This window comes from Mytilus galloprovincialis, chromosome 2, assembly GCF_965363235.1.
Source record: "Mytilus galloprovincialis chromosome 2, xbMytGall1.hap1.1, whole genome shotgun sequence".
Classification (NCBI taxonomy): domain Eukaryota; kingdom Metazoa; phylum Mollusca; class Bivalvia; order Mytilida; family Mytilidae; genus Mytilus; species Mytilus galloprovincialis.
The window spans coordinates 14,311,035-14,455,213 of record NC_134839.1 but is presented as its reverse complement, the minus strand read 5'-3'; the positions used below and the strand labels follow the sequence as shown (position 1 = coordinate 14,455,213).

Genomic DNA, 144,179 nt, shown 5'->3' with positions numbered 1-144,179 from the left:
ATAAACAACACTAATTTAATTTTGCATTATACTATTATGACATCTTTAAAACATTCATTGCTATAAAAGACTAGAGAAAGGTTTGGGATGCTTTGTGTGTTATGAAGTTAAACACATTCTAACATGGAGTTTGTTGGCAAATAAAGGCAACAGTAGTATACTGCTGTTCAAAACTCATAAATCCATGGACAAAAAAACAAAATCGGGGTAACAAACTAAAACTGAGGGAAACGCATTAAATATAGGAGGAGAACAACGACACAACATTAAAATGTAACACACACTCACACTCACACACACAGAAACGGACTAAGCATTTAATTTAGACAAAATCCTATGAGAATTACAAATATAACATCAAGACCAAATACATGAATTTGGGATAAACAAACATTGATTTGTGTTCTTTTATAGTTTGGCCAAAAGCCCGAAAATCAAGAAATAAAATTGATGTGGCTTTAAATTTTCTTACAAGAAAAACTTATTTAAAGAATGATTGCAACGTTGAGAAAAAAATAACGCATATTCCGCCATATTAGAAACAAACTAATTCAAAAGTTCATAAATACTTGGTATGTGAAAAGTTTGCTGCATACATATGCATGGAAGATATTAAAACATTTGAATTTAATTTTTTTAAATCATATATCATATCAGTATAAAATAGAAAAACTAGAGGCTCTAAAGAGCCTGTGTCGCTCACCTTGGTCTTTGTGAATATTAAACAAAGGAAGCAGATGGATTCATGACAAAATTGTGTTTTGGTGATGGTGATGTGTTTGTACATCTTACTTTAATGAACAGTCTTGCTGCTTACAATTATCTCTATCTATAATGAACTTAGCCCAGTAGTTTCAGTGGAAAATGTAAATAAAAATTTACAAATTTTATGAAAATTGTTAAAAATTGACTATAAAGGACAATAACTCCTTAGGGGGTCAATTGACCATTTCGGTCATGCTGACTTATTTGTAAATCTTACTTTGCTGAACATTATTGCTGTTTACAGTTTATCTCTACCTATAATAATATTCGAGATAATAGCCAAAAACAGAAAAATTTCCTTAAAATTACCAATTCAGGGGCAGCAACCCAACAACGGATTGTCCGATTTATCTGAAAATTTCATGGCAGATAGATCTTGACCTGATAAACAATTTTACCCCTTGTCAGATTTGCTCTAAATGCTTTGGTTTTTGAGTTATAAGCCAAAAACTGCATTTTACCCCTATGTTCTATTTTTAGCCATGGCGGCTATCTTGATTTGATGGTCAAGTCACCGGACACATTTTTTTTAACTAGATACCCCAAAGATTATTGTGGTCAAGTTTGGATTAATTTGGCCCAGTAGTTTCAGAGGAGAAGATTTTTGTAAAAGATAACTAAGATTTACGAAAAATTGTTAAAAATTGATTATAAAGGGCAATAACTCCTAAAGGGGTCAACTGACCATTTCGGTCATGTTGACTTATTTGTAAATTTTACTTTGCTGAACATTATTGCTGTTTACAGTTTATTTCTATCTATAATAACATTCAAGATAATAACCAAAAACAGCAAAATTTCCTTAAAATTACCAATTCAGGGGCAGCAACCCAACAACGGGTTGTCTGATTCATCTGAAAATTTCAGGGCAAATAGATCTTGACCTGATAAACAATTTTACCCTGTCAGATTTGCTCTAAATGCTTTGGTTTTTGAGTTATAACCCAAAAACTGCATTTTACCCCTATGTTATATTTTTAGCCATGGCGGCCATCTTGGTTGGTTTGCCGGGTCACCGGACACATTTTTTAAACTGGATACCCCAATGATGATTGTGGTCAAGTTTGGATTAATTTGGCCCAGTAGTTTCAGAGAAGAAGATTTTTGTAAAAGTTAATGACGACGGACGCCAAGTGATGAGAAAAGCTCACTTGGCCCTTCGGGCCAGGTGAGCAAAAAAGTGAATCCAAGGGAAAATATACGGACGGCTATATTTATTGAAATATAAGGAAAAGGGAAACATTAACACTCATAACTCTTAAATCCGATAATGCATGATGTATCTATTAATGACTTGCTACCATTTATACAAAAGCCGTTAGGTATTCATCACATTCGCACGAAACTTTATTCATTACCCCTTTCAACACATTCTCTGTTCAATTTATGTTTGGAATCCACTGTTACAAACCCTCATTCAAACCAATACAAAATTACAGCTATAATTTCGGATATTGCAAGTCACAAACTTTTCAAGCCAGTCCGCATTGACAAAGATGAAAAAAAGAAAAGATCTTTCCTTAATCTTTCTTTTGCCAACAAAGGTCTCGATGGCGTCAACTTATGCAATATCCTTCATCATAAGTTAGTTCAATCGAAAATACCTCCTTATTTCAAAGACCTGTCTGTATCAATCATTTTTTATACCTATACCAAACCTATTGCAACTAAAATTTTCAATTACAAACACGTTTTGCAGGATCTCGATACTGGCGACTTCAAGTCTAAACCTCCAGATTGCACTTGTTCTATTTCCAAATTCACATATAATCCTGCTGGCCACGTTATTACCGGTGACCTCAACATTGTCAATAACACTTCTCTACGAAATGTGTTATCGTAAGGTCCGAAATAGCGTGAGCCTAATCCATCTATTGGAAATACAACTTTAAAATATTGATGGATTCAGTTGAGGATTATGCCAGCCAATGGGCTAAGCGCGAGAAGGAAGACGTAGACACTTTTTCCAAATGGATTCAGGCAGTGAGGTCGGTGATACGAATCAGAATTAAGAAACTGAATGGGTCTATCAATGCCCATGCTACGTTAATCTTTAAAGTTATTGTGAAACTACCTATTCTAGAGGGGGCGTGAATCAGGTGCGGATACTTAAAAATCCCAAAGATATTTTAGAGTACATACAATCTAACTCTTTCATCTTATAACAGTATTAAAACATTTGACTTTTCTACTCTTTACACAAGTATTCCACATTCCAAACTAAGAGACAAATTGAAAGAGTTAGTATTGCTTTGCTTCATAAAAAAGAATGACCAACTTAGGGAGGGAAAATCCTACTTTGTAAAGGATCACTCTGATTCAAACAAAAAATTCTCTGAAACTGATATTATCAAGATGCTTGATTTCTTGCTTGACAACATAATTGTTGCGTTCGGAGGACGTGTTTTTCAACAGACTGTCGGCATTCCAATGGGAACAAACTGTGCCCCTCTAATTTCCGACTTGACAAACTGACAACGCCATGGCTAAAAATGAAAAGACAACTGAAACAACATAGAAAAATAAATAATAAGCAACACGAACCCAACCAAAAACTAGGGGTAATCTCAGGTGATCCGGAAGGGTAAGCATATCCTGTACCACATGTGGCACCCGTCGTGTTGCTTATGTGATAACAAATCCGGTAAATAGTCTAATTCGGAAGGTCATATTCATGAAAGGGAGGGTGATTGTAGTTACGACAAAAGGAACATATCCGATATCATTTGTGAAACGGTTATTCCATAACGGTCAACCAACTCGTAACATTTACGAAGGAATGATTTCAACTTCACCTTTTGGAACTCTTGGTTATATAGTTACCGAGGACGAAAAATAAGCATTTAAAAATCACGATGGACGTAAAATTAAATAAGCAGAACACGTTGGACGAGACACCTGTCTTGCAAGACTGAACGTTAATTCAAAAACGGCGATCACGTTGCACGAATATACCCCTTTACCAACCTCATATATTTTTCGTCAAATTGTGTGGGAGTAATTGGACTTCGACGTGTAAACGGCGAATGGGCGACATTTGGCTAAGTGTATAGCAATGACATGAACTTCTTACAAGAATGCAAAAATGGAAGTTCCGTAAACATGTGTCAAGTGTATTATCCGTGTTCGTGTTATTTAAATTGGTAGCCAACTTTGTTCTTGCATTCTAGGCTGGTTTGCAAAGGGTCCATTCATCAAGGGTATATATACGGCGGTGGACGACAACGTACATGTATTTCATTGGCTTTTATGTTGGAAAAAACTATTCCAAAGACTAGAGATGAAGTAGATAATATTATTCTAAGAGTTACTGACTTGTACCATAAAGTTTGTTCTACCATTGGATACATGCTTATAACAGAGTTTCCGGAAAATATTTGTATTGAAAACGAAAGTTATGCTGTAACATTGAAAAATCCGATGAGTGGAACAGGAAAATGACAATTCTGACGCTTTAATATTTACTATTGAGTCTGCAATACACCAATAACACCCCTTATTAATTCTAAACTAAGAGTGGTCGACTCTGGCGTAGTTGGAGTCGTCTAGCTGAGGCGTCTAATACACCAGTATCAACAACAGATTATGAAATACCCATGAAATGCCAGTTGATAAAGAGTCTTCGTTCCACTGTGATAACGGAAGCAACAATGAAAAGACAGTTGAAGTTTTTTGTGTCCATCAATGAAAATAACGTTCAAACTGCAAATACTCGAAACGATGATTCATTTAGGTCCTATAATGACAATAAGAATGACACTGCCGGTACTGGAGATAGTGAGTCATCTTTCTTCAGAAATGACCGAAACGAAAAAACTGCGGGAATTCCATTTGGGCTGAAGAATTTGGGACTAGAAAGACACATGGAAAGTCTTAAGCCATCACGTCTATTAGGAAATACCTAAATTCCATTATATTGACAACCATGTGTGAACAATCCAAATAGACATAATAGGTAAAAATGTCGAAAATAGGGGTACAGCGGTCCACATTGTGTAGTATTATCTTAATCACTATAAAAACAAGCAGATATTCAAATAAAGATTTATCATGACACAATGGCGAGATGTTTAACTACAGAACCACGTCCCAGACAAAGCACATAAGCAAAAGCAAAAAGACAAGAATACAAAAATGATAATAGAACAATAACGAGATATATGAGTACAGAGCCATGCCATATGTAACCAAGAAACAGAAAAAGCTTATTAGCTTTTAAGTCACAACAAAAGGTAGGACAGTACCGTTTCTTTTCTTAGAAATAATTTTGATTCCTCAAATTGAAAAACGTCATCTCGAATGAACGAGGTTGGTAGTCTAAAAAATTTCCACAAAAACATGGTGCCAATTTTTCAAACAAACAAAAAATAAAAGAAAAGTTGCAACTTCAAAATGACACAAAAAGGCAATTATGGTGCGGGTATGCACAGACACTGTCATTGTCAAATAGGCCATTTAGACTGTCATGGGTTGAATTTTTTTGCTGTATCGTTTTTAAGTTGAAGAAAAATCAGAGGAAATGTTCGTTTAATTTGCATGAAAAGACATTGATCATAATAAAAATAGTAAATATCAAATAAAAAACTAAACTGAAACGCTTAAATTATCAATTAATTCGTATGAGCATGCCCAAGTTTATAACAGTGAAGGTATTTATAACTATATATTAACATGAGAAACTGACAGATATGTTAACAAGTTTTCTGATCGGTATATTATGAGTGTGTATGGACACATCTTAAACTTTAAAAAAAAATATATATACAGGAAAGGTAACAACTAAAAGGAAATTCAAATGAGCCGAGCGCTATGAGCATCTGTCATATATGCCGAAAAGATTGTTGAAGTTGTTGTCCTCTCAAAGGAACAAATTCAAGTTGAAGGAGAAATAAATCTCTCCCAAGATCAAATTGACAAACTTACGGAACCACTGATTGAAAATTTAGAACCAACTACTGTCGTATTTCAGTGGATGTTCAAGCAGATCATGAAAATCAACCTATCAATATGTCTAACTTGTGCAAATAAAGGCAACAGTAGTATACCGCTGTTCAAAACTCATAAATCCATGGACAAAAAACAAAATCGGGATAACAAACTAAAACCGAGGGAAACGCATTAAATATAAGAGGAGAACAACGACATAACACTAAAATGTAACACATATAGACAAAATCCCACGAGAATAACAAATATAACATATATATATAACATCAAAACCAAATACATGAATTTGGGAACAACCAGCAAATAACTTGATGGATAATGTGCTGAAACTTCTAGAGAACTTAACATTGACACCCATTATAAGAAATTGTAATGTAAAATTCAATGTGAATTTGATTTCTAAGTGAAAGCTATCATAGTTACTTCAGTCTTAGGCTGTCTGTTTAAATTTTTATAATGTTAAATTCCAGCTATTTCAATAAATACTTATATAATAAACAACTTTCTTTAACTCAGAGTTTGTCAAAAATACAACAATTTGAAAAATTAAACTTGAAAAAATATTCATCAAGTGCAAACACTATTATTCGTTATAATAAAACAATCTTTTCAAATGCAGTTGCGACGCAATTCTTTTGCGCGATATTCCGAATTCAAACAGTCCAGACTGTGAAAAACTTTTGGATGTAAGAAATAACATGTTTTACGGACGTTTTACCAGTCAAAGAATCTGTATGCTTTTTTCAGCAAGATGAAAGCGATATAATCGTAGCTTTTACTTGGTGGCATTACAGATTTTATGCATTTCTGTATGGAAAATTTAAAGGCGAATTATCTGAGCATAGGTTTGTTTGTGGTCACTAAAATATTTGCATAAAAAGATGAAGTATGTAGATATAGTATACATATATATATATGTCTAAAATGGTTTTTTTTTTTTTTTTTTTTTTTGTGGGCTTTAAAAGAGGGACGAAAGATACCAAAGGGACAGTCAAACTCATAAATCTGAAACAACTGACAACGCCATTCTCAAAATGAAAAAGACAAACAAACAACAGCACACACGACACAACATACAAAATTAAAGAATAAACAACACGAACCCCACCAAAAAACTAGGGGTGATCTCATGTGCTCCGGAAGGGTAAGCAGATCCTGCTTTATTGTTGTTTGTATTTATATGTTGCTCATTTCTTGTAATAAGTATACTTGTGTTTAAAATGTAAATCTTCAGTAAAACGGAGGGAATAAAGAGAATCAATTGAAAGTATGAAATTTAACGTAGATATTTCATGGCTAATTGTAATGTTGACAAAAAGAGGAGTTCAATAGACAACTTTTCGAGTTCGCTGCAAATCCGTCAAAAAATTAGTTTTAGTGAACATCATTCGTGCGTTTAGGGGCGTCGTCACGTTCGTTCCTTTGTTGAGCGATTGGTGGAAAAAAATGATAACGGTCAAAGGACACAGTTATCGTCCTTTGTTTTCGTTGTCTACCAATTTAGTCCCTCGTGTGAACAGTGTATAACTTGCAATTTTTATTTGACACACTTTCCCAATTTATTTCTTGATATTCAATGCATGCAATATCGAGTAGGGGGATGTAATTACATGTTAAAAAAATTAGGTGCTGAACCAGTTAAAAAAGGTTGAATTTTATTACGTCTGAAACTGAATTTTAGACCTCCTTAACACCAAACTGCAATATTTTGAGTTATAGCTGGTAGAAGTTTCTATAAATTTGATATTATGTGTCCCCCTAGTAGTACACTACACTGTAAAAAATCTTTTTGAGATAGAACAGGTGAGATTGTTTTTTATTTGAATTTATTGTCCATAAGAAATGCACTACGAAATAACTGTGTTCTCGGGCCGAATGCTATATTGCACGAATTATTCTGCAAAGTAACTTCTAACATTTTCATTTGGTGTATAATCCTGCTGGCCATGTAATTTCTGGAGACCTAAGAAAAAGTTATCAAAGGTACCAGGATTATAATTTAGTACGCCAGACGAGCGTTTCGTCTACATAAGACTCATCAGTGACGCTCACATCAAAATATTTATAAAGCCAAACAAGTACAAAGTAGAAGAGCATTGAGGATCCAAAATTCTAAAAAGTTGTGCCAAATACTGCTAAGGTAATCTATGCCTGGGATAAGAAAATCCTTAGTTTTTCGAAAAATTCAAAGTTTTGTAAACATAGTCAATAACTACAAGTTGAGACAACTTTTGTCCAAGGGTCCGAAATACAGAGAGCCACAGCCAATCAATTGGAAGCAGAACTTCAAACTATTAATGGATTCTGTTGAGGGTTATGCAAAAGACTGGGCAAAAAGAGAAAAGGTCGTAAGCGTACTTAGTGTATATGTAGGAATGCTCTTCAACTTTGTATTGTTTGGCTTTATAACTATTTTGATATGAGCGTCACTGATGAGTCTTATGTAGACGAAACGCGTGTCTGGCGTACTAAATTATAATCCTGGTACTTTTGATAACTAATTAGATTGACACTCTTTTGGAGTGGGTTAAATCAGTGAGGCCATTGATTCAGATAAGAGTAAGTAAGCTCAAAGGGTCAATTAGCACCAAAGCTCCTTCCATCTTTAAAGACCCTCAGGTCATAGAGATGTTGTCTTGCCTCCATGACAAATATGTTGTCGTTCCAGCTGACAAAGCCTCAAACAATATTGTTTTTGTTTGCAAAAACCACTACATTGACTGCCTGATTAAGTAACTGGGGATAGAAAACACACTTGGAAATCCTACAAATACACTAAGTACGCTTACGAAGCAGGAGATCCTGGAAAACCACAAATCGGTTCTAATCTCCTTTGGTGTTAATCCAAAGGATGAAGACCAGGATTTCCATCCTTATATTGGATTACTAAGCTTCGCAAGAATCCTTATAAGGAAAGGTATATTGCAGGTTCTTCCAAGTGTTCCACTAAACCCCTTTCTAAAGTTCTTACTGCCATACTCACTGTAGTCAAAGAAGGACTTCAGAAATATTCCGAAACGGCATATTCAAAAAGTGGTGTTAATCAGATGTGGATACTGAAAAATTCAAAAGAGTTATTGGTGAATTTACAATCTCAATCATTAAAACATTAAAACCTTTGATTTTACAACTCTTTATACCACTATTCCACATACTATACTTAAAGCTCGACTGAAAAAAAACTCGTCAGCTTATGTTTCTTTAACAAAAAGGGCACTAGACGTTTTAAATATCTAGTTTTGGACTGGAATTTAGCTTACTTTGTGAAAAATCATACAGAGTCGAGGAAAAAATATACCGACAAGGATATCACTGCCATGCTGGACTATTTAATTGACAACAAATTTGTTGAATTTGGAGGTTTGGTCTTCCAACAGACTATTGAAATCCCAATGGGTACCAATTGCGTTCATCTACTTGCAGATTTGTTTTTATATTCTAATGAAGCAGAATTTATCCAAGGGCTTGTACAGAAAGGAGAAAAGAAATGTGTCCAGTTTTTTTTTTAATTTCACCTTTTAATATATAGATGATGTACTGTCTTTTAATAATAATAGATTCAGTGATCACTTACATTTAATATATCCAAGTGAACTTGAAATTAAAGATACTACCGACACAGATAAATCTGCTTCATATTTAGACCTTTTTCTCGAAATGACTACTGATGGTAGGTTGAACACCAAAATTTATGAGAAACGCGATGATTTAAATTTTGCTATAGTCAACTTTCCATTTCTGTGTTGCAATATCCCAGCGGCACCAGCATATGGAGTATATGTGTCTCAATTGATACGTTACTCTAGAGCTAGCTCAAAGTACGTTGATTTTGTTGAACGAGGAATACTGCTTTCTCAAAAGTTGCTAAGACAGGGCTATGAACCAATTAAATTAAGGTCATCACTCAAGAAATTTTACGGTCGCCATCATGAGCTGATTGGCCTGGCCTTTATGACTAAAGTGTGTCAGAAATCATATCTCATATTCTTCCTCAGTCATAAGAACCTTCCATCATTACCGAACTGAACAAAGAAATAACACGACGGGTGCCGTATACGGTGCAAGAAATGTTTACGCTTCCGGAGCACCTGATTTCACCCCCGGTTTTTAGTGGAGTAAGTGTTGTTTCTTAATTATTATTTATAACTGTTGATGTAATGTCCTTTGGTTTTGTGAGTCTTTGTTTATTCCTTGGTTTCAATTGTTATTGTCTTCTAATAATTGATATTCAGCACTGATATCATTAGGTAGCAATACACAGTTGGAAGTTTAGTTTCGCTTTATGACCATGGTGATTTTATTTAATATGAAAGTTTTTGTACAATAAAATTGATTTTTGGATAAATGAAGAATAAAATACCTGATTAGTGGATTAATATGAACATTTATATTGTTTTAGCATTGTTTGAAAGGGCATTTATTTGTTTGACAGTCCGTATTTTCCTATCCGTACCACCCATAGGTCCATAAATTTGTGTAGTGTTTACGCTTTTATGGAAAAACGAGCGGAAATTCATGATTTTTTTTTTTTTTTGGACCTCTTGATAGATATATGCCTATGGTCAGGAAAGGTATTACTGTATAATTGATTGTAATTTTCCTTTAGACCAAATTTTGGAGACATGGGCCCGTATGCATAAAGCTACTTAAGTTAAGATTTTCCTTAGTAAACACTTAAGTTAAGGAAACTCCGCCCTTTTTATCTAAGTGGTATGCATAAAAAATCTTAAACTAAGTATTTCCTAAGTAAAATCTTAGTTGTTTTAAGTCACGCCCACAAAACTTAAGTGGTATGCATAAAACTCCTTATACTAAGGAAACGCCTAAGATAACACTTAAGTCTAAGGTACCTATAGAGCTACCTTAAATTTTCAAATATAGTTAAAAATTAGTCGAAAGTTTGCGTTTTTGGTAGAACATTATTATGTTACCTACAATTTGATTGATTAATATATATATCAGTAATAAACTAATTATTCGTTTATTTATTGCTAAATAATAAGTAAATATTAAAGGGAGATGGCAGCGCATAATAAGCTCAACGATAAGTGAACATTTTATTGAAAAAAAGTGTTTTGTAAAATTATTTGTTAGCACATGCATGCTTACAATGCTGTACTCAGTCTTGTGCTACGCCACTGATTTAACCTTGATAATGTTTTGTTAGAGTTTAAAACATATTGTTCTCTCCAGAAAATATTACACCCATGGAAGATAATTAAAGATTAGGTAGAGGAAAGTTTTGGATTACCAATGCTCATCCGTCAAAGTATCAACCATAAAAAGCGTTGTCTTATATGCGCCAACTGTTCATCATTAAACTATGTTACGTTCTATTGAATTGCTTTACATGCCTATATCAATTTAAACCCAGCTCTTTAAAATAAAAGCATGCATTGATCAATAAATTAAAATAATCATAACAAACTTTTACACGGATGAGTACATGTGATGAGCTAATATTTATCATACGGTAACTAGAGAAAGGTTCCGATTTAAGTATTCCTTAGTTAAGTGAATACTTAAGTAAGTTTATGCATACCATTTAAGAATTTGACTTAACTAAGGAAATTCTTAGTGAAATCTAAGTTTAAGGAATACTTAAGTTAAGATGTTTTATGCATACGGCCCATGTTCATCCCCTTTTTTGCAATATTTTGTATCAAATAAATGCAGATTGTTGCCACTGTTACACCAATAAGAGATTATATTTCAACATTATAACCATTAGAAACCAATTCTATGGAAGATTCTCTTTCTATAAATGTACACATGCATAACACAAATATTAAGCCTTATTTGTTAGAAAAGAAGAAAAGTGTCAATTTTAGTTTTTTTCTAACTGTATTGCTACCTAAGGGAATTGTGATTAGGTACCTTTGTACGGAACAATTATTATTTCTAGTTTATCCTGCAAAATGACGATCACTAACACGCTTGATGAACGTTTATAGCAAAAGGATACAGGCGAGCCCCTCTATCTGGTAAATGACGTCATAAAGGCGCGCATAATTGACAAGTTTTTCCGGTGACGGACAAACTCGAAAGTGATATATTGATTCCCATAGTTTTGAACTTCCCTCGGAGTTCGATATTTTTGTAATTTCACCTGTTAAACATGTTTGAAGGCGTCAACCATCCGCTTACCTCGGACAACAAATAAGACAGTGAGTACTCCCCAATTCCAGATAGTAAGTAAAAAATATATAAGTAGTATACAATACAACACCAAGTGGCAGAAAATTTCAGGGACTTCATTTTTGGCTCTCTCTTGACACCATTTGCGAGTATGGTCTAGAGATTCGATGATCGTCCGTCTGAAGATGACAATAAAAGGCCTGTGTTGAGAGAGCAATATCTCTTTCACGTACAACACACCCTTTTAGATTTCGAAAAAGAGAAAGCTTATGCCGCTACAAGGCAGCACTCGCACCCGCAAAATGGAAAGGGATTGGTATAATACTATACATCTAAATGACATTTCTCTATGTATGAATTTAAAAAGGCTGATGAACATGTTACCGATAGTGTTAGCTTTACTCTTTTTTCAGATTTAATAAGGGACTTGGAAATAGAAGTATGCTCACTCTTGGTCTTCATCAAACCGGCTGTAAAACCTTGCCGAAGTAAGGCGTCCGTTTGGCTGTGCTGGATGTACAAGTACGCAGCCACGCCCGGCCAAAATGGGAACGTTTAATCCGATGCTTCATGTTAAGATTGTGAAACACTCCCCGCACGTTAGAAAATTTCCACAATCTTTGAAAGAGACGTGGGTGCATTCACTGTTCCCTCATTTTCCAAACCTGAACTTCATCCCTAAAAAGTAAAATCACAAAAATACTGAACTTAGACAGCAACCATTTGATTTTCTGGACGAACTTTTTTTTCGCCTGCGGCGAAATACAATCTATTTTTTCGCGACAAGTCGAAAACAATTTTTTTCTTTCAATTTTAGCATTACATATAGTAGCAGCTGAGGGGGAAACAAACAATTTATTTTTCTCAGAATCAAAAACAAATTATTTTTTTCTCCAAATACTGGAAACAAACTTTTTTTTCCAAAAAAATCCATAGCCCCCCCCTCCCCCAGAAAATCCATAGAGGAAAATCAATTTGGAAATTTCATAATCACATGACAATTTCATATAACAAAACGCATCAATAACGAATGGACAAGAACTGTCATATTCCTGATTTGGTACAGGCATTTTCAAATGTAGAAAATGGTGGATTAAACCTGGTTTTATAGCGCTAACCCTCTCACTTTGATAACAGTCTCATCAAATTCCGTTATATTTACATTGATGTGTTAACTAAACAGACACAATAAATAAATAGTCAAAATATAGGTACATCAGTCGTCATCGTATAACATTTTAAAAGGGACAATTTAACAGAACACAAAAACATCTATCTACAAACACATTCATTGGTTTGTGTGTCTGACGTCAGCAAATTTTATACGTCACATAAAGTCGTTCAATGTGCATGCAAACAATTTTAAAATTTACATAGGCAATGTTAGCATATAGGGTTAAAAAATCAACATTATGTAAGAATAAATATCAGAAATAGACCGAGATTGAAAATAGTCCAAAAGTTTTATATAGAATTTATATAAATCCACAAATAGTAAATTCTACTACGCGATAGAATGATTTTGACGTTTATGGTTCAACGTATTTTGTAATTCATAATAGAAATATATCATAATGACATAAACTAGAACAATATCATACTGACGGGATCTTTTAAAGTACAGAGTCACGTTATAAGAACCAAAGAAATACAAAAACCGCATATACAAAGCACGACACCAAAAATTGAAAGACAATACAAACACATTGACGAGATGTACAAGTACCGAGCCACGTCAAACGGATATCACATAAAACCATTCAACAGTAAAAGTAATATTAATAATAGAACAAAGACAAATGAAAGAACTATATAACAGCTATGGCATGGTATTGGTTGCAAAAATTCGACAGTTTTCATTCAAATGCAATATTTTATATTTAATTGGTATATTTCTTCATTTAAATGCAATATTTTTTCATTTGAATGGTATAATTTTTCATTTAGATGCAATATCTTTTATTGCAATGGTATAATTTTTCATTTTAGTGGTATATTTTTTCATTTAAATGCAATATTTTTTATTCAAATGGTATAATTTTTCATTCAAATGGTATAATTTTTATTCAAATGCAATATTTTTTATTCAATTGGTATAATGGTGTTTTTTTTTTTTATTTATATGCAATAATTGCATCATGGGAAATTATTTGACGCCTTAAGGTCAAATTTACAACAACGTTTGTGATTGGTCGGTATTTATTTGGATTTTCTCCCCTTTCTTTCTAAACTTGAGTGACCAAGAATTAAAAAACGCGTCAGAATATCGCCCCTCTAACTAAATTTAGCGTTCGTGCGAGTTCGTGCACTGGCAATTAATGCCAATAATGACCAGGTACAGTAAAAAATGCGAATGACAAGTAAAAATAATTAATTTGACATACAACTTGTTCATGGATAGAAACAGATGCCTTGCAAAAACATCTCTAATAAAAACTCCCCTACAGTCTACACATTAAAATAAAAAAAAAAAAAAGATATACATAGCTAGCCCCCCTCCCCCTCAAAGTCCAGATACATGTTATCATGACGTTCTTTGTGCTAAATGTATATTATTTTTTTACTCTTGTTGATCCTCAGAGACGTTGAAGGAGGGCAAACAAGCCTTCCAGGAAGTTATAATTATTTTAGCTAAGCCACCTCTTTTTTGCTACATGAAGAAAAAAAATCACCTAATTACAACAGCAGAACCAGAGACTCCGTCACAAGTAGAGACATAAGCTCCGGAACTAATTCTTTAATAAAGACAATTCAGGATAAATTGGAACCAGTTATAAACCCATGTTACAACAATAGTCATAGATGACATGTATATGACTTTACTGTATGAGGCGTGAACTTCATATTTAATACTATCTATAATATGTGCTCTCATGTATTATGCCAAGAAATCCTAGCTAAAAATTCCGGTCTACCTCCTACGGCACCTGTTAGTAGTTAAAGATTTGATTTCATTCAACAAATTATTGATTTATGACCTTCATGTACGTGTCGCTTAGAACACAGCCATATACCAAATGGTCAATATTAATCATCCATGTAATATGCTCTATGGGGTATTTGCAGAATTTCAACGGAGGCAATTTCTTGACATGGGAGAAAGGTAGAAGGACCATTCACAATTTGTTTTACATTCCTTTTTCTCTTTTAATTAAATAAAAAGAATAATAAACCTTTCAAATGTAGAGTTCAGAAGATAAAAATATTCCCTGTGGAACACCCCGCCTTTTTTTTTTTTTGTGCTCTCTTTTTTCAACCCTCGAATTAAGCTTTCCAATCTAATCAAAATTAAAATCTTGCTTTCTAACCAATCTGTTCATGTACCTGACCGGCAACTTTCTTTATTTAATACGAAAATCAGGGCCGTTATACACATGCATGTTGTTTGCTTGGAGTATACGCCCGGAAAAGAAAGAAAAAGACTAACGCCAAGATACTATATTCCCACTGATTCTCTCTAATTCTCTCTGTGTTCAATAAAATAAACGGTACCAATTTTCTTGCACCAGATGCGCATTTCGACAAGACATGTCTCTTCAGTGATGCTCGTGGCCAAAATATTTGAAATCCAAAGCTTATATATAAGATAAAGAGCTATAATCCAAAAGGTCCAAAAAGTATAGCCAAATCCGTGAAAGGAATCAGAGCTTTGCATGAGGGAGATACATTCCTTAATTTATAATAATTTCTATCATTTTGTAACAGCAAATTTTAATAACACAAAAACCGTATTTTCATTCCAGTACCAAAGTACTGGCTACTGGGCTGGTGATATCCTTGGGAACTAATAGTCCACCAGCAGAGGCATCGACCCAGTGGTAGTAATACAATTAACGGTACCAATTTTCTTGCACCAGATGCGCATTTCGACGATACATGTCTCTTCAGTGATGCTCGTGGCCAAAATATTTGAAATCCAAAGCTTAATATACATGAAATATTTGCAACTGCCCTTTCTTGGTTTTGTGAATTCTAACCCTGAGTTTTCTATTTGTTACTTAGTTATGCCGCAAATCATTTTACATGAAGAATTCGTTGCTGATCAGCTTTTTTTACTGTTCTCTTCTCCGAATCACTTAAATACTTTTTTCAAGACCCACAGTAGTTCAATAATTACTATATGTCATTGCTTAAATAAGTATGCAGAGCATATTTCAAATAAAATGGAAAATGGAAATGGGGAATGTGTCAAAGAGACAACAACCCGACCATAGAAAAAACAACAGCAAAAAGTCTCCAACAGGTCTTCAATGTAGCGAGAAATTCCCGCACCCAGAGGCGTCCTTCAGCTGGCCCCTAAACAAATATATACTAGTTCAGTGATAATGAACGCCATACTAAACTCCAAATTGTACACAAGAAACTAAAATTAAAATAATACAAGACTAACAAAGGCCAGAGGCTCCTGACTTGGGACAGGCGCAAAAACGCGGCGGGGTTAAACATGTTTATGAGATCTCAACCCTCCCCCTATACCTTTAGCCAATGTAGAAAAGTAAAACATATTTTATCTTCAGGCCTTTTTTTTTAACTTTACCTTTTAATACTGCATTGGGAAAGGAGGGGGAGTATGCAAGTTTATTTTGTGATATAGTATATAATATAATTAGGTATCCAACAAATTATATGATTGTACGTTTAGCTATTATCTAGACTCGTACAAAATGTATATAATAAAACACATATAACAGGGGCGGATAAAAATCCTCGGTGTCTTAGGGAGGGGAGGGGAGGTTTAGATTTAGATATTTGTATAGAGATGTATATATGCGAGTATTGTCAGTAACGGTTATGGTGTGTGTGTGTGAGGGGAGGGTTTCAGATCAAAGATCGTTTCTATAATTCTGTATCTTTCAGTTTTTAACATTTCACTCTATTAATGACATTTTTTTGGGAAAAAAAGGTAGGGGCACGGCGTTTTTAAAAACATATTAATGGGTCGCGTGTTTTTTTTTTTTTTTTTATGTTCTTCGGAAGTGAGCCAGAAGAAGTATATTTCTGTTGTTTTTTTTTTTTTGCATTTAGAAGATCTTCTGGCTCTCTTTTGCCTCTTCTTTTTTGATAGGTTATTAAGACGGCAGAGGCACATAACAAACATGTCGTCGTTTAGTCTAAATGAAATTAATAAAATTATGAATGCAGATATATATTAGAATGTGAGCTGTTTTATCAACGTTTTTTATGGTATGACATTAAAGGCTGGATAAATATAAAAACTACACGGACAATTAATCTTAAGGGACAATTATTTGATATTCTAGGGAAGGGTTTTTGATTGATTAGTGTTTAACGCTACTTTCAACACTATTGGGCTATTCTGTGTTGGTTATTTTAAATCTATAAATGAAGGATGGGGAAGCGAAGGGAGGGCATTATTATTCATTTCAATCTGTCGCTTATCATGCCTATTTTTCAGCTCTTACCAGGCAACCATATTCATTAATGAAATCCTTCTGTCCCCCACCCGAACAAATAAATAAATATAAAATAGCTCTTATTTACAATTGTAACACAAGTTTAAATTGATTGATTGTTGCTAATTTTAACACCCAGTGACAAATATTTCATGCTTGTTCATGAAAACACGAGTTAAAACGTCAGGTATATAATATAAAAACGAAGAGATGGTATGTGATTGCAAATACATGTAAATAAACTCATCACAGATACCAGGACTAAATTTTGTATATACGCCAGACGCGTGTTTCGTCTACAAAAGACTCATCAGTGACGCTCGAATCATAAAAAGTTAAAAAGGCCAAATAAAGTACGAAGTTGAAGAGCAATGAGGACCAAAATTCCTAAAAGTTTAGTAATCCAGCGGAGTTCAAACATGACGTGGATGTAAGCAATTATAGACAATCGTAAGGGATTCAACAATGACAAAAACCTGATACTGTAAAGTCGTCTATAAAAGGCCCGACATGAAAATGTAAACAATTCGAACGAAAAAACTAACAGTCTAATCTATCTATTAAACGAGAAGACCTCATTTTGTGTGTCGCTTCTCTTCCTTCCACGATTAATTAATCACCATGCCTCTGTGTTCTATAGGTAAAATGCATAGTCGCATTTGTCATCCATTCTTATGATTATTCAGATTGAGTTATTTTTGGAGAAAAACGACAAAAAAGGAGTCCGGATATTGATTCCGTCACCAAACTGACTTTAAGTCATAGATAAGACTTCCGGTTTAAAACAACCAATCGTATGATAGATAACAAAAAAAATAAATAAGCCAATCAGAGCGTTCTTCATATCATGGTGTTTGGATCGCAAGAACCACAACTATTATACCTCCCTAGAGAGGACAATTATTTTATGCGTTTTATCTACATGTAAACTGCGATTATGCTACTTTAATATATAGATATTCTCTGTATTCTGTCTACTGTTTTGTTTGAAATGTTTACTATTTAAGGGGTCATACCAGTGGCATATATATTAAAATAAGTAAAAAATGTGGAAACAAGAATGTGTCCATAGTACACAGATGCCACCTCGGCACTATATTTACTAAGTTTCGAGTTGATTGGACTTCAACTTCATCAAAAACTACCTCGACCAAAAAATTTAAACTGAAGCGGGACAGACGGACGGACGTCTGACACGAACGAACGAACGAACGAACGCAAGGATATACAGACTAGAAAACATTATGCACATAAATGGGGCATAAACATTTATTGTTGAAAGTGAAAGTAGTGATTTGGCAAAAATGAAAGTAGGGTAGAGACTAGAGAGAGGTAGGACCTTTTTCGGGACTTCGGGATCGGGTGTTTTTAAGCTCGGGATCTGGGGATAGATCAATACGGGATCCGGGAATATATTTTTCGATTTCGGTATTTCGGGATATGAATTTCTTTAAATTCTGCATCTCGGGCTTTCAAGTTTTTAAGACCGTGATTTTGGGATCAGGACCCCTCCAAACAATCCTCAAATAAGCCTTAGTCGGTCTTAGTCATTTATACAAGATTCATATCCTACCATTGGCATGTTAATAAGGCTCTCAAAAGAAAAAGCACTGATGGATCCGATTGTCCTAGAAGCATATTTTATTAGACTAATAATGGTCTATATATAAGTAGTTACATTTATTTCATGTTTGAAGCGGTGCAAATTTTTAATTTAATTTGACTTTTACCAAAAGATGCATTGTAGCAAAGGAGAAGAATAATTGTGGTCAGAGGCCAGAAACACGAAAAATAGTTGAATTTAACAGAAAGGAAACAAATATCGAAATTTGGAAAAAGGGAGAGGGCTTTTGATACCTTTTCTGAAATTCTCCATGATACATAATTATCTTTTACAAACATCATCCTACAACAGTTCACAAGCTGTATATGCCCGCGATTTTGCGGGTGTGTTCTAGTAATACATAACAAAACAATTTACAAAATATCAAATATGAGTCGAGACATGAACCAACGGCAACCACTAAATTACAGACTCTTGACCTTGGACATTAAATAAAGACTATGGCAGGGTTGATATAGAAACGAAGATGTGGTATGATTGCAAATGAATCAACTCTCCACAAGAGACCAAATGACACAGAAATCAACAGCTATAAGTCACAATACGGCCTTCGACAATAAGCTAAGCATACATCGCATAGTCAGCGTATAACATATGTATGTATATATAAATATGTATAACAAAGCAACAAACGGCAACCACTGAATTACATACTCCTGACTTGGGACAAGCACATACACACATAATGTGGTGGGGTTAAACATGTCAGCAGGATCCCAAATCCTCCCCCTAATCTGGGACAGCGGTGTAACAGTACAACATGTTTGTGAGCACTCAATCCATCCCGAATATGGGACAGTGGTATAACAGTACAGTAAAATAGCAACCTGTACAATCAGTTGCAATTATATTTACTTAAAAGATCAAAACGAGACACACACAAACAAACTAAGACAATAGACACAAAGCACCGACATAAGAGTATTTGCAATTACTGGAAATTTGCTCAAAGCTAATAACAACTAGAACTGAAATAAATCTTGTTCTTGAGCTCTCAAACAGTACACAACGCGCGGCAAAGGATTAAAAAAAAAGAAAATAGTCTGAGAAACGTCTAGTTTACGTTGTATATAGATATAAGAAGATGTGGTACGAGTGCCGGTGAGACAACTCTTCACCCAAGTCAAAATTTGTAACTGTAAACCATTATAGGTCAAATTACGGTCTTCAACACAGAGCTTTGGCTCAAACCGAACAGAAAGTCATAAAGGGCCCCAAAAAATGACTAGTGTAAAACCATTTAAAGTCTAATCTATTTTTAAAAAAAGGATACTTGCATATATTTATATATCTTTATACAATGGAAGTTTTTGAAAAGTGTCCCGAACGTTGTGACCATCGAAATATTGCAATAGAAATACTAGTTAGGACCACAAGATTTTAATAAAACAGCCAGTTTAGGACTCGCACGAACGCCAGATTTAGTTAAAGGGGCGATATTCTGAAGCGTTTATTTAATTATTGGTCACTCATGTTTAGAAAGAAAGGGGAGAAATCTAAACAATTATCGACCAATCACAAACGTTGTTGCAAATTTGACCTTAAGACGTCAAAGAATTTCCCATAATGCAATTATTGCATATAAATAAAAACTATTATACCAATTGAATAAAAAATATTGCATTTGAATGAAAATTATACCATTTGAATGAAAAATTATACCATTTGAACGAAATATTATACCATTTGAATGAAAAATTATACCATTTGAATAAAAAAAATATTGCATTTAAATGAAAAAATATATCATTTAAATGAAAACATATACCATTTAAAGAAAAAAGATTGCATCTAAATGAAAAAATATACAATTCAAATGAAAAAATATTGCATTTAAATGAAGAAATAGACCAATTAAGTATAAAATATTGCATTTGAATGAAAAATATCGAATTTTTGCAACCAATACCATGCCATAAACGGCCTCTATTTGGGACATACCAATTGTTCAGATATTCATTTTTATAATTTTAATAGATTTGTTAGGATGAAATTTGAAAAAATAGGCAGGACAGGAGTTTTTAGTTTAAAAAAAAAGGCAGGATGAGACACTTGCAAAAAAAAAGTCCGGCTGACAATTTAGGGAAAAAAAAGTCAGGATAAACTAAAAAAAAAAAAAAAAAAGGCAGGACCGAACAGAGTGAAAAATAACTAGAGGCTCTAAAGAGCCTGTGTCGCTCACCTTGGTCAATGTGAATATTAAACAAAGAAAGCAGATGGATTCATGACAAAATTGTGTTTTGGTGATGGTGATGTGTTTGTAGATCTTACTTTACTGAACATTCTTGCTGCTTACAATCATCTCTATCTATAATGAACTTGGCCAAGTAGTTTCAGTGGAAAATGTTAGTAAAAATTTACAAATTTTATGAAAATTGTTAAAAATTGACTATAAAGGACAATAACTCCTGAGGGGGTCAATTGACCATTTCAGTCATGTTGACTTATTTGTAAATCTTACTTTGCTGTACATTATTGCTGTTTACAGTTTATCTCTATCTATAATAGTATTCAAGATTATAACCCAAAACAGTAAAATTTCCTTAAAATTACCAATTTAGGGGCAGCAACCCAACAACGGGTTGTCCGATTCATCTTAAAATTTCCGGGCAGATAGATCTTGACCTGATAATCAATTTTACCCTTTGTCAGATTTGCTCTTAATGCTTTGGTTTTTGAGTTATAAACCAAAAACTGCATTTTACCCCCTATGTTCTATTTTTAGCCATGGCGGCCATCTTGGTTGGATGGCTGGGTCACCAGACACATTTTTTAAACTAGATACCCCAAAGATGATTGTGGCCAAGTTTGGATTAATTTGGCCCAGTAGTTTCAGAGGAGAAGATTTTTCTAAAAGATTACTAAGATTTACGAAAAATGGTTAAAAATTGACTATAAAGGGCAATAACTCCTAAAGGGATCAACTGACCATTTCGGTCAGTTTGACTTATTTGTAAATCTTACTTTGCTGAACATTATTGCTGTTTACAGTTTATCTCTATCTATAATAATATTAAAGATAATAATAACAAAAAACAGTAAAATTTCCTTTAAATTACCAATTTATGGGCAGCAACCCAACAACAGGTTGTCCGATTCATCTGAAACTTTCAGGGCAGATAGACCTTGACCTGATAAACAGATAAACCTGTGTCAGATTTGCTCTAAATGCTTTGGTTTTTGAGTTATAAGCCAAAAACTGCATTTTACCCCTATGTTCTATTTTTAGACGTGGCGGCCATCTTGGTTAGTTGGCCGGGTCACCGGATACATTTTTTAAACTAGATACCCCAAAGATGATTGTGGCCAAGTTTGGATTAATTTGGCCCAGTAGTTTCAGAGCGGAAGATTTTTGTAAAAGATTACTAAGATTTACGAAAAATGGTTAAACATTGACTATAAAGGGCAATAACTCCTAAAGGGGTCATTTGACCATTCGGTCAGTTTGACTTATTTGTAAATCTTACTTTGCTGAACATTATTGCTGTTTACAGTTTATCTCTATCTATAATAATATTCAAGATAATAACCAAAAAGAGTAAAATTTCCTTAAAATTACCAATTCAGGGGCAGCAACCCCACAACGGGTTCTCCGATTCATCTGATAATTTCAGGGCAGATAGATCTTGACCTGATAAATAATTTTACTCCAGGTCAGATTTGCTCTAAATACTTTGGTTTTTGAGTTATAAGCCAAAAACTGCATTTTACCCCTATGTTCTACTTTTAGACGTGGCGGCCATCTTGGTTGGTTGGCCGGGTCACCGGATACATTTTTTAAACTAGATACCCCAATGATGATTTTGGCCAAGTTTGGTTTAATTTGGCCGAGTATTTTCAGAGGAGAAGATTTTTGTAAAAGTTAACGACGCAGGACGACGACGGACGCCGGACGCAAAGTGATGGGAAAAGCTCACTTGGCCCTTCGGGCCAGGTGAGCTAAAAAGGCAGAACAGATATTACAGCTTATTGGCGGAAGGAGCCCCAGAAAACAACCGACAGAAAAGTGAAAACCCATTCATTTATTTTAGTGTCAATAGCGACTGCAACGTGCGGGATTCAAAATCACGATCTCAGTGTTGACAGGCTAGTTATACAATCGTTGGAATATTTAATACAGGGTTGTATCAATTTAACGGGGTAAACTATCCATAAGAACCTAGTATTTTTTTCGGGGTTCGTATGGATAGTAAACCCGGTAAATTGTAACAAACCCCTGTGAATTAAGTATAAGTCGGACACCAGGAATGATATTTATAGAATATTGTTGGTCATCGCAACGAGATTGATTTTCTCGCCTGTACGGCGAAAGAAAAAAAAGCAATTGAGGTTAGACGACAAATGATAATTTGTTAATCGCTATTTTACCCATGACAACAGTGTTAATTTCGTTGTCTACAGCAACGTGCACCCTTAGTTTGTAGCGATATTTCGAATTTTTCATTTCACTCGAAAGTGCTGAGAAAAGAATTTAGTCAGTAAGATCAATGAAAAATTTCGTAAAATAACGATAAATTAGTTTAAACATATTTAATTAAAGTGAATTGGGAAACAAGTGTTTATGACAAACGGGACGATTTCAACTTCCCAATTATCAATTTCCCATTTCTCAGCAGTAACATACCATCTGCCCCTTCGTATGGTGTTTACATATCACAATTGATACGTTATTCACGTGCTTCTTCACACTATACGGACTTCATATACAGGAGTGTGCTACTTACGCAGAAACTTCCCCAACAAAGTTATGAGGAGGACAGATTAAAATTGACACTCTGTAAATTTTATGGACACCATCACGAATTGGTGGATCTATACGATGTGTGTTTAACCAAACTAGCTAAGGACATTTTTATCACATGGTAGATTGTGGTTTGTCATTATGTCGTCTAATCTTTTAATTACCAAACGTGACTTATTCCCGATTGTGACTGTTTCGCTGAGTGTGAATTTGCATTATTATAAGACGTGTTACGGTACTTGTCTATCCCAAATTCATGTATTTAGTTTAAGTGTTTAATGTTATATTTGTAATTCTCATCGGATTTTGTCAAATGTGTTGACGTCTTTTCTATTATATTTATGTGTTATGGAAACAAAAATTAATCACCGCCGTCATTTATTAGATTTAATTTTGGTCAACATAATCTGTACGATAATTTACGTTTGAAGTTGGATTCATAACAAACTGCACACATATATTATAGTTAATTGCTATTAATAAATATTGCAATATGCATTGTGTTTAAATGCAATATCAGTATTTAGTTCTGTTTTAATCTTTAATCAATCCTAATTCTATCTTACTTTTGAGATATAGTTTTTCATATGTGACGTAATTTTTCTGCTGTTTCAGAAATTTCATATATTCAAATGTGACGTAATTTTTAATGCCTTTTCACCATCGTATGTGACGTAATTTTTAATGCCTTTTCACCATCGTATGTGACGTCATTTTCATAATTTACTGCGTTGAGGCCTGGACTGAGTCGGGTGTGTCTATTCTGTGTTGGTCATTCATTATGTATTCGTGTTTGTTTTATGTAATGAGTTAATACTTCAGTTTCATTATGTATATCTGTTATATTCATTTGATAAAATTTACTGTTTGCAATAGCATTAATTGTTCTAAACAATAAGGATGTTCTTATCCCAAGCATAAAAACTTAGCCGTATTTGACACAACCTTTTTCGACTTTTGATCTTCAGTGCTGTACAACTTTGTACTTTTTTTCGCTTTCGATCGTTTATATCTGGGCGTCACTGGTGAGTCTTGTGTGGACGAGGCGCGTTTTTTGCGTAGACCTGATGCTTTTTGTTATTCATTAATCATGTGTTTCTTTGTCTAAAACGTTTTCCTATTTATTTGTATTGTAGTCCTGTAATATTATGTTGTCATTTCTATGTTATATTTAACATTGCCATTAAAGTGCGAGGTTTGGCATGCCACAAAACCAGGTTCAACCCACCATTTTTTCCTTTAAAAATGTCCTGTACCAAGTCAGGAATATGGCCATTGTTATATTATAGTTCGTTTCTGTGTGTGTTACAATTTAACGTTGCGTCGTTTGTTTTCTCTTATTTTTGAGTGTAAATTGACATTGCGATAAGACGTGTCACGGTACTTGTCTATCCCAAATTCATGTATTTGGTTTTGATGTTATATTTGTTATTATCGTGGGATTTTGTCTGATGCTTGGTCCGTTTCTGTGTGTGTTAGATACATTGTAGTGTTGTGTCGTTGTTCTCCTCTTATATTTATGCGTTTCCCTCAGTTTTAGTTTGTTACCCCGATTTTGTATTTTGTCCATGGATTTATGAGTTTGAACAGCGGTATACTACGGTTGCCTTTATTTGAAACTTATATTAATCCCTTTCCACTTTGCGGGTGCGAGTGCTGCCTTATAGCAGCATTATCTTGCTCTTTTTCGAAATGTCTTTAACGTGCAAGAGATATGGCTCTCTCTTAACACGGGTCAGCCATTTATAACGATAAACGTTATGTATGCAAAGCGAGCAAATTATTTTTTTACGTAAAACATCGATGAACCAAAATTAATCGAACATTAAAAGTATAAAATGTTTCGGATGATTGTTCGAATGCTTGCCGCTTACGAAATCGAAAAATATTTATCTAAACATGCTATCTTATCCCGCGATACATACCAGGATAGCACGTTTAGTTTCTTCATCAGTGACGCTAGAATAGAAATTTTTTTTTTAAAGCAACATAAAGTACGAAGTTGAAGATGTTAATTTTCCCATTGTGTATATATTTGTATTGTATTGTTTGTATATGCCTTCAACCCCTAGGGGTATAAATGTGTATTTCATAAATAAAGTTACAAAAAAATATAATGCCTAAACATTCATTAAGGTTTTGTAAATACAGCCAGGGTAATTAATTCCTGAGTTAGAAAAACTTATCTGTTTCAAAATATTCTCAAGTTTAATTAGTTAATTTATAATAATGACAATATCAATAGGTCAACACAGACGTGTTTAGTACTAGGCTAGTGATAGGCAATTTCATTTGAATGAGACATTATTCATCTACTGACTGCTCTCCTTATCATGACCCCCACCCCTAATGTGTTATGTAATTGGCGTGTCTCATTAGTCCAGTGTAAGTGAATTCAAATCTCAACTTCCCAAATTTCAGCGAGATATAAACTGTAAACAGCAATAATGTTCAGCAAAAGAAGATCTACAAAAAACATTAATATGACCACAATTGTTCAAAGCACAATAAGTAAAAAACAATCATCGTCGATTTCATTGGATAGTTGTCCAGGAACAGTAAACGTTGACATGTTTCTTGAAATAGAAAAAAAGTATCATGTTCAGGTAAAAAAGACGGGTAAGTTAAAACAAATGATCTACCCTGCGTAAATGAAACATTGTATTTAAGAGCCTGATTCTAAACGGACGTGTTTGTGTACTTATACATCCAGCCGGGCGAAACGTTGAAATTAGTTTTCAGTTCCGAACGTGATAATAAGTCTTAACACGTGCAATCCTGAGAAAGATTTAAGAAAATACAAAATATAGGCTCAGTTAAACTTAGAATAATGGGTTCGCATGCGAAGACGCGAAGAAATAATGTCTACACTTACAAGAACAAAGAACAACTTAAAAATACAGCATTATAATTTAAATATATTGAATTTCTATGAATAATCTTGTGTATGGTGCTGGAGTTGTATAATCTTATATTTTAACGTAATTAAGTCTCCCAAACAAAGTTTGGAGACTTATTGTTTTTGCTCAGTTCTTATTATTTTTATTATTCTTCGTCTTCTATTCTTCCGCCACTTTAAAAATGAACTTGTCCGCAGCGTTTCTCCAAAACCGCTTGTCAGATTGACTTAGGATTTCATAAAATGGTAGACTAATATGTCTAGGTGAGCCATCAATCTTTCGTTTGTGAATTGGGGTCTATTAAAGGGTATTTTGGAGGGTAGAAAGGGGGAGGGGTTTACTATAGAACCCTATGGGATTTTATTTTCTAAAATTTTTAAATGCATATAACTTGAAAACTGTAAGTGATAGATGCATGCAGTCTTCAGAAATGATTATAGGACAATAAAACAAATCACTTGAAAAATTTGAGAATATGCTTTTATCTTGTAAACAGTCCAGATCCCCACCCCTAAACCATATATATTCTTGAATGGGACGATAAAACATATCAAATGAAATTAAAGGGTAGTCCCCGGGGGTCATCCCCACCCTGTTCAATTTGAGAATGTGCAATTATCTTGTAAACGGTCTAGATCCCCACCCCTAAACCATATATATTCTTGTAGGGGATAATAAAACAAATGAAATAAAAGGGAAGTCCCTAGGGGGTCACTCCACCCCCTCTTGTTTGAAAACTTGTAAACGGTCAACATCCCCTCCCCTTAACCAAATATATTCTTGTATGGGACAATAAAACAAATCACATGAAATTAAATAGAGGTTCCTGTGGGTCACCCCCACCTCGTTCAATTTGAGAATGCACTATTATCTTGTAAACGGTCCAGATCCCCACCCCTAAACCATATATATTCTTGTAGGGGACAATAAAACAAATGAAATGAAATAAAAGGGAAGTCCCTAGGGGGTTACCCCACCCCTCTAGTTTGAAAACTTGTAAACGGTCAACATCCCCACCCCTAAACCATATATATTCTTGTATGGGACAATAAAGCTAATCAAATGAAATTAAAGGGAAGTTCCTTGGGGTCGCCCCACCCAGTTCAATTTGAGAATGTGCTATTATCTTATAAATGGTCCAGATCCCCACCCTTAAACCATATATATTCTTGTAGGGGACAATAAAACAAATGAAATGGAATAAAAGGGAAGTCCCTAGGGGGTTACCCCACCCCCTCTCGTTTGAAAACTTGTAAATGGTCCAGATCCCCACCCCTAAACCATATATATTCTTGTATGGGACAATAAAGCTAATCAAATGAAATTAAAGGGAAGTTCCTTGGGGTCGCCCCACCCCGTTCAATTTGAGAATGTGCTATTATCTTGTAAACGGTCCAGATCCCCACCCCTAAACCATATATATTCTTGTAGGAGACAATAAAACAAATCAAATGAAATGTAGGTAAAGTCCCTGGGGGTCACCACTACCCCTCCTGTTTGAATACTTGTAAATGGTGGAGATCCCTACTCGTAAGCCATATATATTTTTGTATGGGACAAAAAATCAAATCAAATGAACATGGGACCATATAAATGGTGAGTTATGGGAGCTTTGTTTGGGAGACTTCGTAACAGCATCCTGTTACAATTACTTCTTGTTGCATATTTATTCTTGAGATTTAAAAGGCGAGGAAGATTTCAACAGAAGGATAATAAAACAAAAACAATAAAGAGATTACTGATTATATGCAAGTATGCGACATGAAAGAGAAAGAGCAAACACTGGTCGGAATTGCTTATCCGGGTAGGAGTACGGATTATTTTCCCACCAGTCAAACTTATCCGCACTTGTTTTAGTATTTTTTGTAGAATTCCGCATCCTGTTAAACAAAGTGACTATAGCACATTTTTTTGAAAATGCCAGGACCAAGGTCACCGTTTTATGGTTTTTAAAGTATTTTAAGTGCCATTTGTTCGGAGTTGCCTCATCAGACAACGACAGACATGAAACCACAAATGCTGTGCAGGTACTTTAGCCTTAAACTAAGTATTACTAACCTACCGTACTTAACCACTCTGATCCGGGGAGGGAAAGTTGGTCATCTGACGTGGGTGTGTAAACAATATATTATATATTAATATTAGGCATGCATTAGCACTACAGCTGTTTATTTGTAGAAGTAATCATTGCCTCAATAAGTAATAATAAGAAAGCAGAATATTGTTAATTATTGGACTACAATAAGAAAATAAAGCCATTAACCATGTATGCCATTCTCCATAGGATTTCGGGTACATGTATACTAACCAAAAGTAAACTGTTATACTTAAATACAAAACATGATTCAGCTAACAAAATAAATGCTTTTTTTAACGGGAGCATACTCTCATTTATAAAATATATTACAATCATTATAAACAATCATATTGTAAATTTGATAATAGTTAGAAAGTACTAGTATAAATGTTTTCAAAAGCTTGGTTTTGCAGAGGTCTGGTATGTTGATTTTTTCTGGGGGGTTTTTTTGGTAGACTTTTAACGTACTTGGGACCTTACCCACTCTAAACACGAGGCGTCGGACATAATTTCCCCGTTCTAAATAGACATGGCTAGGTATTTATACATCCCGTACAAGCATGTAGAAGCCTCACTTAATAGCAAGGGATTTTTATCAAGAAGAAAGAAGTCGATGGAAGTCCTCATTTCTATAACCCAGTAAGCACGGAGAGTTATTTCTTAAGAAGACAGATTGTTGCATGATTTTACCACCTAAATGTATGAACCAAATATTAATAACTTTTCAAACCAAATCCATAGAAATTAAGAAGAATATCATTCATTATTCTTATAAAAATGAAAAAATATAATAAGTCTTTTTATACAGTATAATGATCATGAAAAATTTGCAATGTCAACTCGAAATTTCTTAACAGCATTACATAAAACTGAAAGATTTTTGTGTTTCACTAATATTTTAAATAAATGTGTTCTTTGGTACTCACATGATTGGAAAAAAAAGTAAATAAATCACACAAATATTGAGCTCAGAACAAAATTCAACACGGAAAGTCCCTAATCAAATGGCAAAATCAGAAGCTCAAACACATCAAACGAATAGATGACAACTGTCATATTCCTGATTTTTTTAGGCCGCAGATGGCGGGTTAAACCTAGTTTTATAGCTAGCTAAACCTCTCCCTTGTATAAAAGAGGGACGAAAGACACCAGAGGGACATCCAAACTCAGATCGATAATAAACTGACAACGGCAAGGCTAAAAAAGAAAAAGACGAACAGACAATAATAGTACACAAGACACAATACTAGAAACTACAGACTAAGCAACACGAACCCCACCAAAAAGGGGGAGGTGATCCCAGGTGCTCTGGAAGGGTAAGCAGATCATGTTCCACATATGACACACTTCATGCACTCGTGCTGTTACAAACCCGGTAAATAGTCTTGGTTCGTGAAAAGAAAACGGGATTGTAGTTTCGACATCAGGTGACACTCGCATCAAATTCCATTATATTAACAATATTTGTGTACAATAGAAACACACACAGCATGTAAAAATATCAAAAAAGGCAACAGTAGTATTCCGCTGTTCGAAACTCATAAATCGATTGAGAGAAAACAAATCCGGTTTACAAACTAAAACTGAGGCAAACACATAAACTTATAAGAGGGAAATAACAGAAACACTAAAGTGCAACAAAAAAAAAACTACAATGTTACACACACAGAAACGAACTAAGAGATAACAACTGCCCAGTATAATATAAGTTGCAAAACTTGTTTCCCAATCCACTATTAATAAATATGTTTAAACAAATTGTTTAAAACTTTAATCACTATAAAACAAAAAAAGTATGTAGCAAAGAAGCACCGTAAGGCATGTAGACAAAGCACGTTGGCAAACATAAAAGTTAATATTACAAAAGTTTTACAATAGAATAATAACACAATGACGGGATGTATAAGTACAGAGCCATGTCATATTTATAAAAGAAACACAAATAGGCATATATTCAAAGCACCCTATAAAATATGAAAGACTAAAATACTTAGGGACAACATCAAAAGTTCAGTGAAGGATAAAACTAACTTAATTCACATAGTTTTTCAACTGACCCCGACCCCCTCTTAACTTAATTTGGGAAAAATTGATTGACCCATATGAATTTATGTAAAAATCAATGTCGGATAACCAAGTCTTGATGCAGTTCCACCCCCACCCCAAACTATTTGAATTAAGTTTTGTATCTTACATTGATCATCTTTTGATGTTGTCCCTTAAAATTATCATAGAACAATGACGGGATGTATAATTACAGAGCAACGTCATATTTATAAAAAGAAACACTTAAAGGCATTTATATGAATAGCAACAATGAAAGACAAAACTCATCATAGAACAATAACACAATGACGGGATGTATGAATACAGAGTAAAGACCAATGAATATCACCAAAAACTGACTAAGCAATAAAAATAATATATATCCATAAGCACAAATGAAAGAATACTATAACATATTATTAAGATGATAAATAACGGTAGTACTCAGAATGTTAACTTTAAGACCATCGTGTATTATTTGTTTTTGTACCTGCCGATGAACTTTTTCAGAAAAAGGAATTTTCTTATTATAACAGTTTTCCTCATTTAGCTCTGCAAGTTTTCTAGTGTTGACACATCTTTGGCTTTAAAAAATTGTTAGTTTGATTATTCCTGATGAAGGTAAATCTAGAAAAAGAAAGATGCGTTTTCCCTTTAAACTGCACATGAAACGCTTGACAAATTTGTGAATCTTTCTTGTTACCTTACTTACATGGTACATACCATGTATTTCATTCCTTCATCTGATTTATGTTTTGTATATACTGTTGGATGATATGGACTGTCGTATTCCTCCGCTACCACGTTCTGCTATACCGATAAACTTAATTTAGAAGAACTCAGAATCTTCCATAGCAGATATTGCCATTGAGTATGCTTCTTATTTGGTGTTTTGGAGGGATTCCATGATTGAGTACTAGTATTAGAATTTTGTAATTGTTGATCTTTTATATTGAAATTGTTACAACCTTTTTTAGCTCACCTGCCTTGAAATTTTCAGATGAATTGGACAACCCGTTCAGGTTGCTGCCCCTGAATTGGTAATTTTAAGGAAATTTTGCTGTTTTTGGTTATTATCTTGAATATTATTATAGATAGAGATAAACTGTAAACAGCAAAAAATGTTCAGCAAAGCAAGATCTACAAATAAGTCAACAAGACCAAAATGGTCTGTTGATCCCTTTAGGAGTTATTGCCCTTTATAGTCAATTTTTAACAATTTTCATAAAATTTGTAAATTTTAACTAACATTTTCCACTGAAACTACTGGGCCAAGTTCATTGTAGATAGAGATAATTGTAAACAGCAAGAATGTTCAGTAAAGTAAGATGTACAAACACATCACCATCACCAAAAAACAATTTTGTCATGAATCCATCTGCTTCCTTTGTTTAATATTCACATAGACCATTGTGAGCGACACAGGCTCTTTAGAGCCTCTAGTTTGAATTTATTTCATCCACTTTGTTTCAGCGAATGATATTTTTGGCATACATTGTTTAAACCACAAAGTGAGTGAAAATATTTTAGAAGCAAATACTAGGTTCCATTGTCCAGTAAGTGGGAATAATTAATTTGCACAAACCGAAATACACCCAAATCGTTACAAAAAAAGTTCTAGATGCTGCTAATAAGCATATACCAAGTAAATTAATTGTTGTTCGCACGAAAGATCCTCCCTGGATGACGTCACTTATAAGGAGACAAATTCGTAAACGGAAACGTTCGCACAAGTCCGTTAGTATTAGTCCAGAATTGAGCTATCCCCTAGCTCGGTTGTTCAATAAGTCACCTCAATTAAGCATTTATCCGTATGAATGAAAATAGAAAATGTAATACCAGTTTTAAAGAGTGGTCCTCAAGATTTTATCAAACTATATACCAATCTCTCTGTTATCTATTATTGGTAAAACGATGGAAAAATGTGTTTTTAAATGTTTATTCAATTTTCTTTCTTGTTATAAAATAATTACAAACTTGCAATCAGGTTTTATGCCTGGAAATAGTACTGTTAATCAACTTATTTATATTACAAACGATATTGCTAAAGTCCTTGATTTTGGAAAGGAATAAGAGTTGTGTTTTGTGATATCAGTCAAGCGTTTGACCAGGTCTGGCATGAAGGAGGCTGGTATGAAGGCCTCCTTCATAAACTAGAAAAATATGGAATAAGAGGAGACTTCTAAAATGGTTTAAAAGTTATTTATCTGAAAGAAGACAAAGAGTTGTCATAGGAGGTTAGACCTCTCATGTGTACAGCATTAAATTCAGGTGTCTGTCCCCAGGGCTCAGTTTTAGGCCCTGTATTATTTTTATTATTCATAAACGATATTGTATGTGACATATCATGCAACATCAGACTTTTTGCTGACGATACATCATTATATATACTAAGTAGTTGCTGTTGAGGACGAGAATGCCACAGCTGAATTAATGAACTCTGATATAGAAAAAATTCACCTATGGTCTCAACAATGGCTTTTTAAGTTTAATTTAAGAAAAACTGAAACCATGGCCATATCTAGAAAAAGAGCAAAACCCCATAATCCACCAATATATATGAACGATACACTGATACAACAGGTTGGGGAACTTAAACATTTAGGATTATTTTTTCAAGAAAACGGTTGTTGGGGAAAGTCACGTAAACTTTATTATTGAAGCTACGCACGCCTCGCTTAAATCTTATGAGGAGTTTAAAGTTAAAGCTATCGCGTAATAATCTACAAGTTATATATCAGTTTCATCAGGCCTATTATTGAATATGCGGATACTGTGTGGAATAATATATCAATTTATTTAAAGGACAAACTAGAGAGCATTCAAATAGAAGCGGCTCGTAAAGTCACAGGTCCCACTAAGCTTTGCTCTAAATCTAATCTTTATAATGATACTGGTTTGGTATCTCTGAGTGAAAGAAGATCTAGACATAAAGTTATTAAATTTCACGAAATGTTTCATGACCAAGCTCCTAATTATCTTTGTAGTCTCGTACCTCAATAACTTTATCAAGTCTATAACTATAATACTAGAAGTGCATTTAATGTTCAAAATATGAACTGCAGAACTACCTTTTATCAATATTCTTTCCTACCATCTGTTATTTGTGAATGAAACAGGCTTCCACAAGATGTTAGATGTAATCCATCAAAATTAACACTTTTGAATTATATAAATCGAGATACTAAGAAAGTGCCTACATATTATAATACTGGTTGTAGAAAATACTTCACGCCAGACTCCGGTTGAACTTCAGTGGCTTAAATGAACACCTTTTCCAGAAAAATATTGTTATTTCCAGCCTCTGTAAATGTGGGCAAGTTGAGAGCAGCAAACACTATCTGCTAGAATGTCATAATTATGGACTCATCAGGGCACAAACCATTTCTACACTACTAATATATAATTTACAAACATTATCATCAGGTAGTGAACTCATCAGTGATGAGGAAAACGAAAATATTTTTAAAGTTGTACAGAGATTTATTTTAGAAACAGGGAGATTTGGTCCATAACAATTATCTAAATGTCGATGTCGATTTAGATGTTGAAACTTTAATATAATGTAACCTAGCTTATTTACATATTTCTCAGACACATGAAGCATAATTATAAAAAAAAATGAGTTGATCACATTTTCGATCAAACTGACTTCTGAGAAACGGGCAAACCACAGAATAAACATGTTAGATATGAATTTAAAATTAAATTATACGAGTTTCTTATACATACTATATTCCTAATTTTTTTTAAAGGGAGACGGATTTATATAAGCTTTTCTTGTTTCCGAATCCCTGTATTTATATTGTATAATTATATTTCATGCAGTTTTTAAAATAAAATGTTTAAACTAAACCAGGAAGTTTTTCTATAGATTGTTTCCATTCTACTATTTTGTAAAAATATCATCTTTCGCCACGAGGAACTCTCTAAATAAAGCTATTAAAGCGCATTTATCCTCCTACATTAATAACAATTTTCATTAGATTGTTTTATTGCACTTGAAAAAAGATGACACTGACAAATGTAATTTATTGTACGGGAATATTTGCTTAAACAAAATATCGTTTCATCTTCTTCGTATATAATTATGTTTTATCAGTATCGTTGCACAAATTGTGTAAACTAGTTTTTATAGTATTGTCAAATTTTGACGATCCGAGACCTAATTACTTTTAGTTAATTTTCTTATGTCTCTGTGTATATCTGTGTAATTATGTTAAATCTCAATCTGTCTCAATTTAAAGAACCCTTGCATCTGAGACATCGTCGCAACACCGCATGCCCTGTGTTAAGCGCCTATAGACCAACTAGGGTTGTATTTATATATATAGTTTATTTGTTATCATCTCCTTGGGATAGTTTACCTGTCATATAAAAAAGAAGATGTGGTATGATTGCCATCTTTACCAAATACGCAGAATCCTCTTTGATATGTATTGCAAAGTTATGCTGTCCTTAAAATATTAAAAGTGCATTTTAAGCAAACAAAAATAATTCCACACCTTGATCCTTGAAATAAAAAGAAATGGAAAAAAAATATATTCTGTAGTACCGATTGTCAATAGCACATTTAATTACTCAATGAAAATTATATGTCATTTTTTTTGTATATAATAAACTCATAATCGATAATAGGATTAAATTTTGTTTTTACACCAGACGCGCGTTTCGTCTACAAAAGATCATCAGTGACGCTCGAATCCAAAAACGTTAAAAAGGACAATTATAAAAGTGGATTTTGAATGGAAAAATTTCCAAATCAAAACCTCCTTTTACAAACGCATCCCGGCCGCAATAATTATACTTAAAAATACATTTAAGAAAGAGGAATAATCCTTACGATCTGATGTTGTATGTTTGTCTATATTTATTGCAATAACTGTCCTTAAAGAGAGCTAGTAAGTTTACTGGTGTTATATAATATTTCTTTTGCGACGACCATTTATGTTTACGGAACTCTATTGTCCTTTCAATTAAAATCAATTACGTAATGTTTTATTCCTTAGTTTGGGTGCACTCTCGTATAAATATCAAAACTAGTTCCACGCACAGAAACATTCCATACCTAAATTGAATCCAAATACCATAAATTTCCGTATAACAGAGTGAACAACCGCTATCCGTCATACATAAATCTTAAACAAGTTAATTAAAGCACTTTTATCTTGGTTCAGTGCTGCTATTAGACTAATAAGTTCCAAATTAAAACATGCAATACTAAATTTCCCAAAAACAAGAAGTTTTATAACTGTTTCATTGCAAACTTATATGAAAATCGTCGCCACAATATCGTGAATTAAGTTTGACACAGCAAGGAATGAAATAATGAATGATAACTTACAATGGTAAAATACAATTAATGTCACGAATGTTTTCTCGTTTTTAGTACAGTAAATTTGAATATGTGACAATATTATCAGTCTATTAGGCCATGCAAAATTAATTCTTTAACTTTCTTTATAGTTTATGAGATAAGAATTGTATGTTTTCTTTTAAGGAGACATAATTTGAAGTACCCAGATTAGTTTTGTCAAATTTTATTAAGCTCTTGGACTGACAAGGAAGTAAACAATAAAATGCGAACTGATTCGTTCGAATTCTCGAGATCATGACTGATTTTTTAAAAGCAAAAGGGAAAGACAGCAATCAATGACAACTTCTTAATTACAGCCTCATGAACTGTTAAAAGGCACACATATAATGTTGCGTGGTAAAAGGCAATGGTTTACTCATTAATGTGTCCCGAATCACAAAATAACAATTAACATCAATATGTATTAAGGTAGAACAATACAAAGATTTTTTCACTCCCAGTCAGACAACTTTAAACTGATGTAATTCATTTCATCCTTCTTTATATTTTATAAATGAGGTATCAAAAGAAAGAAGAAAGAATAATCTTTCAATTGTGATAATTTCATTATGACATAATTATTACATAATCAATTGTTATATAATTAGTTGCTATATTTTGATGTCCACACTTGAATGAATTTAGCTTCTTTGTTCTTCATAGCATCCCAAAATATTTGATAGATTCTTGTACAACACAGCTTGACCTTCAAAACTGTGTCTCAGATTTCCCAAAACATGAGTGACTCATGAATAGAACAAATTTTATACACAATTGAATTTAGGGATCTCTTATGAAGTGATGTTGCAAACTACATTGAAGATTTATGAGAGAATGAAATACATTAGGAAAAATCTGAGATACAGTTTTGGAGGTCAAACTTATTGTGTTGTGCATGATTCTATAAAATATTTTGGGATGCTATGAATAACAAAATAGCTAAATTCATTCAAGTATGGACATCACAATATAGCAACTAATTGCATAATGATTAATTATGCCATAATGAAATTATCACAATTTGAAAGATTATTCTTTCTTCTTTCTTTTGGTACCACATTTATAAAATTTAAAGAAGGATGAGTGGAATTACATCAGTTTAAAGATGATGATTGGGGATGAAAAATCTTTGTATTGTGCTACCTTAAACCATTATATCCATACAGTAATTTATTATTAAATTATTCATTATTGGTTATAATTATTTATTTATTAACCTCTTAATTTAATGTTTTTATTTAATTTATTATTTGTTCAGTTATTCATTTACTTGCTTTCTTTTTTTATAATGTCTTAATCTATGATACTTATATTTATTTTATCACAATAATTTGAAATGAAATTCTTTGATATCGTTGTTAATTTCTATTATTAATTAATTCAATTGTAATAAATTCCGATAATCCAGTAAAATAACGTGTATATGTTCTCCATCGAGTCTTCCTATCATGTGATCCTTGCGAACTGATTGCTTGGCAGACGATTACTGGCGGGCAGAGGATGTTGAGTAAGGATGCCAGGTTAGACTTTATCCGCCTTTTACCGGGCTCTCACAGGGCGCACAGTGCTAGAAATGATTTCCTGAAAACGTGATCATCATTGAAGATATTGGTAAATAAAACAAGTATAAAATGGTACCTAATCATGTACACCTTCTAAATTGCGCTCGGCCGTATGTACTTTTTGCTCTATAATCATCAATTTGTATTTGATGCAAAAAATTTAAAAAATTTTTAAAATTTCCACATTGATAAAGTACATACAAAATGTATTCTTTATTTTTATCTGTTTTGAAATTATTGCATTTTAAAATTACGTCATTCACAAGTCACAGAAGGGAACAGACGTCTTCAAATACGGCGATTAGTTATACTAAAACTGTTCCTTTTTAAGTTATTATAGTAGTTTTCTTGTATTGTTTAGCTTTGTAAACAATTGTTTATATTGTTAAATTGCTAAAATTTACATAGTTATACTAAAGCACATAAGTATCACTTATATCAGGAACTCTGAAAAATACACTCTCCTCCAAAAAAAATATAAGGTTACTGTAGTCCAAATATTTTACCTGTAATAAATTCCCTCGAATTATTAATCAATCAGTATAAAACATAAATTATACCCTTGAACTGAATCAGACAGTTCTACCATAGAACAGGTTCTAGGCTGGAATATTATAAACAAATCTATTGTGACTGTTCTAAGAGAGATAACTCTAAAATATGTTGTATGTAGGTGGTACACGATATTTGTAAAGTTAAAAATACTATGAGTTTCTCTAATTTAATGAACAGCAAAGATAAATTTGTTCTTGTAGGCTTAGCAAAGTTCGGTAAAATTGTAATGTCAATTTACAAATGATATTTACCTTCCCATTTATTCATGCATTTGTAAATATGTTTGTTCATGCATTATATCTTATTTGTTATATTGTTGTACTATCATGCCTCATGTGAGGCCTTTAGTGAAATAAAATGTTTCAATGTGTCAATGTTTGTTTGAAGTTAAATTGGTAATTCTAAAGCTACCTGAGTGTGTAAAGTTTGGTACTCTGTTGTTTCTTTTCATTTTTGCCATGATGCTTTCTAGCTGCCTTTAACTCAATATTTTAGTTACCCTCTTTGTTGTCCTCTCTATACCATATGTACAATATGATTACCTAATTTAAGTATCAAACAGATGAACAACTTTAAGACTTGCTGGACACCGATTTTTTTTTTAATATAAAATTTATAAAATACTTTGAATAATACCATTTAACGATACATATTTCTACAATAAGAAGTAAATCCTGCTTTGGTTTTCTATAAGAAAATTGTTAATTTATAATATTCACTGAGCCAAATAGCAACGGTACTTTAAATAAGCACTCAAATGGTACTTTTAAATTTAGCACATTATTTGATTGGTATTGGTTGAATTACTTCCATTAATATCAATTAATTAATAGTGTCCCTTTGGTAGGATTAATTGTAGTCACTTTGTGGACATTGATGAATTATTAATTTTAATATATGATATAGTATTCAAGATAACACCTTTCGGTCGATTTCCCAGTAGCTAGTCATATATCTAGTAAATATTTTGAAAATAGTACAATTTACTGACCTGACTGTGGAAGTTTATTATTATGTAAATTAGTTTAAGTACAGAATTGAATCAGTAAAGTCGTGCATCCTCAAGATTCCAATAATCATTGCACTTTAGTAAGAAAGCAAGGGGACATATTGCTGTTTTTGTTTTCTCAAAATGAATACTGTATTTTATATTATAGATCTGATTGTTGTGTTTCAGATGATTGTTGTACAGGGCATAGTTATACATAATGACATGCAAACACTTTACGAATCTCTCACAAACGTATCAAAGCATATTAAACCGAGGATAAACCAATCACAATCTGTTAATGTGGATGTTATGTTTGCTATGAATACAATACAAGATTACGATGAAATTTCAGGAAACTTAGTTTTTACTGCATCTTTTGCTTTCTTTTGGAAGGACGAGTTCAAGATGTGGAATCCCTTGAATTATAATGGAATTATAAACACTCAATTGCCTATTATGAAAACGTGGGTACCTGCTCTTGTTCTTCGGAATGGTGTCAACCAAAACTCTTTATTCACGTTCAGTAACATGATGGATATCGAAACTACTATGGTTACATACACTGCCGATGGGGATGCCATTTTAAACATTTTCGGACAGTATCAAATCACATGTGACTCTGATGTTACACATTATCCCTACGATGAACATAGGTGTATAATAAGTGTGTGGACTCCTGACGTATTGAGTGGAATGACGTTGTCTTCAGTAAGAGGAATGGTTTTCGGCGCATCAATTGGAAATGCTGAATGGGCTATACCATTAACTTCTGTAAATGAATATCATAGGAATCACACAATTTACTGGATGGGGTTTAATTTAACAGCAGATGAAATAGAATTTTCGTTTACGATCAAACGAGAATATCTATTCCCATTTTTAAACATTATTTTACCAATTATTATTCTGATGTTTAGCCATTGTTTAGTTTTCTTTCTGCCTGTTGTGTCCGGCGAAAGAACCTCGTTTTCATTTACACTACTTTTAACATTTGTAGTGTACATGACTGCAGCTTTAGAACAACTTCCACCAAGCAACAATATCTCTATTTTCAACATTTTTTTGTTCCATCAGTTCGTATTCAGCATTCATATAACAATATTAGTAGTCTTCAGTATCCAGATATTTTATAAAGACAAGGACTCAATTAACTGTGGTGCCCCGTTCAAAGTCATTTTGTTTCTGTATCATTGTTCTTGTAAAATTTGCTTCCGGAAGAAAAGGATTGTTGATGGATGTACGAGCAATCAGACCGTGTACGATACCTATGAAAATCATTCGTGGAAGAAAGTGTCTGTCTTTTTTGATAAATTATGTTTGTTTTACTTTTTTGTTAGCTGTGTAGTGCAGCTCACTGTGTATGGATTGGTTGTACCAAACTTATAAAGATTTATCCAACAATCTATTAACATAAATGCTCTGATGTTGTGCTTGTGTAGGTGATAAATTTGTCCTGGTAAAATATGTCTGGGCGGACAAATGTTACTAGTATAAAAAGTCCATGGTTACAGATTTTACTAGTATTTTTAGTTCGAAGTTAGTAATTTTTGTCCCCAGACTAGTTTTCCTAGGAATTCAAGTCCTTGTCATTCATATTCCTAGGTAAAACGTCCATGTCCTTTTTGTTATAGGAAAAATATTAATAAATAAATTCAATTACATATAAACATAATAAACAATGGAAATTTAATTGTTATGTATTTATATTGTTTAAGAGTTGTGTATTTATTTATACATTTTTGTAGTTTTGATAAATGTATGTGCCTAGACTAATTTTCCTAGGAACTAGGATATCATGTCAATGTCATCAATATTCCTAGATAAAACAGTCCTTGCCTTAGTTTTTAAAAAGTAAATTTAAAAATTATGTTTTATAGTTGATTAATCGTATTAATAGTTATGTATCAAGTTTTCTATTTAAAGTCATAAGAAACGAGTGACCGGTGAAAAATATTGTTCTTCCAATTCTTAAACCAATGCATACAAACATCATAAACTTAGTCTTCTGTGCTCGAATTTATCATTTTTTTCGTGTAAATATCGTATAATCGTCAATTTTTTTTTCAATCGGTCAGTGTTGTTGTGAAAATATGGCAGGTAATTAAAGTTCGTGTTTTAAAGCCGAAGTTTAACGATTGTCACCTGTTTGTCAACAATTGACGAAAAATAAACAAAAAAGCATGGAAATTGAGCACGTGTTTAACATGTAAATTCAGATAATAGTTTATTTTAAGGACATCCATGCGTATTGTGGTCACCGGATTTTTACGAGATGGGTCACACTGAGGTCATCTTGCATACGGAAAATATATCGGGGGAATAGCTTGCTGGAAGGAAGCAATTCAAATAAAGTAAACTTCTTCTAAATATGAATAAATTAAAGAATTTTCTTCAGAAAAAAGTATATGTACATAAGTTTTACAATGAAAACTATCCATTGAGTTATAAAAAACATATGCAATATTTTTTTTGGATTTGAGGTTTCTTATGACTTTAAATATATGTCCCCAGATATATTTTCCTTGGAAATCATGTCCTTGAAATTAATATTCCTACTAGGTAAAATGTGGATGCCCTTTATTTTAAAAGGTAAATTTAACTAGCTGTTATATTTCAATAGTTTAGAATTGTGTAGGAATATTTTTGTAATCTTTATGTCCCAGACTAATTTTACTAGGTAAAAATGCCCATGCCCTTTATTTTAAAAGGTAAAAACTGTTATGTTTTAATATTGTTGTAGTGAACTTTTTAACATCCCTGTCCGTTATTTTAATAGGAAAAAAATAATGAACTTTCGAATCTTAACTAAGAAAATATTTTTCATTTTCAATAATTTTTTTTTATAATAAAATAGGTGAAATTAGGAATTACGCGTAATTACTAAACATTTCAGTAAATACCTGTAATCACTAGTCCATGTAGTAATTACATGTATTTACTAGTTGTTTCAGTGATTACAGGTATTTACTCATTTGTTTGGTAATTTTTTACAGCTATTTACTAACTTGATATTTTTGTTTAAAAATTAAAGACATAATTCAAGATATCAAATAAGGAGGTAAGGGGTAGGGATTTTTAGGGCTTACTAAAGGATCAAGGATTATAAGGCACATTAAAAGTGCATACTCTTCAGTGTTTGTGAATTGAAACTGCAAAATGGTTGTTTTATAAGTTTTGAAACTCCCTAAAAATCATTTTGAGCATGCAAGACAATGATATCAATCCAAAATTGAGAAAAACATTTTTGGGAAATTTATAGGCAACTTAGCCAGCTATTTTTAAGATAGACATTAGATTATGGCAAACTTGGTTAAATGATCTTGATAATTCTGAAAATCTCATAATTTTGTTATATTAAAATCTCCATCAGACATACTCTGCATATCAACTTGGCCAATAACATGAGTTAAATTCCTTTTACAATTTTACATTTTTCCGTGTTTTTATGAGTTCACCAAGACCTCCAAACTTATTATAAGCTTATATACCTCCAACAAAATTTTATCATCGTTTCTTCTTGTATAAGAATGATATTTTTGTGGATTGAAAAAGTCAACTAAATGGTCCGTCCCTTTTGTTTTACTTTCATTGTTGACATTCTTTTCCTTTTCGTCAAGCCTGCGTTTTTTGTCGCAAAAGCGAGACATAGCGAACCAACCTAATAATTCCGTCGCCAGCGGCGTCCACAAATATTTGCTCTGTGGTTATCTTTTTAAATTTTGATAAGTTTCTCAAATTAGCCTGGATTTCTACCAAACTTGAACAGAAGCTTCAGTTGTTTATGATCAAAAGATAAATTTCAAGAAGTAAATTTTGTAAAAATAAAATCAAGTTTTTCCGTAAATTACTTATAAAGGGACTTAGTTTTTATGCCAGTTAACATTACATTCACACTGTGGTTAATTTTTTTTGGAATTTTAATAACTTTCTCAAAATATCCTGGATTACTACCAAAATTGGACAGAAGCTTGTGTATGATCATAAGATAATATCTAGAAATAAAGTTTGTAAAAAAAACTATACTTTTTCGTATATGACTTATTTAAACGGACTATTTTATTCCAGTTAACATAACATACAATCTGCAGTTAAAGTTTAGATTTCATAAACCATCCTGAATTTTTAACAAATTGATAGAAGATTCTTACAGAACTAGTCAAAAGATAGTATCTAGAGGAAAATTATAAATATTTGTTTTCCTATTTTTGTTGGGCCTGCGACTCACAGCAAAAGTAGGCGAGACACTGGGTTCTGCAAAACCCTTAAAATTTTGATAGCTGAATACTCACTGATTTTCTAAATAGTATTACCATAACTTTTGATCAGTTGACCATATTACCACATTGTTTTAACAGTTAGTAAATAGGTGTAAAAATTCATTTTAAAATCAGTAATTACTGGTAATTACTGGGCAGTTTTAGGAATTACTTTTATTTACTAAGTACATCAGGAATTACATGTAATTCCTAAATTTTAGTAATTACATGTAATTCCTAATTTCACCTATTTACTGTAACATATACACAGGTTAAAACTTACACAAATTTGTGGTAAAAGCTTCAGTATCTATCAACTATCAATCGCTTCATGCACAAATTAATATAGGTTGAGTGCATGCCCCTCTGTTGGAAATAAGAACATATCTCCACTTAATTTCAGTTAACTGATGAACATGATGAAGAAACATTCAGAACTATTAAATTGTATCTTAGACTTGTGAGTGTCTATTTACCATCACCACTAATCAATAATATATGTAAACATATACAAAAAATCTAGATACATTATGTACATGAAGATAGAGAGAGAGAGGTATTGATGATTTTATACAGAGTTTTATGTAGTTTACTTTCGAAAAAAAGACATTCCAATGAAATGGATGTATCAGACATGTCAGATGCAGAACCTAATCTATTTAACTCTCCCAGTCATCCATTATGGAGTCAAAGTCTCGTGACAGTACTCATGTACAACTAAAACTATGCCTAGTAATTCATCTGATTCAACAAATGCAAGTACTGTGAAATGTTTCAAAACAGCCTATTAATTGTGAAGTAATTGCAGGTCTCCCCATGTATGCAAGGTATAACAAATTGACAAATAAATAGATGACCATTATTCCATGTAGTCCAAAGCAAGGTGTCACAGAAAAAAAATAAATAGCTAACAAATTGACAAATAATTAGATAACCGTTAGTCCAAAGGAATGTGTCGCAGGAAAAAAATAAAATATCCTTTCAACATGGTCAAGACGTCATAATTATTTGGCTTAGATGACCATTTGATAATTTGGGGGGCCAGAAGTAATTTTTCCAAATTGAATATTCATTTTCATCTGCTATGCTTATTTTATTCAGTAGACATACATGTGGATATGATTATTCATTTTCAAAATCATCCTCCCCAAAAAGTCAAAGAATAATCCCCTTTCCTTTCAACTTTATACCTATATGTACTACCTCTGTACCTTTGTCTTCAGATCTAATCCTCTTGCACCCTGTTTTTGTTGCTCTCCAGAACATAACTATATTAAGTTTAGCTTCTACAGACCCCTTATCTAGAATCTGGGAAATGTCCTACTATAGTGAGAATTTCTTCTTACAATCGATAGGGATTTTTATTTGGTGGTCAAAGTTTTGAAGCTGTGTGTGGGGTCATTATGTGGTTCATAAAGTCATCAAGTGTTTTTTTTTTTTGGGGGGGGGGGGTCAATAAATTTGAAGATATACCCCTCAGCTGATATACAATGACCGTTCCCTAAGTTTAGCTTATACAGACCCCTCTACTATAGTGAGAATTTCTCCTCGGTTAGGTTCCAGTTTTCATTATTTAAATCCGACTGAAAACATGAAAAAGCATTCCGACCTGGGAGTCCTTGCCTTCACCTGTGATAAATCTTAGTGTCAAGAGACAGATTATTCCAATGGTCCACTAAGAACAAATTTCACTGACGGCTAGAAATGTTTGCATATATATATATACTAATGCTTACCAAATCCTTGTGCTTACCTTTTCTTTGATGCAAAATATCCAAATGAAAAGAAATGATAAATGTCCAGCGATATACGATGACCTAATTTTGGGAGAAAATATAAAATAGAGAACTCTATCAAAATTTCACGGAGCTGAATTTCCGGATTATATAAATCGAACGTTTTGAAAAATCTCTCAGGTTTCCCACACAAAAAGAAGGTGTCAAGTTAAGAATTTTGAAACAAAAAGATCATTTCAGCGATACAGGCCTAATTTATATGTATGTTTATGTGCTTCGTATCAACCTCATTTAAAAGTTTTCAAATAATACACTCCCGCCCGCCATGATCCAGTAAATGTATATTTTGTTATAAGTGTACTACTAGAAAACAAGCCTTGGGACAATTTTTCCTAGGAAAATCAGTCCCAGACATATTTTACCTGCTATGGACATATTTTCCTAGGAAAATTTGTCCTAGGACTTACATTCCTAGTAAAATCATGGACATGGACTTGATTAACTAGGGGTAAAAGTACCGGACCAAATTTACTGTTACACTTGCTTCTATTTGAATGTTTTTATATTGGACTGATTATATCATTTCAAATCATTGATATTTGCGTTTATATTATTAGCTCACTTGGCCCAAATGGGCCAAGTGAGATTTTCTCATCACTTGGCGTCCGTCTTCGTTGTCGTCCGTTAACTTACACAAAAAAAATTCAAATAACCTCTGAAACTATTAGGTCAAATTTAACCAAACTTGGCCACAATCATTACATGAGTATTTAATTTTAAAATGTGTCGGATGAACCATCCTGTCAACCAACGTGGCCGTCATGGATAAAACTAGAATATAGGGGGCAATACAAATTATGCTATTATTTTGTAAACAGTTATGAATAGAGAAATCTTACCCAATAAATAATGATCAAAATGTTTACCTCTACTTTAATTGTTTATTATATACGTCAAAATTACCAGACGATTTCTTGCATGAGTTATTGCTCTTGAATGACAATTTGTTTTCTTCATTATTACCTATAATAGATACAGAGATACATTAAGTTTCAAAAATTATCAGCAGGACAAGTTCAACAAATAAGTTTAATTGTCGAAATCGTCAGCCTTATTAGAGTTATTGACCTTAGAAGACGATTTATCAAATATTTTGCGTTTTTTGTCTTATCTTTTTTTTTAATTGAAGTAGATGGATAAATAGAAACTTAAATAAGCAAACATTTATAACAGCAAGACATGATCAACAATAGTCCATTTGCCGATTACCGATTAAATTCTGCTATTACACACTTTTTAAACGAATTTCCTTCCTTTGTCATTCGTAGGCTGGTTCAATACCGGACAAAGTTGGCTATCGCCAATGCAAAGCATGCTGAAATGAAAGTGATGTATCGGCGGTTTAACTTAACTTTTCATGAAAAATAATTTCTGATGTCAAAAGCATTAAGCTGAACAACAAATGAATTTAATTAAAAGATTTGAAAACCTTAGAGATTACTCACATTACGCACAGGTGAATTTGCTTTTTCTGCTAGCTCTCCATTGTAAATAAAAATCATAATGTCCCTCACCCTCATAAGGGAGACAACTAAAAAGGGGATCTCTAAATACAGGGTCAATGACGGGAATTGGCAAATATACTTTTTAAAAGGCAACAAAAAGGAAATCGTCCGACGTGTCCTTTAATGACGATTTTTTAAATAAAAAAAATTGGGGGGGTGGGGGAGGGTTCACTTGCCTTACATGATAAAAACCATACTAGATAAATAGACACTATAATTTACAAAAAATAATCAACAAGGCAACATATACTAGTATGCCACGTTTCGATGATATATGTATTAAACTGTCACTCTTTTGTGTCAGGAACAAAATAAAAGAAGATAGAAAAAGAATTAAACAGAATAAGTGATCATCAAAATACAATATCAACAATTCTTGATTTTAGTCATAAATTCTATTTTCGACTACAATGTTTGAGAGTATCCTTTGTTGAATATGCACATAAAGGTGAGCGACACATGCTATTTAGAGCCTCTTGTTGATGATTATAATAGCAATGAATTTCACAAGTAATACTTACTGGAGACATTTTCTCTCTGATAAATTGTCTTCCGTCACTTCTATTAAATGTTGTATGAATATAAGCCTAGTCCTATTCCTTTTCTGTCCCGCTATCTACTCCTGCGCTTTCGTTGTTTGATTATTTTCGTTTGTTGATGTAAACTGGTTTAAAAATAAATCAACTCATTTATTTTCTCGTTTGATATTTTGTCATATCGGACTTTTTTACACCGTTTGATTATTCGTTTCACTTTGTTGAAGTAGTTATCAAAGGTACCAGGATTACATAAAACTCATCAGTGACGTTCAAATCAAAATAGTTGTAAAGCCAAACAAGTACAAAGGTGAAGAGCACTGATGACCCATTGAATGCCATTTAGTGACTTATAGTTACATATTATGTCATTAGGATTCCGGTAGACAGTCGTCTCATTGTCGTTCACACCACATCTTATTCACATATTGCTCCTACAGGAAACAAGCTAAGGCAACTACAGATGTTGGGCAAATACTTTTGCTTTAGAACAAAAACCAGAATCAAAACTTCAAATGTAAAATTCTTTTGAAATCGGAAGTATTTTTAGAGGCGTATTAGTATTTAAAATCTGCAGCGGAAAGAACTGTTGAAACTGAATAAGTGAATCACGCTTGTAGCCCTAGTAGAAAGATGTTGAACATTTTCCGAGTTTTTATTTATCATTTCTCGATGTTTTAATTTTATTAAAGTCATTATGATATCAGATATGGTTTGAAATACCGACTACTATATTGAGGCGTCAATGGGACCCATAAAATTTTAATAATAAAACAATATTTTTGTTTCACGCATTTATGAAAGCGGAATATAAAAATTATATTACCCAGTTATCATTCAATTTTGTTAAAATAAGGGAATTCACATCACTGATGTACTATTGACATGGACGTCAATAGATCAATCATTAATTTGGTTTTACTTTGATGGCATCTTGTCTAAAATTTAACTTTTTTATTCGAACGTCACTGATGAGTCTTTTGTACACGACATGTGCGTCTGGCGTCAATAAGAAATTTCAATCCTGCGATGAGTTTTTATACACACTAAATGCTGATACATAATAGCGATTTCATACATTGTAATTGTTGCTTTATGACCTTATTTGACATGGATAAACGTGTTAGTACGTTCTCCAAACGATGAACTCGAAATTGACAGCTTATGTCCCAGTTATTGTTAACGCTGGTATTTTTCGGATTGTGGTACTTTTAACCATGTAACGTTAAGTTTGTGATTATGCCTTATTTCATCCAATACAGTCATATGAATTCAGTAGAAAATATAAGATAGAATACCATAAATGTTTTGAAAGGTATACGCCATAGTTTGTGGAAAGAGGAACATAGACGCCTTAAAATAGTTACTGATTGCAGAGTGAAAAAAGTTCTGAAATGTGGTCTTTGAATGTTATATACATGTAGCAGTGTGTGTAACATCAATTTTATTTATTTGTATAATATAATCCACTGACGTTTTATTGATCGTTGACGTTTTAAATACCAATTACAAAACATTACATAAAAACGTAATGTGAAACAGTAGTATTATCTGTCCGAGAACGGAGTTGTTATTAATGTATTCTATTCTATTCCATATACGCACACTGGACTAAAACAATATAGGACAAAAATACAGCAAGTTTAAAACCTGAGGTTGAATCAGGAATTGAAAAAGAAAACCAAAAGAACAGTGGTCGTCTTGAATTTATAAAGATTGCAGAAAAGACAGTCATCATACATATTCTCATTGAATATTGAATATCATAATGAAAATGAATCATGCTTTCTGTCTGTGAAGGTTGTGAGATAGTGTAAGAAAAGGATTAACATTTTAAAAAGGCTATCATTATCAATATGGCCCAGGAAATACTTACGTTTTGTCTATGGATTGATTAAACAGAATACCCTCAATAAAACCCAGAATAAACTATACATGGGCACAAGCGTTTGCGCTTTTTTTTTACCTGTAAACCGATATGATATTTGCGCTTGAAATTTTATTTCACCTGCTTTTTTTACCGGACATTTTCGCTTTTACCAATAGTAGTCTTCCTTACAATGTGAAAAATGAGCACTATCAGCTAAGAGTGTATGACAAACGAAAGGCTGCTGACGACATCACACAGAGACAATAAAAATAATTCGTACTGAACTGAAAGATGCTGGTGAGCATAAGGATTTACAGTCTGTATCAAAGGCTGTGTACAGAGTAAGAGGAAAATATAAACTGAATTTTCCTATATCAAGAGAATAATATTCCCACTTACTTTTTTGAAGGCTATAACGTAGACCTCAAAATCCAAAAACAATCTTAAAGTCAACGATAGAGAAAACGGAAAATCATTTGTACGTGTACAAAATTTTTAGAATGCTTGTGTTATGTTGAAGAAATTTTTATGGACGGAACATTTAAATTTTGCCAAAAATTTTAGAACAGCTTTATACCTTTCATGGATTCAAATTGGGAACTATATTCCCAAGCCCGGATAAAAGAGGAAGGAAGAATTTAACCAAATATTGCAAAAGCGCAAATGTCCTATGATTTGAAGCGCAAGTGTCCAAAAAAATAAATCGCAAATGTCCTATGAAAAGCGGGAACGTCCCGCTCCGCTATATATAGCATATATATTATTTCAAAACTTACGATCAAAATTTCTTCACATTACTATGTAATTAGACAAAGGCACCATCCGGGGGCTGAAGGAAAGTGATAAGAAATTTACATTTTTTTTTGAAAAAGTAATAGAAAGAGTAAACCAATCATTAAGGTGGTACCTAACACTACAGGGAGATAACTCTGTAAAGTCAGCTAAACGTTTTAATTACGTTGTGTTGTAAAAGGAATATTAAGCATCTCAATGATCAAAATTGGTGTTTGTCAAACTGCTATATAACCAGTGTAATTTTTCTGACAAAACGGTTGGTTCAAAAAATTTTAAATTTTTATATTTTTTATTAAGTCTCAAAGTAAATACTTTGACAAAATTTTATGAAAATTAAACGAGCCAAATTAATTTTAGTGAAAGTGTTGCGTACCACCTTAATAACAGAGTGACATGTATTTAACATATGAATTTAAACAATTTGAGGACATTGACAGTTAAATAAACAAGAATTTGACCAATATTATTACACGATATGAAGTTGCAGAAATTAGCACTACCATCAATGTTAGTGCAGCCTGTTTGTGTAGCGCTATAAAACATGAAATAAATACGACTGGACATGTTCTTTTGTGAGCTTTAGGATTATTGACATCAGGTCGAGGATTTTTTCAAAGGTTAAGGAAGTGGAGAGAACACTTAGCATGAATTGACATGGTATGTTTCTTCTTGTTCCTGTTATCACTTTGCATGTTTGAACTTTGGCATTGTTTTCTTTCTGAGATTGCACTTTCATGCACCTTCATTTGTAAAACTTTCACTTTAGCCATGTCAGTCATGTTTGTTGACTAGAAGTTCGGACACGTGTGTTTTAACTAGATACCCAAATGATGCATGGAACGAAGTTTGGTGAAATTTTGCAATGGCATTTCAAAAAAGAAAATTAATTGAACGATTGCCAGGTGAGCTAAAACGGGAAAGGAACAACGAAAATACATCGGCGGCAGTTCTGTTTTGTCGACAGAATAAATCGTCAGTGTGACATAATTTTGATCCTTGTAAAGAGATGATCCTAATAGAATTCACATTGAAAATCCCCCAGAGTTACTTGATATAAAGGGAAACGTTCAGGATAGTATAAATGTTGTATAACCCAAATGGATAATATCGTCAACATAACGGTTTAATGATTGTCTCGATGATACTTATATACAAGTCCATGGAGGGAAATATAACATACATTAGATATTTAAAAATTGTAAATTGGTTAATTGGATATCATCGTTGAAAATTTATTAGGTTGTTCAAATGTACAAGTTGAATTATCAAATAATAAATATTGCATAATGAAAAAATGTATTTACTTTATACACGGTAGATATTTACCGAGGGTAAACATTAAACTCAATTTTTTAAATGGCTAATATTATATATACTGAAAAAAGACTTACATTTTTATTTGAAGTGGAGATCATTTGTACCTGCATAGATTGATTAACAAGATTGCAAGGCTTTTCTGCTGTAATTAGTTTAAATATGTCTGATCATTAATATCATTTGGTTATTTCTATAATATAGATTGGTATACTCTTTACCGAGAACTTAAAAAGACCTCCTACTACAAGCTTTTATCCAGTACAGTACACATTTGTGTTGCAACAGACTAGGTGGGATTACTCAGAGCCGTTGAGATACTTAAGCCTTAAAGGAAAAAATACTTTCATTTTCCTAGTAGAAGTTTGGCCTATCATGTATCCAAGACATTGAAAGATTTCATCTTTGGAGCACAGTGATTGGATCTATGGGTATAATATTTTATTTTTTATTTATTTACAACTGCAGAGTGTTCATTTACAATATAGATTTTATAACATATGGAAAAAGGAAATCAACAAAAATAACGAACTCCTAGGAAAATCCAAAACGGAAAGTACTTTTTCTATTATGGAAACAATCATTTTGAATTATTCAAAAATGCATTAAATTTAAATAAATAAGAAGTCGATTCACTATTGTCATGTTAAAATTGTCTTAAACAGAATTATATATTATTATGCTACGCAAAACGGTTTTGTCTTGTATCCATAGCGACAAACGGGGAATAATTATAATGTATGTTAAATGGGAAGTGACAAATTATTGATTGCTATGTTTTTTCATCACTTTTCAATTCATCTATTTCTTTTAAAATAGATTAAAAAAAATCGTTACAAGAGCTAGCTACAAATAGAGAAAAGTAAAGTGAATGAAAAAGAATAAATGCGTCTCGCTCTGCCTCTAAAATTTGACTCGCAAGTTCAATAGAGACATTAGAAAATTTCGCATTTGCATTATTAACACAAATTGTAACTTGCTCACAGAAAGCCTACATGTTTTTAAATAATGTTGTGAAAACATGGAAATGTTCTTTTGTTAGTTCTAATAGTTCGTTTATGTGTATGTTGCATTGTCGTTTGTTTTTTGTTGCACTTCAGAGTTCTGTTGTTCGTTGTTTTCCTCAAGTAATCTTTATAAAAATCTTCTCCTCTGAAACTACTAAGACAAATTTAACCAAACTTGTCCACAATCATCATTTGGGTTTAAAAAATGTGTCCGATGAACCCGCCCGTGAACCAAGATTGCTGCCGTGGCTAAAAATAGTACATAGAGTAAAATGCAGTTTTTGGCTCATATCTCTGAAACCGAATCATTTAGAGCAAATCTGACAAGATAAAATTGTTTATTAGGTGAAGATCTATCTGCCCTGAAATTGTCAGATAATTCAGGAAACCCGTTGTTGGGTTGTTGCCCCTGAATTGGTAATTTCAAGAAAATTTTGCAGCTTTTGGTTATTATATGGAATTTATTCCACTGTAACTACTGGGTCAAGTTCATCATAGATAGAGAGACTTGTAAACCGCAAGAATGTTACGTAAAGTAAGATCTATAAACACATCACCATTACCAAAACACAATTTTGTCAAACAAAACATATGTGTCCTTAGTTTACTTAGTTTAATATGCACATAGACCAAGGTGAGCGACACAGGCTCTTTAGAGCTTCTAGTTAAATGTATAAATTAAACCAAATTAATGGGGGGGGTGGATTCTCCTCGGAGACAAAACGTCCATCACGCTATCATATTTGTGGAGGTAAGTGTTACATAGAAATCGTAAATAAAAGACTGAAATGAAAATTTTTCAAAACTTAGATTCTCGAATCGTTTACCGATTCAAACAAAGTTCTATTGTGAAAATAATACAAAATTAAATGAAAGTGCTGTCAATTTTTACAATGGGAATAGGAATTGGTGTTAATGATCATTCTTATATCCTTTATGCGTTTCTAATAACATTAACGGTACTAATTTTTCTGCATCAAATGAGTATTTCCATAAATAATATCTCTTCGGTGATGTTCGATCCCAAAATATTTTGAAAATCAAAAGATGAAGAGCTAAAATCCAAAAAAAGTACAAAAAATATAGCCAAAGCCGGGTAAGGAGTCAGAGTTTTGCCTGTGGAAGATACATTCCATAAATGTAAAATAATTTTACACATTTTGTAACCGCAAAATTTAATGACAAAAAAATCCATACTTTTATGACCGTACCAAAGTACTGGCTACTTGGCTGGTGATAATACCCTCGGGGACTATCACCAGCCAAGTAGAGAGTCGACCCAGTGGTAGTAATAACATTAACAGTACCAATTATTTTTTTCCAAATGCGCTTCTCGACAATAAATGTCTCTTCAGTGATACTTGAGGCCACGATATTTGAAAAATCAAAAGCTTATTAAACAAATGAAGAGCTAAATCCATTAGGGAGATACATTCCATAATTTAGCATAATTTAAAAGTCAATTATCCTGTTTTTCAGCTGAAACGTTTTTTTACATATTTATATTAAACAGCGACATCTTGCAAGTGGAAAACAAATTTTGAATTCAAATTTCTCTTCGCTGAAAACATTTAAATACCAAACTGTATTAAAATTTCATTGAATAAATTGATTTCCAATTCTCATCGAATTGATGGCTCCTGCACCTCCATTTCTCATACTAGATCTCTTACATACTAAAACGTATATCAAAATTACAAAAAAAATAATATTATGTGTATCGGCATTTCGTGTGTTTTTGTCTATACGTGATCTTATTAACCATTGAGATTACCTCCTAAGACACCTGATATAGACATTGATATAGATAATGACCACGTGTAATTGAATTCGTATAGTTCTGTCTGATTTCATATTCTAAATTAGACTGTGTTTATCATTGTTTCCTGAATTAGAAAGATTTCTTGTGGATCATCTTAGTCAATCAAATGTTTCGTCCTAATTTCACTTTAAATGTTGACATTCGTTTCCTTTAAAGATATGAAAACATGCGTAACCAATCTCCAGCTAATAGTCCAATGGAAGGTCACATGAATACGAATTGAATGAGGCCTATTTATTCACTTGAAAGTTAATGATTCAATCATCAATAGTTCTTTGCTGATCTTGACCAAATTAAACAAAATTGGCCACTAAAAGTGAATTATTATTTTACGTAGCTAATGGCCCTATAACTCTTTTTTTTCTATGGCGATGGTAGTTTATAGATTTTCTAAAAGAAAAGTTGCAATGAGTCACTTGGTGTCGACAAATTATAAACTCAGTATAAAATACAATTAGTTTTAAACATAGTAAATCTCAAATTGTTCATCAACCCGAATTGTTTTGTTGAAGAACACATAACAATAATAATACAACAATACACATTAGTATACAACAAAATTGAGAACGAAAATGGAGAACGTTTCAACGATACAACAACCCTACCAAACAGCAGAAAACTGCCGGAGACCACCACAGCTAGAAAATATGCATCCGGAGTCATGCTTCATCTGCCCCCTAAACAAAATGTGCAATAGCTCAGTGTTAATGAACGTCATACTAAAAAAATCAAACAAGACTAAAATATATCAGAGGTTTCTGACTTAGCAAAAATGCGGCGGGGTTAACATGGTTTGTGAGATCTCAACACTCCTTAACCTCTAGCCAATGTAGAATAACAAACCGACAGCAATACGCACAGTAAAACTCAGTTTAAAAGAAGTCCGAGTCCGATGCAAATCTAAATAAAGCAGTTATTTAACACCACAAGTTCCTGTTTCTATCAAAGTAGCCCGGTTGTCTCTTGTAATATTGCTGTCCAGTAGTCAGCACTTATGTGCTGACATGAATTATCATTGATATGATCATATTTATAAATTAACTATTTACAAAACTTTTAAATTTTTGAAATACTAAGGCTTTTCTACCTCAGGAATAGATTATCTGAGCTGTATTGGGCACAATTTTGGGGAATTTTGGTCCTCAACTTCCTTATTTACTTTTTTAGATACGAGCGTCCCTGATGAGTCTTTTGTAATACTGGTATCTATGATGAGTTTATTTTCTGTCAATTTTAGAATCCAGTGTTTATAATTATAGTGACTTAAAAATTGTGTTCGAACGTTACCTTACTCCTCCAATTAACATCAGCGACTATATTTGTAATGTTATAGGATGCGATTGTTGTATTTATTGGAAAATATTTTCTACTAAAATATTTAGATGATATTTGATATGATGTTCTAGATAAAACATTTCGGAATTCATTTGCCAAGTTGTTTTAACTGCGTCACATGTACAACATATTATAAAAATAACATAACTTGTACATATTTGTAATTATTTATTATAGGGTAGAACAGAACCGGTAAAATCATGCAACAAGACCCAGAAGTCATTGGGTATAGAAATTAGAAAAAAAACTGAGGTGGAACACTATTGTTAATGCAGATCTCAACATGAATGTGATTATTCTTTGTATATGTCTGATTGTGGTTTGGATGTTCGTTGTACAAGGCTTCATTTTACATACAGACGTGCAAAAACTCAATGAGTATCTAACTAATGTATCAAAGTATGTAAAACCGAGAATAAACCAACTGCAGCCTGTTAATGTAGATATAATGCTGTCGATGAATACTATTCAAGATTACGATGAAATTTCTGGAAACTTAATTTTCACTGCATCGTTTGCTTTCTTTTGGAATGACGAATTAAAGATGTGGAATCCCTACCTTTATAACGGAATTGTAAGCACACAATTGCCAATACTGCAGACTTGGGTACCAGCCCTATTTCTACAAAATGGCGTCAACCAGAACTCTTTATACACTTTCAGTAATATCATGGATATTGAAACGACTGTAGTTACGTATAATTATAATGGTAATGCAGGATTCATAATTTTTGGACAGTATCAAATTACCTGCGAATCTGACGTTACACACTTTCCATTTGACGAACATGTGTGTACAATAAGTTTGTATACAATTGATATATTGAATGGAATATCGCTGTCTTCCGAAAGGGGAATTTTTCTTGATGCATCAATTGCAAATGCTGAATGGACTATAAAACCAAATTCAGAAAATACATTTGTTACGAACCACACATTCTATTTAACAACAACGAGTACAACGCAAGATAAAATACAATTTTCGTTTACGATCAAACGTGAATATCTTTTTCCATTTTTGAATATAATATTCCCAGTTATCATACTGAGTTTTAGCCATTTCTTAGTCTTCTTGTTGCCAGTTGTGTCTGGCGAAAGAACCTCGTTTTCGTTTACTCTACTTTTATCAGTTGTTGTATTCATGACTGCAGCATCAGAACAACTCCCGCCAAGCAACAACATCTCAATTTTCAACATATTTTTGCTGCATCTGTTCGTTTTCAGTATTCTTATAACAACATTGGTAGTGGTCAGTATACAGTTATTTTACAAAGACACCTATCCAACCGAGAATGGTGTCCTTTTCAAAGTTGTTTTGCTTCTCTATGTATGTTTCCATAAGACAATGGTTGCTGATGAAAGTATCAACAACCAGAGCGAAGATGACAATAAGGAAGCACAGTTGTGGAAGAAGGTGGCTAGCTTTTTTGACAGATTTTGCTTATTTTTCTTTTTTGTATGCTTTTTGTTGCAGCTAATTGTGTACGGATCGGTTTTAGCAAACATTTAAAAAAAAAACATTGGAGGAAGCGGGAATAACACTGCTCTGATTATACTGAACATATCTTTCCAAATTATCATTAATACCATCTATGTTAAAACTAGTCATCTAGGAAATCATTGGCAGAAGAGTACATAACTAGCCACCAATTCATGAAGATTAGCTTCTTTCTCAATCTCCGTTCAGCGCTTGGTATTGCTATGTATACTCAGTACACTACACTACACTAGCATTGAACGGACTGGATATAAACTCTGCATCGGAGATTGCTTGTACCGTACTATTGCACTTTCTAAAAACCATTTAGACTATGTCATTATCTTACAAAATTTGTATTTTGACACACCATGCATTATGTTTACTTCTATGTTTGCTATTTGTTTGATTTTGATTTATCAAATCCAAGTTGTTGTTTTTTTAGAATATTTACAGGGATTCATAGATGGTTGTAAGTGTCTCAATACATACAAATCGTCTAATGTATATCTATTAGAAATAATCTTACATCTATCTAGAAGACACAAGTGTATTATATAAATATATTCATAAATTATACAACAACTTACCTATCTTATGATTTTAAATTTAATTACATGTCTTTGTTCTGTGCACTGAGCAGACTCAGGTGGTTCTAAAAAAACACCATCGAAATGTCATTTAAAACATATGAAACTCCTATAGAGAATAAAACATACTGTTAGATACCTTGGATTTTTTAGTTATACAGTCTGGAAATCTTTTCATACAATAAATCATTAATTGGAGGTTTGTTTTCTTTTGCGAAAATGTCAATTGTTCTAAGGAACCTCAAATCAAATTAAATTGAATTGAACTATGTTATAATTCATAACTTCAAGCGACATACATAATTTACAAAAATGTGAGTTACACATACAAACAGTTCTTAAATCTTAAAGTCATATGAAATTTCACATTAAAAAAAAATTATGCATATTTTTTTTATAACTAAATGTCTAGTTTTTATTATAAAACTTATGAACACATACTTTTTTCTCAAGAAAACTCTATAATTTGTCAAAATTTAGAAGAAATTTGCTTTTTTTCAATTGTTTACTTGTTTCTCTTGTGATCGAAATGCGCATGTATAGGTCATTGACATAAACTATTTTAACTTATATTGTACATGTTATACACATGCTCCATATACATGCTTCTTTGGTGATTGTTTACTTAGATGACACTCGGTAAACGACGACTTCAAAACACGACAATTAATTAGATGCCATATTTTCACATCATAACAAAAAACATGCATTAGTTCAAGAATTGGATAAACATTATTTTTCATCAGTCACTCGTTTCAGTTTAAATCTAAAGATTACTATTAGGTTGACTGAAAGTATGAATAATTTATCGAAAAATATCTGGTATAATTGGATCTTTTTTAGTCATAAAATGTCCTAATTTCTTCTGTGCTACCTCCTTTACAAACGTTACTAAATCAGAATTACAAGAATTAATAAATCCAGCCAGTTTCATTCATCTCGCTAGTCGAAGTTTTACTCTATGGAAAGTGAATCAAATAAAACGAAACTGTGTAATAAGATGATGATAATGAAGTAATATTATGTAAGTTAGTCCAATAAGAGAAAGCATTAAAGGCATACTGGTACTTTTTACGAGTGTTCAGAAAACATGAGCCCAAGCAATATCCTGGTAATCTAGCTTTCAATGTAGAAATTCTTCCAAAAAATCATAATTCTGTATCATTTACCAACTCTACAAAAATATGTGCAATCGTGAAACAAACAATATTATAATAGGACAAAAAAAGAAGACAATAACAATCAAAACCAAGGAGTAAACAAAGACTCATAAAACTTACACATGATTCATGTCACTGTAAAAATAACAGGACCGTGTTCAATATTCTTTGATCGTGACAGCTACAATTGTATATACATTAGGTCCCTGTTAACTGCAACCATGCTTTCTATCATGAATATATGCACTAGAGCCTTACAACAACAACCATACCTATTACAGTACACATACGTGTGCTAGGGCCTTGTCACTTTAACCTCGACAGCTAAAATATACATTCGTGCACTAGGGTCTTTTTATCCTTGTCGCATCTAATTTCACTGCCATTTCTAGAACAATTAAAAAGCTCAATACCACGATTCGACTTTTTATTTGAAACACTGACAAAAATATCGCTTGTATTTTAAAATTCAGTAACATACGATGTGTGATCTCTAATTCATTTTTTTTTTTTGTAAAAAATAAATGCACAACGGTCGCATATATCCATTACGGTACAACTTAAGTACCTTAAGCTTCAGAAATAATATAATGTTTTATACTGTGGATACATTTATTTTCGTGGATTTAGGAAAACTAACATGTACCCGAATATTAAATTTCGTGGTTTTTCCGATGTCTGCATACAAGTCTATTATAAATACGTTGAACATTTGATTTCGTTGTTTGTCTGTACTCGCGAAAACCACGAAAATTGGTATTCGACGAATAATAATGAATCCACAGTAGCTCTCAACTCTTAGTAAAATTAAAAGCATTTCTAGCCCAACAACATAATCATTTTGTGTAATATGATCAATGCATGATAAACAATAAAATTACACCACCTCACATTGTTCCCAGCATGATTGAATCAGTTTTTGTAAGGATTGACACCTGCTGATCTGACTAAAAATGCTAATGTGGCATATGAAAACTCTTAGTACATAGTGAAATTAAACTATACACCACTCTGGAAAACCTTAATTCTGATGACATTATTGCTGCATAAGTTAAATTCATTCATCAGGGTATTGAGAAGTTGATAGAAATAAGCATATGTATGTCACATACGGCCTGTAATATGAACAAAACTCAGACCACATAGTATGAAGCTGTCAATGGCCCTGAAATGACAAATGTAAAACAATTCCAACAAGAAACCAGCGTCCTGATTTATACACAAAACAATAATGAAAAACAAATATGATATACTGAATGACTTCGGACAGACACATGACAAAAAAAAATCTAAAAAATGAGATAAAACAAGCTATGACAATTTAAGCAACACTGCCACAGTTTTCATCATATTTTTGATTAACGGCCTATAGCGCTTACAGTGCTTTAATTTTTAATGAAAGTACTGTATCATAACAATGATGAGATTTTAGATTCAGTTAATTAATTTACAGTCCCTTAGAATTGTAAAAATATAAATAAGATGTGGTATAGGTGCAAATGAGACAACTATCCATCCTATGTAAAATGTGTAAAAAGTAAACAATTATAGGTCAAAGTACGGCCTTCAAAACGGAGCCTTGGCTCACACTGAACAGCAAGCTATAAAGGGCCCCGAAATGACTAGTGTAAAACAATTCAAACAGGAAAACCAACGGTCTTATCTATATAAGAAACGAGAAACACGTTTGAACCACACCAACAAACGAAAACCACTGAACAACAGGCTCATGACTTGGACAGGTGCATACAAATGCATAAAAAACCTAGATCTGAAGCAGACCTTCGTATCTTTGAAGTTTAATTTCTAGGTCAATTATATAATATGAGTTAAAAACTGCAATAAGTAACGAATTACATTCGAGTTAATGTTCAGTGTTGTACAGGAATAGAAATTTTCTCGGTAATAAGATATATATTTGAACTTTCTCAGACGAGACAATTGGCATTAGAAACTTACTTAACGATTCAATAACCGAGACTAAGACACACCTTAAGCTTAAAAATGTGCGAGTCCTCCAAGGAAGACATTTGTCGCTCGAAGTCTTCAAATAAAATAAGGAGAAATAGCGATGTCCATGTATGTTTTGGTTTGAAAATATCAAACTTCACAGATGACGACGGATATGTTCCAATTGTCGCAACTACAATCCCGTCCCCCGTTTCCCCGAATGTGACCTATCGAATTAGACTTATCACCTGGTTTGTTCTTACATGAGCAACATGACGGGTGCCACATGTGAAGCAGGATCTGCTTACCCTGTCAGGAGCCGCTGAGATAACCCTCAGTTTTTTGGTGAGGTTTGTGTTGTTCAGTCTTTAGTTTTCTATGTTGTGTTTTGCGTAATGTTGTTCGTTTGTTGGTCTTTTTTTTAGCCAGTTTTAGCCCGTCCCCCTTTTCCCCGAATGTTTATTACACACAAACACACATCGTTCTCCTACCAAAACATAATTTCACCGCGATTGACATTATTTGGCAAAAAAGAAAAAAATACAGTGAAGGCAAAAATACACATGTAAAATTTTTAATAACACGAAAAAATAAATCAAATTGTAGCCAATTTCTCATCAAAAGTCAAAAGTCAAAATCTAAAGTTTTCTTTTTCTTTCATGTATACATTCGTTCTTCATATGATACATTAGATATTTATTCATACAATAATTGTGATTCTGCTGAATGGTCAAATTAATATGTTGTCAATAGAACAAGTGTGGACACAGATCAGTGTGGATAGTATGTTTGGATGTTTGACACTGTTTTGTATGACAAAAGAAGTTCCATGTTTTTCCCAAAGGGTTCTATATTATTAACTGTCTTGCACAATTTGACAACCAACCTGAGCATTAGGAGAGTTGTTTATTAAATATTTAGTTTTCTATGTTCAAGACGGGCATGGAAGAGACACTTATTGCATTAATTACCAAATGATTATGATAGAATATGTTCCACATCTTTGATTTTGGATACATTTTGAAGCTAGGAGAGCACATAACAGGTTCATTTTTTTTTATGTGATTTTTTTTATATGGGAGATGATATCTGAGAACATGTATTTGCTTACTATTTGTATGGTTCTTTTTATATTAATTTGTGGAGGATCATCATTATCATAAGTAAAAGATTTCGTTTAAATGTCGAAATTGTTTCTCAGATTAGAAGACATTTAATTGTTTTTAGTAATTAATTTACTCAGATTAGAAGACAATAGTAATGACAATGCCTGACATGATGCTTGGGGCTAGATGAGCTAGAGAGTAAACTTCTGTGTTATTTTATATTAATTATTTGAAAATATTTCCTACAAAGCAGGTTAAAGCAAGAACCTTTGTGAGCATGCTTCAAAGACTCATAACTGCTACAGAAGTCATCTGATAAAATTTCAAGTGGATATGAACATCTACTTAATATGTCTAAAGATCTAAAAAGTTATAGTATTCAATAGGAAAAAGGTTTTGCAAACATATTCTCTTTTCAATTTATTTTGTTATATGGATACAACTAAAGTAATACCTATACAGTAAGGCAGTTTTGTTGTGGTATGAAAGTATATTGTAGTAATTAATAACTGCGGTTAATTCACACAAATTAAGAAATAAACAAATGAATGATAAATGTTGAACATGAACAATGAAATATAATAGTTTTTGAATTCAATTAGGCCAAATAGGCCTTATAAATTTTGGTCTTTTTTTAACATACTGAATGACCATTTACACTCAGGACTAAGGCGTCATGTTGGCAGTATAGATGTATAAAAATAAAGTGTAACATAACAATCTTGCATCATATTGCTCATTTGCTAGTAGCAAGAGTAGCGTTGTTTGGTAAATTTGTGTTTTTTTTAAATTTGGATTATTTGGCTAATGGACAAAAAATGTTTGATTTAAATCTAAATAAAATGCTATTGCAATGTACATGTATCTCCCTATTACTTACATTGTACATAGAATGGATACTACTTTGATAATTCCTTGTACGTACATGAGAGTTGTCTGTCAAATCTTTATTTCCCAATGAATGAATTGCATAACAATGAACTGAGCTCAAAGCTAAGCACTTTCATAATACACTTAGAGAAAGAGCTCAATCCAGTGATATACTTTGTACTACAGGTCCTTCATGAACATCCATCGACCAAAACCACATCTTAATAACATGCCATACTACATGGTTGGATCAGAAGTCCTGAAAGACATGAATTTTATTATTGTATTTTAAGTATATATATGTTACAGTAAATAGGTGAAATTAGGAATTACGCGTAATTACTAAACATTTCAGTAAATACCTGTAATCACTAGTCAATTTAGTAATTACATGTATTTACTAGTTGTTTCAGTGATTACAGGTATTTACTCATTTGTTTGGTCATTTTTTACAGCTATTTACTAACTTGATATTTTTGTTTAAAAATTAAAGACATAATTCAAGATATCAAATAAGGAGGTAAGGGGTAGGGATTTTTAGGGCTTACTAAAGGATCAAGGATTATAAGGCACATTAAAAGTGCATACTCTTCAGTGTTTGTGAATTGAAACTGGAAAATGGTTGTTTTATAAGTTTTGAAACTCCCTAAAAATCATTTTGAGCATGCAAGACAATGATATCAATCCAAAATTGAGAAAAACATTTTTGGGAAATTTATAGGCAACTTAGCCAGCTATTTTTAAGATAGACATTAGATTATGGCAAACTTGGTTAAATGATCTTGATAATTCTGAAAATCTCATAATTTTGTTATATTAAAATCTCCATCAGACATACTCTGCATATCAACTTGGCCAATAACATGAGTTAAATTCCTTTTACAATTTTATATTTTTCCGTGTTTTTATGAGTTCACCAAGACCTCCAAACTTATTATAAGCTTATATACCTCCAACAAAATTTTATCATCGTTTCTTCTTGTATAAGAATGATATTTTTGTGGATTGAAAAAGTCAACTAAATGGTCCGTCCCTTTTGTTTTACTTTCATTGTTGACATTCTTTTCCTTTTCGTCAAGCCTGCGTTTTTTGTCGCAAAAGCGAGACATAGCGAACCAACCTAATAATTCCGTCGCCAGCGGCGTCCACAAATATTTGCTCTGTGGTTATCTTTTTAAATTTTGATAAGTTTCTCAAATTAGCCTGGATTTCTACCAAACTTGAACAGAAGCTTCAGTTGTTTATGATCAAAAGATAAATTTCAAGAAGTAAATTTTGTAAAAATAAAATCAAGTTTTTCCGTAAATTACTTATAAAGGGACTTAGTTTTTATGCCAGTTAACATTACATTCACACTGTGGTTAATTTTTTTTGAATTTTAATAACTTTCTCAAAATATCCTGGATTTCTACCAAAATTGGACAGAAGCTTGTGTATGATCATAAGATAATATCTAGAAATAAAGTTTGTAAAAAAAACTATACTTTTTCGTATATGACTTATTTAAACGGACTATTTTATTCCAGTTAACATAACATACAATCTGCAGTTAAAGTTTAGATTTCATAAACCATCCTGAATTTTTATATTTCAACGGTCAGGTCAATAATGGGATATCATATGGTCAATAGTATGGGACCAGTACACATCTACAAACATACAAAAATAAGTTTGAAAGAATACAGCGACAACATGCGAGATTTATAACAGAAGACTACAAATCCAGAGACGTTGGTTGCGTCTCAAACACGCTCACCAAACTAAAACTACAAGACATACAGACAAGACGCTCAAGCCAGAAGCTAATATTTCTGTACGAGTTGGTCGAGGGGCTAATTTCTCAGTGCTACAGAACCAGACAATTAAAAAAAAGCTCGTCCAAAAAGAACACTGAATTGCTGCCAAGGGCCCGATTTAACAATTATCAGTCAAGAAATGTTGTGAAAAAACATGCAGATTAAAAACTACACAAAGTGTTTTGAGATCTCAACGAGCAAAATACCACAATATTCCAAATCATTTCTCGTAAAAAGAGTATTCGAATGGAACCACCTTGAAGAAACTGTAGTGCGCACACTGAGTGTTGACAGTCGTTCAGAAATTGCTCTCGTGCATCGTCAATACATCGACAGCGCTCTCTCTACCGTTGTATTAAAGCCGGTATTTGTATCAACAACGTTTTCCTACAGATACAGAGACAGATCTTAAGAATGATCATGGTACTAGATCGAAAAAATTAGGAGGTGTACCCTCTGGATTTTTTGTTAATGAGCATGATCGTAAAACTATGAAACTGTTTATTTTTTACTACACGCGTCAACTACATAAAATTGGGAATGGAAATGGAGAATGTGTCAAAGAGACAACCACCCGATCATTAGAGCAGACAACAGCCGAAGGCCAGCAATGGGTCTTCAATGAAGCGAGAAACTCCCGCACCCGGAGGAGTCCTTCAGCTGGTCCCTAAACAAATATGTATACTAGTTCAGTGATAATGGACGTCATACTAAACTCCGAGTTATACACTTACTTATAATTTATATACTTAATCCACTTCGTCCCAATGGGGAATACAGTTACGAATTATACACAAGAAACTAAAATTAAAAATCATACAAGACTAACAAAGGCCAGTTTCTCCTGGCTTGGGACAGGCACAAAAATGCGGGGAGTTAAACATTTTTTTTTTAAATCTCGACCCCCCCCCCCTAATACACCAACTTATAACCAAAGTGACGCCCTATCCCTTTGACTTATCAGAGAAAAGATCACGCCATCTCGCCATTTGCATGACAGAGGCAATTATCTCTAATATGCTAACACTATTTTTATTTCTCCATGAAAATATTTGCACATGCATGATTTGGGGATTGGTCCAGGGGTATGTATTGGGTCATTTTTAGAGTAAAATGGTAGCCTGTGATTCTGGCTGACTGCTCGAAAGAAGAGCCAGGCGGAATACAACATGGTATGTCAATTAAGTTAGGATTATATTGTTACGAATTCATTGCAAACGATTTTTTGTTTATATGACATGCACATTTAAAAAAAAAAAGCTTTATTGATTAACATCGTGAATCATTTCGGTAAATTAACGATCCGATCGACAAAATATTAGATTTGGTAACATTGCCGGGCTATAAGGAGGTGTGGCACCGGGTAGGGTTCATAACGGGAGTACTGGGCGATAAGCAGCTGTTGAGATTGAGGCATATTGTGGTCTTTTTGGTTGTAAATTTTTATAGAACGGAAATCTTGTAGCGGCAATTTTTAAGCTTCTTGACAAGAAAAATTCAGTAGGCATGTATATCAATATATATATATGTCAGCCTTTTCCCCTCCTGTCAGGACAAAATGGTCCGATTAATAGAAATCGTTTATTACTACGTAGTACCTGGGTTTTTCAGTAATGATGTAGCCTTTTATAGCCGACTATATGGTTTTAGGTTTTCTCATTGTTGAAGGCCGTAGGTTGCCTATACTTGCTTACATCGACTTTTTTTTAACTTCGCTTTGGTGGATAGCTGTCTCATTGGCTATCATACGGTTTATTATCACTTAAATTCTCCCTCGCCCTGCTCGTCCGAATTTAAAGTATTTAATCTCAAAATTCAATAGGCTATAAACAAGACAAACACAGATATAGGATTAGTTGCCCGCAGTAACATCTTATTTTCTCTTGCGATACAATATTTTATTTAACTTAATTGTACATTTTTCTTCGAATGAAACAATATATAAATAAATGACATATAACATTGTTCCTCTTTCGCATCGTTTCGTTTTCCTCGGCTAATACCTCCAACGACTGTACGTACAATAAACACAGCAGCAACTGCATATATACCTATGTGACCAACTTCAATTCGACGTAACTGCGAGCACCTTCGATACTAATACATTTAAATGCCAAACTTTATATAGTACCATTTAACCCCATCCGTAATCAAAGAGCTGATAGCTCTGAGGTGGAAGAAGGTGAATAAAAGATTATTCCATTGAATTACCATAAAAGCAGCCCCACTAACCCAGCCTGCTTTGTTCCAATATCGTTTTGACGTATTTTTTTTCTTCAAACAAGAATGTGTCATAAGTACATGGATTTCCCATCTGTACAATCATTTTCTATGTTCGGTGGACTGTGAAAATTAGGTAAAATCTTTAATTTGGCAGTAAAATTAGAAAGATCATATCACAAGGAACACATGTGTACTAAGTTTCAAGTTGATTGGATTTCAACCTCATCAAAAACTACCTCGACCATAAACTTTAACCTGAAGCAGGACGGACAGACAGACCAGAAAACATAATGCCCATAAATGGGGCATAAAAATAGTAAGACTTGTTACATACCCGCCAATTTTTGAAAGTTCCCATGGGGGGTTTTAGTGCGCGACAACAATTTTAAAGGTTACAATTTTTAGCGAAGTATTTTGCACGATCTGGATTGTCTAGAAAAAGTGTCATATTTGTATGATGAACTTACATGCCTTTTTCTTAAGTCTGTTTGCATGATTCTAGTTATTGAATCGGTAGAAAAGATGAACATGTAGCTAGAAGACCAGGGCTTATTTTCTTGTGTAAGAATATTAGATGCTTGTTGAAATTTTCAATTTTGAATTATGCACAAAGATGGACCTTTAACAGGTTGGGAACATCTCTCCAAATGAGGCGTAACCCTCATTGGAAGAACATTTCAACCCACTGTAAAAAATGAGCACCTTTATATTCATATTATTTGATGAAACTTTTCCCCATGAACTATGCATCTATCAAGTATAAAATGGTCAAAACATGTCAAAAAAATTTTGTTATGTTTCTTAACTTCTATCTTCTTTATTAATTTGACCCCTCATTTAGAAAACTGGTTCCAAATATAATGATTTTTTCCACTTTTGAGTTAAAAATCTTTAAAATTTTCTTTCTTTTATTTCAACAGTAAAATGACCCCTTGTTTTAGGGACAGTCCCTCATTTAAGGGACACCACTCATAATGGGGGGGGGGGGGGGTCCCAACCTGTTTGTTGGTCTCTGTGAAAAAAGAATAGTACATTGTCCTTTAAATGATTTTAATAAATTGAATACAAAAATAAAATATGTTACAACAAGTATTTAAATTATGTCAATAAATTAGTGAAAAAAATAGTTTTCATTATCTTTATGGTAGTACTTGGTAGTACTGCATCATTGAATTTTGTCAATCAGCCATGCTTTTATCCTAAAAGCTGTGTAAGAACGATTGCAGATGAAAATTCACATTTTACAACTAGATGAAAACAACACAAGTTCAAAATCTAGCATGTTAGAATAATCTTCAGAGAAAACGTTTTTAAATGGCTTATTAATTGATCATGAGAAACACAGAATTGATTGGCTGAACACGATTGTCTAAACTTAATAAAGAACAGATGATTTTCACTAAATCGTGTTATAGAGTTTTTTAACGATACCCTTAATATTAATATTTTTTAATGAATGCATGGACGTATTATAAAACGTCCTTGATAAGAGAAAAGAGAATGAACACCGGGCGAACGTACTAAACGGGCGAAAGAACTCATGACGAACAGACAAGGGCGAACATGTAAACAGGGCGAGTTGTACCGATACCAAATTCACGCATGCGTACTACAATTATCTACAGTAAAAACATCCGGTTACAAGTAAACAAATAACGTTCATGTAGTTGAGATGAAATCTATTAATTTACATAGAAAGGGTACATATTTACGATAGTGATTGTTTTTCAATTCTAATTTACAAATTAAATGATTCAGATGCTTAATCATGTGTAAAAATCGGTGTCAGGAATCAGAAGTTGTTATGAAATTGTAATACACAGAAACGAATGCGGCATACGGAGACTCAATGAATTTAAAGGCGGCACCATTGGCCTTCAGAAGACTTGAAGTCTTCTTCCACCAAAAACCGCCAAAACTTTCCTCGTGCCTTATGCACCTAACATCAAATTTATAAATAGTACATACTGTTACAAAACCAGTATCCGAACTAGTTACATACTAGTTCCCATCTATAATTATTACTACAAATAGCAAACGGGAAAAACCCTATTTCAAACGAAATAAAATTCATATCTCCTTATTGTATTTACCTGAACAATCCAGTCGTTATATTCCACTGACCAACGACTATGTCATTAACCTAGCAATTAGGAGAGATCGATTACGTCGAGGGACTGAACTAGTCGGGATGTATTTTTATATAGTTTCCGTTCTCGAACAAAAGTCCACGTCAGTAAATAAAATAAAACTGTGATCCTGTAAACATGCAATTTTTGTTTTGCTTTCTTTTAGACGAATTTGCTGTAATTAATTGATTAAAATTACTTAGGTATATATTCCGTATGGAGGTGCTTCTACTTACAAGAGGCTTATACACCAAAGAAGAAACCGAGCGCCATCTGTCGTCATAATGATCGTTAATACAACGATGACATTTCACACATTGACAAATCACACATTGACAATTTACGAATCGACAAGTTACAAAATATCAATATACAAATTGACAATTTACAAATCGACATTTAACGAATAGACAAGTTACAAAACATCAATATACAAATTGACAATTTACGAATCGACAAGTTACAAAACATCAATATACAAATTGACAATTTACTAATCGACAAGTAACAAAACATCATTATACTGCAATCAGCTATTTTACCATACAGATAAAGCTATACGTATAAACGTTAGCTTTATACGTCAATGACCTCAACTAAAAGAGGGACGAAAGATACCAAAGGGACAGTCAAACTCATAAATCTAAAACAAACTGACAACGCCATGGCTAAAAATGAAAAAGACAAACAGAAAAACAATAGTACACATGACACAACATAGAAAACTAAAGAATAAACAACACGAACCCCACCAAAAACTAGGGGTGATCTCAGGTGCTCCGGAAGGGTAGGCAGATCCTGCTCCACATGTGGCACCCGTCGTGTTGCTTATGTGATTACAAATCCGGTAAATAGTCTAATTCGGTAGGTCACATTCATGAAAGGGAAAGGGATTGTAGTTACGACGTAAGGAACATATCCGATATCATTTGTGAAACGGTTATTCCATAACGGGCAACCAACTCGTGATGGCGTCCGTAAAATTTACGAAGGGATGATTTCAACTTCAACCTATAAGCCCCGCCTACTTACCGGAACTACTGTATTCCATCAACAACGTCACGTCACAACCATGACAACGTGTAGTAACAATGGTCAAACTTTTATAAATCTAACTTGTTATGTCTTTAAATTGGTAATTTATATACCATGTTTATCAAATGTTATTAATTAAGTTCATTTTCCCTTTCTAATTCCTTAAAATGTCAATATCTTACCGCCTGGACTACGCTCATAGGGAAATACACCAAAATGGTACCCCAAGAGGGAAATTCCAAAGATTTTTTTGTAACAATGTTTGTTACAAATTTTTTTAAATTTTTAAAATTTTTTTTATCGATTTCAGTATAAAAACAATATACGTATAGTGTCTTGAAATATGAAATTTATTTGTATTCGGCACGAAACAGGGGAAATGCTCGGTAGAACCTCGCATTTCCCCCGTTTCTAAGCCTCATACAAATAAATTTCATATTTCAAGACACTGTACGTATATTGTCTAAATATACAAATTGACAAGCTACTTTAGACAAGTTACAAAACAGCAATATACAAATTGACAAATCACACAGTTACAAGTTACGAAGTAAGAATTTTGACCCCGTCGGCTTTCCATAAACGACACCTGTCGTGCTACTTCTGCTGTGATTTGTTGAGGACACATTTGTAGTGAGGGCCCTCATGGGGTTTTTGATTATGTGATTACTTGGCCGTTTTTTTAATGATTATTTGATTATTAAGCCAAATATTTCATGATTATTTGATTACCTAGGACTGTATTTTTAGTTTATGATTATTTGATTACTAAAGATAAGCAAATATTTAATGATTATGTGATTATATTGGCAAAAAAGTGGTGATTATGTGATTACTAGGACCCCCCCCCCCCCCCCCATGAGGGGCCTCTGTAGTGATAAGGCATCACACACAATAGTGGATTGCTTACATAATATAGCCATAACACATTTTGAGATTTATGAACCATTGTCATGTGTAAGGACTCTAACCCCAATACAGAGTATTATAAGGGTTTCGCACATACTCTAACCAGGATATACGATATAATTGGAAAAGTCGAGAAATATTGACAACAAAATCAATTTTATTATGAATAATTTCAGATGATAAAAATAGCAAGCCATTAATCCATTTTTCTCCAGAGAAATACATACATTTAATTTATTGATCAATATTTGCTAATGATTTATTTTTGTGATTTCGTACTTACGATCTGTCAAATCCATCATGTACTCATTCTCCGAAGGGCTTGATACCGTGGCCAGTCTTCCACCCCATGACTCACAATAGTACTGGTAAATTAATTGATACATAATATATACAATCCCAAGGTTAATCAAAATATATCATTTTACTCGATATAAACAAAAATGATTTAGGAATAATGATAATTACACTGTGTCTAAACCACACCGGCAAAATTTGATCAGACTCGATGGTATCTAACATCCGGCACAATGACGGAACATCAATAGACAGAAGAAAGCTAGGTTTCTCCTTATTTTCTTATTTTTTAATGATATCGAAGAATATATATACATATACAACTATTTTCTATTGTGATATGCAATATTTTCTACAACCGTTCTATATTAACGAAGAAATTAATAAGTAAAAATGCATGTCAAAATGACGAATTGAGTGAACCTTGCCTCGAAATTGTTTAATTTCTCGTTAAATTGTTCACATTGTACGGAAAGAAAGATACGGGAAGATAGATACTGACACGGAGATTGCAAAACTAGTCATTATGAGCATCTCAATACTTATATTTCTGTGTATGGAACGAAAGAAATGGGTCATGTCAAATTAAAATACACCGGTTTCGTCATTGTTGTTTACTAACAATCACCCGGTTTCGTCTATATATATCACCCGGTTTTTTATATTTTTTTAAAACCAACAATTTATGAAAAGCAACGTTAACACGGATCTGAACATTGTCTTACGAAAGAATTTAGATATATATTTATTATAAAGTAAACTTGGCGTGTTTACATTTATTTACATAGGTAATTATAGTACTACACATTTTCCTAATGAAAGACGTATCCGTTATTTCACTGATCTTCAAACTAATTTTAAATGGAATATAAATACTCATTAGCAAACACTGATATCTGAGACTACTATAACATGTGTTATAGTAGTCTCAGCTGATATCTAATTATTTTTTTAACATTAACATTATGATATTTATTATATAGGTTTTGAGATACATCGCAATATGTGACCCCCCCCCTTTTTTTTTACAAAAAAAACCCCTAAATAACGCTTAATAAACAAAATTTAAAACATCACCAAAAAGTATGCAGAAGTTAAGATTTATATTACTAAGAAGTGTGTAAAGTTTGATGCAATAATGATAAATCGTTTTGAGATATGGCGCGACATGTTAAAAAAAAACACACTCCTGTTTTACTTACAAAGTTCTGTAACTCAATAAGATTTCATTTGATTTTCACTAAAAGGTTTATAGATCGTTTGACCATTTCAAGAAATAACTTTGTTAAGTTTCATGAAAACTAGATGAGCTGTTCTCAAGTTACGGTGCGACATGTTTACGCTGGACGGAAAGATAGACGGACGGACGGACAGAATAACTGATAGATGGAGGAACGGACGGGTGGAAGGAAGAACAGACGGACGGACGGATGTATACAATAATACGTCCTGTCAAAATTTTGACGGGCGTGTAAAAACGCAATGAAATGAAAAAAAAAACTCTTAATTAAAGGTCAAAAGTTTTATTAGGATATCGACCAAGTCGATTTATTTGTATATCTTGTTGACTTCCTAAGTCATTTTTGCTATATGTTTGAAAATAATAATTTCTATCTATTATTTTATTATTGAAAAAAATTAAATTAAAGAATTCCAAACAAAATTACACCGTTCTTGAATTTAAAAAAAATGTGTAACAACTGAAAATTTCAAATTTCACGAACCGGATCGGACATAGCTTCACTGGCGTTTTTTTCAATAAAACAAATAAGACATATTATTTATATTTAAGTGTACGCACTGACATGTCACAAATGCTTAAATGGTCGCAATTCAATTTATGGTGAAGGTCTGTGGCCGAAGGAAAAATAATATAAAAATGAGGTTAAGGGCAAGGGCAATGGACATATGACAAATAGGAAAAAAAATCGTTAGATCTGTGTTTCATACTTGTATATGTTACAGTCAAACCTTCTTCCTTTTGACATATGCAGCTTAATACAAATACATGTAGTTCAAAACGCTATGAATTCGAATCAATTAGTGTCGCTTGTTTCAAAATATCAATGAGAATGTTAATAATAAACCTAATCAGACTCACATAATCCGATTTCGCGGGTGTCCCTGTTTTCTTATTTCTTACAATATTTTAATTCGGTATACACTTTATAATATAAGTGGCGAATCTAGAAGACTTATATATTGCACCCCCTCCCCCCGATCCCACCTTTGATGCATGGTAGTTGTAATCCTTTTCTTCCTATAAACATTCATTTTCCATGTCGATTATGCATTCATATATACATTTGTCTTATCATATTTTCCATAATTCATATAGAAAACGCATATTTGAGAGCTTTAACCTCAATTTGCGTTATAACCTTTATTTATATGTATTCTGCTGTTAAAAATTTTTGAATGCAAAATAAAATTAAAATTATTTGTGTTCTATAAGAGTAGGAATTCTAGTGTTTGCTTATTTTTTATTTGAATCTGAGACTAATCATATAAATAATAAGCCGTTGTCCTGTGAAAGAACTTGTTTTCCAACTACCCGGTCACAAAACTCCTTTTTAACACTGAAGTTAAATGATCAATTATAATGCAATGCGATTATGATTTTTTTTATTTGACCAAACCGGGTTATGCATTGTGAAATCTAAGACCAAACCGGGTGGTACACATTGACGAAACCGGCCAGTTCCATTTTGACATGACCCATTTCTTTCGTTCCATACTCAGAAATACAAGTAGTGAGATGTTCATAAAAACAAGTTTTGCAATTTCCGTGTCAGTATCTATCTTCTCGTACCATTCTTTCCGTACAATGTGAACAAGTTAACGAGAAATTAAACAATTTCGAGGCAAGGTTCACTCAATTCGTCATTTTGACATGCATTTTTACTTATTTCTCCGTTAATATAGAACGGTTGTAGAAAATATTGCATATCACAATAGAAAATAGTTGTATATGTATATATATTCTTCGATATCATAAAAAAAAATAAGAAAATAAGGAGAAACCTAGCTTTCATCTGTCTATTAATGTTCCGTCATTGTGCCGGATGTTAGATACCATTGAGTCCGAACAAATTTTGCCGGTGTGGTTTAGACACAGTGAATTAAACGCCTAATGATGTATGGATTCCCCGATTGTAAGACAACAAAAGCATCATGATTCACCTCCGATTGAAAGAATGGTGCAGTGAACATGTATCTTTATCTTAAGTTTCTGTATTTTTTTTATTGTTGTTTCATGAAATCTCTCTTTTAATCATGATTCTACATGTGTATTAGCCCCTCTGATTTTCTGAATTTCATAACCTAAACAGATAGTAAGGTATAATAGCTTATTCGTAAGTGTGGTATATGTTACTTAATCTTAGCCTAGATAGATCGTAAGGTATAACCTAATTCGTAAGAGTGGTACATGTAACTTAATCTTAAGCTAGATAGATAGTAAGGTATAACCTAATTCGAACGGGAGGTACAGGTAGCTTAATACATACAGTTAATATAAAAAAGAAGATGTGGTATGATTGCCAATGAGACAACTGTCCACAAGAGACCAAATTGACACAGAAATTAACAACTATAGGTCACCGTACGGCCTTCAACAATGACCACAGCCCATACCGCATAGTCTGCTATTGTAAATGGCCCGAAATCATAAAGTTAAAACCATTGGAGTCTTTAAATAATACTTGTATCTTAAAAAGATCCAAATTCTGGTTTACAAATATATCAGACGACCTTAGAGGACTGGATACAATACATTATCAACAGTTAACAGCCTTTTCTCCTATAGTGTTGTCTATGGTAATGAATATCCACATCTATTGGGAATATAGTTGAACAATACAATTTCAAATATCCGAGCGGGCTGTTGTGTAATTTAAAGCTTCCCTCCTTGTGCAATACGAAAAACTCATAAGAAAGAGCAATTTGTATGGCTACTTGCAGTTGCATAATTGTTAAATCTTGTTGAATTCAATATCAAATTTATATTATTCATAGAAGTTTCATATCTTGAATATTGATAACGGGTTCAAATTATTTACTTGCTATAAAACGTCCGGTTTTTTTCTTCTGCTTCTAGATTTGAGAAATAAGCAACTCTGTTACACTCAAACAATTGATTAATAAAAATTGGTACATGGTGTCTTCGTATGTCTTCTGATAACAATATATTATTGATATTTAAGTGATATATCCACCAATCTTTATAAATATCAATATGTTTAGTTGTCATGCCATACTCGATAAAAGTGCGGACGTGATAAAAAGCACCCTTTACCAAAACGTCAACGGAGATTACATTCCACGGAGGTTACATTTCGACGATTTCGTCATTTATGAACCATAATATGAGTATCTGAAGATAAAAGTTGTTCTAAAATTAAATGTTGACACCGTTATCAATCTGTTGGATTTGGAGTTTATTTACAAAATTTGGTGTTTGTTAAGAATTGACCATTTCACGGAGATTACATGCTTAACAAATCTCTGCAGTTTTCAACTGTGTTTAGTTTTTCAGACTGATGCAATTTGGAATGAATGACCATTGTTATGTATAAAATTATTCATGGTAACCTTATGATCAAATTTTACTTATATCACACTCTGTGTTGTACTAAATATTTTGTCCTGCTTGGTCTTTTATCCACCTACGGAATTTTCAGGTTTACGAAGAAAACATTATGGACGGCCGGTACGATCACTATCGTTGTGAAAACTATACTAAACTATATTAATTAAAAATATACCTGTAAGATCGTTGTGGGGCTCATATGGAAGGATCCTATCCTTTTTAGTCCACCATATTTTGGTACACTATAGATAATAAAGAAATCTAAAATTCTCAGATATAAGTATAACAAGCTACGGGTATATTATTCGAAGTCGTTAGGTTTGCTTTCTAATGGTGGGACAAAATAACGTCATAAAATGGGCGCTTTAACGGAGAACCAGTGTAGAGTGCGATGCTTCCTTACGCTAAAGTGCGATGGCCCGGGAAAATATAGACGTAAAAACGTAGTTTGATTATGACGTTATAACAGTCGTTTGTAACATAAATTGGATTTTTTCCTTTGATGTTTTTATGAAATAATTTGCTTAAAAAGTGTGGTGAGGCAAAACCATGGTATATTATATGCAAATTTATGTTGTACCATACTTTGCTAATTAAATATGCAGCTCGATTAGAATCCAAAAGAAAAAAGGCGGAGCTTCAGCCATGGTATAACATATTCATTTTCATGTTATTCCATGGCAGAAGCTCCACCTTTTTTTAAAATGTATCCGCCTCTAAAATATTTAGGAAACTGTAAAACGTAGTACTAAAAGGTCAAGATCTTCATTTGTTTTCATTTTATAAGAAAAAGCAATAAATTATGTGTACCACATTTCAAGAAACCCTTTTCAAACTATATAGGATTGTTACAAATTCCCTTAATTTTGGAAACAATTACTAAATGTTTCTTCTTTCAGTTTTGAAAAAAAAAAATAAAATGTAAAACTATCATTTTCCTTGGCGAAAATTCAATTAAATTTCGATTTAAAAAGAGGGGTACCTATACAAAAAGGAATAAATATCGGATACAAATATCTGTGAAAAAACATGATTAGGGGACGTACACTATCTACGCCCCTGGATCCGCCACTGTTAAAATATTGTTTTATCATTAAAACTGTGTTTTAATAAATAATCTAATATAATTACGGAAGAAAAGCATTTTTCAATTAGATGAAAATTCTGTAAAGTATGATTAATTTATATGATACATTGAAAACAAAAAAAAACAATTCTTACCGTCATTAGAATAATTATTTAATCCTTGTCGCTGGAATCCGACAGTTTTGTTTACCTCAGTCTGATGACATTATGAAATTACCTGCGCCTACAATCATACACGGGGCGCAAAACTAAAAAAAAATCGGGAAAATCCGACATTTTCTTTACTTTCTGCAAATTCAGGGGCTCTATTACATGAAATACACAGACGATCATACACGAAGCGCAAAAGTGACTTGCGCGAGCTTTCATTTCATTGGATAAAACTGTAACGTGATCAATTTCCAATATTAGTTGAAGGTCTTGAAGCTGTCAATTAGTTTATTTATATTACAAATTTTATATACCATGTGTCTTACTCATTAACATATTTAAACAAACTCATCCTTCGGATTCGTTTGTTTAAATATGTTAACTGTAAAAACCATGGTATATATAGTACTTATACAAACTAAAAATTAACGCTCCGGAAGATGAATTACAAATATTTTTTAACAACTTTTAAATAAACCAGTATTTAATGACTTTAAATTATTCAAAACCTAACCATGATTTGTCGTCTGAAGCAAATGTGTTTTTTTTTCATGCTGGAAAAAAGAACTTGTATCCTGTAGTCAATCATTTTACTATTTAGATACAAAATAGTATTCGCATAAATATCCTGTATCTTGATTTTATTGGAAGCGAACGAATACATTAAAAATCATTGTTTGTGTTGCAGTATACTTTGCGGTCTCTGTTAAAATTCAATTCAATTCAAAATATTTTATTGTTCAAATATCAAATGTACATTTAAACAAAGGGATTGGACAAAAGGCAGTGCCTATACAAATCCTTTCCCATACAAGATGGATTGAATAACATGCATGATAGTATATAGTTTTCTGGTAAGTTAATAGATCATACGTTGTTGCAGTGAGTCAGGGAGGCAGTTCCTCCACTTCTTGAAGTATTTTTTGTGTATACATATATAAATAACTATGTTAACAAAGTTAAAGCAAGACCTACTGAAGGTGATGTCGAATTTTATACCAAAATAATAAGTGTTGGTTAGGAATCAAGTAGATCATAAAGTGATTTTTACTCAAATTCACAAGCTCACTGCAACAAAGTTGTTCTATTGTTCTGTTAAAATATTGTCATATACATGACAACAAACCAGAGTATACTGATTTGTATCACTACAATATAATAGTTATTACGGTGACGTTGAATTCCCTGTCATTTATTCATCATCCACGCACGAACTTATCTCAGAAAAAGTAACACTACTGTCCCAGGTTAAAGAGGATTGAGCGCTCACAAATTGTTTAACTCCGCCACATTCTTTATGTGCCTGTCCCAAGTCAGGACATTGTAATTCAGTAGTTGTCGTTGGTTGATGTCTGTCATATTTGTTTATTTAAATTTAGGCCGTTAATTTTCTCAATTGAATGCTTTCATATTTTTCATGTCTTTTATAGCAGACTATACGGTATAGGTTTTTCTCATTGTTGAAGCCCTTTCGGTTGCCCTTAATTGCGTACATCAACTTCATTGAACTTGTGGATAGTTATTTCATTGGCAATCATTACCACATCACCTTATTTTTATATTCTAATACGTCAATTTTGGAGTTTCAACTTCTTACTAGAGGTTCCAAAGAGCATGTGTCGCTCACATTGGTCTATGTGCACATTCAACAACAAAAATCTCTGTTTTGTTGATCTTATATTGCTGATCATCTAATTTGTTTAGTTTCTCTCTTTCTTCTAGTTATGGCTCAAAACACAAAAGAGGGTAAAAAAATATCTTCATTTAAGGTCAATCACTCCTATATAGAGTGAGTTTACTAACTAACTATATCAGCAAACTTTGACCTGTTAGTAGATCTACACTTGCTGGTCATTTTTATGATTTAAAGTGTCTATTTATTTATCATGCAAGGCAAAACGCCAAAAACAATGTTGAAAATCGTCACTAAAGGGCAAGAACTCCAACAGGGAGTCAGGGGACGTTTTCCTCCATATTATCCTAATTGTAGATCGTGTCTTGCTGATCGTTTTTGCTTATTTAAGATTCTATCTATCTATTATAATTTATAAGATATAAGGCAAAAACGCTGACAATTGGTAGCAATCGTCTCCAAAGGGCAATAACTCTAATAAGGAGTTGACTGACGATTTCGACTATGCAAAATTTATTTGTAGAACTTGTCTTGCTGATCGTATTTGCAGTAAAAAGTTCTCTTTAAATATTGTAATTTTCAAGATAGTAGGAAAAAATGAAAAAAGAGATAAAATTGGTCATTTATTTAAGGGCAATAACTCATATAAGAAGTCGTCTGACAGTTTTGTCGTATATAGACAGTTGATAGAGCTCAACATTCTGAACATTTCTGGCCGTGTCAGAATTTCTCTATCTATAATTACGGATTTCAAAATAAAAGACAAACATTGCATTTTACCCCTATGTTCTATTTTTAGACATGTCGGCCTTCTTGGTTAGCAGGCAAGGTCACCGGACACAATTTTTTTAATTATATACCCTAATGATGATTATGGCAAGTTTGGTTAAATTTGGCCCAGTAGTTTCAGAGAAGATATTTGTAAAAGTTAACAGACAACGACGGAAGCCAAGTATTGAGAAAAGCTGACTTGGCTCTTTGGGCCATGTGAGCTAAAAATGCAATTATAAAGCTTTAGATAACTTTGCTCTTCAGATAGCTGGCTATCAGTTTGAACACGAAACCAGTAATACCAATATTGGTATATTTTATTCAAATTGCATGCAATTAGAACCTGCATGTTGAAATGTTTCTTTTTGTTCTTCATGTGGTTTTAATATTGCATGACATTTTTGACAGCAGTTGATCTTAATTGAAGAGCTAACTAATTTCTATGGTAGTAAGGCAGAATTCAGTTAAAAAACCTAATTTGAATTAAAAGAAATGTTAGTTAAATGTCCATGAAAAAGGAACCGTTCTTTTTAAGTCTATTACTTATTTGGTTTTCTTCCTCTTTAACGTCACTTCTTGTAGACACTAAGTGTGTTTAATTACAAAAGAGGAATTTTTTGCCTTGAATTAAGGCACTTCAATCCTAAGCGATTGGTTTGAAAGAATTATTTAACATTTAACACAGATACATTTTCCACCCATGCATTTCATGTGAAAGTGAGGTGAAAAGAGCTTGCACGTGAAACATTTCAAGTGGAATTAGCATGGATCAAGCTTTCACATAAATTTGACAGTAACTGAACATATTTTAGATAATGTTAATGCTCATCTAGTCTTCTTTTTGGTAGTGAGCATGTGTTCATACTACCATTCTGCATATTTCTTTCATGTTGTTCAAATTAATTGGTCCTCAACAATACTAGTCAGTCCTGTAAACTCTGACCAAAAATTCTCTAAATGCAACATATACATTTGTAAGATGCAACAAGAAATGTCTCGCCTGCTTTACTATTCATGAATTATTTTATATTGATAGTCATAAGGATAAAGTTTTAGTACAATGTGACACATAAACTCAACATGATTTTTTTATCAATAATCCATGAAAATGAGGTCAATCATTACATACACCTAACATAGTTTTGCTATTGCTTATATTATACAAGAAACAGAGAAAACCATGAAAATTTAATATTGACCAACGAACCATGACAAAATGGGGTCAAGGTCAGATGAACCCTGCCAGATAGACATGTATGACTTTCATACATCAAATAAAGTTGAACTTGACCTATTGTTTAAAGTATAAGAAAAACTTTAACATTGAACAATGAACTGTGCAAATGAGGTTAAGGCCTGATGAAACCTACCAGCCGGACATGTATGTATCTTACAATTACTGTTCCATACACTAAATATAGTTGACCTACTTCTAAAAGTATCTGAGAAATGGACCTAATCATGTAACTTCAACCTTGATCATTTATCCAGGCAATGAGGTGGAGGTTATTTAATTAGGTCATATTACTAATAAGTAAGAAATTCATATAACAAAATAAGAAATCTATTTTTACGGTCGCTGTACCTAAAAATGAGGCATCTGTACACCTGTACTTCCAGGTCAATTCGTCTCATTGGCACTCATACCACATCTTCTTATAATATCCAATTATTATCTAAAATATAAAGCTCAATACAATTAGTTTACGCCACAAAATTTTTATCCTAGCTATGTTTACATGTCTCAGGTGTAGAATGTCATGTACATTGATGACTCGCATGCTGGATAATAGCACTTGGTATTATTCTTGATAAATTTTGAAACTGAATGGAGAATGTGTCTATGGGCCACAGATGTCCCTGCTTGGAAATATGCATGAGTCAACTTTCACATACAGATGCAGGATTCACGTAGTTAAGGCTGTTTTGTGGATGGAAAGACAGATTTAGCCATTTTTCCATTTATAAAGGGGCATAACTCAAGAACGATAAAAGTGACACCCAATTTCGAACTTGATCTGTGTTTTGTGGTAATTAGCATTGTGTATAAGTTTTATAACATTTGGTTGAGGCAACCTAAAGTTAGAGAACTGAAACCAATTTGGGGACGGACAGACGGGACGGACAGACAGGACGGACGGACGGACCTTGGGTAACACTTAATGCCCCCTCCGCTACGGCGGTGCATAAAAACAAATTACCTATGGGAAAGAGTCCTACTTGCAAAAGACAGAAATGAAAAATGTTAACCCTTTTATGAAAGTTTTGTTAATTTACAATAATTCAATCTTCTAAAAATAGTTTGCTCAAATATTCAAGTGCCTGTTCCAAGCTAGGAATCGGCGCATTGGTTGTCTCATGTTAAAACTTTGTATTTTAAAGAAATAAATGGGGAATGTGTCCATGGGACACAGATGATGCTACAACTGGCATATAACTTTATAAAGGAAAATAACTCAAGAACTTTATAGTGATGCTACCCAAATTCGTACCTGATCTGAGCTAATTATATATAAAGCGGGGGCATAAAAATTGTTATTTGGAAAATTCTGTGTTGATATATTTTTTATTTATCTTATTTTCATAGACTCCTGACAATTTAGAACATGCAACATGTATTGTGTATAGATCGACTGCATATTGCACTTTGGGGTTTTGTTTGTTGATGGGCTGCTGTTTGATTCAAAGCCGAATATATGGGGGGTTTTTTTGGGGGGGCAGGGCCCAGCCCCACTTATGAAGCTACAAAAATGGTTAATGCATAGACTTTTTACATGTCACACACCATGGAATGACCTCAAAATTTGTTAAACTCTTGTTATTTCAATTTTCTATTTCATTTTAAACTAAATTTTCCATTTTAAGACCTTATCTGTAATGCTCATATTCAATGATTTTAATTTGAATTGTATAATATTCTGAAAGAGCTTGTGGTTAAAAAAATATACACTCATTACAAGTTAATTCCAGGTTCTTTTGATCTCTTGAACACACTCTGTCTGTTACATTGTAGTATTGTTTAGAAGTTCTCTCCTGCATATAATTATTAGTAACTATGGATTTCTTGATGTTGAATCAATGATAATATCCTGTTATGCATTAACCGCATCAGACTCTTGGAATAATTCATACAGGTTGCACTTTTGTAAATATCGACAATGCAATTTAGTCCGGCCGATCGGTGAAAAAATTGCTCAAATAATGAGGAAAGCACCAATTTTTGCATGATGGTACATTTTTGTGTACTGAGCAATATTAGCTATGGACCCATCCTCAAAATTCAATATGGCGGCCTATTTCAAGATGGCTGCCGTACGTTCTAAAATATTTTCCAGTATTGCACAAACCACAGTGGATTTGATGCTGGGTGCACAAAAATCAACATATTTGAATGACTTGGTGTACTTAGCAAGATTTTGTTTTGTTCTATTTTTGAAATACAAAATGGCGGCTATTTTCAAAATGGCCGCCTTGAAAAATAAGCAAATATTCATTATTGAGAATTGACCTGAATATGAGCATTTTATTGATGTATAGTGTCATTTGGTATCTGTCCCAGTTCTGTCCTTTCTGATTTTGCCTTGCTTGTCATTTCATACACAAAGTAGTAGCTGTCATAAAAAGCTGCAGTAGTAGCTTTCATTAAAAGCTGCACTATTTGTTGTCTTGAGTCACACATAAAAGCTGTAATTTGGGATTTATCTGCCTTAAGATATTATTCAGTGCCTATCTTATCTCTTGGTCGCAATATTTTGCAATTTGAGACATTAAACTGAATTGAGAATCAGTTAAACACATATCAGTGAAATGGCAGGAATTGGGGACAACAAGGACAAGAACATTGAAATGGCAGAAACTAAATCACTTGGTGATATTGAGAAACCCACAGCTGAAGACGCTTTAACAGAGGACAGCTCAGAAATGATTATTAAACAATTGTACCAAGAATATTTAACAGATAGAAATCAAATGCTAAAAGAACAGTTGATATTTACCGCAATATAAAACAGAGCGAAGCGCGAATATATAAAATATGTGTTGGTCTCATTACGTTTCAAGCTGAACAGAAAGAGGCAATGAATATCAATAACAAACAGGTGAAAGCAATATCTCAGCAACTTCAGCAGTCTGACGACAGGATAGACCACAAGGCTAGTAATAATTGCTTGACGGAATTGATGGTCAGACCAATAAGATATTCAATGTTGTGGTGAGACTAATGGACAAGCTGACAACACCTGAGGAAGGAGACACAGTTCTATTTCAAAGTGCATTTAAACAGCAGGGTACCTTCCAACAACTGGCATCTGTTGTGAATGAATCAGTGGACAATAGAAATAAAGAAGTTAATATTTCTGCAATGGACGCATCATCTAAGCCAAAATTTGACCTTAGCCAGTACAACGCAAGTTTACCAAAAGTACACATCAAAATCCATGCCGTGGGTCTTTCCACAATTGTGCCATAAACCGTGCCAACTCATGTTGAAGGTGTCTTCGCCTTAAGTCAAAAGTCCTATGTCAGGGCCCTTGGCCCTGCATGAGACAGTTCAAATTATTCAACAACAATCTCCATTTAAGAACATACTATAAACCTCTAGTACTAATCAAGGATACCAGCAAAAGGCTTATGTGTCTTCTTACACACACTAATCATCTACTATGAGTCAATAATATTTGGTTTAGATCAGCACACCATTACAGAAACAATTAGCTGCAAATGAATTCTATCAAGTTTCTCCAATGTTGAATGCAGTGCCTACTTACGGTATCATCCCCGTCGAGTCAATGGCAAATCCCACATTTATCACTCCAATTATGACAACCTCGTCCGCTTCTGGAGCTCTAATATGCTTCCCATAACATCAAGTTGGCTCCATTGACCGATCCAGGAAAAGGCAGAGGAAAGAAAAAGAGTGTGACAACACCTCTTCTTCAGACTCTTCACTGGAGAGAGAATATACCATGTGGCAAGAAAATCTTTGAGCAAGGGACCGGAGCCGAAGCCCACAGCTGCCACAAATTTAAAAACTCAATTGAAGAGGATCCATCTCTTGGGAGGCGCTCATTTACCAATTTGAACGAACTGCCGGTAGATGACAATGGGAAATCAGGAAAAATGTGTGTAGGCCCCAGATTGCCAGGCCGATGTTGGCTTTGAGTACGCTCGCATGGTAAACACAGATGATGATTCCAAGGCCTTAAAAAGCATTCATTTGGAGCAGCGCTTCAGCAAGGAAGACGATCAAACCAGATTGCAACCATAACATTCCGTCGAGGATGTAAAGACAAAGAATCTTCAAGGCATGTAATAGAGAGGAACCTAGATGGCGATATATGGATAAAAAAGTGCCAATTATGACCATCGACCACCGTTAAAGAAAATATGAGCAGTCCTTTGGATTATGAGTTGCATAACCTCACACAACTTGTCACAAAACTAACTGATGTTATGCTTTCAACTAATCGGCATAATTTTGGATTGGCCGATCAATATAATCTCGGTTCTTCTGATAAAAAATCATGGAAGATCACCAGTTCAATGGAAGATCACATGATCAATATAAACGTGGACGATCTATTGAGCAATACAATCGCGGTAAATCGGCAGATAGAAGTACATCCAAGCTTAATGCCTATCGATCAGTAACACCCCCACTAAGCTAGAGATCATATAGTCCCTAAAGACAACGGTTAGCATCTCCACGGACAAACTCCAGAAATCCCGAATATTTCAGACAACGGTCACCTTCACCAGGATACGGAGCAAATCAAAGTGTAACCTCAACAATGGAGCAAAGGGTCGGACCAGTAGGACAACTCAGATTCCAAAGTCTATTGGCAATGAAACATCATCTTATCACACAATCGAACAGAGGCCCACTGCCTCGTCCAATATTGTCATCAGACGAACCATTTGAAAGAGCTTAGTAGTACGAGGTACTACACATGACCAGAATGTGAGCATGATTGTGGACACTGCTGCAATGATAACATTAGTAAATGAGAAATTAATTCCGGTAGAAAATTGAGATTTGGAGAACGTAACGCTACGTGATGAGGTTAACAGCTTGTTATTGAGAAGATTATAAGGAACGACTCTCGACATTAATAGAGTAAACATACAATGGGATGTGTGCAAAGAGCCATTAACAGACGATGTTATACTTAGGCTAGTTATTTTGGACACACTGATCGCAGTGATAAACCTGAGTAGTCCCACAATTACCATTAACAATAAAGAGATAAATGCTTCATTTGTTAATAGTGGAAACGAGATTTTAACTCAGCTAGTTTGCATAAAACGAACCATCACAGTTCCACCAAATTCAAACATGACTGTTACCATTAAGACTAATAAAAGTGCTGACCAGGAGTGCATTTTAGGATCATGCTCGCTGAAATGTTGCAAATTGGTTACGCACGTACTTGGAAAAGGAAATAGTTGCCCCTTAACTATTTTAAATGATGGCAATCGTCTAATCCGCCAGAAGAAAGGTACACCTATTGATTACATAGAATAATTTGACGATGTAGTGGGTACGGCAGATGCAAACGCGATAAGTGACGTAAGACGTGGCATTGAAGAGACACGAGACAAGGTGCCCTCGGCACTGCCTCAAAGTTCAGATGAGTTACCTACTATTCCACCACATTTAACCGACCTATATTAACGTCAATCGACTCGTTTCAACCTATTTCATTCCAACCAAAAACTGAAAGCGTTTAAAGAACAATTACAATAACATGTAACATTATGATATTGATTAACATTTTGAATTTCACTATTTGTTTTTGTATATGCAGCTATATTTGCAACTTATGTGTTATAGAAATACCCAAATTATTTGTTTTATACTTTTGAATTAATTGATAACAAATTCAAGAACATGAAGTCCATTTTTAAAGAATCATTACTTTAATTTCCGAAATTATATAGAATACTTTTAGGACAATCTCGAATTTTATACCGTTTTTCCGCCATCTTGAAAATGGCAGCCATATTGGATTTTTCAGAGTGGGTCCATAGCTGAAATCAAAGGGTATATAACCAAGAACTACTATGCAAAGTGTCATGCTTTCCTCATCAAGTGAGCAATTCTGCTCTATATCTGCACCAATCGGCCGGACTAATTTGCCATAGGAACTCCTTTTACGGCTAAAACTGTACCACTTTTACTATCACCCTGTGTAACCCCGATACAGATGAAACCGGACGTTGACGCGTTCGAATCGAACACATCGTGTAACACGGAGTTCAGACAGTAAGAAATTAATACTTTTAAAGAAAATCCAATATCTATTCTTCGGATATTTTGCTCCAATATATTCTTTGACATAATACTCATTAGTTAATAAAAGGTTTTTCAAATATGTGGAATTTTTATATGCAAACATCAAAGAACGCACGACGATATCAATGATAAAACGTGCTTGGTATTTTTAAATATTCAAAACTTAATGTTTCTTGTACCTCATAGTTTTTATAACATACATTTTTGAAAATTCCATAATTAAAATTAACAAACTTATAAAGGTCGTATGTTTGTGTTGTGTCTAGAAACAAAAAAATACACGTTTTAAAGTGTCTTTATTTTCATGTTGTGTACGCTTCGTTGTCATTACACCTTTTTATACTGTACGCTTCGTTGACACAATATTGCGTTTGTCAATGAATTTTGCGTGTATGAAATAATGTTTTGATATGATTATAACCAATATGCATGTTTAAAAAATAAATAATTTACCACCATAACATGCAGACAGCAACCCATAATATCCGTTGTATTTTCGAAACACTCTTGGAGGTAAAAAAATCCTTATGTATACGAAAGTTGAATTGGTAGAAATACATTAACTCGACAGTTGCAAATATGACTAAGCATACAGATACGCACGTCCGAATATCCAATTTGATAGCATTTAAGAAAGTGTTAAACATGCGACAGTCAATGTACGGTTAGGGGTGGGTTAGGTGCCTGCTAACATGTTTAATCCCGCCATAATCTGTATGTGCCTGTCTAAAGCCAGGAGCTTGTAATCAGTGGTTATATATATTTTTGTGTTCACTATTTTTTGCAAAAATTAGGCTGATAGTTTTCTCTTATGAATTGTTTTACATTTGTCATTTCTGTGTGATTTTTTAGCTGACTATGCGGTATGGGCTTTGTTCATTGTTGAAGGCCGTACGGGGACCTATAGTTGTTCATTTTTGTGTCGTCTGGTCTCTTGCGAAGAGTTGTTTCAATACCACATCTTCTTTTTGATGTAGACGGCAATCAAAAACTATTAATGGATTATAGGCTTTTGGCCTGAATCTCAGAGACGGGTCCAAGGGGGTCATAGATTACAATAGAGTTACATTCAGGCTATAGAATATGGGTATACAATGAACATGTAACTTATAGCCGTCAATAGTAATAGAGTTTCTTTAATGTAAAGATATAAAGATGAAGAGATACTTTTTAATATTAACTGAATTGCTTTCTTCGATTATGTTTTTTTTTTTTTGTTTAATTTTTAAGGTATAAAGATTATGCTTAGTTTCCTCGAACATTACAGTCTTTCTACTGTGATGCCAAAACCTACATGATTGGTAATTCTGGTACTTTAAGCACCTTGAAGTCTATACCAACCCATATGCATTTCATTCAAATTTTGACTTATTTCGGAGAAGACCAAAAGGACCATATTTATATTCCCCCGTTACTTTTGGCGTCATCGGTAAATTATGCAATTGAGCAAAGCATCAATCATCAACCATCAACCTAACCTTAGACTGCCACTGGATAAAATGAGGTATATTGAATAAGGACACAAATGTTGCCTTTCAACAGGCCATTTATGGACCTCTCAAAAAGTTTTTCAAGGGTTCGTAAAGTACACGAGACATTGGATCGTATATTCTCATTCGTCCTTTGTCGATATTTTATGTATACTTCTTAATATTAGTCAGACCGTACGCGTACGGTCCGACCGTATGAGTATTTTGAACAAGTACGCATACGGCCAAGACCGTACGCGTACGGGCCAAATACTCATACGGTCTGGAACATAATCACTGACTAATACTTTATAGATACACATGATTTAACTCTTAGTTTTAATTCGCTTTGAAATAACTATCAGTTACTACAATTACTCCTTTGTCGATATTTTATGTATATGGTTTTGTGCCTTGTACCGACATTTTGAGTTGAGCCAATTGCAACTGTACAGGTTTTTTTTTATGGTTTTTTTATATAAGTTGTGCTGTTACACCAGTGTCCCAGGTTAAGGAGAGGGTTTGGGGCTCACATGTTTAATCCCGCCGCATTTTTTTTTTGTGTCGGTCCTACGTAATGGGCCTGTACAACAAAGGTTATATAGATCTGTCATATTTTTCTTTCTTTGACAAATAATCCATAAGTTATAAATAAATAACCGTTAGTTTTCTCGTTTTTATTTTTTCACATTTTTTTATATTGTTTTTTTTTTTTTGCCGACTATATGGTATAGGTTTTCCTCACTGTTAAATGTTGTACATTGGACTATAATAATTGCTTTATTCACCCACTTCATTTAAACTTTGGTGGAAAGTTGTATCACTGGCCATCACACCACATCTAAAAAGCTTTATATGTAAAAAAAAAAAAAAAAAAAAAAAACACACCCATAGATAAAGCAGTTGGGATGCCATCTAAGGCATTCGGCAAACTAAGTTGAACGAGTTCCTATGTCTGCTTTCGTCTATTCGAATTTGGACCAACATCAGCATTTTGAAGAGCCTCAAATTGTGAAAAGGAAGTCATTAATGTTTTAAAGACTGTTCTATACTTTATTTCCTTTGGAATATATTTATTAACTGTTCATTTCATCTGGTATAACGTTGAAAGTCCCAATTTTCAATAGAAACATTCCTATCAGATGTACGCTGGTTAAACACTGCAATTTTGGCTTTTGGTGACTGGTGATTTAAGTTCAACTATTTTGACTAATTTAACGGATAAGCATTTACAATAAAATACAGAAAAAGGGTCGCCGACATCATCTCGAATACCTTGACAAGAAAGTGATTGTGACGGTTTTTGTCAACGAACTGTACAGTGATTTTTTAAAAACGCACAACGAACGCGACACATTTAGTGGAACGAACAATACAGGAAGAGAAAACTTATTTACAATGATATTGCGTTTATTCTTAGTTCTATGGAACATTTGAAGGCACGTAGTAATTCAAAGTATAGTTATTTGTTATTGCTTAAGGTATTAATACGCAAAGGTGTATGCACGAAAAGATATTCAGCATTGTTTATCTCATAAAACGTATGAAATTGCACCATGTCTGTGCGTTTTGCATCTAGCAGTTTTATCAAACGTTCTATGCAATATCTAAAACTAACAACAATTGTATAATTGAATAAATAAACTAGCATGCACATTGACATATTTATATATACTCAAATAAGTTCTAGAGAGGCATTCCAAATTGTTGTCATCCTAAATATTGTCCTGATTATCGCTTCGAACGCGTCAACGTCCGGTTTCATTTGTATCGGGGTTATACGGGGTGACTATGAAGTTTTGAAAAAAAAATATATCCTAGAATGGAAAGTTCATATGCACTACTATTTTTTTCAAAGGTCAAAATATAGGACTGTGCGGCATATTTTCAACGTGTATTACCTTAAGGAAGCTGGCTTGTCATGTTTTTGATTTTTTGTCAGATTTTCGGAATCCTCTGGTTTTATCCATTTAAATGCCTTGAAAAAATTTGCCCGGTGACCCCCATTTTTCTTTTTGAAATTCTTTAACATGTATAATGATAAGCCATCTGTAAAAGTCTTATAAAATTTTAATTACTTTTTAACATTTTTTGAGAACTTTAACTTGTCAATGATAAAGCTATGAAAAGTCAAGAGAGGATATTTTCCCGCCAAATTTTCAATGGCTCATATCTCGAAAACAAGCACGGTGACCTATATATTTTTTTTGCTTTTTGGATTCCTTTATAAATTACTTATCAATTTAAGCTAGTGTTTTGAAAAGTTAATTACTTTGAAACTGAGAAGCGAGCTCCCTTAACTTCTTTACCATAAATACATAGGCTTAAATAAAACAAAACAATATATTCATATTGCCGATAACCCAGACAGCTAGAAAACATACAAAGAAAGGGTTGAAATATGAGTAGAAGCGTCTATAATCCAAGACTCTGAGATACAGAAAGTCTCTTTTCTAAAGTGTCAGCAATATAGTCGTCTTTGCTAGTGTCAGACTTCCATCTATCATGCCTTTTAATGCATCGTTCATTAACTTCTGAACTAGCAGCAGCGGTCGCCCCATCAGCACGCAAGGAATGTAAACCCAAATTCAACGTAGGTGCGACTAATTTCAGTCTTTTCAATATATTTTCTCTAGCTGCTGTGTAACTTATTTTCTTATTTTTGTAAATAAGTTTAGCTATACATTTATGCCTGAATATAATAGGTCGAAACATATAAAAATCTGAATTCAGGTTCAATTTAGCCAAATTAATATAATTCATGAAAATACTGACTGGACATGCTATAGTTTTCCCTTTTTTTTTCAAAATTCCATTACCCTGTCTATACTGGTCCGTTTTGATTTGAGAAATAAATAATTTTAAAAATTCATCATACAAAGTAACGTCTTTACATTTTAAGAACTAAGCTCGTCGAATCGGATAAATCCTGCAAAACTTAACACTATCATATATAAATCTCTTACAATTAATAAATCATTAGAATCTTTGAATTTTGTACATAGTTCAATAAGCATGTCGATACTAAGGGGACGACCATTTGATATTATGGGTGGGGGGAGGGGGGTGGGGGGTAGGAGGATTTTGAAAATAAATAACTCAGCCTTGATAATCAAAAAAATTAATGGTTTGTTCTGTGGTAGTTTGAAAATAAATTACCTGACTTGCAATGCATTGAAAATAAAGAACTCAGCAGGTCTAATCGAAAGTACATGTACGAGATGGCACCAGATTCTTCATAAATTCATCTTTTTTCCCCAAAAAAAATCGGGAAACACTTCTCAAATCTTTTAATAATAAAAGTATAAATATTATTTAAATATACTTGAAATGTCTGAAAATTGGTTTCATTTAACTTGAGGTATATTGTCTCACGAACACTTACCTCACTTTTATTTAACAGGGCCTTAAAAACATTGAGACAAATGCCTTAAGTAGGAAAGTTCAAAACCAAACGCTTGTCTCCATATCAAATTGTGTTCACTGTGAGTGCCTTGCAAGAAGCAAGTTCTGTTCTCCCTCAGAGGTAGGCCTTTGGTTTTTCGGGATCAATGTTTCTTATTTATTTGTCTTTTGTTCATTGATTGCCCTTCTGTATTCTGTTAGTGTTGCATTCATTTTGTAATTCAGTGATTTTGTTATTAATTTGATCATGAGTTTTAAAAAAACCAGCAGCCACAGACTTTACTATGCATGTGAATTACCTTTTTGCTTTATCATGCATATTGGTCTTTTGATGCTGTCCCTAGAGACTTAAGTCTTACACTGAATCTATACATTTTGCTTTGAGACCAAAATATTGTCAAAAAATTATGAAAACAGAACTTGCATTTTCGAATTAAGAAAGGATCTGGGGAACACCCAGAATGCATGATTTTACATCATTAAATTTTGTTCTATAGCTTCTTGGGCCTTCAACAGTTCCAAAACCCTTAAAAAAAAATTCCCACATGTTTCCCACTACTTTTAAATGAGATTAGTTACAACCAAACTTTAATACTGTGTATGTATGCAATCAATACATTTATATGCAGTTGGGAATAAAGAAGAGGATGATGATAAATTCTGATTAAATGGTACATAATGACTTGACTATACATGTATTAATTATCATGTTTATAATAAACAAATATTAAAAAATTATATGTTTTCGAATATTATAAATATAGTTGTGAAAATAAATAATCAGTCCCTTGCTTTAATGAAAATGAAAAATCTTGCTTCAATAGTGCAGAAAATAGACAATCTGTCCTCTTAGTTTACAAAAATAAATAACCGATCCAAAAAAAAACAAATCCTCCTGCCCCCCATCCACTCCCCCCTTTCTTGTTGACAGGTTTTCTGTTTAACTTTTTGGCCGATTATTGTAATGATTTAACGAAAGAATTATCAGTAGGGTCAGCAAAACCATTCAGCTCATGCACCCATTTTAAAGAATAAATAACACCATTAATAACATTTGGAGAACAGTTTTTGTCTATTAAATTAGTTAGGTACAATGCGACGTGAATAGGATCAGCCGGTAAATTATTAAAACCATGTTCCTTTATAAATGTACTCCATCTGTTGAAACTAGAAAAGTACGTCTTGTTCGTATTGTTACTTCTCGAGTCGAGGAGAAGTGAAGACATCTTTCCGGTTAAATCATACAGAATATGGTCATTAGAAACTCCACTTGCCTCCATAGCTGCTCCGACATTCTGCCTCAATCTTATTCCTGCAAAATAGAATTACTAAATCAAAACACTAGCCTCAAAGCTATCATTCTGAATTTTAGCAACCCTTGACAATACAATTATTTTGAGGTAAATAATAAATATTTCTCACGAAATAAAAAAAAATCACAATTTCTATGTAAAAAAGGTCAATAAGGGGCAGAAGTCCACTCAGGAACGATCAGTGTTCCTTTTGCTTTGTCTTGTTTTAATTTATTCAGAGTTTTAGTAATTAAGATAGGTGGCGGAACAAGCCAGTTTACATCATTCCCTAAAAACTGAGTGAAAGCGTCTACAGCTTCTGTCCCTGGACACCATACTTTTGAATTAAATCTCTCACATTGAGAGTTATAGTGCGTTGCAAATCTGTCTACCGTACATTTGTCCCATAAATTGCACAAATAATGATAAATCGACGATTCTATGCCCCAATCGTCATGATCCATGACTATGCTCAAATAATCTGCATCATTTTCAGCTCTTGGTATCCAATTAGGTGTTAAGTTAATCTTTTGTACTTTGCAAAAATCAAGAATAGAAGTGTAGAAATGGATTGTAATTTCAATTTCTTGCTACCTACTTTTAAAATATGCTCAACATTCTTGTTATCCGAATTAATTTTAATTTGTTTGTTTTCAGTGACATTTTTAAATGTGTTTAATACCCTTCTTACACATTCTAACTCTCTCCATGTAGAACTTTCACCCATTTCGGATTCCGTCCAATTACCAAATGTTTCAAAATTCTCAAAATGAGACTCAGCAAATGGTGTAATATAACCACCAAAGCCCACATCTGAGGCGTCACAAAACAAATCACAGTCAAACAAAGTATTGACTGTTACAGTGCTTATCTTAGCACCTACTGTATTTATATTTCTACAGTGAAGATTCCAATACATCAATTCGCTTAAAGCTTCCTGTGTTATTTTCACACAAGCTAAACAAACTGTGATTGTTGAATGTTGGATTGTAAACGATTTAATCTGGATTCCATCATTGCGTTCATATTGTCCTGTTGAGAACTAGCGATGACACTTTTTACCTCGTTTGCAATGGCTTCTCGAATCGGAGAATATAACCCGGTGTCCATCTTGACACTACGACTGTTGGGTAAAAACCGGATTTTAATAAATTGACGAATACAATTCATAAGGGGACGACCATTTGATATTCTGGAGGGGGGGGGGGGGCAGGAGGATTTTGAAAATAAATAACTCAGCCTTGATAATCACAAAAATAAATGGTTTGTTCTATAGAATTTGAAAATAAATTACCTGACTTGCAATGTATTAAAAATAAATAACTCAGCAGGTCTAATCAAAAGTATGAGATGGCACCAGATTCTTCATATTATTAAATTCATCTTTTTTCCAAAAAATTATCGGGAAACACTTCCCAAATCTTTTAATAATAAAAGTATAAATTTTATTTAAATATACTTGTAATGTCTGAGAATTGGTTTCATTTAGCTTGATGTATATTTTCTCAGGAACACTTACCTCATTTTTTTTCCTCTTTAGGGCCGTAACTACATTGAGGCAAATGCCTCATGTAGGAAATTTCAAAACCAAACGCTTATCTCCATATCAATTTGTGTTCACGGCAAGTGCCTTGCAAGAAGCAAGTTCTGTTCTCCCTCAGACGTAGCCCCTGATTTTTCGGGATCAATGTTTCTTATTTATTTGTCTTTTGATCATTGATTGCCCTTCTGTATTCTGTTAGTGTTGCATTCCTTTTGTACTTTAGTAGTTTTGTTATTAACTTGATCATGAGTTTAAAAGAAAAAAAAACAGGAGCCACAGAATTAACTATGTGAATTACATTTTTACTTGATCATGCATATTAATCTTTTGATGTTGTCCCTAGAAACTTAAGTCTTACACTGAATCTATACATTTCGCTTTGAGACCAAAATATTGTCAAAAAAATATTAAAACAGAACTTGCATTTTCAGATTAAGAAAGGGTCTGAGGAACACCCAGAAAGCATGATTTTGCATCATTTGTTCTATAGCTTCTTCGGACTTCAGTGGCTCCAAAACCCTTCAAAAAAAAATTGACTCTCTCCGCTCGGTGAAATATGTTTGCCAATACTTTAAATAAAGGCTAGATACAACAAAACTTTAATACTGTGTATGTATGCAATACATGTAAATGCAGTTCGGAATATAGAAGGTTCATTTCTGCAGAGGATGATGATTAATTCTGATTAAATGGTACTTAATGACTTGACTATACATATATTATTTATAACAAATAATTGAACTAGTATCTCAATTGTTTGTAAAACAATTGAAAGGTCTTTCCTGTAAAAGTGATGTTTTCGTAATGTACTTTGTACGACATTTCGTTTGATATACGACAAGCATACCTTCTGAAACTTTTCGCTTTTAACACTTAATGACCTCATCCGCCTACATTTTTGAGATCGGAATTATGATATATGTAACATAGAGTAGATGAGCTTTCATTTGATATGCGACAACGCCATGTTCTAGAAAGTTTGATTTTTGCACTTAATAACCCTATCCAACTAATTTTTGGAGGTCGGGAATTTGATATTTCAAATGTACACATCATGACCTTTCATTTGATATACAACAACCCTATCTTAAAAGAAAACTTATTTTTTGCACTCAATGACCCCATCCAGCCCATTTTTGGGAGACGTCAAATTGAAATTTGAAATGTACGCTTTATGTTCTTTCATTTGATATGCGACAACCTTACCATCTGAGAAATTTGAATGTTTGCACTCAATGACCCAACCCGTCCCACTGGGATGAAAAGGGGGTTTAATATTTTCATTTTTAAGTAGAGTTTATTAAGACCTTTAATTTGATATATCAGATGACCCCATTTGACAAAGTACAAATAATGATGCAATATCAACTATATAATTAGAAGTTATGAAACTTACAAAGTCAATGCAAAACTTGAAAATTTCAAATTGATTTTTTTTTTTGGTGTTTTTTTCATGGAATGTTTTTGGTATTTGGTCAAACATATAACTATGTTAACCTCTTCAACTTCTAAAACATTTTAAGTGGTAAGCTCTTGTTGATTCAGAAATACATGCCTCCGCTCGCAAAACTTCAAACTGCATTATCTCTAGAACGACAATAGATATCTCAAATCTGTTAAATGATCAATGATGTACAGTTCAAGAACAACATTATAAAAAGAGAATTGGGACAATTTCAAAGTTCACCAAGGTCACAATTAATCATCAAATATATGATGCAATACCAAACTTGAGAACCGGAAGTCGTAGAGACATGGGACTATCACCATTCAACTTAGGACCACTTGACCTTTTAAATATCACAAGGTCAAGGTCATAGTATACTGTAAATGGTCAAGGTGAAATTTCATCATGACCTTTCATTGATCTCAAATTGAAGGTCTTGACTTACTGATCATCTTTGCAGTTTATAGTACATTGATATCAGTGACCTTTTAAAAGATATGCACACAAAACTATACTTTTAAGAATCATCCCGTTGTAATTTTAAACAGACGGTCGGACATTTTTGGGATTATTGTATAAAATGTAGAGCTCGTCGAGAGGAACAATTTGTACGCTGTATGTATGCAGCAAAGTCTTATCGTTTTCCTAATATGTAAGCTTGAAATTGCAGCGTAATTTTTTTTTTGCACTCAGTGACCTTTGACCTTGGGTGCATATTAAAGGTCACATGAATTAAAGATTATTGGTGAAGGTTCCAAGTCTTTATGACTTCTGGTTCTCGAAATAGAATTTTTCAAAAAATATTTATAATTTTAAAAGGGAAATAACTCCTGATAAGGCTAGAAACAAATGAATTGTTTATGTTTATAAACATTGCCATCTGTTCTTGTACATGCTGCCGTTTTCAAATCGATTCTATCTCTAATACTTTTAAAGAAAAGTGCAAATGAAAGAAATTGCTTCAAGGGGACATAACTCTCAAAGGGGATGATGAAATCCTACGCATTTTTCAACCATGGTGTTGTCAGTTTGTTTTAGACTGTCCCTTTGTTATCCTTCGCCTCTCTTTTTTATATATACTTTTATTTTTTTTTTTTTTTTTTTTCTTTTGACCTGATTGTACTCAATGGTCGCTTGAAATGAAGTCATATTTTCGCGGAATATTCACTGACGTCATAATTCCGGTTGCGCGAATTTAAAAAAAGTACCAGTCCTACTAAAAAAGCGGCCATGCCGTTTCTAAATTTTAGAAATGGCTAAAATTACGGAGAAATCCGCCGAAGAGCAGGGAGATTAAAGGAGATACTGGAGATGAACAAAAATAAATCAAATACTACTTTGCATGACGAAATTGAAAAAATGGTGATAGACACGGAAGAGGGTATACTGACAGTATAACACATGAAAGACGAAAGAAGAGTTGTGGGTCTTACTAGTCTGGAAAAAGCACTGAATAACTGTCAGAACTGCACGGCCTAGCTGAATCTACTCAACGTAGAGAAAGAAAAATAGCAAGGATTTGGGAGCTGGTGTAAAGCAAGTCTTCACTGAAAGACGTATAAATGAAACTCCAAGAGTTAGCGACAAAACAACTATCCGCTAAAAAAAATTGCATGTGTTAAATGACGAGAACAGTCACTTTTATTCTTAGATAATGAAGTCTATATTACTATCTTGAATTGAAAAAAATCAGAATCAAAATTTAGTGTCGCTATTTTTCATTTTTCTTGTATAGCATTTGGCAGACTCCAAATTGTATGGAGAATTGTCATTGTACGGCAAAATTTAACAAGACTATCAATAAAATAACAAAACCAACTACATGTGCGATGCCCTCATGAACATATCAGGTCGAATAACTACCCTATTCGTAAATAAAACAATATATAAAGTGAGTGTCTCATCCTGTTCTGGGCTTAAAATTGGTACATAAAAAAAATTCCGAGTTGAATTGATATTTTAAAAATATATAATATTATTTGTATACACGTAGAAAAACTATCAGCACAAGTCCGTTAACGAGATTTAAAAAAAAATACGTTGGTGTCATTTTTGGTTTGATTTTAAGCAAATTGGTACCAATAGATGTAGCATTTAGTTTTTTAATTGGTTGTATTTTTTTGTGTGTAGTTTATGAAATTGAATATAATAGAACAAAACAAGAAAAACACCTGTTCACATGCTGTTAAAATGGCTTGTAATTCAATGGTTGTCGTTTGTTATTGTACATCATATTTGTATTTCGTTCATTGTTTTGTACTGAAATTAGGACGTAAGTTTCCCGTTTGAATTGTTTCGAGACATTATAAAGTTTCAAAATTGCGGAATTTGTACCTTATACACCAATACAACGATGGTTGCTAGGCATTTTCTGACTATACGAGAATGGCTGCTAAAGTCTATGTTGGTAATATTGACCCATTATCTTTCAATTGGGATATATATCATAGTTCATATTAATCTGAACCCAACTACGTATGGTTTCTAGGTACTTTTATATCAAGTAAGGGTCGTTGCTAAGAACTTATGAAAAGACCTTGACCTCCAGCATTTTGCTTTATTACCAAATACAAGCAATAATCATTTTTGAATACAATTTCTTAACAAAACTTAATAAATTTAATAAAAAAAAAAGACTGAAGGTCAAAGGTCAAGGTTATCAACACCTTTGAGCAATTCTAATAACAATGTCAGAATTATGTTACAAAATAACAAAAATGGCATTTTACGTTCCCATAGCAACCACCCGAGCAACCAATTTCCCAAACCTTTAGTTATCAATTATTCCTAGGCAATAGTGATAGTTTGCATTTATTACCTCAGTATGATTGGTTGTGGGTGCAAAAGTGTGAAATTATGTCATTCAAATTGCCTATAATTTGCCTTCTTGAATACATTGAAAACTCCATTATTTTAATCAGTGATGCCCCCTTTTTCCCTTTTTATCAGAATTATTTTTTTATCTTTCATTTTTCTCCTTAAGTGATATATTTTAATGAGCAAAAGTCAAAATATTCATCAAAATTGAGATGTGTGCATGATGACTGCTTAAAATTGGTCATTTTTGTTTGTTAAAATATGCATTTTTGAGGCAAAATCCTAGGGGACCCGTTACCATGGCAACGGGGACATTAACATTTTTTTTCTAAGCATATTTCTTGAGTTTTATTCGATAGCTACCAACAAACAAAATTTCATGAAAAATCGTAGACTATGCGTGCCACAATTAGGTTGGTGGTTACAGAGAATTGCTATTTTAAATGTTAACGCGTTACTTTATCGGGCTTTTGACATGAACGGCCTTTCATAGACGTCAGCAAAGTCGGTTTCACCCCTCTCTATTTAAGTCGCATGTCATAGATATGTCTTAGTGTAGTTATATATTTAGATTACTAAGCAATATTGTGATATTGCGCTGTACAGCTGGATAGTATTCCTTTTTCATATTTTTGCTTGGGCCATTCAGCGCTTATTGTATGTTGTGGACTGCGAAACATTGAAGACGTATGTTAGTTTTGTATTTGTTGCTTATGTGAATTTTGCTGTCTTCTTGACATTGCTCCTTTCCCCTTTTCACACAAATCAATAATGGAAAAATCATAGTGCATGGAAAGCTTTAATAGTCTACTTTATAACCAGTGAAACTAATCCTAAGAAGAAACAAAAAGTCCTGCTCTATGTCTAAACATCGAATAACACCATTTATGACTAGACGACAATCAAAAACTAAAAGTCCTGGCTTTTTACAGGCACATAAGGAATGTGGCCATATAGTTCATCAAAAGAATCTTTAATGCCTTAACGGGTTGAAATAAAAGAAGAATTACAGCAATGGCGTTTGAAAAATAATACTTTTATTTATTCAAAACCATCTAATGATATTTGTGATAGCATAACCGAGAACTTTTCAATTAGGTCTTGAATATGACTATAGTTTTCAGTACTTAAAAATGACTGAAATTTTTAGTACTTAAAAAAGACTGAAATTTTCAGTACTGAAAAACTTCTGAAATTTACAGTAATTAAAAATGACTGAAATTTTCAGTACAGTAAAATGACTAAAATTTGCAGTACTGAAAAATGACTGAAATATTCATTACTGAAAAATAACTTAAATTTTCAGTAATGAAAAATGACTGAAATTTTTAGTACTGAAAAATTACTGAAATTTTCAGTACTGAATACAACTTTTTCTCAACATTCTGAAAACATGCATATAATTAAATGTACTGAAAAGATAGGGGTAAGAAATGCACTGATTGGTTATATTCTTTATCAGTACTGTATATTTAGTGGCATTAAATGTACATGTTAACGCTAGGTAAATTCCTGGTAGTGTAGGGGAGCAATAGATTTCGAATGTGGTAGTCAGTCCGATAGTAAGCGATATCAAGTCTACAGTTCACGTGATTTGTTTTTAGATGAAAGGTGTACTGTATCAAAACAATGATGGGATTCTAGATTCAGCTTATTAATTGACAGTCTCTTAGAATTTTGAAAAACCTAGATCTGAAGCAGACCTTCGTATCTTTGATGTTTAATTTCTAGGTCAATTATATAGTATGTGTTAAAAACTGCAATAAGTAACGAATTACATTAGAGTCAATGTTCAGTGTTGTACAGGAATAGAAACTTTCTCGGTTATAAGATATATTTGAACTTTCTGAGACGAGACAATTGACATTAGAAACTTACTTAACGATTTAATAACCGAGAATAAGACACACCTTAAGCTTAAAAATGTCCTCCAAGGAAAGACGTTTGTCGCTCGAAGTCTTCAAATAAAATAAGAAGAAATAGCGATGTCCATGTATGTTTTGGTTTGAAATACCAAACTTCACAGGTGACGACGGATATTTTCCAATTGTCGCAACTACAATCCCGTCCCCCGTTTCCCCGAATGTGACCTATCGAATTATACTTATCACCGGGTGTGTACTTACATGAGCAACATGACGGGTGACACATGTGAAGCAGGATCTGCTTACCCTTCCGGAGCACCTGAGATCACCCTCAGTTTTTTGGTGGGGTTCGTGTTGTTCAGTCTTTAGTTTTCTATGTTGTGTTTTGCGTAATGTTGTTCGTCTGTTGGTCTTTTTCTTTTTAGCCAGTTTATTTTCGACTTAAGTTTGAATGTCCCTTGGTTATTTTCGCATCTCTTTTACTCAGATGAAACAATAATATCGGGAATATTTATCAGACGATTAAGAAAGTGTGACGCGGACGACGAAGCAAGACAATAAAAACCCCAAGAGTGATTTGTATTTGTGTTTACAGATTTGCTGTCAGGCGACATAAACACACAAAAACACACATCGTTCTTTTACCAACACATCACCGCGATTGACATTACTTGGCAAAAAAAATCCCCAAAAAAACAGTGAAGGCAAAAATACAGATGTAATATTTTTAATAACACGAAAAAATAAATCTAAGTGTAATGAATTTCTCAGCAAATTAAAGTCAAAATATTTTTCTTTCATGTACATGATGTATACATTCGTTCTTCTTATTATAATGTTTATGCATACAATAATTGTGATTCCGGTGAATTTCAAATTAATATGTTGTAAATAGAATAAAATTACGAAAGATAACCCTAAGGTTAACGTTTAATTATTGACATACATGTATTGATTGTTAGTGAACAATTCTTTTTACAAACTACAAATTAAATTAAATTAAATTATTTGATTTGAAGTTATTTTTCACATATGAATGGATACTTCGTATTACAGTGTTCATCTGCCCAAGAATATACACCAGCTAGTTTATAATATGCCAAGCAGTCTTGATTGTTGTAATTGTTCGGTTGGTTACTTCCCCAGTAGAATTTTGTGATCAAAGGTTCTGGGTTTGTCGAATTATCCCATGTCCAATGTCCTTCAATTAATCTATCTGTTCCTCCTATCCACACGGGTTGTGTTCCTAAAGTAGGTAAATAACATGTTTCTATAATACTTTTCATTGTTGAACTTAAGGTCATCAATTATGACGGTAACATTCAATTGATCAATCTTTATTTGAATATGTGAATTGAAAATTGCTTATGCATCTGTATCTCTATTTTCTAATATCTATAAATTACAAAACACAACATAGTCGCTCTGTCTAAGTGGTTTTGATGCCAAATAAAAAAAAGAGATTTTGCTCCTGCATGTGTGGAACTAAAAAAAAAATAATTGTGAGAAATATATTAGTTTATAAGGAACAATATAAATGTACTGTTTTGATTTAAATTGGATGCAAATTTGTCTTTAGATGAACCTACCGGAAGAATAGAGCTTTGCATAACATCTTGAGAAGAATAGAGCTTTGCATAATATATTGAGCCTGTGTTGTATTGTGCAAATAGATTCACAATTGATTTAAGCGAGACGAAGTATTTAAAAAAATAACTCGTTTGCGGATTCAGATGTAGGATACTGGTAGTACAAAGTGTACATATAGAAAGATTATTTATTCTCCAAAAACTAATTACAAGTTTTTTGAGAAACATACAATATTAATAAAATTACAATATAATTAAGGGTAAACACATGTAGTATGCTTATTTAAAATGAAGTACAAAGTTATATTGTATAATAAACTGTTAAACGAAAAAAAAAATTAAGAATGACAAAATACATGAACAAGTAGGGACTCTTTATGCCCCATCTAGGGGCACTATGTTTTTCGGTTTGTGTGCGTCCGTCCGTTCGTCCGTCTGTCCGTCCATCCATCTGTCCCGCTTCAGGTTAAAGTTTTTGGTCAAGGTAGTTTTTGATGAAGTTGAAGTCAAATCAACTTGAAACTTAGAACACATGTTCCCTATATGATATGATCTTTCTAATTTTAATGCCAAATTAGAGTTTTTACCCCAATTTGTCCACTGAACATAGAAAATTATAGTGCGAGTGGGGCATCCGTGTACTATGAACACGTTCTTGTCATTAATACATTTAATGAATTATAAACACCTTTTTAAACTGATTTTTTTGTATAACCAAACAGTGAGTTAATTGACATAATACTTGGTCTTTTATGTACATATGTACGTTCGTTTTTCAACTGAGAACAGCAAAACAAATAATTATAAATTCATCACCTATATTGCCAGAGTTACATAAAGAACATTTCCTTTCACTGCGGCCAATGTTTACCATCTCCATTTTTCTCTAAACAATGCATGGTTATAATTACCTGCTCTGAATTTTCTTAGAATTTCGGGATTTATTTACAAAATCAAGTTAACATCAGAAAAAAAATCACACTATCCCAAGTCGAATCCCTAAAACCCCAAGCTTCCCTGCTTTTAAAAGTTTCTGGATTATGCCATGCATGAAATGATGTAAATTTAAGTTGTCATTTATAGCTAGTCATTGGGAATCAATTTTTCTATTTCTATGAAGTTTCAAATTATAAAAAAGTTTAGTATAAGTGAACCTAGTTTAAATGTCTAGGAGGAGGCTGTGATATACTGACGATAGAATATGAATAGTGAACAGTTTATTTCCACGGGTGTCATTCGGTATATCGAGAAAAATGATCGTGAGGGAACACCTAACGGTGGTTCTGATTGGGTCCCATTAGTATTCGCGAACCAGCGATAACAGACACCACATAAACAGCTTCCTCAGCCTAATTTTTAGACATATACTCCGAATTTGACTACAGCGATCATCTAAATACAAGAGTCTATGAGCGTATACATGGGGGTAAAACATTAATGATCTAGGGTTTTGTGAGACAACGTCTCGTCCTTTTTCTCAAAACTTGACCACCATTTACTTATTCTTTCAAGATAATTTTTCTCGATATACCGAATGACAGCCATGATTTCACAAACCTATTAACTGTAAAATCGTGCAATATCTGTATTGGTTATTTTTGTAGTTAATTATGGTCTCATTTGCGTTTATCCAACATCACCGAGTCATTTCATTAACATAACCTAATTTGGTCTCATTGCAAACACATAATGATGTAACAGATAGAAAAGTTGCACGGGGTAAGTCCAGAACTATTTGAGAGGAGACAGTTGGATTCAATATTTCGCCCTGAAAACCGTTAAGAGTTTTTGTTATCAAATCACAAAATTTAAAACAAAGGACCTGATTAGAACTTTTGCACAAAATTATAATATAAATACATTTTACACGCACATGTATATAAGCTAGAATTGCCATGAGATAGTCATCAGGTATTGAACTTCGAATCGATCACTTCGTGGACAATCATTATGAAATTTCCTAAGGAATTATAAGCCTTACTAGTAGCCATGAAATTGGATGGAAAAGACCAAGAATGGAAATTCTTAGCCAGTTCTGACCAACTCTTAGTTCAGCTCACCTGGATCAAGGACAAGGAACCAGACACGTCCTCCAGGAAACTTAAGTCGGCCCTGCAAAAGAAAAACCAGCCACCATCTACCAGGAGATGCAATGTTAAGCGTTTTGCCCAGTGGATGGACACAAAATCAGCCATTGTTCCCGCTGATTCTCAAGAGCAAAAACCCAAAGCCATCGTAGCCTACAACAGTCAGACGGAAACCAGGGACACAATAGTTGGTAAACAACTCACACCAACTAATTACAAAGCTGAACCAGTGGATGTTGTCATCAATACGGATATTGTCACAAGCCCGTTCAATCCCAAAAAGGCATGCCATCGCCTTATTTCCTACACTTCGGCTACAGACTTCGATGAGAGGTCTGACATCGAGGACCCTGACCTACTAATCACACCATCGCATACGTCGCCCTTGAACTTAGCATCAAAAGAGGCTATATAAGCTACCATACTATCAGAACGGCCAAAGACTCCGTACCAGCAACAACATCACAGTCGGAGCAAAATGAAAGCCAAAAGACGTGCAGATCCAACCCTGCAATAATAGGTACGATAGTCCGCAAACTCCTTAAAGATAACCCTAAAATCCATAAACAACAAAAACAACAAGATAATCAAGTACACAATCCTGTACGTGATCAGTCCATTCAACTTTCGATCGCATATAATACGCTTGGGGTTTTTTTCGCAGGTGTGCTTGGACGGGGCTTGAAAGTTTATTTAAGGTCGAAGGTTTGAATTGACTAATGACAACGATCAGTGAATTTCCTTAACGATTTAATATAATAAAGTTTTTTCGACTGATTATATCGCACGGCCTTTCACTAATCTTTGCCACAGTGAAGTTTAACAAAATTAATTTCATTATGAATAATTACATATGATAAAGATAGCAAGCCATTAATCCATTTTTTCTCCAGAGAAATACATACATTTAATCTATAGATCATTATTTGATAAATTATGATTTTGTTTTTGTAATTTCGTACTTACGATCTGTCAAATCCATCATGTACTCATTCTCCGAAGGGCTTGATACCGTGGCCAGTCTTCCACCCCATAACCCACAATAGTCCTGTCAAATTAATTGATACATAAATTATACAATTCCAAGGTTAATCAAAATATTTTTAATTTTACTCGATATATGGTTTACGAATAAAAATAGTTAAACGCGTATATTATAATGATGTATGGATTCCCCGATTGAAAGACAACAAAAGCAACATAATTCACCAACGATCGTAAGAATGGTACACTGAACATGTATCTTAATCTTAAGTTTCTGTATTTATTTGTGTCTTGTTGTTTCATGAAATCTTTCTGATAGTCATGATTCTACATGTATTTGTCTCTCTGATTTTCTGGATTACATAACCTAAATAGATAATAAGGTATAACCTAACAAGAATATGTCCAAAGTACACGGATGCCCCACTCGCATTATTATTTTCCATGTTCAATGGACCGTGAAATTGGGTAAACAATCGAATTTGGCCTTAAAAGTAAAAAGATCAACCAAAAGGGAACATGTGTACTAAGTTTCAAGTTGATTGGACTCTAACTTCATAGAAAACTACCTTGACCAAAAACTTGAACCTGAAACTCACACTTTTAATTTCTATGTTCAGTGGACCATGAAAATGGGGTCAAAAGTCTAATTTGGTTTTAAAATGAGAAAGATCATATCATAGGGAAAATGTGTACTAAGTTTCAAGTTGATTGGACTTCAGCTTCATCAAAAAATACCTTGACCAAAACTTTAATCTGAAAGTCGTACTTTTAATTTCTATGTTCAGTGGACCATGAAAATGGGGTCAAAAGTTTAATTTTGTTTTAAAATAAGAAAGATCATATCAACAGGAACATGTGTTCTAAGTTTTATGTTGATTGGACTTCAGCTTCATCAAAAACTACCTTGACCAAAAACTTTAACCTGAAGTGGGACGAACGGACGGACAGACGAACGGACGAACAGACGGAAGGACGCACAGACCAGAAAACATAATGCCCCTCTACTGTCGTAGATGGGGCATAAAAATATAGTAAGTTTTAACCTAAACAGATAGTAAGGAATAACCTAAACAGATAGTAAGGTATAACCTGAACCGATAGTAAGGTATAACATAATTCGTAGTACGAGTAGTACATGTAACTTAATTTTAGCCTAGATAGATTGTAAGGAATAACCTAGATACATTGAAGGAAACTACGTACAAACGCATATGCGATAACATTAATAAATGTTAAGGAGCCACCTAAACATATGGTAATGAATACCATTGATACATGGTTGAGGACAACCTAAACACTGGTGATAAATAACATTTATACGTGGTAAAGGACAACCAAAATACACGATAAGGAATAACATTAAAACGAGGTACGGAACAACCTAAACACATAGTAAGGAATAACATTGATACATGGTTAAGGACAACCTAAGCACATGATAAGGAATAACATTTAAAAAAACCATGGTACGGAACAACATAAACACATGGTAAGGAATAACATTAATACATTGTAAAGGAAAACCTTAATTCATGGTTAGGAATTTCATTAATACATTGTAAAGGACAACCTAATTACATGGTAAGGAATTTCATTAATACATTGTAAAGGACAACCTAATTACACGGTAAGGAACAACATTAATACATGGTTAAGGACAACCTAAGCACTTGGTGATGAATAACAATAATATGTGGTAAAGGGCAATCTAAACACATGATAAGGAATAACATATGAGAAGGAACAACATAAACACATGATAAGGAATAACATTCAAACGTGTTACGAAACAACATAAACACATGGTAAGGAACAACATTGATACATGGTTAATGACAACCTTAACACATGCTAGGGAATAACAGTTGAAATACCATGGTACGGAACAACCTAAACACATGGTAAAGAATAACATTAAAACGAGGTACGGAACAACCTAAACACATAGTAAGGAATAACATTGATACATGGTTAAGGACAACCTAAACACATGATAAGGAATAACATTTATAAACCATGGTACAGAACAACATTAACACATGGTAAGGAATAACATTAATACATTGTAAAGGACAACCTAAATGCATGGTAAGGAATTTCATTAATACATTGTAAAGGACAACCTAATTACATGGTAAGGAATTTCATTAATACATTGTAAAGGACAACCTAATTACATGGTAAGGAATTTCATTAATACATTGTAAAGGACAACCTAAATGCATGGTAAGGAATTTCATTAATACATTGTAAAGGACAACCTAATTACATGGTAAGGAATTTCATTAATACATTGTAAAGGACATTCTAATTACATGGTAAGGAAGAACATCAATACATGGTTAAGGACAACCTAAACACTTGGTGATGAAAAACAATAATATGTGGTAAAGGGCAACCTAAACACATGATAAGGAATAACATATGAGAAGGAACAACATAAACACATGATAAGGAATAACATTCAAACGCGTTACGAAACAACATAAACGCCTGGTAGGGAACAACATTGATACATGGTTAATGACAACCTTAACACATGATAGGGAATAACAGTTGAAATACCATGGTATGGAACAACCTAAACACATGGTAAAGAATAACATTAATGCGTGGTAACGGACAACCTATACACATGGTAAGGAATAACATTAATAAATGGTAAGGACAACCTAAACACATGGTGATGAATAACATTAATATGATGCAAAGGGCAACCTAAACACATGGTAAGGAATAACATTAATACATGGTAATGGATAACCTAAACACGTGATAAGGAATAACATTAATACATGGTAATGGATAACCTAAACACGTGATAAGGAATAACATTAATACATGGTAAAGGACAACCTAAACACATGACAAGGAATAACATAGACACATGGTTAAGGACAATCAAAACACTTGACGAAGAATAACATTAATACGTGGTAAAGGGCAACATAAACACATGGTTAGAAATAACATCAATACAGTGTAAGGTAAGGAACAACCTAAACACAAAGTAAGGAATAACATTAACACATGGTACTGGACAGCATAGACATATGGTAAGGAATAATATCAATACATGGTAATGAACAACCTAAACAAAGTGAGGAATAACATTAATACATGATACAGGACAACCTAGAAACATGGTGAGGAATAACATCAATACATGGTAAAGAACAACCTTAAAACAAAGTAAGAAATAACATAAATGCATGGTAAGGGACAACCTAAACACATGGTGATGAATAGCATTAATACGTGGTAAATGGCAACCTTAACACATGGAAAGGAATAACATCAATACATGGTAAGGAACAACCTAAACGCAAAGTAAGGAATAACATTACTACATGATAAAGGGCAACTTAAATTTATGGTAAGGAATAACATCAATACATGGTAAGGAACAATCTAAGCACAAAGTAAGAAATAACATTAATACATGGGAAAGGACAACATAAACACATGGCAAGGAATAACATTAATACATGGTAAGGAATAACTTAAACACGTGATAAGGAAAAAAAACCTTTTACATGGTAATGGGACAACATAAACCCAAGGTGAGGAGCATAACATTAATACATGGTAAAGGACAACCTAAACACATGGCAAGGAATAACATTAATACATGGTAAAGGACAACCTAAACACATGGTGAGGAGCATAACATTAATACATGGTAAAAGACACCCTAAACACATGGTGAGGAATAACATTAATACATGGTAAAGGACAACCTAAACACATGGTGAGGAGCATAACATTAATACATGGTAAAAGACACCCTAAACACATGGTGAGGAATAACATTAATACATGGTAAAGGACAACCTAAACACATGGTGAGGAATAGCATTAATACATGGTAAAGGACAACCTAAACACATGGTGAGGAATAACATTAATACATGGTAAGGAATAACTTAAACACGTGATAAGGAAAAAAACACTTTTACATGGTAATGGGACAACATAAACCCAAGGTGAGGAGCATAACATTAATACATGGTAAAGGACAACCTAAACACATGGCAAGGAATAACATTAATACATGGTAAAGGACAACCTAAACACATGATGAGGAGCATAACATTAATACATGGTAAAGGACAACCTAAACACATGCTGAGGAATAACATTAATACATGGTAAAGGACAACCTAAACACATGGTGAGGATTTTTGACATGGTTAAGGACAACCTTGAAACGCACCAATAAATGGTAAGAGACAACATCAACTTCTGTACTGTTTAAATTAAACATACGGTGAAGAAGAAAATTAATATATGATAGGGAACAACCTAAACACAGGGCAAATGACAGGTAAATTTTCATAATGAATTAAATTGATTTATTATTTAACCCTAAATCATAATTAAACCAAATTTAACATCTACAGATCAATCTTCAACCTTCAAAGATTGAGAAGTCAAAATACTTGTAGAAGCTCATAAGGTAGCACAACAGACTATTTTCCGATAGTGCAACTGTTTACGCTTGAAATGTTGTATTTTTCTCATCTGATAAGATATAAAATGACATATCAGATACAAAAAGAAAAAGAATAAAAAACCTACTGCTTAAACTCACTGTTAATCGTATTACAAATAGGGAAACAAAAGGTGCCATATTTGAAAAAAACAATGAATAATTTAGTAATTTCCTACTACCGTAATTAAAATGTAGCACTTTCAGTTTGCATCAACCAAAAAGTTTATGTCACCTAAATAAGCACGGTATACAAGATGCAAAACTATTTCTCAAATTTCTAATAGTATGTTATATTATGGAATAATGGCTGAATATGTTTTCTTTCCAACTACTTATAAATCGGAAATATTCCAAATTAAATTTATTTTTGAATTGGACCTTATATAACAAATCCTAGACACGATTTTGTGTCATTGTTTATGCCGGCTCTTTATGATGAAACCAATCAAACATTCTGTTTCTCGTAAGCCAAAAACGCTTATTTTAGCATAATAATGGTGTATTTTAATCTTTTCTTCTTCTAAATGTGCTCATTTAGATACATGCGGGTTCACTGTTGACGGCCGAACTGTGACCTGTGGTTGCTCACTTCTACATCATTTGGACTCTGGTGGATAGTTATCTTATTGGCAATCATACCGTATCTACTTTTAATGTTTAATTCAACAAAAGAAGACAATGTCATATGCCCACGTCCGATTGTTTTGGGTCATGCAAAATTATTTAATTAAGCGACAGGTACAATCTCTGACGAAAATTCTTGGAACAGACAATTAACTAAGTACGGAGCAGTCATGTATCCACGCTACTAAGACTTTACACTACAATTTGATAAATTCGAAAAAAAAAAATTGAAAAATATTTTGGGAACAAATCTATAACATACTTTAAATGCTTGAAATCTTCTTTCAGTATGCTTTCACCAATAATATTTTGTGTATTCTCAAATGCCGATTTGGTAACGTTGAATTGGGTCGTATATTTTAAACAGAACCAAAAATTTGTTTACATTAACTAACTAAATCAATTTTACTACACCAGATGCGCATGTAGACAATCATTTCTCACAGTCTTTAATTCATTCAAGGTTTTTCTCGTGTTTTTTACCAAATTATCTATTTTTAAAAAGAGTGAATGTCATATCTTCTTAGTATACAACTTACCTTAGCATCAATCCAAGTTTTACTAATTGCAAAGTACTGTTTCGTCACTGAAATCAAAATTATAACGTAAATAAAGACGTTAAACGGGCGCACTAGCTGTCAAATTCGTGTTCGCCTTTTTGACGCACATTCTCATATTTGATTTATAACATACTAAAACGTATATCCAAATTACAATAAGTCTGAAATAAACAGTTGACAATGCATGTACTCGATAATATATATCAGAATTTGAGTGTATATTAGTCTAGACGCCATCAGTAACTATCGAGATGACCTCCGAAGAATGACGAGGGTCACATAACCCGGTATAAACATAAACAAAAAATATAAATAGATAACGACCTCGTGCAATTGGATTTTTCTAGGTCTGTTTGACTTCATGTTATAGGTTAAAAAAAAGTTAATTATCGTTTTTTACTGTATAAGAATTTTTTTTGTGGATCGAAACAGTCAACGAAATGGTTCACCTTTGTTTCACTTTCAATGTTGACATTCTTTTCCTATTAATGGCTGAACACGACTTATGCATGCGTAACCAATCTCTAGATAATGGTTTAAATTGAAGTTTACATGAATACGGATTCAATGAGATCGAATTATTCACTTGCAAGTGAATAATTCATCAGCGATGTTTTTGTGCTTATTTTGACAAAATTGAACCAAATCGGCTGCTAAAAACAAATTATTATTTCATTGTTTCACTTTTAGTAATGATTGAACCAAACACAATCATATTCTATTTTATTTTTTTCATATCTCGTAGCTAGTGCCCCTTTGATAAATTATATTATTTCCATTTACTACAACATGTGAATCATACTTAATTTCATGCACCAAGGATTAATTTGTATAGTAAGATTCACTATTAAAATCCTTGATTGCACGAAATGTACACTAGTTGTAAATTAAGAAATAATTAAAAAAAGTAAGTTTCAAACTCCCTCGGACAAAGTCAATAAAATTTCACTAGGTAACGACATTTTCGAGACAGGTTTACGACTGCAACGTTAACTGCCTACTGATGTCATGGCAGACATGTTCACACTATAATAAATGTTCCCCACATACTGAATAGCATAGAATCTTCACCAGAGAGACAATTTTAAGGCCTACAGTTTATTTTTATAACTTTATTTTACAAGTATTCGAAAATTAAAAATTAAAAAGTATAATCTAGACAGTAGTGTTGCGTTTTTAAACCCGTCAGTATACCTGTATAAACTTTTATTCCAATCAAACAATTGAAACTTAAGCTACCACTCAGAGAAGGTTTTTCTTATAAATTCTTTTTTTTTGTAACAGTGACCTTTACCTTTAACCCATTGACCCCAAAGGCAAAAGGTTACTCCCCCCCTTTAACTTCCATCTGTATAAGTTTTATGCCAATCAAGTAAGGGAAATTCAGATTACCATCTGGAAACCATTTTTCCATTAAAACAAAATCATGTTCCTGTACCAGTGGTGTTCACCTTTGACACGTTGACACAATAATCAAAAGGCTTCTTTGCCCTTTATAATCTTCCATAATTTAAAGCCTTAAAATCTTTGCTGTATAACATGTATATATGGTTTACTTTTATAAATTGATATTTGGATGGAGAGTTGTCTCATTGGCACTCATACCACATCTTCCTATATCTATAACATAGATTCTTTTGATATTTCCCCCCTGGATTTCATTATCTATATGCATATATATATATATAAATATATAAACGCCTAAAAAGTATACATAACAACACCAATGATATAAAAAGGAACTATAAATGTAATTATTTATAAATATTTCGGATAACAGATATCCTTCGTCAGTCAGATTCTGATGTTAAATGAATCATCTTTAAGTCTTCTTAGATTAAACTTTTACTAAATCTGGAAATTTATACAATAAAAAAGGCAAACCGAACATCAGTTAAGACGCTTGCACCATTCTAAAAATTTGTTGAATATGACAAAGGTTATATGACTAATTACATCAGAGAGTTCAAATATATGCTTTGAATAAAAATAATAATGTGCGATGTGAACTAGCACAATTTTAAAGCTTTAACGGTGTCGATATTATGATGTTACAAGAAAGATTGCGTCAATAAGAATTCCAAATAAACAGCACTGAACGGTCTAAATTTCTAAATATTTCAGATTTGACAACTGTAGTGTAGTTACATTAGAGTCTGCGATGTTTAAAACAAACGGCCGTTAAAATATAATAACAAATTTTGACTGTGATCGGTGTTTCAGGATTAAAATGATAACATTTTATGGAAATTTTGTTTTTATTTTTACTATTTACCAGAACGTTTACTGTATAAGTTTAATTCAAATCGAAGAAGGGATAGTCATGTTATCATCAAGAAACCATTTTTTTTTTCGGACCGACGGACGTCAGAACGGACGAACGAATAGACGAACAAACAAAGTGATATATAAATTAACCCAATTTTTTCGGGGAGCATACACATCAAGAGCACGGTAATTGATCTTTCTTTCAAACCTGTGTAATAGGTATTTTTATTTTCTCAATTGAACAATGCATATAGATTTTACAACAGCATCAAGTGTGATCTGATATTTCTCTTATCTTTTCGATACAGTTAAATTTTCAATTGCGAGTTTTACCCACGGTGACTCGATAAAACAAGAATATTTAAAAAATTCAAAGTGCATGTTTTAAAACTGTTTTTCGTATTCCCTATCTGTTTGTATTACATTATTAATTTTCAATAACTATTATGTTAATTCAACGTTGACATCAATTTTTTTTTCTTTTTTAGCAATGTGCTTGTTTACTTTTTAGTATACGGATATGGATAGTAAACTGTACATTTCTAGAAAACAAAGAACGTTCATGCAAACGTTAACTGCGTTAATAACGTAATACAAATAGACAGGAAATACGATTAAAAAAAATTAAAAAATGACTAATTTTTTTTAAAACTGCTAACCGAGTCCCATAGTTTGACCGAGCATTAAATGATTAAAAGTTAACTGCAGACAGCGGAACATGTTATGGCACGAGATTATTGTACACGATATGAAGGCAAACATTATCTTTCTTTTTTTCATTGATCTACATAAAGATCGTGTTCTGCCTTTGAAACGTCAAAGGTTATAACTGCATTACGTGATACACAACAGCAGAATCAGACAAAGTTCTATATCAAAATTATGAAAATGATTATCCCTACGGTGAATGAATAAATCGGATAAGAATTTTTAGGAAGGTTCTCCGTACTCTTCCTTTAAGTGTCATACCCCCAAATCATCCACTCTAGTTTAGTCCTACTCTTACAAAAAAGTACTTTTGTTTACAGGCAGATGAAGTTACATGTAAATAACTCTTCCTCATTGAGAAATTTATTTTGATCCTTTAAATTTTGAAAGCAACTTTATTTTTGTATGGACTTGCAACACAATATTTTGAGTAGATGTGCTCAATGGTATTCTAATGAAGATTTTCAGTAACCGAACATGCTATTTTTAGTAGTAGGGGATTTCCCGAACATCATGTGTTCTTACAAGATCTTAAACATTGTTGAAAATTAGCATGTATAAAGTTAATACCTGTATAATTCAGAATATACAATGTACATGCTTTTCATAAAGTTAAAATATTAGAGAGCTGTGAAAATTGAATTTGGTTGAATATATAGGGATTTTGAATAACTGGTCTGACATTTTTAGAGTGATGCTGCCTTATCAGTGTGGTCATTTCCGTGTTATCAATATGAAGAAAGCCATTTTAATTACTATACGTGAAATACTGAATAAAAAACAGGAAAAGAGTCATTTTTTTTTCTTTCTAAAATGCAAAATAAGCTTTAAGTAAATGAAAAAATGATAAAGGAATACATGAATGCATGAATACATAACTTATTATATTATATTTGCTTACACAGTTTTATTCTCAGGACTAACCATCCATTTTCTGCATTTGTTGGATCATAACAATGATCATTATCCACAAAGTAACACTCTCCTACAGACTCAAGAAAACTAGCGGCACAGCAATTTCCGTTTGATAGACAGCTTATTGCACATAATTTAAAGTTCTGTACCTCAACTTTGCTTGATGATATAGATGAAAACTTGGTATTTTTCACTACCTCGTAAGTTTGCTCTCGTAATTCACACGAATTGAAAATCCATTGTAAGTTTAATATTTGATAAACTAACCAAATCGATTTGTTCATTGTCCGATGCCACCTTGAGACATATATCATTAAAACAATAAACAGCCTGGTATACAAGAGTGAAACAATGTAATGAAACAAGTACCAGATAAATTGCCTTAAATGTGAAATAAATGTATCGTACAATGATAAAGTCTGCCAACCAAAAATAATTATATAAACATATGACACTTATTTAGCAGTGCGCAAGACACGTATACCTCATATTTTCCATTATTCGTTAAATAATTGATAGTGTTCATAGGTAATTATAAATAAATAATAAATAAATAAGCTTTATTTAGAGTCGGCAGGGTATGGATAGTTAGATAGATACTTTATTCTCTAAAAACTAAATACAAGTTTACAGAGAAACATATAATATAAATACAGACACAATAGTTAAGGTAAACAAATACCGTAATTATGATGACATACATGTTTAGTAACATGTAGAATTAATGATATAAGAAGGAAAAATTATCGGTAAGATGCTTATGAGATTACATTTACATGGAGGGACAAACTTTTTTATTTATACACTTAATAAATAAACACAGTTTTCTTAAGACAGATTGTTTTTTACTATTATTAAATAAATGAGCAAAATGAAATTATATTTGGATTATTTGAAAACTTTATTTGTAGAAATAATTGTCTTTCGTTCTTCAAATGCGAACAGCAAAACAAATAATGAAATTCGTCGCCTATCTCACCGGAACTACACAACGAACATGTTCTTTCATTTCGGGCAATGTTTTGCCATCTTCCCTTTTCTATGGATAACGCATGGTTACCTGCTCTGAATTTACATAATGTTTATCTTCAAGAATATTCAAGTAGTTCTCAATCTCCAATGTTTTTTTAAACAGTCTATAGTTAATGCATTTTGGTGAGTCTTGTACTGAAGAGTACCGACGTCTGCTTGTATTGGTCGATTAGCCTCATTTTGATGCTCTGATTTAGCCACTTTGAGAAATGTCCATTTTGTTGTTGAAAAATATTTGAAAACCCGCTCATGTTAAGAATATTTTGAACATATTTGATCCATTTGATGATTTGATTTTTCACACAATGTTGGTAATATGCAGTCTTGTAAATTAATGAAGACAGTTTGTTTTCGTCTGAACATAGTTTGCACCAGAACGAAATAGTTCGGCATTTTATGCTGATGTCAAGTGGGTATCTGCCTGTTTCACCATACACAATTATGCTTGGTGTTGATTTTTTCAAGTGCAATATATGTTTTAGAAATTTCAGGTGAACTTGTTCGATAACATCATTTTTCTCAGATCCCCAAACTTCACATCCCTACAGAAGCATGGGTTTAACTTTTTGTTGAACAGATAAAGTTGGCATTTTATTGAAAGGTTAAATAAACGGCTTTTTTGTATGACGCCATACATGGCTTTCGTTGCTTTTTCTGCAATTTTTTTCTTTTTTTTTGTAAATGTTTATACATGTACCCAAATAATTGAACTCGTTTACTATGTCTAGTTTGTTTCCTTTGTACAAGAAATGTACGTTACTAGGAGGTCTTCCCTTTGAAAATATCATAACTTTTGTTTTTGCCACATTAACTTTTAATTTCCAAATATCACAGTATTCACTAAATATATCTAATTGATTTTGAAGATCGTCTCTATTCTCTGACATAATGACTGTCATCAGCATAAAGTAGTATAAATAATTTTAGGTACACATTGAGATCGTTTTCCAAACATTCAGATATAATCGATAAGCTTTTTATATTTTGCTATTCAAATAATCTGTTAAATCATTTATATATAAAGAAAATAATAATGGTGATAGGTTATCACCCTGCCTAACGCCAATATTGGAAGAAAAAATATTGCAGATTCATTGTTATATGTTATCCGTGATTTGATACCATTGTACACATTTACTATCACATTATACATCTTATCATTGATGTCATTCAAGTTCATTTTATACCAGAGTCAATTTCTCCAGACAGTATCGAATGCCTTTGCGAAGTCGACGAAAGCGCAGAACAGTTTTTTTCTCCGATTTTTCATCATTTCAAAAAGTCAATGTAATATGAATAAATTATCAGTGGTGGAGTAATTTTTCCTAAATCCGCTCTGGTTATTATGAAGTATAGAAAAAGATTCAATAAAAGTGGATAATCTTTCATTTAAGACAGACGTGAATAATTTCCCAAAACAGCTCAAGATTGTTATTGGTCATAAGTTATTCGGATCTTCCACATCTCCTTTGTTTTTGTACATCGGATTTATATTTCCAAGGAGCCAGCTTTTCGGTATAATTCCAGTATTAAAAATTATATTAAACAATTTCACATATATATTTATCATTTTGTTAGCTGTTGATTTTATGTATTCATTAATAATAAGGTCATCGCCACTAACTTTATTGTTTTTAAGCTTCTTTATACATTTCAATATCTCTTCTGCTGTAATTACATCATTAATAATTTCGTTCGACTCTTTTTGTACATTGGTATCATCATGTTCATTTTGTTGTGTGTTTCCATTTTCATCGTTGCTTGTTGTCTGGTTTAATTCCTTAAAAAAGTCATATAAGATTTGTATAGGTATATTTGGTTGTTTTTGTTTTTGTTTTTGTTCACCATTCAGTAATTTTCAATATTCCTAAAGGGTTTTTTGTTTTCATATTTATCATTTTATTTCTCATTTCGATCCTATATTTTTTAATACATTTGTTTAAGGTCTTTTTATATTCTTTTTCGCTTTGAGTTTTAATTCTTTTATTTTCTTCGGATTTACATATAACCTTTGAGTGCGCCTCGTGTTTTTTTTCTTTTTTGCCTGCACTCGTTGTCAAACCATGGTTTATTCGATTTTTCTTTTTGCGCATTGTAGGTTCTTTTATCAGTTTTTTTTTTTGGATTGTAAGTTCCAAACGTATGTTTTGCGGCGTCGACAAATATATCACCAATATTCTTTACAGTATCATTAATATTATTCAGGTTAACATGGTCATCTGTCGGTAGATCCAAAGCATTATCAATAGTTTCAATTTTTGCAAGATCCAAGTATTCATTAAATTCATCCGCTTTAGCTAAATTCCACTTCTTGATCTGTTCTTTTTTTGGTTGGATATCCGTTCTAGGGTTACATGCATTACAGGTACATGTAGTAGTGTTGATGTTTATAGAAATGTCCAAAGGACAGTGGGCGTCAGAAAATAAATTACTAAAATGTAGCACATCAGAGTTTGAAATAATATTAAGGAGGTCTGGGGTTGCTAAAAAATAATCAATGGTAGCTGCAGTTTTGCTTGTTAGTTTACCGGTAATGTTATCACCTATTCTTCCGTTCACAATATATACACCAGTGTATCTACATAAATCTAGGAGTAAATTACCGTAATTATTTTTTGTTTTATCCATATTTTCCCTAGTAGTAGGACATGTGAGGTTGTCAGGTATGTAAAGACTATTTTCTTCAAAAATGGATGATTCGATGAGAATATCATCAAAATCGTTATCTTCACTTGATACATGATCTAAGTCTATCGATGTTCTGCTGTTAAAATCACCGGCTAAGCATACATATTTATATCGAGAAGAATATTCTAAAATATCATTTTCAATTTCCCGAAAAGAATCGGAGGAACTGTATCGTGTATTTTCAGGTGGAATGTAAACCGAACCAAGAATAACATCGTCGTCTAATTTAGTGTATTGGAATGAAACATTTATCCACATGACCAAAAATTGCTCTCATTTTCTATAAGTCGGACATATTTTGAAATCTCATCTTTATAACAAATTATTAGGCCGCCTGATCTTCTATTTGATAAGCTGAATCTGTTTTTCATTTTGAAAGTATAGCCAGGTAGGTTTAGATGGTCGCAGTTGTCGGTTTTGGTTTCTTGGAAACATATAATATCGTATTTGGTTATAAGGTCAATAAATTCGGGATATTTCATTATTGTCTTAATTACACATACATTTAAGCTTAATATTTTTAAATTTCTAATTTCAAGTTCACTTCAATTTAGCTTACACTGTTTATGATTCAAAGTTTTTGTATTAACATTTGTACCTCCTGCGATTTCCTATGACGATGAGCCAGTTCTGAATCTCTTGTTTGGCCTACTTTCAGTGTCATTATTTTCTTTTGGGGATGTCTGGCTTTCCTCTGTTATGGTTTTAGAATTATAAACTTTACCTTCGATAATTAATTTGTCCCGTATCAGACTAACTCTTTTCCCATTTCTTTTTGCGTCTTTCATGACAGGATATAATTTTCTTCTCCGTTCTTCAATTTCGATAGGGAATTGTAAGTTCATCCCAAACTGAGGTTTTTCTTTTAACTTTGGCCCTGCTTCTAAACCTTTTCGTAGGTCAGCAAAATATACGAATTTCGCTACAATAAGCCTCGGTTTGCCCTTATTTTTGTCTGCCCTATTAAACCTATGGATATTTCCAAACTGTATATCTTTTTTAATTGAAAGTTCATTTGAAATGAAGTTCTGAATTACGATTTTGGTATCTTCCTCGGGTATCTCCTCAATCCCACTAAAAACAAGGTTATTTTGCATTGCAGGTCTATAATTTTCTCCCGCAAATCGGACACATTTACTTTGTTAGTGGCGTTACAGGCATCTTTCATTTCATTAATATCTCTCTTAGCTTCCGTTAGTTCTTTTTTAAATTCCCCTGCATCTTTCTCTAATGTATTTGTTCGTTTTTTTACATTATCAACTTCTTTTTCAATGCTTGTTACTTTACTTGTAAGCTCGCTAAGTTTTCAATCAATGCTTTCTATTTTATCCGTCCTTCCTTCAATAACACTTAATCGATGATCAAATTTAGTAAGTAGTTCAACAATATCTTCTTCCTTGTTCTGATTACCAGCATTGGACTCCATCATTTTATTTTGACGTTATAACACTATTGCGGGATTTTTGCAAAATTATAAGCAAATTGTCTTACGTTGCTAAGCATACAAACATAGACAAACATAAGCTCTAATGAGCTTTTAACCGATATATGAGACATTTTTAACAATAAAACCATTTATAACAATGCAACACATAATATAATACACATGCAATACATTTCACAGCACAAAAATGAAGCACTAAAAGCAGGATATAAGCATAAGCTAGGTATTAAAGCTAAAAGCATATAAGTGTAAACTAGGCATAAAAGCTTGCAAAATGCATAGCATAAAAAATTGAAAAATGGGGTATGATCTAGATGGTAAATAAATTTGCATAATATATAAGCTAAAAGTCTGCACAAACTGTGCACTTACAGTCATTTCCATTCCATGACTTTAAAATATTTTTGAACTGACTAAAATTAGCAATTTTTCTAAAATCATCAGGTACATGTAGATCATTCCATAAAACAGCTGTGTATTTAAAAGAGTTCTTACCATAGGTTGATGTTCGGACCCTAGGTATATCTACAATATTAGAATATCTAAAATTATATTTACAATCTTTCAATACAACTAAATCATGTAAGCATGTTGATGACAATTTATATAAAATTTTAAAACACTCAATAGCCATGTTACGCATACGTCTCATTTTCAGTGATGGAACCTTTGCTCGTAAAAGTAGTTCATCATATGGTGACCCTCTGCTGTTGTTTTTTATTTGGGCGGGTTGTTGTCTCTTTGACACATTCCCCATTTTCATTCTCAATTTTAACATAGTCTTCATATATATAAATCGTAAAGCCCTTTCCTGAATTTTTTCCAATTTGGTGGTGTTATTTTTGTTGCAAAAATGCCATGCCAAAGGACAAAAATTAAAATTAGATAAAATAAATGTATGGAAAATGGTCAATTAATTTATTCAATTTAGTAAGGTAGCAGCCAATGCGCTTTAAAACATTCAGTTGTTGGGATGTTTTACAACAAATATTTTTAATGTGATGATTAAAATTAAGTTGATAGTCAATATCAATACCTAAAAGTTTGACAATCTCATCACAGGATATTTTTGCTGACTGGATATTAAAAACAGGCTTTTTTGCAAATGTTTTATTTCCAACTGCAATGGCTTGGAATTTGTCAGGATTTGCCTACATACAATTAAAACTAAACCAGTCAATTAAAACAGCACTTGAACGAAGTAAATTAAAATCATATTTATTATAATTGGAGTTTATTATGAACTTGTCATCTCACTCTATTGGGTAGTTAATTATCTTTGCACATGGTCTATGACGTCACAGTGCAAATTCCATTCTAATCTATATTGCTACGTCATTACTTCACACGATGTTTGTGTATGATATGTGTATGCAAGTAATACATGAACTTCTATTGTTTTGGTCAGCTTTTTTACTTGAAACTGTACTTTGTTTCTTTATACATCAAGAAGAATTTCTTCATATAGAATAACTTTGCGTTTAGCCTGATGTTTTTATAATTTGAAAAATTATCTGTGTAAAACGTTCGTCTCGTATGGCTTCTAAAAGGAGGGATACTAGGAAAAGAACACGTGGTCCAGAACTAGATCCTAATAATCCAAATAAGTGGACATCAACAAAGCTAAAAGATAAATTATCTTCGCTAGGGATAAAAATATCCGAAAACTTTACTAATAAACAATTGAAACGTATTTTCTTGGATAATCAAAAAAGTAGTCTGGAAAGTTCTGACGGTGGAAATACCGAAACTACCAACATCATTGCAACTTTGAATACTTCTTTAGCATCAAATGTAGATAATGGTGTTATTTTATCGACTGCAAATACGCAACATCCCGAATTTTCCAGCCTAATTCCGACAGCATCTACCTACGGATGAATACAGTGGAGCCCACGCCTTTACCAGTAATAGGTGCTTCTGCGCATCAAAACAACACATTTCCGCCCAGGGCTGATCTCAATACGCTTGACTATGCTCTTGTCAACAACACTTTACAATTGTGTCAGCAAGTCATTGCCGGAGTTCCAAAACAGACTAATAAATACAACTTGCATTCTGCCATTAACTTTAACCCCGGGCCTGGATCAACATTACCCGTTAACCAAAATACATTTGGTGTTCAAAACCCTACATTGGAAGAATTCGCAAACCCCAATCAGATGAATTTTCCAAACAGTTTCGTATCACAAGTTCCAATCTTTTCCATGCAAAACCAACAAATGCAAATGTCAAAACATGGATATCCCGCCACAGCGTTTTCCGGAGTTGATATGGTTTCTCCAGAGATTCGCACCAAAATTATCTCAGGTAAAGACATCAACTTAAACATGCTCCTACTTCCGAACTATGAAACACTCTATCACCAAAATTTTAAAGAAAATGATGACCGTTTAAAACGAAATTTATTTACATTAGACGAGTTTATTATAGCTTTTGGAAGATATAAAAAAGTAATGTGTCAAGTATTTCCAAACAGGGCAGAAGAATTAGATAGCTACCTATCTCACATAATCGAAACCGCTAATGTGTGGCCAAGAAATTTTTTTGAATATCACAAAACGTTTAGTGCAAAATGTTCAATCATGTTACAAGAACACAATATAAAGATTGACTGGTCAAGGGTTGATTTAGAATTGAGACAAATGGTTTGTGCTGGATCTACAGTAAATATGTACACTTCACAAATCATCTATGTGTGGGAATAGCAGGGGATATCAAAATTCTAAAGTTCAACCTACACAGGATAAATATGGAAGAGATATTGTGGTGCATGATGGAATGCAAATCTGTAATAATTTTAATCAATCAAAAGGTTGTGTCAAACCTTACTGCCGATATGCTCACGTGTGTAAAATCTGCAAGGAAACCCATGGAAAGTTTGAATGTTCCACTAATAAATCTATGCCAGGAACCCAACAGGAACAAAACAAATCATTCCCAGTTAGACAGCCCAACAGTAAATCACAATGGCTAGATTCTATTGATACAGATTCAGATTCAGATTCAATATTTTATTATAGTCTTACCACATACAAACATAAAATGAGATTCACATACATAGATTTAAAACATTAAAACATTTGCATTGCATGTACCAACCTTAAATAGATTTATGAGAGACTTTTAAGATATACATAGTACTATATACATTTAAACATATTTTTACAATTTATAATTAAAATTCACAATATACATTTTTACTAAATGATAGTAAAACATTTGTTTCATTAAGAACTAGTGAAATAAAATACTATTTCTTCTTAATAAAATGTTGTTGCAGGTTTTGGCAACTATAGCAGCAACATTGCCATTACTAAATAAAAATATAAATTTTTCATTATCTGATAAAAGGTAAAAATGTTCATTAAAATGTACCGCTTCATGTATCATGATTTGTCTTAGATCCACATACAAAGGGCGTTTTAAAATGACATGTAGTTCATCTTCAACAATAGAGCTACAGTTAAAACATGTCCTCTCGTGGACTTCTTTCCTTTCATATCTTCCAGTTTCTATTTTAAGTGGAGCTACCCCACATCTAAATTTAGCGAATGAACTTCTGTTTTTTAATGACATAATATTTTGCAAATAATTTTCAGTATAATAGTTATTTTTAAACAATTTGTAAGTCCTCAATTTACTTCCCTCTGTATATGCAGCAACTCTTGTACACCAATTTGATTTAAAATTATCAAATGTATCTTCTTCAATTTGTTTAATACAATTTTTGTTCATACATTTAATTCAAAATTACAATATTGCTCATAATTATACAATTTTAACATTTCTATAACTCTAAAACTCCAGTTTTTAATTCTAGTATTACACTTTCGTATAGACCACTTAAAAATTTTAAAATTTATCCTGTGTGGGTCCACTATGGAACACCTAGCCCAATGTCTCATGACACTTGACCATTGTTTAACGCATGGAGGTTTCCAGCTCATATCACCAGCTATGGCATCATTTGGAGTGCATTTGCCAACCCCAGATACAACAGACGTTCCATCAACAACCTATTAACTTTGACCAATTAGAAAGGCAACTTTTAAATCATCCAGATAGGCATTTTGTGAACTTTTTATGTAATAGCCTTCGTAATGGATTTGATATGTTACATTAGTTTCAGATGTAAATTTACCTATTAATGAATGTAAAATTCTTTAACTGCCAGGAAAAATCCTGAAGTAGTCACAAATTTATTACAACAGGAGGTTGATAAAGGTTTTTTAAAGGGCCCCTTTTCTCAACCCCCTTTTTTAAGTTATAGAGTAAGTCCATTGGGTATTGCTACACACAAATATTCCAAAAAACAAAGGCTTATAATTGATTTATCATCTCCTCATGATTTAGATGAGCACTACAATGTTAACGATTTGATAGATAAAGACCAATGTTCCTTGACATACATTAAAACTGATGATGCTACTAATACGATTCAAAGATATGGTTCAAAGTCCCTATGTTGTAAGGTGGACATCTCAGATGCGTTCAAACAACTTCCGATTAAAAAAGAACAGTGGCATCTCTTTTGTGTCAAGTGGAATGGTCAGTACTATCATTACGTTCGTTTACCTTTTGGGTGTCGTTCTAGTCCCCGTCTGTTTGACTCTTTATCTACAAGTGTGTGCTGGATAGCTCAGAACAATTATGATATCAAAGTTATTTTCCATCTATTAGATGACTTTATAACTGTAGACAAACCTTCTGATTGTGGAGAAAGAACAATGGCTTTGTTAAGCCTTATTTTTAACAAACTTAATATTCCTTTGTCATGTAAGAAGACTGTTGGAGCAGTTTTCGAACTCGAATACCTAGGCATTATTTTGGACACGATTAATATGCAGGCTATACTTCCGTTAGACAAGGTTGAGAGAATCACACAATTTATTAGTTTTGTTTTAGATAAAAAATCTTGTACGCGTAGAGAACTCGAACTATTACTTGGACATCTTAACTTTGCTACAAGAGTAATTCTGCCAGGTCGGGCCTTTGTCACTTACCTTTATAGACTGATGTGTTCTGTCAAAGAGAGTCACCACTATGTCCATTTAAATAAAGAGTGTAAATCTGATTTAACAATGTGGCTACAATTTTTGTCAACGTGGAATGGAATTAATATGTTCTATGAATCTCATTTAACCTCTGCAGCGGACATGCATTTATTTACGGATGCTTCATCTACCATTGGTTTTGGAGGTTTTTATCAAGGAAAATGGTTTTATAACACTTGGCCAAAAGACCTCCCATCTATTTCGGATAAAACTCTTATCTATTGCTTTTTTTTTAGTTATATCCTATCGTGGTGCCAGCTGTTTAATGGGGAAAAGGATGGTATAAAAAGCGTATTTTATTTCACTGCGACAATCTAGCGTCTGTTATTATTCTAACTAAAGGTCGTTCAAAAGATCCAATAATCATGAAACGTCTTGTTATGTGTGCAGCAAAATTTAACTTTGTATTTTACAGCGAACATGTGCCTGGAAAAATGAACTTAATTGCTAACTCTTTATCTCGTTTACAGATGAACAAATTTCATCAGTTAACACCAAAGGCAGAGAAAGCAGCAACTCCTTGTCCAACCCTGGAAGAGATTATTTGGACATCGCAGTAGAAAATTTACAAGCTTTTGCTTTTGCAGATTCAACTAAAGCTTTGTACAACGTGGGATATGAACATTATCTTAAGTTCTGACAATTACAAGGATCAACTTGGTCAACTTTCCAGTTACCACCTGTATCTGAGAACTTGTTGATGCGTTTTATAGCCTATTGCGAATCTAATAAACATCTGAGATATTCCACCATTAAATCCTACCTATGTGGTATACGTGTCTTTTACTTACTAAAAGGGGGTGTTAATCCATTAGAGAACTTTGTCGGTAAACCATTGCTAAAATTAAAATCAGTATCAGTAGGTTTGAAAAAGAAGCCTGACATTATGCCTAAGAGAATTCGTTTACCCATAACATTTGATATTTTACACAAAATGTGTTATTTAATACGCAATTGTATTTTTGATAATTTTACAGATATTTTAATAGAAGCTGCATGTGTAGCAGCTTTTTTCGGGTTTTTAAGATGTGGTGAATTTTCTGTTTATGATACCAAAAATTTTTATCATGAATCAAATTGGTGTCTGAGTGATTTTCAAATATCAAATGACTGTATTTTTGTGCACCTTAAGAAATCTAAGACTGATCCTTTTAGGTATGGTATTACTATTCCTTTTTTTCAAAAACTCTACAGATATATGTCCTGTAGTTGTACTTCAAAAATACTATCGACTCAGAATGTCTTTTTTATTACTAATAAAGGTGATCCATTGTCAAGAATTTTTTTCATTTCTCTTGTAAAATGTACATCAGACAAATTAGGATTATCCAGCGAAAAGTAATGGCCATTCATTCAGAAGTTGTGCTGCAACTACTGCACACAAAGCACGACTGGAAGATCATCTTATTCAAACTTTGGGACGATGGTCCTCAGATTGTTATACCAAATATATTCATACCTCTCCAGATGTACTTAGACAAGCTCAAATTCAAATGACCTCTACTTTGAACAATTAAAAATTGTACTGACAGCAAGGAGTGGATTGATTTTTATCCTTCTCATTATTTCAACTTGGGGCTACAGCTGCAAGCATCTGTATTTGACTTTCGATACAAAATTTGAGTCAATCTATGAATACAAAATTAATTATCTCCATTCCAAGTTTTGAGATTTAGCTAGAGTTATCTCCCTTTGCATATGGAGATAGAACATTATACGTTATTGGTTTTTAATTGCAGTTGTATAAGTCCCCAGTTGCCATATTGTAAATAAACGCATATGCTTTTAGGTTCTTGAATAAATAATAGTTTAGTACTTCGTCTTTGTATATATTAGTATACTTTTCATCACACTTATAAAGGATTTTCTTATCCCAGGCATAGATTACCTTAGCCATATTTGGCACAACTTTTTGAAATTTTGGATCCTCAATGCTCTTCAACTTTTTACTTGTTTGGCTTTATAAATATTTTGTTATGAGCGTCACTGATGAGTCTTATGTAGACGAAACGCGCGTCTGGCGTACTAAATTATAATCCTGGTACCTTTGATAACTATTTACACCACTGGGTCGATGCCACTGCTGGTGGACGTTTCGTCCCCGAGGGTATCACCAGCCCAGTAGTCAACACTTCGGTGTTGACATGAATATCAATAATGTGATCATTTTTATAAATTTCCTGTTCTTTACAAAACTTTGAATTTTTCGAAAAACTAAGGATTTTCTTATCCCAGGCATAGATTACCTTAGCCGTATTTGGCACAACTTTTTGAAATTTTGGATCCTCAATGCTCTTCAACTTTTTACTTGTTTGGCTTTATAAATATTTTGTTATGAGCGTCACTGATGAGTCTTATGTAGACGAAACGCGCGTCTGGCGTACTAAATTTTAATCCTGGTACCTTTGATAACTATTTACAGCTACTATTACAAACAACAGACATGTTTCCTTTAGAAATTGAGGTTTGGGTTTATGCTTATGAGACAGCAACTCAAGGCAAGAATTGTCTTTTCTGTGTTAAAAAGTGGTACGGGTAAACGAAAGAGACAGTATTAGATATAACCACTTTATAATAAATCAAGAACAAGTAAAGTCATAAAATTAAAATGATATTTATTATAATTGGAGTTTATTCTCACTCTTTTGGATAGTTAATTATCTTTGAACACGGTCTATGACGTCACAGTGCACATTCCATGAAATCGAAATCAAGACAAAAATAATATCATACAACGATAATATTCCGTTGACAAAAAATTACATCTAAGTATTCTATAAATATGGCAAATCAGCACTTAATTTTAACGGTATTCATCTTCAATGATATTTATATTACAACGTTAACAAAAACGATTGTTTCTTGGGATCAAATTGTGATCGATACCTGAATTTAATTTTAAATTTCCACTACGTAATTAGGTAAGTACGTTGGTATCAAGATAATATTGCAAATAATTCTCCATACACAAATTTTATCTAAAACATTTACAGAGAGAGTTTTTCACGCCTACCATTTTTGATATTGGTTGTTGGTACGAGATGCGAAAAGTCAAACGATTTATTTCTGTAAACTATATATAAAATTCAAACCAGCTTCGCTGGCCAAGGGTAACGATCCGGACCCCTGTTCTACACCGGATCGTTACCCTTGGCTAGCGGAGATTAATTAAAACCTAAGCTAAACAAAGGTCATTGGATGCCCAATTATTTTTGCCATTAGAATCATCAATACATAAGATCTTCTGTACATCGTAAACAATAGTAGGTTTATCATAAATTTAATGCAACTAATATTTTAAATTATGGAAAAGCATCAGGTTTAGATGGTATTCCTGCAGAAATGTTAAAGGCAGGTTCTTCAGTTTTAGATCCATTGTTACAAAAACTATATGATATTGTATTCTCAACAGGATTTTATCCTCTACAATGGTCATCAGCATATATAACCCCGGTTTTTAAGTCTGGTGATCCATGCAAACCAGAAAATTATAGAGGTATTGTTATTAACACCTGCATAGGTAAATTATTTAATTGTGTTTTAAATAATAGACCAGACCACTTTTTTGAAGAACATGATATCATAAGGAAATGTCAAATTGGATTTACAAAAAAATCAAGAACATCCGATCATATATTTGTTCTTAAGACTTTAATTGACAAGTGTATTAATAGCAAAAATGTTAAACTTTTTGCATGCTTTGTAGATCTCAAAAAAGCATTCGACTCTGTTATTCATACAGGTATACAACTTAAACTACTCCAACACAACATAGCAGGACATTTTTATGCTATAGTTAAAGATATGTATAATAAAAGTAAGCTATGTGTCAAAATTGACAACCAATCAACTCCTTTATTTAGATCATTTAGGATGTTTTAAGCCCCAATTTATTTAAACTTTTTATTAATGATCTCCCTGATGTCTTTTCTTCTTGTGCTAACCATGTCAATGTTAATAATCAAAGGGTTGATTGTATAATGTATGCTGATGACATTGTTATTCTCTCAAATTCACCAGAGGGATTGCAAGAGAGGTTAACCATGCTTAACAATTACTGTTCTAAATGGTGTTTAAATGTAAATGAGAACAAAACAAAACTTATGATTTTTAATAAAACAGGGAGACATTTTAGTCTCCCTTTTTACCTAGGTGAAAAAGATATTGGTTGTACATATAATTATAAATATTTGGGCATACTTTTATACCCAGTGGAAAAATTTTTTAATGTAAAGATGAACTGTACAAAAAGTCTATGAAAGCATGTTTTAAATTACAACAATATATGTCATCGTCAAACCCTAGTGTTTCAACTTTACTTCATTTATACAGAGACATATAATACATATTATATGTCTCTGATTTATATGACCATACTGTAAAACCAATTTTAACCTATGGATGTAAAGTCTTGGGTATGTTTTCTGTAAACTCAGCTGCATGTAAGAAAAATGATCAATATATTTTAGAAAAGGTGTTTTCAAATGACACATCTGAAAAATCACATATCAAATTTATGAAATATGGTCTAGGTGTAAATAAGAAATCCAGTAATCTTGCTGTGACTTCTGAACTAGGTAGATACCCAATGTATTTTTTATATTATATTAGCAATGTTGAAATATTATCATCGACTCGATAATTCTAAGAACATGTTATTATATGATGCATATTTATGTAGTAAAGAACCTCACAATAATAAAGTGAATACATGGTTTTCAAGTATAGACTGTATTTTAAAAAATGTATTTTAAAAAAGCTGAGCATACAAACATGTAATTTAAAAACCAGTATCTACTCTTTCACAAAATTTATCAAAGATAAGCTATATAAAAATTATCTTCATTTTCGGAAGGAAAATAGAAATAAAGTTTTACAATCAGATCAAGGTAAACTTACTACCTATTTTTCCTTTAAAATTCTATTTTGTTTTGAAAAATATTTGGATCTAAAAGATTTTAGATTAAGAGAATCAATCTGTAAAATTAGAATAAGCGCTCATCCATTAAGGATTGAGACTGATAGATATGCCAAACTTTATGTGAATAGGACACTGAGAAAATGTTTATACTGTACTTTAAATAAAGTTGAAGATGAGATACACTTTATAACTGAATGTCCACTATATATTGATAACAGAAATGAGTTTTTTTACTGAAATTTCTTTAAATTGTAATAATTTTCAATCTTTAGACACGTTTTCAAAGTTTTTATGGCTATTTACACAAGAAAATTTAAATGTGTATAAATGTGTAGGAAAGTATTTATCTAAAAATCTAGAGATAAGGAGAAGTTCAAAAATAATAAATGCAAATTAGCCACAAATATACATATTTTGAGTGGTATATGATTTTAAATGGTCTATTTTAAAGATGTAAATTGTATTATCTGGTTCTGTCCTGGCCTTTTATAGCATTTTTAATAGTATTAAACAATGTTGTTTTCTTATATTATATGTCTCTAATCTTATGGGTGTCGTCCCGATTGTCCCACTTTTTGAAATTACAGGTAAAAAAGTAACGAAATTTTATGGGACAATCGGGAATATGTTTGTGGGACAGTTGGGAAGTTTAAATGTGGGACAATTGGGAATTGTTTTGAGTTGTTAATTTGTGTGTCATTTGGTCTCTGGTGGAGAATTGTCTCATTGGCAAACATACCACATCTTCTTTTTTTTTATTGAAGTCTGATTCTTCTGTATATAGTTGGTTACGAGTCTTGTCGACAAAGACAAAAGGAATATTGGTAAAATAATCTTTAATAGTGATTATTTAAAAGACAAAATTGGTCAAAATCTAGACAACAGCTTCGTTATCAATAAAGAACGTTGTTGGTTCAGGTGATTTTTTAACAGTCTAATCAATAGCGCATAGAATGTTGTTGACATGTCCTCTGAAATCCCTAGTAACATTGCAAAGGCACTAGTAGAAGCATTTCTCCATCAATAATTTCATATTAGATGCTGGAACATATTAATTGACTGTTAGATATACTGTTTTCTGATAGAGGGTAGAATGTAAATGAGTTTATTATTTATTTATTTATTTAAAAACTTAACAAAGAAAATGTAATTAAAAGTATGGTATTGACATTTGTTTTATAAATATTAAACGTAACATTGTAGATATATTTCATAAATCAGAGATATAATATTGGTTTTATATTAAAAGTGTTTTTATCTGATGAATTTTTTTTTTATATACTTTTGTAAAATTAATATTTTTTTTACCTTTATAAAATTAATATTTTATACTTTTCTAAAATTAATATTTTGTACTTTTATGAGATTAATATTTTGTACTTTTATAAAATTGATATTTTATACTTTTATAAAATTAATATTTTATGTACAATAATTAATTCTTGTTTATTTTGCAAAACAAACAACAGTTACCTTGTTTATCTAAGAACATTTTACTTCATAAAATAATGTGGGACAATCAGAACTTTTTATGTAGGACAATCAGAACTTTTTATGTGGGACAATCAGAACTCTAAAATTTTAAAAAGTGGGACAATCGGGAAAAAACCAATTTATGTTTAATCTTACGTACTTGTATGTAATGTCATGAAAGCTCTTTATAGGGCCCTTTAATTGGAAATAAAATATTCTTATTCTTATTCTTATTCTTATTATCTTCGTTTTCAAACATACGTTTTTCATGTTTTCTTTTTGATTTAATGAAACATATTTTTATGGCAAGTTTCCCTTTGGTGATTAATAAGCACAGTGCTCCATATTTTTTTTTATCTGAGGTTGAGGTGGTAATTATTTGATCAAACTGTTGTCTCTTTGACACATAAATACCATAATTTGTCATAAGTGCAAATGAAGTATCTACATTTGTACTTGTGCATGACTTTGAAAAACAACAACATTGACTGTTTAGTTGAATATTATATTAATATAATTATAACGTTCTTTCTGTTTCTGTAATTTCTTTACTTTTCAGTTCCTGCAAGTAAGAAAAAAAATCATTCATCAGAAACACATATATATATATTTGCACAAGTTTGTGAAATTAAGGAAATAAGAATTAAATTTTAGTTAGTATAGATCAATGGAATTTGTCGATATGTATGTATCCGCCGACTTAGGTCGGGGCCATATGGTGTTACCCTTATCCGACATTACGCCATTATGTCATTCCGTCATTCCGCAACGAACAGTTATACAGTTTTTTTTCTAAATGCCTTCACATATTATGCTGGTTTTTAGTATGTGATTCTACTATGATGAGTTACAGACCGAAATCATGTTTGGTTCCGCTATACTGATTTTTGCCGAAATAACAGTCTTTGGATTTTGAAAATTTCCACTCCGAGTGGGAACGTTCATTCCGACACATTTAGTTTTCAATATTATTGCAGAAAAAAATACAAAAATATTTGGCAATAAGAACGATTTAAAAAGTAAAAGTTGCACATAAAATTCGGATCAGTCCAGCAAAACTGCTTGGCTGATGTACCTAAATGAATAATCATACACCATTTTCAAGGATTGTGTTATTAATAATAACAAATGTTAGCTATTGAAGAATGCTCCATAAGGTTCTTTAATTAATAGTAAAAAAAAATAATTACAAATTGTACTACTTTTAGTATTAGAAAAAATTATATTGTACCAAAAAGATCATACTATCTTATATTCAGATAGGATCAAATGATCTTGAAAGAAAGAAGCTGATTGTGTACTGAAAGAAGTAGAATACCTAGTAGAAACAACACAAAGAATACTACCAACAACTAAGATCATCCTCGCAGAAATTCTACCTCGTTTTTTAAGAGACCGAGATCAGTCTAAAGAATTTGAACAGAAACGACTTCAGTTTAATACTTTAATTAAAGATTACTGTTTTGACAAAAACATTCAACTTGTAGAATATAGTAATATGAGAACAACAGACTATACTGATGGAATTCATCTTAATGAAGTAGGAGTTGGAATCATGGTGAAATGTATCAAGAAAATTACTAACCCGTTACTTGGTATTACAACAGATACAATGCAGAGAAGTCCAGACAACCAACATAGAAACCAAAACTATCGAAACAGACCACATCAAAACACAACAGAAAATGTAGGGTATAAACATAGCTTTTACAATAGAAATACACAGGATTATAATACACAAAATAGAAATATGAGTTATAACAATCAAAATTGGCAAAATGATAACAATAGGCAAAACCAAAATATGAATCAAAATTGGCAGAATCAGTACCAAAATGTAAACCGTCAACAATACAGCGACAGTAAAGACAACTTACTTCCAATGATAGAATCAATGCTGCAAGAAATGAAAAATATTAGGAAATAAGTGTATCTTATTCTATAAAAAAGAGAAATAAACATGGCTTAATGACTGATAAGGGTGGGTTTTTTTGGTGGTTTTTTTTTTTTTTTTTATATACGACAAGGTAACACCTCCCGAACGAAAGCTTATTTTTATAAGCTAGAGTTAGAGGAGGGGATACGGTCTCTGCGCAATGCTAGGCGGTGTTGTCGTAGAAGTTAGAAATAAAAAGTACCGGGGAGGAAGTTACGAATCAAATCTACTCTAACATCGTTAGGTTGATTTTCTAGGCACTTTATACATATTCTAACGCCTGGTATTTTTTAATCATAAGAAATCCGATGGACAAGGTATAATTTGCAGTTGTCGCTACACATAGGCAGAGATATACATATATAAATTTACAGTGATTGTATGCTTCTAAAAATAGATTAGCATCCTGTAATTATACTGAAGAGATGAGTAGATGATCATTTCTGTACACTAAAAAGAATACTTCGTGTATTGTATCAGAGATCCTTGTTTAATCCCTACGACAAGGTAACACCTCCCGAAACGAAAGCTTATTTTTATAAGCTAGAGTTAGAGGAGGGGATAAGGTCTCTGCGCAATGCTAGGCGGTGTTGTCGTAGAAGTTAGAAATAAAAAGTATAGGTTCCAGCCCCGGCGCCGGGGAGGAAGTTACGAATCAAATCTACTCTAACATCGTTAGGTTGATTTTCTAGGCACTTTAAACATATTCTAACGCCTGGTATTTCTTAATCATAAGAAATCCGATGGACAAGGTATAATTTGCAGTTGTCACTACACATAGGCAGAGATATACATATATATGCATTGTACATGTACATCTTGACTTAATTTCATTTTTGACCCCTGCTACATCTAGATATTCAATTCTTTCAAAACTCAACTAACAAATTTAGAAAACTTACAAATTATGGAATTTTTGTGCATAAAAGAAGAAAAAAAGAAATGTGTTGAAATAATATGTTAACAGAAATTAGAAATCATACTGTATATAATATATATACTTGACTGTTTAAAATTTGTTTTTATAGATAATCTTGTGTTTAATAGTAGTACAAGAAGAATGTGGTGCTTGGTAGATTATTATGAGCTAAAATACAACTTTTGCAATACTGTAAAACAGTAAAATCTTTACATAGTCATGATAGCAAGATATAGTGATATGTTAACTGGTTATCACAGTATAACTTCTCAAAAAACAAAGAAATAATAATTTATTGTTTTCTATATACATTTTATTTCTTAATGATTTATTGTTATCTGTATATACATTTTACCTTGATAATAATAATGATATATATTAAATTCTATAGTAAAACTTTATTATCAAGAAACTTTCTTTATATTTATCTTAAAGTTTTCTCCCATTTAACATGTAAAGTGGTACTAATTTTGTATTATATTAGTTATATTGTACATCATCGTGTTTATATTCATGCATCCATAAATCCTTCTTCTGATATGTAATAACAACCAGTAAAGATAATGCAATATACACAATTACAAATAGAGATTTTTTATTTTTTTCTATTTCTGAAAAACAATAAAAATAAATAGAAGGAAAAGAAATAAAAAGGGTTGTTCTATAATACAGTATTATCTGGAGTAAGGAAAATTTAGATAGAGTTATTCCTCTTTTAATGGTACTTAGCTTAAACAGAGACGTATTATATGTCTCTGGTTTAATAAGTTAAAGGACATTTCATTTTTAATGCATACTTTCAAACAGATGTAAAAAAAAATGTATGATACTACTATATGTTTATAAACGTAGACTTACACATGATTATACTAATGTTATAGATATATCACTGTGCTTTAAAGCTGGTTTTCAGCCACATATTTCAATTTTGGATTTATAATGAATCAGAACTCATTAATTAAGCAACTAACTATATCTGCATAGAATTTACATGGTCTTGGTGACAAATCAATTGATGAATTTTTTCTTGATAGTATAAAAAGTGACATAAATATCTTATTAGAAACCTGGAAAGGAGAATGTAAAGAATATAATATCCCTGGCTTTAATACCTTTTCTAAAATAAAAAAAAGAAAGCAAAACGACATAGTGGTGGGATACTAGTATACTATAACAAAAATATATTCCAAAAGGATTTTCCATATTCAAGAAGGTACTAATTCACAAAGCAGGCTATGGCTTAAATTGGACAAAAAATTCTTTGGCCTTACATATGACTTATACTTGTGTGCTGTTTTTATCACCCCTGTAAATTCCACTCATTATGAAAATGACTATACTCAGCTAGAAAAGGAAATAAGTACATATTCAAACAAAGGGAAAATTGCCTTAATAGGAGATTTTAACTCCCGCACTAGCAGTCATCCAGATTTTATAGAAAATGATTACCCCGATCTATTTAATGTACATTCTCAAAATATATTACCTCAAAATTATGATGTGGATCAATTTTTGAAAAGAAATAACCAAGATAAAATACTAAATGCACAGGGTAACAATCTTTTAGAATTATGCCTGTCATCAAGACTACGTATACTTAACGGCAGATACATTGGTGATTCGTTGGGATATTTTACATGTTTCAAGCCCAATGGCTTGAGTACAGTAGATTATGCTATTGTAAGTAAGAGTCCTGACCTCAGTAATATACTTTAAAACTAATGAAATCAACTACCTTTCAGATCATGCACAAATTGAAATATTTCTTAAATGTTATCTATAAGTGAAAAACAGTATCTGTTTCCAGATGACAAATGGAAAACAATGAAATCTTATAAGTGGAACGATACCTCCAAAAATATATTAATTCAAACCCTATCTTCTGAAAATTTTATAAATGAAATTATAAACTTTGAATCAAAGAAATATAGTGAAAAGCAAAATGGGATAGATCAGGCAGCTAGTGAGCTTGATTTTATTTTATGCAACTTAACAAAAAAAATCTTGTACACTAAGACATGTAAGAGGTATACCAAACTTTAAAAGAAACAAAAAAAAGAAACAAAAATGGTCAGATAATGAAGTATATGAATATAAAAAATTTAATAAATGCAGTTGGAAAAGAATTAAGACAAAATCCCTTTAACTGCTCACTGAAACATAAATATTTTTGTTTACTCAAATCTTTTAGAAAGTTAACGAAACAAAACAAAAATAGAATGTAAAAAGAAAATCTTTGATAAACTTTCAGATTCGATGAATAAAAATCCTCAGGAATACTGGAAAATACTAAAATCACTAGAAAACAAAAATATAGATGGAGATGATGATTTTAAAGAAATGTTAAAGGACAGTGAAAGCAAAATTAAACATTTCCAAAATCAAGGAAAGTTTTCAAAAATAAATAATGCTTTTCAAACCAAAATTGAGCAAAAGCTGAAAAATATTGAAGATACTATTTCTTTTAACCCGGAGACAGACTATTACTTGCTCTGACTTTAAATGTATTATAAAAAAAAACTTAAAAAATGGAAAAGCGAGCAATCCAGATAGTGTGTTGGACGAGGTAATTAAATTTAGTAGTCCAGTAACTACCAAAGCATATGCTAAACTATTTAATCTTATGTTAAAAACAGGATACTATCCAACTTCCTTGAATTCTGCATACATAACTTTAGTACATAAATCTGGTGACAAATGTAATTCAAGCAATTACATAGGAATTTCATTAATCAATTGTATATCCAAATTATTAAGCAGTATCTTAAATCAAAGAATGATTAAAACTATGGGGAAAAAAATAACTAATGCCCAGTTTGGATTTAGAGTTTATCATAGAACTGCAGACAGTGTATTTATCATTAAAACTTTGATTAATAAATATATTCATAAAAATAAAAGAAAACTTTATGTCTGTTTTGTAGATCTTAAAAAGGCTTTTGATTCCCTTTGGAGAATTGGAATGCTTTATGAATTAGTTAAAATGGGTGTAGGGAAACATATGTTTGAAATAATAAAACAACAGTTTATTCATACTAAAGCATCTTTAAAATATAATGATAAACATTCTAGATTCTTTCCCATTGACCGAGGAGTAAAACAAGGGGAATTCTAGATTCTTTCCCATTGACCGAGGAGTAAAACAAGGGGACAGTATTAGTCCCACACTCTTCAATTTATTTATTAATGACATAGTTGAAAATTTTGACCATAAAAGTTCAAAACCATTGAGATTATTAAATTCTGATATAGGAAGTCTTTTGTCGATGACCTTATAATTTTATCCGAAAGTAAAGAAGGTGTTCAAAATAGCTTAAATAATTTATCAAATTACTGTGAAAAAAGGCAGTTATGTCTAAATACTAAAAAAACAAAAACAATCATCATTGAACAAAGAACTACAAAACTGGAACCATACATTGTTAGGTTCAACAACGAAAAAAATAATAACGTTACTGAGTATAAATTTCTAGGCACTCTGATAAAAAATAATGGAAATCTAAATGCAAGTTTAACAGATTTTGCCAAAAAAGCTAGGAAAGCTCTGTTTTCATTAAAAACACATGCAGCCTTTTGGGGAAATTTCCCTATTAATGTATCCTGTAATCTATTTGATTCTCTTATAAAACAAATTTTAACATATAATGCTGAAATATCATACATGGATACATATCAATCATATTATAGAGCAAACGACAGATTAAAATCCCAAAACAAAGATATAGATAAATTCCAATATTTGGATAAGACTCCCTTCGAAAAGATTCATGTTAATTTCTGTAAATATATTCTAGGTACTAAAAAAACATCTGCGTATTTAGGTGTTAAAGCTGAACTTGGTAGACAACCAATATAAAAATATAAAAATACAAAAGCAATTCTTTATTGGGCTAGATTAAATACTGAAAACATAAACCCATTACTAAAAGAAAGTTATACATTAAGTAAACACCTTGATTCACAAGCAATTTATACTTGGTCCACTTTTATCAAAGATTCAACACAAGAAATGAATATTGATATACAAAAAATAATGTCCTGTCAAAATATGGAACAAGTTAACAAACTAAAGACTTGGTTTAAGAATATTACAAGCAACTTTTATTCAGAACTACCGGAATATAAAATGAACAGTTTGAACGAAAATAACAAACTTTTTCTTTACAAAAATATTAAAATCAAACAAGACCAAGAAATTTATCTAAAATATCCAAATTTTGAAACTAGACGTTTTGTTTAAAATTACAATTAGTGACCATAATTTGCTCAATGAGAAGGGCAGATATCTAAAAAAATACCTCAAGACAATAGAACATGTCCAACTTGTAAAACCTTAGAAGAAAGAGAAAATCACTTTCTCCTCTACTGTAAAATTAATCATGTTTTACGTATAAAACTTTTTAATGACATGGCAATAGATAATCCTATGTTTCCAAATCTATCTGATACTCAAAAACTAGTAGTCCTACTAAATCCTTCTAATAGTAACCAAGTGAAAAAACCAGGTTCCTTTATAAAACAGTCTTTAGAGTTGAGGACAGAGGACTCTTAGTTAGTTTTACTTATATATGTTAGCGGCAATAAGTAAAATTAGGCATTAAGCTTAAATCCTAGGCAATAAGCTAACGCCTAGGCATTAAGTTATTGCCTGAAATTTTCAGGCATTAAGCTTATTGCCTGAAATCTGATGATGATTATTCATCCTATTGCCGAAGATAATTTTAGGCAATAAGTAAACTCTGGAATTTATGCATATTGGGTGATTTATTCTTGATAAAGAGTCGTTTTTTATTATATTTCTAATTCTACATTTATAAATATACATTCATTTGACAGATCTTCAAAATTAGTAAGTTTATTTAGTAATTTTGAAAAACAGAATAAACTCATACTTTTTTCGTGTTTGTGTGGTATAAATAAGTATCAAAAAGACTTAAAAAAAAGTAATTTTATCCAATTGAAAAGGGGGGAGATTCTATAGAATAATTATAATTATATTTATTTGAAAATTTGTACACTTCATTAGTCGAGCTAGTTTGAACTTGTCAAAAGTAGACCAAATTAAGATTGGATTTTTTTTTATCACACCATTTTCTATTTTTTTTTATTGGATAAGTAAATTGTCTTTGTTAATAGTTCGACAATTTGTGATAACAAAATGATTTTTTAACACAAATTTCTATCAAGTTTTTATATTTCTAAATTATTATTTGATGCATTTTAATATAAATAACATATTTTATTTGTTAATTTATTTCTGGTCTCTTGTGGAGATTTGTCATATTGGTAATCATGCCACATCTTCTTTTTTATATTTAGGATGACACTGGGTCCTGTACTTTTGCATTGTTAAAATCGGTGAAATTTGATTTTTTTTTCTTCTTTTCATTCTCAAACGTATGTTATTTGCAGTAATAAAATAAAATAGTTGAAGTATTCAGTATTTATATGAAGATGCACGAGACTTTCCTATGAACTTTTAAGTATGAAACCGTGACGCTTCGAATTCAGGTCCCTCAAAGCATAACATGATTTTACCGATTATATATTTAATTTTTACTATTTACAATTATTTTGTTCAATTCTAATATAAAACGTAGTTATATTTTTTACTTATATTTTGTTTCAAAGAGTTTAGATCTACTATTATAATTATATAAAAAATATTTATAACCTCAGTTTCATTTAAAACTAGTAATTATTTTCTAATAATTAATCGGTGTGTGAATTAATGTTTTTGGTCGAATTTGATACAATATTTCATTTTTTTCATTTGCTATTTTCTTTTACGCCAATACTTAGGACATCCCAGCTAATGAAATCCTCAGATAGCTTTCGATGTGCAGAATGCTAAGAAATGTCGTAAGTCGATCCTAACTATATCATATTTTCTGTCCTAAGAATATCTTATAGGACTAATCTTAGGACAGTGTCGATAAACAGGCCACAGTTATCATAATATTATTATGTAACAAAAATATTTTAATTTAAATGAATAAATGTCTTTTATTTACTCGCATTTACATTTTAGGCATTAAGCTTAATGCCTGCTCACATTTTTCAGGATTTAAGCTTAAATCCTAGGATTTAAGACTAATGCCTAACATCATTTAGGCAATAGACTTACTGCCTAGGCGTTAGCTTATTGCCTAGGATTTAAGCTTAATGCCTAATTTCACTTATTGCCGCTAACATATATATATAGATATGTGTGTGTTCAAGTCAGTTATTTTATTGTTGTTGTTACTTTTGTTTATGTCACAAGTATAATGTTACTTATATGACAAATTAAGATTATTATAAACTTACTCATTGTTGATGCAGGCAGATGCTGATCATTTTATGACTTTGGTTAGAAGAAGAAGTCCTGCCAAGACACAACAACAATTACCAGACTAAACATGCGTTCCTCAGATAAGGACAAAAATGAATTTAGGAGAAAGAAAGGCGTGAAATAACACTCCAACGAGCTCTAGAATTGTTTGGATCCCTATCGGCAAATGCTACTATTAAGAATTTTATACCTATAGACATTATTTGTGGTTTGAGGCAGGAGTAAATTTAAAATGATATTTTATTTTTTCTCCTACCTAAAGAGCACAATGTAAATAGTGAAGATGGTAGGTAAATTGAGGATGTTCTCTCATATTTTTTTCTCACAACTGCTAGACAATTCTGGGATATATTGGGATCCTTATGCAGTCTTTTAAAATTGCTTTGAAACTTGTCTAACTGATATTCAATTCTGATTTTTCCCTATATAGCCATTCAAAGCATTTTAAACTGTTTGCCATACCAAACGGATATTTGTCTGACATGTCAGATGGTCCTACTAATTTTGTTATTACTGTTTATGTCCAATCATTTGTTTGTTTGGTCATCAGTCTGCCACACTTTTGTTTCTAGATCATGTATTTACATAACTTCTCAGCCAAGTCTTTTACCAGAATGAAATTGAAAATAACATTGTGATCTGTCTGGGTTCAATTGTTTATTGTTGTACAATAAATATGCTTTTGACTATTATAGTGTGAGTTATAGAATCAATAAAAAAAAAAGTGAATAATAAAAGTATGATCACGAGTGTAAAAAAAAAAAGAAGGATTTAACAAGTGATATGTGTAAGTTATGTACCTTAGTTAATATTTTGGCTCTATCATCATGAACAAACATATTGATTATTCAAGTATGCAAATTTCCCGGTACATATTTTATCAATGGGTTAAAACAATCAGGACTCTGGTAAAACGTCGCATTCATAGGTGGAAAAACTGTGTGAATGATCAACCAAAGTCCATTTTCAGAGACAAAGAGTCTGTGAAATGTCTATCATCTCTTCACGATAGGTATGTTGTTGTTCTTGCGGACAAGCTTCAAATAGTATTGTCTTTGTATGTAAATCGTACTACTACGAATGTCTTGTAAATGAAGTAGGAATAAATGAGCCATCAGGTAATCCCAAATACAAAAACATATCATTTGACAAAGATGAGATTTTGGCAGTTCATAAGTCCTTCATGGCTTCAATGAACATTACATTGAACAGCAAATCGGAGGACTTACTTTGTTTGTATTTGTTACATAAGCTTCACAAAATTCCGTACAAACAACGGTACAGTGCCGGCTCATCTGCATGTTCGACTAAAGAATTGTCCAGATTGTCAAAAAGTATGTCCGCAGTGAAAGAGGGTCTTCAGAAATACTGTGAAACTGCGTCGCGTAGTGGTATTAACCATATGTGAATTCTAAAAAAAACTCTAAAGAACTTCTGGATAACTTTAAATCTCAATCTTTTTCTGAAATTAGTTCTATCAAAACTTTTGATTTTTCAACCATGTATACCACCATTCCCCATGTGAATTTGAAAACATAAAAATGTAAGCATTCGCTTTTAATTTATTACTTTGGGATACCATACGGCATATCTTGTTAATAGTGAACAAAAATGTAAAACATGCTACACAAAGGAACAAGTGATCAGTATGCTGGAGTTTCTTATTGACAACATATTGTTGAATTTGAAGGGTAGACTTTTTCAAAAAATTGTCGGCATTCCTATGGGAACGAACTGTGTGCCTCTCCTTGCCCACCTCTTCTTATTTTCATATGAGTCGGAGTTCCAAAACAAAAAGATCAAAGAAACCAAGTCAAATAATTTCACATTCAGATATATTGATGATGTTCTTTCCATTAACAATCCAAACTTTTCTGATTGGATTCCATTAATATATCCCCCAGAACTAGAAATTCTAGAAACAACAGACACGGCTTCCTCCGCCTAATTTTTAGACTTATACCTCGAATTTGACATACACGGTCATCTCAGTACCAGAATCTATGACAAAAGAGACGATTTTAATTTTGAAATTATCAAATTTCCCCACCTTAGTAGCAATATACCAACTTCACCTGCATATGGGATATATATTTCCCAACTTATTCGGTATTCAAGAGCTTGCAGCTGCTACTCAGACTTTGTAAAACATCACCAGTGTCTGTGTAGAAAGTTGATGAATCAGGGGTACGTCAAAGAACGTCTCGTTCTTTTTCTAAAAATGTTCATCGGAGGGAACCAAGACCTTGTTGATAAATATTCCGTATCAACTTCACAAATAATACAGGATGGTCTTGAAGTATAGATTCTTGGTACTGAATGTGTTTATCGTCTTAATAACGGGTTATAGTATTCTTTTATTTGTCTGTATGAATATTACTGTTACTGTTTAATCTGTTTTTGATGATATCCATTTGACGTGGCTCTGTACTTACACATCCCGTCATTTTGTTATTGTTCTATGGTAACAATTTTTGTATTCTTGTCTTTCATTTTTGCTAATGTGCTTTATCTATATGCCTTTTTGTGTTTCTTTGTTACATATGACGTGGCTCTGTACTTATACATCCCGTCATTGTGTTATTGTGGTAAGGTAAAAAAAAATATTCTTGTCTTACATTATTGTTAATGTGCTTTGTCTATGTGCCCTTTTGTGTTTCTTTGTTACATATATGTTTGTTTTTATAGTGATTAAGAAATTAAAACAATGTTGACTGCTGTACCCCTATTTGTGACATTTTTACCTATTATGTCTGTTTGTTATGTTCACACATCGTTTTCAATATAATGGAATTTTATGCGACTGTCATACAATTGAGAGGTTTAGTTAGCTATAAAACCATGTTTAATCCACCATTTTCTACATAAGAAAATGCCTGTACCAAGTCAGGAATATGACAGCTGTTATCTACTCGTTTGAGCTTTTGATTTTTCCATTTGATTAGGGACTTTCCGTTTTGAATTTTATTCGGAATTCGGTATTTTTGTGAATTTAATTTTGATTGTTATTTCAAAGTACTGTGATGTATTGAGCTGACTTAGTCAGAGAGTGAATATATATATATATATATGTGTGAAATATCGAATATTGAACTGTATAGTATACAGAGATATGCCCCAGTTGGTCTTTAACATTTGATACCATTAGGGCTGGCATAATAAAATACATAATAATGGTAACCTTCCTATATGATACAATTGATACGCAAGTACTAAATGCTCCATTTTTGTTACTTTTCTTAGTTACAGATTGCACCCATAAATATGACATATGCAGGGGGTTCAAGGAAATACACTGAATTGGTTGTTAGCCTGGCAAAGGTAAAGTCAATAAGTACAAAATAAGTGAGAATGGAAATGGGGAATGTGTCAAAGAGACAACAACTAGACCAAAGAGCAGATAACAGCCCAAGGCCACCAATGGGTCTTCAACACAGCGAGAATATCCCGCACCCTGAGAAGGGCTTTAGCTGGCCCCCTAAACAAAAATGTGAACTAGTTCAGTGAAAATAGACGTCCCACTAAACTCCGAAACATATAAATCAAATAGAATTAAAAAAAAAAACAAACAAAAAACAGGACTAACAAAGTGCAGAGGCTCCTGACTTGGGACAGGCGCAAAGATGCGGCGGGATTAAACATGTTTTGTGAGATCTCAACCCTCCTATACCTCTAGCCAATGTAGAATAAACAAACACACAGCAATACGCACAGTAAAACTTAGTTCAAGAGAAGTCCGAGTCCGATGTCAGAATAGGTAACAGAAGAAACTTAGCAAAATGACAATGATACATAAATTAACAAAGGACTACTAGCAGTTACTCGCATGCCAGCTACAAAACCTCAATTAAAGTGATATCGATTGAAAGATTATGTCTACAACGA

At 32.6% G+C, this 144,179-nt stretch overlaps 1 protein-coding gene and 1 long non-coding RNA gene across 2 annotated transcripts; one reads left to right on the top strand and one right to left on the bottom strand.

Annotated features, from left to right (window-relative positions):
* Positions 1-51,380: 51,380 nt before the first annotated feature.
* LOC143062129 (uncharacterized) lies at positions 51,381-57,416 on the top strand. Its single transcript, XR_012974562.1, has 2 exons — positions 51,381-51,619; positions 55,530-57,416. It is a non-coding gene; the product is annotated as an uncharacterized LOC143062129 (long non-coding RNA).
* Positions 57,417-100,993: 43,577 nt separating this feature from the next.
* On the bottom strand, positions 100,994-120,175 carry LOC143062128 (lectin BRA-3-like). Its single transcript, XM_076233937.1, has 4 exons — positions 120,150-120,175; positions 110,579-110,625; positions 104,900-104,981; positions 100,994-101,503 (listed from the first exon to the last, which is right to left on the bottom strand). The coding sequence occupies exons 3-4, from the start codon at positions 104,916-104,918 to the stop codon at positions 101,277-101,279; spliced, it is 246 nt and encodes an 81-aa protein (XP_076090052.1). The 5' UTR covers positions 104,919-104,981; positions 110,579-110,625; positions 120,150-120,175; the 3' UTR covers positions 100,994-101,276.
* Positions 120,176-144,179: the final 24,004 nt, after the last annotated feature.